Source organism: Micrasema longulum, unplaced genomic scaffold, assembly GCF_059751315.1.
Source record: "Micrasema longulum isolate JH-2025_06_02 unplaced genomic scaffold, ASM5975131v1 h1tg000482l, whole genome shotgun sequence".
Taxonomy (NCBI): domain Eukaryota; kingdom Metazoa; phylum Arthropoda; class Insecta; order Trichoptera; family Brachycentridae; genus Micrasema; species Micrasema longulum.
The window spans coordinates 1,024,886-1,169,064 of NW_028277679.1; the positions used below are offsets into that span (position 1 = coordinate 1,024,886).

General features: G+C 37.4%; 6 protein-coding genes and 2 long non-coding RNA genes across 19 annotated transcripts in view; 5 read left to right on the forward strand and 3 right to left on the reverse strand.

Annotated features, from left to right (window-relative positions):
* Positions 1-3,171: 3,171 nt before the first annotated feature.
* Positions 3,172-5,497, reverse strand: LOC148281251 (uncharacterized). Of its 3 annotated transcripts, none has more exons than XM_088226989.1 (2): positions 5,081-5,497; positions 3,172-4,415 (listed from the first exon to the last, which is right to left on the reverse strand). In XM_088226989.1, exon 2 carries the CDS (start codon positions 4,400-4,402, stop codon positions 3,389-3,391), a length of 1,014 nt encoding a protein of 337 aa, XP_088083115.1. In that variant the 5' UTR covers positions 4,403-4,415; positions 5,081-5,497; the 3' UTR covers positions 3,172-3,388. The 3 variants fall into 2 exon arrangements, with proteins under 3 accessions (XP_088083115.1, XP_088083116.1, XP_088083114.1); XM_088226988.1 differs by having other exon boundaries at positions 3,172-4,425.
* A 12,434-nt stretch (positions 5,498-17,931) lies between these two features.
* LOC148281252 (uncharacterized) lies at positions 17,932-63,455 on the reverse strand. Its single transcript, XM_088227000.1, has 3 exons — positions 63,305-63,455; positions 18,812-19,474; positions 17,932-18,721 (listed from the first exon to the last, which is right to left on the reverse strand). Exons 1-3 carry the CDS (start codon positions 63,305-63,307, stop codon positions 18,404-18,406), a joined length of 984 nt encoding a protein of 327 aa, XP_088083126.1. The 5' UTR covers positions 63,308-63,455; the 3' UTR covers positions 17,932-18,403.
* Positions 63,456-71,097: 7,642 nt separating this feature from the next.
* psidin (phagocyte signaling impaired) lies at positions 71,098-84,521 on the forward strand. The gene is made up of 6 exons (XM_088227001.1): positions 71,098-71,174; positions 71,339-71,563; positions 75,212-75,958; positions 76,959-77,345; positions 81,284-82,164; positions 84,155-84,521. The coding sequence occupies exons 1-6, from the start codon at positions 71,108-71,110 to the stop codon at positions 84,389-84,391; spliced, it is 2,544 nt and encodes an 847-aa protein (XP_088083127.1). The 5' UTR covers positions 71,098-71,107; the 3' UTR covers positions 84,392-84,521.
* A 9,792-nt stretch (positions 84,522-94,313) lies between these two features.
* Osbp (oxysterol binding protein) lies at positions 94,314-125,346 on the reverse strand. 10 transcript variants are annotated; one of them, XM_088227002.1, is made up of 9 exons: positions 125,113-125,346; positions 121,468-122,051; positions 105,171-105,289; positions 104,999-105,088; positions 104,853-104,915; positions 103,821-104,384; positions 100,585-100,770; positions 94,881-95,023; positions 94,314-94,799 (listed from the first exon to the last, which is right to left on the reverse strand). In XM_088227002.1, exons 1-9 carry the CDS (start codon positions 125,253-125,255, stop codon positions 94,451-94,453), a joined length of 2,241 nt encoding a protein of 746 aa, XP_088083128.1. In that variant the 5' UTR covers positions 125,256-125,346; the 3' UTR covers positions 94,314-94,450. The 10 variants fall into 10 exon arrangements, with proteins under 10 accessions (XP_088083128.1, XP_088083132.1, XP_088083133.1 ...); XM_088227006.1 differs by lacking the exons at positions 121,468-122,051; positions 125,113-125,346 and adding exons at positions 106,715-106,819; positions 110,391-110,616; XM_088227007.1 differs by lacking the exons at positions 121,468-122,051; positions 125,113-125,346 and adding exons at positions 106,715-106,819; positions 110,387-110,616.
* Positions 103,307-117,658, forward strand: LOC148281255 (uncharacterized). The gene is made up of 2 exons (XR_015822395.1): positions 103,307-103,737; positions 114,786-117,658. It is a non-coding gene; the product is annotated as an uncharacterized LOC148281255 (long non-coding RNA).
* Positions 125,347-125,418: 72 nt separating the features above from the next.
* mms4 (Methyl methanesulfonate sensitivity 4) lies at positions 125,419-139,658 on the forward strand. Its single transcript, XM_088227013.1, is given in 8 exon segments — positions 125,419-126,039; positions 130,417-130,685; positions 132,465-132,757; positions 136,456-136,562; positions 136,644-136,749; positions 139,040-139,122; positions 139,260-139,365; positions 139,367-139,658. Coding segments are annotated over 8 exon segments (1,215 nt in total). The 5' UTR covers positions 125,419-125,942; the 3' UTR covers positions 139,521-139,658.
* LOC148281257 (uncharacterized) lies at positions 126,378-128,503 on the forward strand. Its single transcript, XR_015822394.1, has 2 exons — positions 126,378-126,666; positions 127,135-128,503. It is a non-coding gene; the product is annotated as an uncharacterized LOC148281257 (long non-coding RNA).
* A 4,490-nt stretch (positions 139,659-144,148) lies between the features above and the next one.
* Positions 144,149-144,179, forward strand: part of LOC148281258 (nucleoredoxin-like) — an 11,881-nt gene continuing 11,850 nt past the window's right edge. Inside the window, exon 1 of the mRNA XM_088227015.1 lies at positions 144,149-144,179. This exon is cut by the window's right edge and continues 1,269 nt beyond it. The gene's annotated coding sequence lies outside the window, so the exon portion shown is untranslated.

Below are 144,179 nucleotides of genomic sequence, written 5' to 3' on the forward strand. Positions count from 1 at the left end.
TAGTGGGTTTTAAGAAACAAAGATCCGCTAATTGTTTTTTAATTGTAATTCGTTTTTGTGCATACGATGACAGTTGAATATTGTAGGTTATTCTTCAGTATGCATTTAAACTTTAAAAATTAAGTTAGAGTTATGATAAAAACGTTACTAGTGTATAGTGTTAAGAATAAATATATATGAAGAATTATAAAATGTATAACTTATGTCGTTTTATAAATAATAATGTGATATAAAAATCGATGAAACAATGATTCTTAAAACGTAATTTATGTTTTGTTTGGTGAACTATCGTACTCGGTAAGGAATACTTTTAAATTATTTAGTTTTTATCTAATTTATTTAGAAATAGTGTTTTATTTCAAGACAAGTTAAAATAGTCTGACTTAACCAAAAATGCACCGGTACGCTAATGAATTATCCAGTTTTATAAATGACTTTTTCGGCGCCTGGCCCAAAACACGAAATAGCCGCGCGATGGGTCATTGCTTTCTAATGACGAAGGCGGGGGTTTGAGTCCTTATGGGGGTTACATTTTTTTATGCAATTTTGTTTTTTTAAATTGTATTTTTAAAATCAAATGTTTGTGGTACATAAGAAAATATTTTTACTGAAACCAGCCATTTGTTATGGATTATTTATCAAATATAAAATCGACATGTTTTTTTTTATGCCTTACTACCGCATTTTATCAGAATTTGGACATTTTATCAGAATTTTCGTAGCTTACCAATTTAAAAACTCACCGCTCGCCACTGGTGTGAACAGACTGCACCATTGTATGTTTTCCCTGCGTACTGCAGCCTGCAGCATAAGAGCATCATCTACTTAAACCCATATAATATAGTAGGTAGTGGGTAGGTGGCTACCAGATATTATATTTGTACATCATACGCACTACCGGTTACCAAAACTCTCGACTCGCCGGATCCGAAATTTTCCTTAAGTGTTACGCGGACGATATTGATTTATTTTTATTTAAGCCAATCGACAGGTTTCTAGATAAACCCCTATGGATTAGTGTATAAAAAAGTATTAAAAAAAATATTAAAATTATATTACTGTATAAAAAGTATGATCAAAACATTAATTACATACTAAATTAAATTATCCAAATATAATAATATAATAATTGGCTGCTCCAAGCGATCACTTACAATGCTTATGTTGATGTTGATGAATGTAAGAATATGCAGTGTAAACACTTTAACCAAACAATAAATGTCACTTAAAACAAGTCTTATTCTTATGATTAGAGGTGGAGGTCAGTGCTATTCAAGTTCCTGACGATACTGCGACCTGTGAAGATCTATTGTGACGGATCCCCGTGAATAGTTCTCGCCCCCTGAGTCCAGGTCTATAAAGAACCTGGCTACTGTCTGAAAGGCGAGAGTTTACATTTTGCTAAATCTCCTCCTTCAAGCCCAGATCCGTAAAGTATATGGCTTTTAGGTAGGGGGCGAGCTCTCTAACATCCTCAGGTTAAACCCGTGGTCCCCCGAGTATGAGGCTCCTTTTATGATGTAAAGCATCTCATTCAGTGTATAGGTGATTCCTCATCTGCACTGCAGAACCTACATCTAGAAGTTTCGGAAAGGTTCATTCTAGCAAGGTGTTTGTTTAATCTGCAGTGTCCTGTACGAGCAGTTAGAGTTACATATTATAGTTAAAAAACCATAATATCAGAAAAAAAAAACAAATAAATTATTATTGAACAATGTTTTGAGTACGTCTAAATATTTGCAGACAAGCTGGATTTCCTCCTTAAGAAGATGAAAATTTTTATTTTATTTTTATTGTATTGTGTTTTTGATCATCTTTAATATTGAAAACTCAATGTTTCCCAAAATTTAAAACTGCTGTCCGTTGATTGAGCCCGCGCAACAACACAATGTAACTTTGAACCGTTTTTGATTATTTTTAAACGAAATAGGTAAGACAGAGTACATTCAGCCCCTCGTTTCTCTAGATTCACTATTTTATTTTTATTTATTATTTACATATATAATACATACACATTTATATCTTTTTTTACTGGACTTACAAAGCTAATTTATATGGCTTGTCGGTGAAGATCCTTCACATTAAAACATATGATTACACTGTATGCATAATAATAATTACTACGAACTTAACTATAAGGAGCGAAAATTAAAAAAAATAAAAATAATCGCAATAATAAGATAAAAAATAAAAAAGAAACTCAAAACCAAAATTTAAAATAAAAATGTGTATATAATAGGCATAAAGCCTCTTTTAAAACATTATTCTTTATATATCAATATCTTCATCCGTATATACATCTATATCTGTTCAACTACAACTACCATCACACCACATCCCCGCACGGATAGGCAGAGAGAATGGACCGCCCCACACGTCTATCCTGGCAAACTTCTTCCACATTAATACATCTTGTCATACGTGTCCTTCGGTTCTGTCTGCTTTTGACACGGATTTTGTTTATCTGATCATGCCGCGTCTTCCTCGGTCGCCCTCGTCTCACGTTACGGTTCATTTTCGCCATATATACTTGTTTTACCATTCTTTCGTCGTCCGTTCATTCTACATAACCAAACCATCTCAGAGACCCTTTCTCAATCTTATCAATTATACTTGACTCAGATTTTTTTATTAATTAATATATTTCATAAATGGTACATGTTTTTTGTATTCTATGCAAATCAACTTTTATACATCTAGTAAATGTTATAACTGTAACTCTCCAAAAAAAGAGACTAGCTCTTGTACTTGGAGAGTGACTTACACTGTTATAGTTATTAATTTATTAGAATTTATATAATTTTGAATATACGAGTAGATGAGAAAAGAAATAAAAACTTATGGGATATAAAAGGAAAAACAGAAAATAATTAGGCATACATTCATACTAATTAAAATTGAATGCAGCTTAAAAAAAATAATAAACTTAAAAAATTTCTTTAAATTTACATTGAATATATTTATTGATACATTAGTTTTAATAGTTTTTAGTTCATTGAGTAGATCATTGTAATTTTTGACACCTTTGAAGACAAAGCTATTTTGACCATGACTCTCGCCTGATTTCATTATTCGTAACTCTGTCATACATCTATATATCTATAGCCATATCCATATCTATACTAGAACATATCCATATCTATACTAGAAAAGTAAATAAATACAACAAAATTTTTAGTCAAGTTCGTGTAATGTATGAATAGTATTATAAAAGTTAAATGTATTATAAAATAAAATCGAGTATTTGCAATGAATTATATATTATTTAATGGTATGGAGGCTGCTTGCGGTGATTACCGATGGGAAAAGTCCTATCGTAAAGGCAATGGGCCGCCTGAACATTTCTTTTTAAAAAAAGACAAATGTAAAGCGAAGCTTTTTTGTAATTTTACCGTCTCAACTGACGGTAATCACCACCAAATGCAAATGCGGATGTTCGCGAATTTAGGATTGCGAATTGAGTATTGGGTGTTTTTTTAATTGTAAATATTATTATAATTACAATTAGTGCGGATAGTAACGCGCATATAATAATCCTCGGAAAGCGATGTACTGCTGGGGGAATTTGAGGAGGCTCTCTACTAAACTGTGGAGTTTCAGATAGCGAGTCAGGTTTATCTTCTACCGGATCTGCTCTCGACTCATCGGCAAAATGGAATAAAATGTCATCCATCACTTTTGGACTAACTGACGAACTTCGTCTCCGTTTATAGAGTGCGGGGAAAACTGAGAGAGTTGTCTCGGGATGTATAGAACCACCGAGTGGTTTGTCGTGTTCGGGAATTATTTTAACGGAAGGATTGAAATCAACACATTTCTTCGGCGGTTTGCCGAAATACTTATCTTTCAAATATTTTAGTTTTTTGAATCGCTCTCCGGGACTTCTGATTTTTATGATCGACGGCATTGTACAAGTTCCAGGATCAAATTTACCTTCCGCAAATAATTGTTCATTACTGAATACAGCGGAGTCCGAACGTCCAGTGTCTAGATCTGATTCACCCGAAGATTCTACATAATAAGAAGCAACTTCCTTATAAAAGTGTAATTCTTCAGCAAGCAGAGCTTCCCAATTCTCCCGCAAGTAGGTCTGATCCACGCGGCGATCTTCTGTAAACGTTACGGCGATAGAAACACTTTCGTTTGTTTCTTTTTTGATATATTTTTCTAATTCTTCCGTTCCGCCGCTGTCGTCGCGAACTTCCGGCATGTCTGACGCAACGGCGGTCGTATTTTGCGGAGGATTAATGGTTTCTTTCATCTCCTCCAGAAGCCTCAGCAGAGGATGAGTAAGAGTAAGTGGCAGTAGAAGGGGATTAGGAACGTCACCGTCGAACGAGTTGGAATGTTCCGGTGATTGAGGAACCGCCAATGGAGGTAGATGAGGCTCAGTAATAGTCATCAGGGAACGTCTTCTGCGAGAAACTAAAAAAGTTAAGTGGGTAAACTGATTACAATAAATTAATTTTTCGTATTTTTGAATATGAATATTTATTAAGAAAAGGTTAGTTGGCACAAACACTAACAATTTACCTTTTAAAATTTATTTCAACAGAGAGGGAAAACATTTTTAAGAAGGGAATATAGAAGTCTAGGCATTTACAGGGCTTATGACCTGTCATTGGCTGTAAATGCCTAGACTTCCATATTCCCTTCTCAAAAATGTTTTCCCTCTGTTGAAATAACTTTAAATATGAATAACTCCCTAGGGAGGAAATCCAGCCATTCTGCAAGCATTTGGACATACTTAAACATTGTTGAATTTACGTAATTTATATTTCACTTCTATACCTATTATTTGCTATAATTTAGATAAAATAAAACCACACAATGCTATTAATTACTTTCAATTCTTTAATTTATAACATAAGACGACATTTTTAGTAGACGTGTATAAAATTTGACGTTATAAATTTCTGCAAAATCACAGGGAAATCTGGTCGTTGTTTTTGCTGGCACAAGGTATCAAATGATCAAAAATCCATATTTACTATTAAACTTTCACGTGCGAGTTTCTGCGACACCACGTTCCAGTAAATCACCGAATATAGTGTTAATGCAGGTGAGATCCTTCAGTTACCTCTTTGGGATCGCCGGTCGGCGGCGGCGCTGTGCCGGGCTGGCCCCGGCGCGGCGGCGGGACGAGCAGCTCTCGTCCGCCGCTCCCGCCACTCCCGCAGTGAGACGATATAATCCTCCACATTGAGGGAGAACATATTCCTGCAGGGGCTCCTTCGTCTCGCTTTCGTCGACACGGGCGGAGGCGGGGGCTGATCCCCAACGTGCGCAGAATTCGCGTTCCGGTCGGACACGGACATGTTGATTGAGGGTTCTTTATTTTATTATTTGTGTCATCTTTGTTTCCTGCCAGTGCGAGTACAATAAAAACTAGAATTTAAAAATAATCGACGGAAAATTTTATTACAAACGCGAACTCAACATTTTATTTAATGATTTTTAAATTTTGACATTTTTATCTTAAAATGACGTCATGTTGCGTTTCTTTTTTTTTTATATTTAAATTAGGAATATAAGTAAATAATTCCTTTTTTGATCGAACAGCCTAAACAAACCATAACATTAAACTCTCTAAGTAAGAATTACTTGTTTGTACTGACGACCATAAAAAAAAGTAATAATATGTAATATTAAGAGAGTTTTTCTTTTACTATTAGCTAAAAAACTGTTTTGCTATCATTCTTAGAAAAAATCCGTCAAAAGTATGCAAATGACAAAAAAAGTTGTTTTAGTTGTAAATAATATTATAGATTAGGTACTGACGATATACGTAGATTTAAACATCCTAGCAGCTGTAGAAACTGGCTAATTTTTTTCACCGGCCGAGATTATTTGAAGAATTATATTATTCTGTATTTTTAAATATAATTTCAGAAATACAAAACTAAAAAAAATCATAGCGCTGATAATACGATATATGAAAATGAAAAAAATATTTTTTTGGCTTAGTTTAATAGTCTATTAAAAATTTAAAATCCACTGAACTTCTTCATTTGTCTTCAATAAGCCATGTTCTCTCGAAAAGACCTGAAATCTTTTATAAGCTTTAAAGTAAGTTACATGGTGTTTGAGAATTAGGTGGGTCAAGTATGGGTCAAGTTTTTTTTTATTTATTTATTTTTATTCCAGTAAAATGGCTATAAAGTGCAGAGCCAATTCTACCATATAAACATGAACATATATTTAAATATAAACAAAAATATAACAATAAACATAAATATAACGATAAACATAAATATAAACATAAAATTATTTTTTTTATTGCAGCACTTATGGTGGTCTTAGCATATCGCGCCATCGCTCGAACAACGGCGATTGGATCCACTCTGTAGTGGCTTGGAGAATTTCGTTATTAGAGTTTTTTAGGCGTTCCTATAGGCTCCAGGCTTTTTGGCGAAGCAGGGCAGCGAAGGTGTTTATTCGTCCAGCTGTAAACATTTCAGAGGCACTGCAGTACCTAGGCAATCCGAATAATTGTCTGTATGAGTTGTTATACGTGATCCTTAATTTATTCCACGCTCCTTGCGTATAGTTGTTCCAAAGTTCCGCTGTATACATGGACGTCAAATACGAAGTAAATATGATTTTCTTCACTTCGTATTGTCACAACTTCTACATCCTTCGACGCACAACCACTGTGCACTTCCCACTTCAGTATCCTTTGATTACCCGCGTCGTACATCGCGCGTTTATTTCGTCGAACGTGTGTTTCGCATTATAAAACTTTGTTTTCACCAACCACCAGGGTTGAGCTCCAGATCAGGGCCTGCCCTCGTGTTAATGCTGCCACAAATGGCAAGTCGGATCCAAGGAGTCTATCAAGAATTAGAACCAGGTTAGTAGCATCCCTTTTACCTCATTTGCTGGGGTTGTGACCGATTGACACTGCATACCGCATATCGAGGATGCTCACTTATATTCATTGAATTTAATTACAGTCCACTCCACTTAATAATATCGTAGAAGCCTTTGGGCTTTGCCTCCCGCTATTTCGCGCCACACATCCGCGTGGGAATTCATTTTCCCACCACATGGATTCATAATTATGTATAAATTTATCTGGAAGTGATTCTAGGTCAATATCAAAGTTGCTTCACTAGTAAAATAAAATCAATTCAAAAATAAACCAATTATATCTTATCATGTAAATATAATATAAAAAAATCGATTATCTTAACTCTAAACGAGGAGTTCTACAACACCCCTTTACACGCGGAGATGTGTAACATCGTGTTACCTAAAGAAAAAAAATTGGTAGAGACGTACTGTTAAATAATTTATTTCTATAATGTATAAAAAATATTACATAATTAAGGCCAGTTATAGCAAAATAATTGAGATATTATTAACACACCGGTGACAAAATAAGCGTGCACTCCCACTGCTTAGCAGTAACCGACTGATTTAACGATTTCTTCTTTTGTTTTTGTCCTTTTCACACAAACATCGGCCATAGAACAGCGAATCCGTCGTCCTTGTTATAAGTTCTTTTTTCGTGCTTTTTTCTTATACGGTAAAACAGATTTACTGCGGTATTGGCATTAGTATGTTGGTGATTTTCGGGAAATTGTTGACACATTGCAGGAAAACTCAACTCGTCTGGGTCTAGATATTAATACAAAAAAGGCTCAGATTATGTGCAACAAATCCTGTCCTGATCCTGATCAGCCTGTCTATAATAATGGACAGAGGATTGAGAAAGTTGACAGCTTTAAATACTTGGGAGTTCACATAACTGAGGATGGGAAGCATGCACAGCACAAAGAGCTCGCAACCCCCCTAGGAATTGCTGGAGCAACTTTTAACATAATGCTGGTTGTCTGAAACTCTAGTCTTTACTCGGTCAAAACGAAATGTCGATTATCCAACTCTTGTATAATGCCAGTACCCTTTATGGGTGCGAATCTTGGCACCTTACCAAATCTCAAAGCACTAAACTTCTGAGTTTTGAGAGTAAGTGCTTGAGGAGAATATTAGGTATAAGGTGGTTCGATTCCATAACTAAAATTGAAGTCCGAGAACGGACGCAGCAGCCTCTTATAACGAGTGTCTTGAGGATGCGGCAGTGAACCTGGCTTGGACAGGTGCTGCGCATGCCTCAGGAGAATTTAAATCTAAGTTGCCTCTTCTTTAAACCTGCGGGCTCACGCCGTTCCGGATGGCCGTCGATGACGATCTTTCGAATTTATTGGGCGGAATTAAGGGGCGCTGGATTGACGTGGGAAGAGGTAAAAATGCTGGCTGGCGATAGGGTCTCCTGGAGGCAACTGGTGATGTCCACATGCACAACTTAGAAGCGGATGTGGAAAATAAGAAGATTGGCATTCGTTTTTAAATTATTCTTAGCATAGTAATGATAAATATTTTTTATATTAAATCCAGTATGTTTATACAAATTTTACTTTCCAAATCCGATGTGAAAATATCAGTTTGAATATTTCAAAATTAAAATTAATAAGAGAGATATATAAAGTCTTGTTTCCTATGTGTACTCGCGTTACACGTTACAACACAGCCACCTGAGAGTTAAAACCAGTAATTATCCGCATTAAATAATATTAAATCAAATTGTGAGTCAATCAATAATTTTGGCAATGTCAGGTATAAATAATTATGATGTAAGCCGAGTTGTTAACGAGCGTAGGTTAAGTTGATATTATGGTAAACGAGTTAGTAAGTTATTGTTTCTTGTTGCGTGATGAGACGTGTCCATCTTTTTCAACTGAAACCAAATGTAACAGAAAAGCCTTGGTTTTCCAAAGTGATTTTGAACAAGTTTGAGACATCCTCCATATGCAGAATGCGCATTATAGACAAAAAACACTTTCCATTTTTTTTTAAATGCATTCTCGTCGAATGCGAACCTGGTCGATCGATGAATAAAACATTTATGCTTCTTACTTCTTTTTTACAAATTAGATTGAAGATTTTTATGTCTACGAACACGCACAGATATTTCTCTCAAAACCGCACGTAAATCGGTTAAGCCGTTTAGCAGAAGTTCAGTGACATCACACGTACAGAGGAATTATATATATAAAGACATAGAATTAAGAATAGTCCAGAAGGAGCTTAGAATTATATTTGAATACATCGGACTGTGTCCAATAGTTCCCCCACTATGCCCTACTTTCGCCGCGCGCATTCGTGAGGTCGCAGCGTAATGTTGCTTGATGGGAAAAAAAATCATAACACAAATGTAAGGTAAAAAAAAGTAATCTGTTAATTTCTCTAAAATTTTATTGTGGACGCGGAAATATTGATTGACACAACAAAGTAGATAAGTAAAGGGTCATTTAATAATAGTAATTGAATTAATGAACTTTAAACTTAAAATATAAAACGAATTTTATTTTTCATAAAACAGATATTTTTATATCATGTTAAATAATATTTGATGTTTTGAAGATAATGTCGGTCAAATGTCCACCACAGAGTGGTTTATTCCGAGATACAATTTTCATTAATTCTTTCATTAGATGAGCAAAGTAGGTTAAATATAATTACTACCCTGGCAACACTAACGAAATTTCCATTTTGTTTCTTCGAAAATCTGACGGATGGAAAAAATAATTCAATTTTCAAGTAATGCATTTGTTATATACACATTCATTTGCTAATTACACATGAAATGTGATTGCATCTTGTTTCTTTAAGATGCTAGCAGTATTTCTACACTTTAAAAGGACACAACACGGCATAGTTGAATTCAAATCAGGAGTTGCGTACTGAGCGACGTCTACAAAGAAACTAATGGGTCAAAACGTAAACCTACTCATTTATGAGTAGTTGAGCAACCTTCGGTTTGATGTGCGTATGCGGTTTCTGGAATATTCTTAATTCTATGTCTATGTCGACTAGTGTGACATCACAGCCACACAAAAGTTATTACATTATTGCTGATATTATTATTCTAAATATTTCTCGGAATGTTGAATTTTTCACATCTTTAACAATTCATTTCCACTCCTTATTCACCGAGGGACATCGAGAAGAGATTTATTGACGATTTTGCCAATAAATGTAACTCCAACTCTGGCCGCATTTCATACTAAGTACGCACCGTAGGCACAAGATAACACGTTACGTAAATAATAATTAAGATAGCTTCTAATTATACTTGTTCCTAATAATATCACCTGTCTGTAGAGAGCACAAAAATATGTTTTATACAAACTTCAAATAAAAAATGTTTTGTAAAATTTTACTGGAATAACATGCTTCAGGGCCCCGATTACATACAATGGAAAGTTAACAGAGTTGTCTTCGAGTGCCTATAAAGAAAAACCGATATTTGTGTACGGAAATGAGTATATTTATTTATTTATTCATATTTTTCTCTTGCAAACTATAATTAATAATAAAAATAATGTGTCCTCACTGGGGTTACCCTTGCCGAGGACACTAAACAATATACTTTTTCTAAATGTTTTTACATTAGAGAATAAACAAAGAAGACTTAGTAAACAGAGATAATTAACAAAATATTCACAGTTTTAAAAACTAGGTTTATACTCGTATGTACATCTATATTATTTATATTACAAAACGCACAATGAAAATAATAAAAACCTAACATAAGTACACTTGTGGAGCAGTTGATTCAATATTGGTTTGGGCGAATGAGACAATCCATTTAACTTATACCGAGATCCGCTATCCATTTTTTTATAGCCTTTTTAAACATTTTCTCGTTACTAATTGTTTTAATAGACAGTGGAAGTAGGTTATAGATTTTAATGGAATAATACTCAAAATCCCTTTGTCCGAAAGTTGTATAAGTTTTTATTTGTTAAAGTTGTCTTTGTGTTGAGGATCTAGTGATTTTATTATTTGTATGTAATGTATTGTAGGGGTTATGTCTTTCATTTGAGTAAGAGTAGTTTTTTAATCTGTAAGTGAGTATTGTTTTAGCGTATAATTGTTTTGGTGTCATAAGTTGAGATTTGTGGAATATTTCTTCAGTAGATGTCTGTATCGGGACTCTGAGTATTATTTTAATTATGGATTTTTGTGCAACAAATACACTATTTAAAACTGTGTCACTCGCACCACCCCAGCCGATTATACGGAACTCCAAAATTGATTGACACAATGCAAAATAAATCTTTAAAAGTTGCTGTACATTAATTATATTTCGAATTGTTTTGAATATATACGTTAGTCTTTTAAGTTTGTTAGTAATATTTTCAATCTGCTGTTTCCACTTTAAATTTATATCAATAATAACTCCTAAGTATTTGACATTGTATGTCCTATCCTATATTGGGCAATTATTATGTTTGCATGATCATTTAAAGAATCTTCGCCGGTAATCTATAGTTGAACATGTTTAAAAGAAAAAAATGTAGGCATATTCTGCTTTTCACACAGAAAACTTAATTTTACTTTGTAGATAAAATTAAAGATAAATGTTAACTTCCCATTGTAATCGGGGCCTAGGAAATAGAATTTGATCAATGCCCAGTCAGTAGTCGTAAAGAGTTTAATCAATGTATATAAATATAATGGTAGAACATGTAAAATATTATGTAGTAAGGAAAAAAAAATATAGCATGAAAGAAAAAATAGAAGCCCTGCAAGAAGGTTGAGGATGGGTAGATAAAGTAAATGAGAGGAAGAGGATTTAAGGAGACCTATAATGTCTTTTTTAAAATTTTTTAATTTTTATTTCTTATAAGTATAATACAATACAATACAAAATATGTTGCGCGTGTGGACTTGTAAACTAAGATTTATTCGTTAGAGATTATTCGCAAAAGTTGGGAGAGTATCATGAAATATTTCGATTTTGTTATTTCTTCGGTATATGTTATATTTCCGACACACGCGGACTAAAGTTGTATGTATGGTCTGTTGTGTTACTTGAAAAAAAGTCAGTTTAAATATTTTTCGATGTCTGAGTGTTCTCATTCCCGCATTTATTTATATTTTATTGGGGTTATTACCTAATTTATAGTTTAATATTATTATTTTTTTTTTAAATACATCGAAAACAACGCGACGTTTGTGGGTATCTTAGATAGTTTTTGGTAAATTATATAATATCATATCATCAATCCATTACAATGGGGATTGTGGATCCGTCATTTCGACCTCTGCTAAGGGGAAATACTAAACAATATTAATTTAAACAATTCGATTTATCGTGATCATTTAACAAGATAAAAACATCGCTGATTCATGTCTCCGTTTGAATTTATTTCAAACTTGAAATGACTATAGACATATTATTTTGTTGTTAGTATGGTAGGCACTACACCCACGTCCACACAGTCTTTATTTACTACAATTTTTCAAAAGTTTTAGTTCTTAAGTCTACAATTACATCAGTGGGTAATTAATGAATGCATTTTAAGGATTCTAGTTGAAAAAGTTCAATTGCATTGAATTGTTTAGTTTGTTTAAAAAGTTCTCTAGTTTATTTATTGCGTAAGCAGATAATTGGTAGAATTCCATATTAAAATTTAATATGGTATCCAAAATAAAATGCTAATTTTTAAATCTACAAGAGTGTATAATGTGACGCGTTTCGCTTTGTTTGGGGCACACAAATCCTCAAAACTTGTAAAATACCCCCCCCCCCATAAACAATTCTTGTTGGTATATATTCTTATTATTCTTATTCTTACTGGTAGGGGTCAGTGCTGTGCAAACGCCTGACGTCACTGCGACCTGTAGGAATCTATTGTGATGGGTCCCCGTGAATTGTTCTCGCCCTCAAGCACGGGTCTATAAATAGCCTGGCTACTGGTTTAGAAGGCGAGAGTTTACATATTGCTAAATCTCCCACACCAAGCCCAGATCGGGCTATTAGGTAGGGGGTGAGCTCTTTAACATCCTCAGGTTTAACCGGTGGTCCCCCGAGGATGAGGCTCCTTTTATGATGTAAAGAATTGAATTAACAAAGAATGTGGATAGGTGTTTCCTCATCTGCACTGCAGAACCTACATATATAAGTCTAGCAAAGTGTTTGTTCAATCTGCAGTGCCCTGTGAGGGCTTTAGTGATATACCTCACTTGATTTCGGCTGAGTTTTATTAATTCAAAAGCAAAACTTTGCTAGTACTTGTTCATCAGTTCCTTCGTATGGTGCTGACTAGTTACTCTTTGCCAGAGCATTACACTCTGCTTCCTGGTTAGTATACGAGAAACTTTGTAAATATTTAAGTTACTTTGATAATGTCTTAACAAGACGAAACGCATTACATTATAAACTCTCGCGTATTTCAAAAATAAAAGTAGAATTCAATCTAATAAAAGTATTTTATTTTTGATACCTTACCAAAAAGTTCTGTAGTTGCTGTTAGATAAGGGAGGTAGTATACTAACTTAAATAGTTAATTTATCTGTCTTTGTAGTCTGTTTATGTTATGCTTTCTATTGTGTCTTGTCAGTCGAGATAAATAATAACATATTGATTTACTGTAAGAAAAGTGATCATTAAATGAACATGGATTATTCTAAAATGAAATTAAACTTTTTTGTTTCGCTGTTCCCCATCTGACCCCACTGACTATATAAGATACGAAGTAGCTACCCACCGACGCCGACGTCTCTGTATTACGATATAATGTGTATATTACGAAGGTCCGCGGATGCAGTGCAAATGATTCCATGAACCGGTTCCCTAATTACGATGATAGTTGACACGAGGAGGAGCCCCGCGGGTCGAGTGGCACAAATTTCGTGCTTTTCGTGCACGTAAACTCGCCCGAATTATCCGTCATTTTTACTCCGAAATATTTGACGAAGCGTAAAGTCCCCTAGTACAATATATATTATCATCCAAAACAGAACTTTGTCTAATTTAACTCCAGTCTCCAATATACAAAACATAAAGGGTGGATGTCAGTAGTAATCAGGAGATTGAGAATAGATGTCAATCTTCAATATCTAGTAAATGTTACATTGGTAGTTTCGTTAAGGTGTAAATTAAAACACATATACTTATCGTAATATGTTTACTGTACTTTAATAATGAATAATGGAATAATAAAAATACTAGAAAAATAATTGTTACGAATGAGGGGAAACATTGAGAAATTTCCTTCTCAAGATCTTCTTTGCGCTTGCTCCTTCGTCAATTTAATAAATGCACATTAGAATATATTTTGTTCATTCACATATTTCAGTAAATTAAATTCTTTAATGAATTGTTTCCTCGCTGATTCTGGAACATTTTGAAAGCACTTCAGCCTTATTCAACGGCAATCATCCCCAGTCTGAAGATTTAATCGTTTTCAAACATCTGTCATTCGTCGGTACTTGGGTTTTTTTTTAGAATTTTTATCAAATACACATGATCATCAGTAGTTTCTACAATTGCAGGTGACTCCATACTTTTGTCAATTATATCAAATATTCACTATCGCTGTCAAATATTGTGATTATCAAGATCCGAGCACATAATTCAAAACACTGACAAAGAGCACTCTGACAAAAATTCGCCAGATATCAAAGTGACGTTCATCCTGGACTTGAGTCCAGTATTTAACTGACATCTTTCTTTTATCCCCTGTATGCATTTTTTTCTTTTCCAATAATCTGGCAAAATACAGTCAAAAATGTAGATCATGTAAATTCTCATGAGATGGCATTATAATTTCCAAATACATAAAAATTGACATCCGTTCATTTCTAAATATTAAATAAAATGAAACAATCACTCACATTTTTATTTTTTGTACTGGGAACTGGGATACGTTTATTTGAACAAAATACACACATACAATGTAATGTACAATACTGAAATATCAGGTAAAGTTATAGTAGCTGGTTGGGTTTTTTTTCAATATAGTTAAGTACTTCCTGACATAGTGGTGATACATTTCAATGGATCAAATAAAATAACTTAGTCTGATCAGCTATCGACTGTCTTAAAACCAACCGACTGTCCGAAAATATTGTTCGTAGGTACCATATACAGGGTGTTCTTTAAACCCTGTCACATCCAAAACCACGATGATCAGTATGGGCATGCATATTAAAAAAAAATACTAAAAAGAACAAATGGTTGCTTACTTCTGCAGGAGAGAAGTGAGGAGAGCGCGGCGCAGTATCAGACTCACTCCTTCCCCCTCCTCGTTACTCCCCTGCAGAAGTAAGCAACCATTTGCTTATTTTAAATATATATTTTTTAAATTTTATTCGTTCTAAAAAAATATTTTAATGTGCCAATGTCTTCTTGCTCATACTGATCATCGTGGTTTCGGATGCGGCAGGGTTTAATGAACACCTGTATACATATCGACGGTGGAAAGGCAAAAAGCAACTTCACAGACCAATCGGAGTTTTTTGCTTTTTTTATTAAAAAAAAACTCATATATACTACTTGTCATACTGGCGTGGTACCTACATTATTTAAATAATTAAAATATGCGATTTTTATCCGTAATTAATTTATAAAACCATTACGGATTGCATTCATTTATCAAAATGGTGCCAACGATAATATTTTTCAACATCGTTTGTAAATGTTGTCTGAGTCTTTTGTTCGGATTTGTCTGGTAGTTCTGTCCCTGGTTTATTAGTCTCGACTGTCCTTGCCTCGTTTTAGTTGTTGCTTGTGATATTGTTCCGACATTCTCGTATTGAGTCCGTGTTAACGACAATTTTTCTCAAGTTTTAGTTCTTTGTCTACAATTACATCAGTGGCTAATCTATAAATTAATTTCGAGGATTCTAGCTGAAGACGTTGAGATACATTTAATTGTTTAGTTTATTTAAATAGTTCTTTAGTTGCTGTTAAATAAGGAAGGTCATATAGATAGTAACGTAAATATTTTATTTTGCTGTCTTTGTAGTCTGTTTAGGTCATTGGCAGCCTCCGTGGTGTAGTGGTCAAGACGATTGATTCACGCACGGAAGGTTCCGAGTTCGATTCCCGGTGAGAACACAAAAATTTAATGTGATTTTTCTCAAGCCTGGGTGCTCTGTGATGTAATTCACCACTGTAATTAGGCCTCCTGGCCTGTTGTGGTGCAAAAAAAAAATGTTGAATTTTGGTTTCCTGTTCTCCATAATTGTTGCTTATAACATATTTGAGACCTAAGCATTAGAACTTTTCCATTATTTCTTTCCATTATATTACGAAATTTTAGATTTTTTTAAAAAAAGAAATAAAAAAATATAAAAAACTCTAATTGGCTCTTTTGTAAAGTTTGCTACTTGTCGCTTAGTAAGTTTTGCCTTTCCACCGTCGATAAGTAGGTTATTGTCAAAAGGAAAGTGGTTTAATTTTAGCTTTAATTTTTTTTTATTTATTTACTTGATCTCCAATATATAATATAATACAAAGCTTACTGAAAAAATGTTTATACAATAGATACATTCAATATCATTTCCTTTTTTATTGTGGATGTAGCCACTCCACTGGCCCTCAGGCAAGTTCCGGAGTGTCAGTGTATTATTTATTTTATACAAAATAGTACATGTCATATTTTCACATTAATTTTCATAATCTTTACTTTATTAGAGGTTTTTAAACAAAGCTACATAGGGGGATGCTATAGTAATTGGACACCCTATAATAACTCGACACCCCAATAAATCCTATTATTGTCAAAAATAAGTAAAGAAGTAAGAGTTTATCTCCACCACTCTTTTTAAGGGTGTGTTTTCTTTAAAGTATCGCAACGCTTAGATACTTTTATTTTTTAAATTTATTTATGTTTATTGTTGTGCACACAGTGCTATATTGGTATAATATAGTGATATTATTACATAAAAACGTAAACCTAACACAACACCAATTACGTACACAACACAATATGTAATACAATTTCTGAACAGGACAACAAAATGTGACGAGAATATGTATGTCACGTGACTCTATTTGTCTTAATATCTCCATAGTTGTGAGTTGTGATTGTTGTGAATAAGGAGTGTGGCTTATGGAGTGACGTGTGTGAAATGTGGTGTTTGTTTTATATGTATAGGAGCTTTAGTATTTTTTTTCTTTGTTTTTTCTTTTTGTTCAAGAAGAGGCTATATATTATGAATAGAGGCTAAGTATGAAAGACTAAATATTATTATTGTCAATAAGACTCCAAGAAGCTTGCGTTTGTAGCGGAGAGCTGAACACCTTCTCAAATTAAAAAAAAAAAACTAATTGGTCTTCCTATAGTCCTTAAAATGTAACATGATTAGAATGACAGTTGTCAGAAAAAGTGACGACATAACTTTGTAGTAAAGTCAAAGGGGTTATTTATATTGACACACGAAAAATCATTATTTGTATCTGGCGTGTTAATTTATTTTTTTATTACAATGCTTGAAACATAAATCAACATTAATGTATAAAATCAGCTAAAAACTAAAAGAAAACTAAAATAAACCTAATTATTAACGACGTTCTTACAAGGTTACATCATTTTGCAAAAACGTTAGAGATGGACAAATTGATCAATGAAACTTGATAGAGTAAAAAACAATTCATTTGATGTTGTCCATGAAAAAAGTGTAAATGTCTCATTTTTTGGTGAATAATTGTATGTTTATTTTTTTATATGTATAATTTTTATATGTTTATATTTGTAAAAAAAAAAAAACAAAGTGTTCAGTAGACTCAAATCAGTGTTTGATTTCTAATTATAAGTTTAAATATGGAGTTCTACAAAATAAACACCAAATCAATTAATCAATGAATAATTGTGTTAAACACATTATAATAGGCTTGTTTTTGCGTTTTTTATATCAATTTTCGGAAACAGAGTTTCATGATTTCATGAAATAACTGATAAAATCGATTTGATCAGTGATCAGTAATTTCCCATCACTAATGAAATTAGTTTGACAGCTGTCATTCTAATCAAGCTATATTTTAAGGACTATAAGAGATAATTATTTCAATATTTGTTATTACCTATTGCATGATCAATTACAATAGCGTAAAACTACTTAAAACCCTACGTAAAAAAAAAAAACTATTTGTTGATATTAATTAATTACGATTCACATCATATATAGACATAGGTAGGTAGTAGGTACCCATCGTCAATTAACAGAATGTAATAAAATTATTTCATTTTATTTATTTGAACATTAAATTCACCATAATCTGCAGAAAACATTTTCTAAAACGCAATATTTTTTTCATAAATTTACAGAATTGATGTCTCAAAAACATATTGTTATTTCTAAAGATAATTTGAACAGTTAACATACATAGCAACACTTAGAGGAACACCGGGTGCTGAACACAGTCACTTTTTGCCCCACTACCAGTAACGCGTCACTTTATGTTATTAGCCGCCGTAACTGTTTATTTATTTTATTTATTATTTATTTATGACATAGAGATACAGAATTCCAACTAGGACTGGGGTGCACGTCGCGTCCCTCGGTCGAGTCAACTAGTCCAGTCTTCTCCGGGAAGACGTCATTAGATTCGGTGTTCGTTAAGTCTGATAGTCTCGAAACCGGGTTCCGAGGCACTATCCGCGGCGGCGGGGGTGGGGCGGCTGGGCGCGGCCGGGGCCGTGTCCTTCCGGGGGCGCGGGGGGCGCTGCGGCGGCGCCCGGGGCGGGGAGGGGGCGGGCGGGGGCCCGCGCTGGCCGCGCGCCCTCAGCAGCTTCTTGATGCCGTCTCCGCGGTAGTAGAACAGGTAGACCAGCGCTAGGAAGGCCAGCATGCCCAGCAGCGTGCCGCCGGCGGCCAGGGCGCCGGCCGCGCGCGGAGGCGCCGGGGGCTCGGCGGTCACCTCCGGGGGCCCGCCGGCCGCCGGAGTCGCGGCCGGGGCCTCCGCGTCGGCGGCCGGGGTCGCGTCGGTCGGGGCGCGGGTGCCGGGGGCGGGCCGCCTGGTGGGCGCCACGTACAGGGGCCGCGGGGGCGCGATGGCCACGTCCGCGCAGGCGCGGAACTCCTCCTGGTGGCCGCAGCCCACGGCCCCCGTGCCGTTGGGACACACGCCCCAGCTGTTGGCGGCCACGTAGCGCCACTGCAGGACGCAGTGCTCGCAGCGCAGCCCCTCGGGCAGGCGGTAGGCGCCCTCGTACACGCGGTTGCCGTCGCGAGGGTACTCGCGCGGCTCGCCGCCGGCCGCGGGCAGCAGAAGGTGGCGGTCCAGGCACTCCTGCGTGGTGTTCTCCAGCGAGGGGCACAGCCGGAACTCGAAGTAGCCCCCGTGGTTGGTCGTGAGCTGCACGCGCGTGGGCAGGACGGCGCCGGGGGCGTAGCGCCGCACGACGAGCCCCAGGCCGAAGCGCCCGCCGTACTCGTGGGGGCGCGGCTCCTTCTGGTCCCAGGCGTCGCCGCACACGCCGCAGTGGCCCCCGTTCTTGCGCCACTGGCGCGTCACGCCGCCGCAGTAGAGCTCGTGGTCGTTGTAGTTGTGCGGCGTGGGGAAGCCGAAGCGCCAGGCGGAGGCCCGCGACGGGGGCTCCAGCAGGCGGCCGTGGCTGCTGGCCGGCCCCGCGGGGCACAGCGCCCCCAGCAGCGTCAGCAGCGCCAGCCTCTGCGGACAGAACGAGAACATTACTACCGCCTCCGCACGGAGCTGCAGACAGCAGACTACGGACTGCAGACCGCCTATTGCCGACTGCAGACTGAGACTGCTACAGTTTAGATAGAACGTAGTAGTTTTCTCCCGCTAATCTAACTAAGAGGAAAGTGCACCTAGATTTGTCACGATAAGTCGGTGCTGGCGGCGGCAGCGGCGCCAGGCATTGTATTGTTCCACCTTCTCACGCCGCCATTCCTACTCTTCTTCTACTCTATAGAGTACCCATAGGTAAAGGTAGGTACAGCACCATTCTCTCCACTGTTAGCAGCCTCAGCGCAGAATACATACATTTAACTAAATACCTACTATTTATAGATGTTCGTTTTTGTAATAAAATATTCCGTGTGCACCAAAAACATGTATTTAGTCTTTCTAGTAGATATTAAATAAAAAAATAATATACCTAATAAAGTTATATTGCTTGTATTTTAGCGGCAATGTATAACTAGTCTGTATACGAGTAATATGATATGCTAGCGCCACCTGACGGTAAAATCTCCAACCTGCCACCCGCAGTAGGCGGACAGAGACGCGGTGCGGTTACTGTCCGAGGTAAAAACCTCTCAAAGAACGGTACTTCATTTATTTATAACCAGAGTGTAGACTATGAAGCTTTATATTTTATATTGAGTGGTAGTATTGACATTTATAGCGCTGTTATATAAAATGCCGTCAACATAACACAGAGGGCGGTAGCCTATCTATAATTTATTTATTTGTACGTAGTATTTTTAATTAGTAACTTCTATTATTATTCCTCAAATTTTCAATAAGATTCCTAAGCAGGAGGGTGCTATTCTGAACGACTCTCGTGGCACGAGAAAACAGTTTTTTCTCGTATATTTTGTAAGTAAATACACGAGATAATACGGCCGCGAGAACGTTTGGAATACCAGCCCAGAAAAAAATAATTCAATGGCTAATATGTAACAAGGCTGTATATTGATTATTATTTTATGTTAACGGTCAACTATATAAATTTTTGTAAGAAAAATACGTATATGCTTTCAGTTCTTATGTAATAATGTTTCTATTACTTTTTTCTTTGTAAAGGAAAAATAAGAAACTTGCTGACAAGCCGGTTTCGCGGTTCAGTGGGTTTCATTATTTTTCATTTTATATTGTCTGTTCATGTTCACCTTCTTAAATAAAAAAAATTAAAAAATATGTATATATAAGTTATTACACTATTACAATGGAATTTCATCAAGAATTGTCGACAAATAGTTTTTTTTTATTTTTATTTGGGTAAAAAACAACAGTTTTCACATATATTGCATACCTGTAGAAAAAAAGAATGTGTAGAAACTAAAATTGTAGTACGAATTTTAATAATTTTAATAGTCAATACGAATTTTCCACAGAGATGTAAGCTGTTGATTAAGTAATGATTAATAAGTAATGATTGAAAAATCCAATTGTAGGAGGTTACAGTCCTCAATCGAATTTATTTTCATAAATATCTTAATATATTCAACAGAGTTAGAATCGTATCAAATACTATCATAATCAACTATTATGATCGTCTAGATTACTTTCATATCTTTAGTTTAGAATTCAGAGGGATTTTGGCTGATTTGATATTCCTGCACAAATTGATATCTAACTGTATAGATGCCCATGATATCCTTACTCAGATAACCCTAAATGTACCTCACCGTAACCTGCGTACCGATGCTGTCTTTGCTGTGGGAAATTATAAAACTAACATTGTATTCTTTTCCCCTCTGCCGAGGATCCTCAGAGCAGTGAACAAAATCTCACTAAATGGCAATGTCGATGTGTTCCTACAGCACAAGCAGGCGGTGGTGTCTCTCCCGACTCGCGATGTCACACTTGCCATTTCCGCCTAGATTATGCCATATTTTACCTTTTGTTAATTATACATTTTGTAAATTTAAGTGGATTTTAAGAATGTTTAGATTAAGTATTACTCATTAATGCCAATCTATTAGGGCTTACTTAAGCCTGTTGATTGGCTTAAAAAGAAAAAAGTGCGCAGATTTAGCATGGTGGAAGCATTACCGAATGTCGTTAATAAATATATAAAATATTAGGGGTCCTAGAATTGATAAGAATCAAGGGAAGGGGGGGGGGGGGTACGCCGGATGTAACAGAAAAGCAGATGGATTTGTGTCCAGCAATTATTACAGCTTGTGATATATTATCGACGTAAGAACACATTTATCGATATAAATCCCCACTTGTGCCAATTAGTTTCATGTTTAGTAGTAAACATTATTACATTATATTATGTTAGTTATCATTTCAGAAGTCTCGGACATAGTCCAATAAAAATAGAACCGATAGATGTTGTTGATGAAAAATTTTATTTAACTTTTATTTTCATAAACTCGTAAGGTTTAATACTAAAAAGCCTAATTTTGGGCGTTCTAAAGTAACTTTTAACTTACGAGTATTTAAATACATTACAACAGGGATGGAGAATACCTTAAATAAGGGAATATGGAAGTCTAGGCATTTACAGGGCTTATGACCTGTCATTGGCTGGTTTAAGTGGCCACATTACACACCGTGTAACATTTACCATTTTGCCTATGTTTAATTCTTACATATGTTGATTTTAGTGAAGTTAAAGAAATGACAGGTCATAAGCCCTGTAAATGCCTAGACTTCCATATTCCCTTATTTAAGGTATTCTCCATCCCCGTTGTAATTTGTTAATCTTAAAGACTCCCGAGAGGGTGAAATCCGGTCTTTTGTCTACGAACATTTGGACAAATTCAAATATTGTAATGAAACCAACTGGTCCAAGGAGTTTCAAAATTGGAAAATTGTTTTCAGGCGTTGCCTAGTATGTGAAATAATTCAGTCAGACGAATCTCTTCAGAACAATAAAGGTTTCAGCTCTTTAACTTCACTAAAATCGACAGATGGAAGAATGAAAGAAATATGGATGTTTAAACATAGGCAAAATAGTGAATGTTACACAGTGTGTAAAGTAGCCACTTAAACCAGCCAATGACAGGTCATAAGCCCTGTAAATGCCTAGACTTCGATATTCCCTTATTTAAGGTATTCTCCATCCCTGTTGTAATTTGTTATTTAAATTCGTTTAAATTTCGATTTCGGCCGAAACTAGAAGAGTAGCTGAAAATCTTGTTGCGGTCGGCCACTAGCTCCCGTGTCGGGGAAATGGCGCTGATCGTCCGAGGTATCACTATCACCCGTTACCCGGTTATCTAATTACCAATTACTAAACCCCATTTACTTTCACAACGCTTCTGGAATAATAAGTACACGCCTCATTTATTTACTTTTTCCGCTTCATTATAAACAAGTGCCCTAGTGTACAATACACTAGTGACCTCGACAAGTTTCGCACCGAATAACCTTATTAATTCACATTTCAATTTTCTTTTTTGTATTTTTTTTTGTATTATCTCTATATTTTATATTCCCCTCGCTTCCCTATTCTACCTTTACATAACCCCCGTCATCCTTCCTTTCCCCCACCCTGTCATCAATACAGATGTTTACTTTGCGTTAGGTATTTTGAGTTTGGTAAATATAGGTACCTGTATTATTTTTGAAACACACAATGTGTCATTTAATTTTTATTATTTTGATTCTTTTATTTTAATACTTATCTACGTTATCTTTAAATTATTTGTCTTCGATTATTGTAATTCACTTACATTTTTTTTCCTTTTCCAACGTTTGTTTATCCCTGCGCATATTCCTCAATCTGTTGCATTTGATTACCGCGCTGCATTACAAGCTTATTATTTCTCTTTTAAACGCATGGAATATCAGTGTATCTCTTACTCTTTCTCTGGCATCGTAATTTATATATACTATTCTAACTCACTCAATAACTCGTGCAATTCAAATACGCTACATCTCCGTCTATATTACTATCGCATAGTTTTTATAATATTTTATTATTATAATGTTAACAGTCAATTATCTAGCGCTTACAAAATCTATATCAATAGACTAATAATTGTAAACGCAAGTATGTTTTTTGTACTTTACTCGATAAACTTAAAGTGTTTCGCATTTTTTATATTCAATGACAGTAAAAGTACTACTTACGTCTGTTTTGATTTACTGGATTGTTTACGCACACTTCTACTGCATACAAATACATATTTAATTTTATTTGAGTCAATACATGTACGCCGGGTAATAAATCAGATATTATGCTTATTTAGCAAATTATGTATCATATTATTTTTTTTGACTTTAAAATTTTATATAAATATTTACAAAAAAAACACATGTTCTATACAGTTTTATTATAATATATTTATAACCTTACGTGATTACATTAGTTGTACGTATGCAGGAAAATATTATATTCATATAACTCTATTTACCGGTACGAGAATATTTATTTCTTTTTTGCTTAACTCACTGTTACAGTTACTTACCTTTTGGGGCTCTATAAAAATGCTTGAATTTACTATCTTTAATATTTTAATATTTCAACACTCGCAATGAACTTCACGGCATATTATCAAAATTGTAGAAGCATTCGTGGTAGATTAGAAATATTCTACCAGAATCTATTGTCAAATGATACTTATTGTTTATACGGTATTACAGAGTCCTGGCTCCATAGCAGTATTTTAGATGAAGAAATTGCTCCTTCCAGTCGGTATTGTATACTAAGAGCTGATAGAAAATATGACGATTGTAACCAAACAAGGGGAGGAGGAGTGATGATCATTTGCCAAAAAGATCTTCACCCTCAGGCTAGGGATGACTTAGCATGTTCAGCAGAGAGCATTTGGGTTACCATTCCTGCCTGCAGACTTACCTCTAAGAAGAACATTCATATTGCATGCGTATATCTTCCTCAAGGACGCAATTACGACACTGCTGTAAATTCATTTCTTTCTGTTTTAACTAAATTACGAGATCAAAATCCCGAAGACCTGATATTTGTTATGGGAGATTTCAATATGCCAACATTGGATTGGATTCCACAACCTGATTCCGCTCTTTTAATTTCTGATACATCATGTAATGAAGCTAGCAGGCATTTAGTAGACACGTTATCATACGCGGAACTTAATCAATTTAACAATATCCGTAATGTAAATGGAAGGCTTCTCGACTTAATTATTTCTGATATTGATTGCCGCGTAACGCATTCTGATGCACCTCTTATCACTGAAGATACTCACCATCCAGCATTACATATAGACATCCGCATAAAGAAATCACTCTTTTTCGTAGGGCGGATTACTCAATCATAAATTCTTATCTACGCGAGGTTGATTGGTCGGTTTTAATCGATGCTGAGTCTATTGATGATTCCGTGAACGCTTTTTATGTAATACTCAAAGATACTATTTTACGGTTTATTCCTAAGCAGTCAATTAAACAAAACAAATATCCCGTTTGGTACTCATCTGCCTTAATCAAGATAATAAAAAATAAACACAAAGTTCATAGAAGATGGATTAAATATCAAAACCCACTCGATTACTTAGAATTTTCAATGCTCCGATCACGTCAAAAAACTCAGCAAAAAGAATGTTACGCGATATACATTGCCAAAGTAGAGGGAGAAATTCCAAGTAATACTAAGAAACTCTGGTCATTTGCAAAAAATGTTAACAAAAGAGGTAATATACCTCAAACTATGCATTATGGAGAGACATCTGGTACAGGGGGAAAGGAGATCTGCGATCTATTCTTAAAATATTTTAAAACATCTTATGAATCACCTAGCAATAATACTAACGATCAACCTCTTAATATTTCATCTACGCCAAATTTACTCAATGATTACGACTCAATTGGTAATGCATCTTTTGAGATAAAAGAGGTAACGAAATATCTGCTCAACATTAACCCAAACAAGGGAAGTGGAAATGATGATATTGCTCCTTTTTTCGTTTTTCAATGCGCGCACTCACTGTCACTACCCTTGACTATTATTTTTAATAGATCAATTAACGAAAAAACTTTCCCTACAAAATTTAAAGAAGCAATAATAGTCCCTATTTTCAAATCTGGATCTAAAAATAATATTCAAAATTACCGTCCCATTTCAATTCTTTCAGTTTTTTCAAAATTATTTGAGCTCATGGTTTATGATAAAATTTATCCAAAAATTCTTAAAAATATACAAAATTTTCAGCATGGTTTTCTGAAGAGGCGCTCTGTATTAACCAATATGGTAAATTTCACCGAATACGTCACTTCCAATATGGATGACAGAACGCAAGTTGATGTCATATACACAGATTATTCTAAAGCGTTTGATAAGGTGGATCACCGAATTCTTATGCGTAAATTAGAATATCTGGGAATTCACGGTGACTTATACAGATGGTTTATCTCTTACTTAGATAATAGACTTCAGTCAATTATGATTGAAGGATATCAATCTGATTTCATCTCCATTCCGTCTGGTGTACCACAGGGCTCACATCTTGGGCCACTTTTATTTAATGCCTATATTTATGATATTCAGTTATGTTTCAAAAATGCCCATTACCTTTGTTATGCTGACGATAAAAAAATTTACCTTAAAGTCAAGTGTAGAGATGATTGTGCAAAGTTACAACAAGATTTACATGCATTATCGAATTACTGTGTTGAAAACAAACTTTATATCAATGTGTCTAAATGTTACAAAATATCTTTCACTCGTAATAAAAATAAAATAAAATATGACTATATGATAAATGAAAATACAATTAGAGAAGTAAACGAAATACGTGACTTGGGAATTATTTTGGACTCAAACTTAAATTACAATAGTCATATAGAAACTATAATTAACAAGGCATACAAAATGACTGGATTTATCATGCGGCTGTGTAAATCTTTTAAAAATTTAGGTTCATTTATATTGCTTTACATAACATACGTACATATCTTGAATATTGCACTGCTATCTGGTCTCCTGTTTATAAATTAAATATTAATAGAATCGAGAATGTTCAAAAAAAATTCCTGAAAAAACTAGAATACAAATTTCATTTGCATTTTCCAAATTATTTAGCTTCATTAAAATTTTATAACCTTGTTTCATTAGCACACAGAAGAGATATGTTTGATCAGATCCTGCTTTATAAAATTGTCAATAATAAATTCGATTCCCCGGAACTCATTAATCTACTTGCTTACCGTGTCCCCTCCAGGCCAACTAGACTCTCTGATATTTTCTATATTCGTAAATTTAAAACTAATCATCGGAAACATTCTACAATCCCTCGTATATGTGAAACATTTAACAAAAAATTTAATAGTCTTGATATATTTAACACTCCATACAATATGTACAGAAGAGAATTAATAGGCTTGATTCATGCTCTTCATTCATAATTCATTTAATCAATAAATCAAATGCAATTTTCCACTCTCACTTTCCTTCAATCATCCTTTACCACTCCTTATCAATGTCCTTCTTTTCCTTTCCACTATCTCCTTGTTTTGTCCATATTTATCTTATTTTAATATATAGTATATTTATTATTTATATAGTTTAAACTTCAAGCCGTCGTCGCTTTATTACAGTAGTATTTAGTGAATACATATAATTGGATGGCAGGCCCTACTATGTATACATTTTATATAATTTTTTTTTTAAAAAATATTCATTTAACCTGTACATCTGTTTGTATTCGAAATAAATAAAATAAAAAAATAAAAAAATAAAACATACGATGGACGTAGGCAGTAGGTGCGTGTGTAATATGCACTCCGCACCTGTGGGCAATGCTAATATGGCAGTATGCATATCGACGTAAAAAGCCGAAGTGATTGATGCGCCACGCCACGATGTCCGCCGAAATTTAGTTACGTATAATTGTACGTATACCATTTATCAGAATTGAAGGACTTATGAGCCTACACCCGTGGATATCGGATATTTACAGTCATTACCATATTATCTTTTACGGAATATTTTATTTTTTCTTTCTTATGTTACACAAAAATATTATAACTGACCATTATTTATTATAGGAGCAAAAATTCATTAACATTTTCTTGTATACCCACGAACAGGCAATGCCTTTGTGGAATTTTTTGTTTACCATTTTTCTATTAATATGTATTTCATTGCCATGTAATTATGCTTTATTTTTTTAATACTCTGTTTTATTATTATGTTTATTGCAAAAAAACAAAAAAAAAATAAGAAAAGTAAAAGAATAATAAATCATTTGATTCCCAGAACTAATTAATTTACTTGCTTATCGTATGCCCTCCAGACCGACTAGACTGTCTGATATTTTCTATATTCGTAATATTCAAACTAATCATCGGAAACATTCTACGATCCCTCGTATATGTGAAGCATTTAACAATCATTTTAACGACAATATTTGAGTTTGTCTAAATGTTTGTACACAAAATACTGGATTTCACCCACTCGGGAGTCATTAAGATTAACTAATTACAACAGGGATGGAGAATACCTTAATTAAGGGAATATGGAAGTCTAGGCATGTACAGGGCTTATGACCTGTCATTGGCTGGTTAAAGTGGCCACCTTACAAACTGTGTAAAATTCACCATTTTGCCTATGTTTGAACATCCAAATTTCTTCTTGGCATAAAGTACGCCTAGGTATAGTGGTAGAATACAAATCGAAATACCATCCTCATTACAGTGGTAGAATAAGGATGGTATTCCCAACATTATTTTACCACTATGCCGAGGCGTAATTTTACACCAGGTTTATAAGGCCCAAAAAAATATATACCGTATTTTTCGGACCATGAGATGCGGCTTTTTACTCTGAAAATTCAAATAAAAATTGAGGTGCGTCTTATGATTTGATACGTTTTATCGTCCAAATCATTTTTTTTCTTCTAAAAATTTATAGATAAATTTTGGGGTGCGTCTTACGGTCCGATGCGTCTTATCGTCCGCAAAATACGGTAAATCCTGACCTTTGTATTTTAAGCTTGGACATTACAGAGTTGGGAAAATATTTATTTTATTTGTTATGGTTCGCAATCAATAAACAATACATGCGACATTGGTATAATAATCACAATTTGTTATGTTTAGATATTGTTCATCAATTATATATGAACACAACATGGACAAATATTATTTTTTTTAATATGTATTTTTTTAAATTGATATGCCTCATTAAACTCTATTAATATTATTAAAACCACAACAACATCACGCCGTTTCCCCGTTGGGATAGGCAGAGAGGATAAAACGCCATAACACTCTATATTTGCATACAAACCTCGCTTCCTCTACATTCATACATCTTCTCATGTACGCACCCCGATTATTCCTACTCTTGACATGTCCATCTTCAAGTATTTGATGGACTTGATCGCGCCATGTCTTTCTCGGTCTTCCTCGTTTTCTGCATCCATCAACACTCGCATCGTAGATCCTTTTAGCCGTTCTTTCGCTGTCCATTCGCTCTACATGTCCAAACCAACGCAGCACCCCTTTCTTGATTCTGTCGATAATGCATGTCTCAGCCTTACACAGTTCACGGATCTCGTCATTTGTGCACCAATCGTACATCGTTTTACCACACATTCGCCTGAGGGTTAGCATTTTGACAGCATTTAACCTACTTTCATCATCATTTTTCCAATTCCATACTTCGCTCCCATACATTAGAGTTGGCACTAGAACTCCGTTGTGAACTGCTAGTTTAGCCTCCTGCTATGAACATTTGTTTGCCAAAGTAGATTTCAGTACACCGTTAACCCTGTTCCCGGCACTCACCCTCCTTTCTATCCGCTGTAAACATATTTCCCGGGTACACAAATTCTTCTACCTGATTCAGAATATCTCCGTTCATACTGATCTCACATTTCGTTATATTTTCATCAACTTCAAAAAGCATCACTTTCGATTTATTAACATTCATAAGCAAATCACTTTTCTCGCATGCATCTAACTGCCGCTCTTCTTTTAAATATTATTAAAGTTATTACAATAAATTATACTCGGTATAAATGGATTTATTTCAACTTTATGATGGTTTACGTTAAAAGTGAATAAATATACTTAATGCGTTTTCTCAAAAATTCGTAAAATAAGCTATTCCTTATCTGCTTACACAGGTAGGTAATTAAGCTATCTCGGAATGCATGTTTCCCTGTAAACATGACCATTAGTCGATGGTAATGCCTATTATGTTCACATAATGGAGGTATTGTAATACTAAGTTTTACTATTCTTTTCGCATAAATCGTGTGAAAGTTTTCTATCGTGAACAATTACCTAGGTACTATGGAGCGTGCGTCGACTTTTCAAATGCGCAAGCTATGGTCGTATGTTAGTAAATAGTGACGCTCTTATTTACAGTCATTAATCTGTGTCCAGGTGAAGAATACAGTTCTGTGAGTAAAATAGAACCTGAACCCTTGACGGATGTTTTAGACTCGATGACTGCTCTCAGTGCCTCGATTATGAACGCTATCTTCATCTGTATATATCGAGACGGTATACTTAACTTCTGTACTATCTGTATCTTACCTCGTTATGTCCTACCTACTTGTCATATCGACATCATATGATCGAAACAAGCCAATGGAATGAACGCAAACAATTAGTCCGCGTTCCTTACGTCATTAACATTTAAAATAGTTCTCATTTTAAATAGGCTTCTGAAATAAAAAGTGCTCACTTCAAAGCGATTATAAATTCCAATAAATCCCAATTCAAGCAAAAAAATGTTCGCTTGAACATGAATTTTGCATGACTTTTGGAATTCACCTAGACGGTACACTACTGTATGTATCTACCGATTTGTATCGATCGACTACAAAGCCGGCTCCTATAACATCTCGATATATACACTCGGAAAGATAGTAAAACAGATGGAAAAAATATAATAGCTAAATTATTTTTTTAGAGTGGTAACTTTCTGACGCATATAATCTGTGTCTGACACCTAGATACTCTTATTTGTTAATAGGAGAGAACCTAGCGACATTATTTCCACATCTAGGCTTTCGTTTTATTAAAGTGACAGCTATGTCGGAATTTAATTCGACTTCAAAACTTACTTATTTCTCTCTCATATTTTTAATAGGCTTTTAAGAAAAAAAGTGCCAACCTCAAAACGATTAAAATTTTTAATAAATCGTAATTAAAGGAAAAATTGCTCTGTGGAATGAAATTTTTGACACTATTCATGCGTAGATAAACGTATATAGGGGTTCTAGACTCGTTGATATAAAATAACATCAAAACTTGATGGTGGGGGTATCGATACTACACCTTTGTAGTCGGTCGGGAGACTTTTATCTTCAACTATGACGTCTTCAACTTTGGCGGCCTCCATGGTGTAGTGGTCAAGACGCTTGACGCTCACACTGAAGGTTCCGGGTTCGATTCCCGGTGAGAACACAAAAAATTAAGTGTGATTTTTCTCAAGCCTGGGTATTCTGTGATGTAATTCACCACTGTAATTAGGTCTCCTGGCCTGTTGTGGTGCAATATATATATACATATATATATATATATATATATATATATTTCTCTGTTTCTCTCTCATACTGAAGCTATGTCATTTTAGAGAGTAGATATGTGTACCGTGACGTACGCTTCCCCTTGATTCATATCGACGTACCTCCCCAAAACTGAAAGGTGGGGGGTCGGTAGTATATCTTTATAATCGCTAGAGGGAATTTATCTTCCACTATACCGTCAAGGTGAAGGTATGACGTCTTTATCTTCCCATCATAACTGAGGCCCAGGTAAAAGTCCCGAATAAGGAAATGGAGTGAAGATAAATTCGCGTCGTTGGAGATGCGACGAGCGTTCGGCTACCAGGTCTGGTGCTCGGTATTCGGCCTATTCAGCTGCTTTTTTTGAATGGTAAAGGTCTACAAAATTAAGCTTTACAAAATTGTAAATAATAAATTTGATTCCCCAGAACTAATTCGTCTACTTGCTTACCGTGTCCCCTCCAGACCGACTAGACTCTCCGATATTTTCTATATTCGCAATAATAAAACTAATCACCGGAAACATTCTACGATCCCTCGTATTTGTGAAGCATTTAACAAGAACTTTAATAGTCTTGATTTATTTAACACTCCATATAATATGTACAAAAGAGAACTAATAGGCTTGATTCAGAATAACAGAGAATAGACTTTTGGTCTCTTTTCTTACTCTTAATCATTAAATCAAATGCAATTTTCCACTCCTACTTTCCTCCATTCATCCTCCACCACTCCTCATCAATTTCCTTCTTTTCCTTCCCACTTTCTCCTTGTTTCGTCTATATATCTTTTATTTCAATACATAGTATATTTATTATTTATATAGTTTTAACTATAAGCCGTCATCGCTTTATTGCAGTATAATTAAATGAATATACATAATTGGATGGCAGGTCTTACTATGTGTAAATTTTTTATAGTTTTTATTAGGAGTAGAGTGGGGTTCGAACCTCGGACCTCTGATCCGTGAGCCCGCTACACTACCCGCGGGACCATAACTCGATTCAAATGCGCTGTCTGTATTCAAAATAAATAAAATTAAATCAAAGAAATGTGGAAAAAACAAAGTGATAGTGCGGAGGAAAAGCAGGATAATGATATTCGGTATTCGGCCAAAATGTACATACGTGGTATCTCTTTATTGTACAGTGGTTGACGAGTTCGCCTATCATTTCTGATATATTGGTTTTTTTATTTTTTTTTAACTGAAATATTTCGCTGTTCCGGACTTGCACATAAAGCGTAGAACTAATCAGCTAACTTCACGTGACATACAATCGAAATATGCTGCATTTTGTTTAGCGATGCAGTGCCTTATGCTCCACCGGATGCGGAAAAGGGGATGGTGATTATGAAATAGTAATAAAGAGCCCTTCGCACCGTCGGTTGCGAAAATGGTTATGTAATAGTAATACAAATTAGTAAATACACGCCCCAATATTACGTAAATGATTATTCTTGTTAATTTTTTTGGTAAAAAAAAGTATTAGCGTTCTTATAATTTATATAATTTTACGAGTTGTAAATAACTCACTATTAGAAAATGGAAATTAAGTCGGGGTAGAGTGGGGTTCGAACCTCGGACATCTGATCCGTGAGTCCGCAACACTACCCGCGGGACCACAACTCGATTCAAATGCGCTATGCGGTCCGTGGAACAATATTTTAAATTAACCGCCAGTTAAAAATAGCGATCTTAACTAGTAAATCCACTTTTTTCAACTGCACGCGAATAACTATTACTTTCACTCATTTAAAGGCAGTAAACTAAATTTGATATTCAATTAATTTTAATTGTAATATCCAATTATTAATTTATTGTTTAAGAAATCATGGCGCTGATTGACAGATACTCGAAAGAGTTGACAAGGGAATAAAAAACGCCGGCGCGTCGTAATTTAAAACTACATTCAATTAACATATTCGCTTTCTTTTTGTTGTTTCACTTTTTTCTGCGGAACGAGCCAGACAAAACTAATAAAATGTTATTATAAACTACAAATGCACGACACCCGTTCTCCCCTGCGAATGCGAATCGTAACACTTCACGACTTCACTCGGGCCCAAAACAGCGAAAATCTGAGTTTTGACAACAGAGATCTCCGAAGAATCTTAAATGTGCGGTGATTTGACTTTGTAAGGAATGAAGTAATAAGAGCCAAATTTTTATTTAAAAAGGTGTTTTTACACTAAAATATTTCGTAGTCCCTGGACAGCATCTGAAGCGTAAGACTAATCATCTTACCGTTAGAAAAAATATCAAGATACGCTGCGGTCGGTGGACCGATGCACTGCCCTATGCACCATTATGTGCGAAAAGGTAATGACGATGACGATGAACCAATTACAAAACAAAAACCAATTTATTTATTTTTTTATCGAAAATGCATACATATTCGCCTAGAAAGTATTAATGTAAAATAAATTAAACACGTATAAAAGGTAAATGAAACAAAATAACAAAAACAATTAGGTTTAAAAGATAAGTTTAACTTCAAAATAACTACGAAAGAAAAATCGCTTAGATTTGGAAAGAATGTATCTTACAACAATAACTTTTCGTGTGCGCGTACTATGTTTTTTTTGCTCCGAACCATTTACACATAAAATGGATAAAAAGTTCAAATATGTCATGTTTTAGTGATTAAAACAAAAACTCTACATGTGTGTGTCATGTGCAAATGCACGATCACGGTGAGATCTTTTATAATGTCACTTGAGAGTTTATAATCCTGTTTTTATTGTCTAAATTATGAATTTGCAAATACAACATATTTTACAGTTTTGATGTAGGTAGTATATGGATATTCGAGAAAGTTTGTGGATGTCAATTTTTAAACTCGAGCGAAAATAGTATTTACTTTTTCATTACATAAATTTAATTATTTAAAAAAAATGGATCCTAAAAAAGAAATAAAAAAAACTGAACTCACACCATTGTCACCGACTACATCTCAAACTACCGTAGACATTTCAAATTTAATAACAATGCTACAAATATAAATAAAAAGCATACGGAAATATCTCATACTACAAATATCGATACAAATATATGAAATGAATTTAGAATAATTTTTTGTATTTTCAAAATTGATATGGATATTTTGAAGAAATATTTTCGTACATAAATGTAAAAAAGAAATTTAATGAAAATACGTTGCCAAAAGCGACGTCAAGATTTGTGATAATGTTCTAAACAAATTTCAATGGCCAGAAACAAATAAACATGAATCGTGACGTATTAGGGGCGTGGCCAATGGAATGACCGTTTTTGCGGGAATTGAAAATTACAAATTTAAAATATTTTTTATGGTACCAATAATTAGCAAAATATTTTTTTTTACTGGACAGTATATCATAGACCTTTATTACTTAAAAAATGTTTTAAAAAAAACATATTTTCTCATTAAAAATAACAATGAAAGATGGGACGGGATAAAAAAACATGAAAAGTTTCGAAATTTTCAGCAAAATATTAAATTTATTTTCAAAGAAAATTTGTAAATTTAAAGGGTTTTTCAGAACTTTGACACGTCGCGCCGAGCTAAAAAGGTTACTCACCACTGGCCTGACGGGCACGGGCGGCACGGGGCACGGCCAGCCCGGCACACTTCTGGTATTCTTCATCATGTTTAGTATACCTGTCACTGTTGCCTGCTGTCTGCGGTTTGTAGAATGCACAATGAACTTTTCCATAATCAACGTCACTTATTATTGAATCTGCGCTGGAAAGTCGTGTGAAGACAGTCGAGATCATCTCTTTCCTTTACTTTTTACACACAAATAAGACAAATATGACTATTGTTTATATGAAGCTATTTTTACATCAAATTACAATACCAAACTTATTGAGAATACATCGATGTCAAGAAATTTCAATTAATTTCAGACATAAAAGAAAAAAAAAACTCGTGACAGTTTGGGACAATGGTATATTATTTTATATAAATTTTGCACTTATTTATTTTTGGAACAATAACGAACTATAATAACAAAATATAACCACCGAGGTATAATTAAATATATATCAATGGATAAAACTCAAAAAGTAATCATTCATAACTCGTCACAGGATGCAAAAAATGTACATAATACAAAAATATCAAAAAAGATACTTTAAAATATTGACAAAATATAAAAGGAAAGGCTGTTCTCGCAGCGTATTAATAGGTCGATGGCTAGTAACAAAAATTAATGATCGAACTTTAAAATGTTTTTTGAAGATTTAATTATTTTATTTTATTTTTATAATCTGTAATTTTATTTATTTAGTTTCAAATTTTATTATTCAGATTATTAGTTGCCAATTTTTAAAATTATTTTAATTTTATTTATCAGTTTTTCAATTTTTATCTCTGTTTTTAATGTTTTTTAAAATTTCATTTTTATAATGTTATCATATTTAATACATCACACTTATTTTATTGTTATTATTATTCTTCTTCTGGTAAATCAGCCCGTTTCTCTCCACTGCTGCATGTAGACCTTTTCCATTTTTTTCCATGTTTTTCTATCCCGGGCACTCTGTTCCTCCTCGCGGAGCCTGTAACCGCTAGACTGCTAGAGAACGCGTCCCCGGGTGACGGATAGGGGATAGAGGAACCCTCGGCAGAAACGCAGGGTAGGAGGGAAATAAAATACCTCCCATGGACCAACAGGTACGGGGCGTCTGACCCAGAGTGGGCAGTGGGCGGCCACAAACAGCGTCCGTTCGCTATGTTAAGGGCGGCTGAAATTATAATCACCAACCCGCCTGGCAAGCGCGGTGTTCCAATACCAAAAACCTCCAAAACCGTGATCTCGAATTATTGTTATTATAATATATATTAGTGTGTAGTATATATCTCAGAGAAATGTATATTTAATATACATATGTCGTTTTAGAACAGGTGGTTTTGTATTTAGCGAAGCTGGTAGGAATAAATTCTTGCAATTTTTATGTCAAACACCGATTATGTTTTATTTTGAACGTACTTTTGCCAATAAACGCCGCATTTCGGCACTGAAAATATTTGAATACTTCTGTAGGTTCCTTTCTGTACCTTGTCACACTTCACGTCCACACATCGGATATAATATCCTATATTGAAGGAGAAACGATCAGCTCTGAATATATCTGGATTTCGTAGTCCTGGGTCTTGGGTTAGCGTGCATATTCATATTATCAATGAGTGTGATTTATAATCATCATAATTATGTGTCCATTCCCTAATCGGAGGACACGGTGTCCACAAAAAGCGTCCAGGCATATCTGTCGGCTTCCAGATCCTGCGTGTCCTCCCTAGTCAGATTCACTGCCCGCAGTTCTGACATAAAATGCCGACGAACGGTTAGCAGCGGACGTCCAGGACGTCGAGAACCCGATGCCTCGTAAAGTAGGCAAGCGCGGAAGGCGCCAGTTCTTTATTTCCGCATTCCAGTATTTTGCTATTTCGGGCCCTAGTGAGGTGCCTGAGGTGATTTGCATCCGTAGGGGAGAATAGGTGTACCTTAGAATCCTATAAGAATACTATGAGAATACTATCTACGCCGCGCCGGTACTCTAAACTAACTAAGGGAGTCTAGTCGACCTTACTGAGTATACTGTTAATACCAACATTAAATTTTGGTACCTAGTAGATTACAATGCGGAAGTTGAATTCCTGCTTTTAATCGAAATCGACCCACGCACTATTTTTTCTACGTTTATTTTCGCATCTATTGCAAATTTCAGAAAGGTTAAGCGTAAAAAGGTTTTACGCTTAACTTTTAAGAGTAGAAAAGACAACCCGTTAAACATTATTTTAGTAAAAAAAATAATCACAGATGTTCTCAGACTTCCGATAATTGAAAAACCGAGGCCGTCACAGTTTCGCGTTGATATTCCACATTCTACATTCTACATTCTACAATCTACAATATGTAGCCGAAAACAAAATGTAGGAATAAGAATATTTCGTATTATCCGTGGTGCGGTGTGAGCAAGATCTCTAACTTCTAGATTAAGCATTTCAAGTTATCAATTTCTCCCACGCATATGGTCCTGTATAATTAATAACTTATACAACGATAATTTCCTTTACCAGAAATAAGATAATAATACCACCCTTCAACCCTATAAATGAATGCAAAATTACCGAAGTAGACTGTATTCGTGGCCTTGGTGTATATTTAGATAAAACAATTGACATATGAAGAACATACTATAAGAGTCCGTAAGCTTTTTAACAATCCACAGACATTAAAAACATTATGATTTGCGCATGTACGCAGTATCATCGAATATTGCTTCACAGTCTCCCCAATATTCCAAATAATATATTTTAAGAATTTAAAGAATTAAAAAAAAATTGAATCACCTAAACTATCGTCAAAATTTACATTTCAATAACTATGAAGAAGCTGCGGTATATCACAAAATCGACACCTCGTAATCTAGAAGAATCATCAATGATACCGTCTTTCTTTACAAAATATGCAATAACAACGTTACTCCGTATGGATTCGCCGGCGAAAGGATTTTTAAGACCGAGTACCTAAACAAAAAACCTTTTCTATTTATTTTTTTATTATTTCATTACTATTGTAATATTTTATTTTTTTACGTGTGGAATGATGCGGAGGATTGTGATTTGTATAAAAACATAATGTATAAAAAACCATAATTTGCCTATAATTTTGGTTTATTTGTAAATATTGTATTTTTTTGTTATAATCGCTGTTGTTTTCTTTTAATAAATAGATAAAAAAATAAAAAAATCAGAAGAATACAAAGTTTCGTTTTCTCCGCTCATTTCTAGGATAAATAGTAATTATTTTGTGAAAACGATTTTGCCCGGCAGTAAACTTATATTACAGAGGAGTGGGCAGTATAAATAAATACATAACACATCAAAACATTGTGATATTGGAAGTATTACCTTCACCTTACTCCTACAGACGAATTTTTGTGCATGATATTATGAAGGTAACTAACCAACACACGGTTTATGTATAACGTTTCATAAATAGACGTGCCTTCCTACTCTCGGTTCTTGTACAGTACACTGGACTCCATTTTTATACGGCTTCGAAAAAACACAGTCCAAAAATTAAATAGATTTTTTTGAACATTAAATTAACAATGCTATTAACATTCGTTATTGAAATGCCCTACGTCGCTCTTTTACTCACACGGCGTAGGAATATATGAGAATGATAGTGGGTAATCTCTATTACCAATACAGCTTCACTTAATTATGAATTATTCGTATAAAAAATCACAATTGTGAGAAAAATGAAAGTCATTGGAAACTTGAAGAAAATAACGCGTATTCGATATGCATTTATTGGCGTGAAATTCTTAACAATTACAGTAAAGTTTGTATCGGTATAAAGTCACGGGGAATCATGTCAGTGGAGCATACCTGTACTGTACACTGTACCTACTACTATGGCGTACAGTAGACAAGTTTAGTTGCTATGGAAGTTGTAGTCGTTACAAATTACTTAGCAACCGGCGCAAAACTCACGACCACTTATCGGAGAGAGTCGCGAGGAAGTTCAGTGGTTGTTTTATGTGTATTTTTATTTGTTTACAGACTAGGGCCGCGATTATAAACGCTATCTTCATCGGTACATATCGAGACGGTATCAACGAACATCGCTATTTATGTAGTAAAATGTGTATATTTGTATTAAAAATCAAAGTATCTTCGTTGGTAACCTGTAATTGAACATGTTTAAAAGAAAAAAAATGTACGCATATTCCGCTTTTCATACAGAAAACTCAATTTTACTTGGTAGATAAAATTGAAGTTAAATGTTTACATTCCATTGTAATCGGGGCCCGGGGGTTCGAGCTGTCAGCGGGGTCACGGTGAGTCACGCCGGGTCGCCGTCGACTAGTCCAACTTGTCGGCGTCCACGACGCGAACCCCGGACGATGGGATCACAGTCGTAACGGCGCGATCACAGGGGATAACGAGAGGATGATTGGCGATTTTCTGGCGCCTCAAAACTGAAACCAACCAGCCGAGGAAAGGTAACCCCGACAGAAGAATCCACCGGAGAAGGCGACGGGAAACCACTCGGGCCATCTTTTCCCGGGAATAACTATGGCGAGTACATCCAGAAAGCAGTTTCCTGGCTGCGGAATATAAGAGTAGCCTAGGACCGAGGTGCTTTCGCTGCGGTGATCGCCAGCGTGGTGCTATTCTAGGGGGACCCGGGGTGCTATTCCGGAACACTCTCGCAGCACGAGAAAACAGTTTTTCTCGTATATTTTGTACGTAAATACGCGAGATAATACGGCCGCGAGAGAGTTTGGAGTACCAACCCTGGCAAGAATATACCATAAAACCAACATCAACAACAAATGTATCGTATTTTCATCCCTATAATATAGTTTTTTAATTTTAAAATTGTTCCTTTCTAGTTATCGTCAGTGAGTTGAGCTGCCATTTAAAAGTAAATAAGTAGAACCCCGTATCTGTCAAAATACGTTGAACGTTTAAAAATAACAACGCTAAAATGTATTAGTTACTGTTCACTAGAACGTATGACGTTTCAAAGTCGTCAGGTACAAATTTTAATTAATTATTTCAGATATGTTCGAGAAACTTCGCCGTATAACGAGGAAGTTCAGCCCTACGGGAAATCGGATATAAAAAATGTATTCTTTATTCTTAGAGCATTGAATAGGGCGGCGAAGTTTCTTGGTAAATAAAAGAAAAAAATAATAAAACAGAACTACTTCGCATGCCGTCACTAGTTCTTTCGAATCGAGCAATGATAGGAGAGTTACGATAGATTTCCCGTTTACGGTAGGTCACTGACCAATCAGCAGAACTAATCAACAAGAAAGGGAAGAGAACTTGAAACGTCACACGCGAAGTAATTTCAAAGACACAAAACTTATTATATCAATTATAGCGCTGATAATACGATAGGTACATTTATATATATATCTTCTAATAAATACTTTTTTTCAAAACCATTGAATTTCCTCACTAACCACACTGGATTTTTTTTTCCAATTCCCCCCAGTAATCAAAATTTAATAATCGTAAATTAGTTTTTCTCTGTATGATTTTTTTGTACATTGCTTCATTGATAACAAAAAGGGAGATTTCTTATTTTAAAAAAATATACATCAGCACACTTATTTTGTTGAAATAAAATTGTGTAATCATGAAAAATAAAAAATGGCTTTTAAAAATGTTGTTAATCGCAAAGACGATAATGTACATTCATCTTAAAAACGCTAAATTGTTTTTTTTTCTTCTAATGTTGTTATGTGAAGTTTTGCTTATATTTGTTATCTCTGAAATTACACAGTTACGGATAAAATCCATTTGGGACGACATCTTTTTAAAAGAACTTGAGTTGATTGCCCTATTTCAGTTCAAATAATAATAATAATCATGGTTAATTAACAAAAAAATTACAATTTTTTATCAACTACATACACACTTAGGTAATAGATTTATCTGGATCATGTCTAGTCTGCCTAACTAGGTAAAACCTGTTTTAAGGTAGACATTTTTATGCAAAAATAAACAATAACGTGACTCATCATCATTACCTTTCCGCACCTAATCTTAATCTTCTGTATCTTTATTATTTTTGTTACTTGAAGGTAAGACGATCATTCTCACGGTTTAGGTACCAGTCCAGGGACTATGAAATATTAAATTTTATAATAATATTTAATTTTATAACAAATATTTCACATCAACCGTGTTGGGAATCAAACCCGAGACATCTTGCATGATAGACAAACGCGCTGACCATTACACCACGAGGCCGACCACCTACTAGTCAATTTATTATAGAGTTATACAATATTTAACTGTACCATTTATTTTATAATATAAATAAAAGACGAGTGATACTTTAATCCACAAATTTGGAATATCCAGTGACCGGTTTAATCGCTTTCCCGACATCTTCGAGGCTGGTATCTTTATTAAGGAATTTAATGTATTTATACAAAACAGAGGTAAGTATTGATGATAAATACATTGAACTCCTTTATTAAAGATACCAGTCTCGAAGATGTCGCGAAAGCGATGAAACCGGTCACTATATATTCCAAATTTGTGGATTGAAGTATCACTCGTCTTTTATTTATATAATAAATTACAATGAACTTCCATCAAGAATTTTCACTTACTAACTTAAATGTTTTATGCCATTTATTATTTTTAAATGTTTTTGAGTAAGTTTTCCGATGTTTCTCTACCTAAACCCAGTAACCATTTTTATTTAAATTTATTTAATTGAATTCGGGTCACGGTTTTGTAATGTTCGGGTAACATGTTAAATATTTTGGGGCTCATACTCCTGAAATTTCTTTGCCCGAATTAAGAGTTTGCGGTAGACCCCATGACCCTTCCTTTAGTTTGACTCTTGGTACTGTGGAAGTGTTCTTTTTGGGATTTGGTAGAATAATTTAATAAATAATGTATCGCGTTAAAATATTACACGATTTCATAACTAAATGTTGAAGTATCTAACCTCTAACTAATAATACTCGTAAATATGTGTAATACAATTTTGAACAATGTATTATATATACGATGTATATGTTTTGTAGAAAAAAAAAATTCATGCTTTACGCAAGAGGCGGTGTGGTGTTATGTCGCATGTCCGATGTTCGATGGCGATGGTATGTTTGGGCAGTAATCAAAACATGATTAGAAATTCACAGATAAATTCGCGAGCGAAATAAGTTTGAGTAAAAAATGCACGTTCTATTCAAAACCAGAATTAAAATTATAATCAGGCGAAACCTCAATCGATAAATTGATTCAATTATTGCTTCTCTTACTTTTCCTTTCTTAATAATTCGAGCGAAGCTAAATTAAACCTGATGGACGCGGACGTGAGAATGAAAATAAACAAAAAATCTCCACCTCTTATCTCTACGCACGCGGACATGTCCGCTAGTGGCCGAACGCCGAACGCCGAACGCTTTCTACCACCAAATAAGAAATAATGCGACATTTATCATTATCACAGTGGTGCATCGCTACAAGGTACAAGGCGCGTGCGGTGACTATTATCAGTGACAAAAAATAATAATACTTTTAGTCGGCATGATAGTAGATTTATTTATTTATTTATTATCACGTTATTTTACAAACACAAAATTATAATTTATACATTGTTGCTTTGACTTTCTAACTAGGGTTATTTACCCCGTTCTAAGACAGTCAAAAAAATGTATAAAAACAGTAATCAATATATAGAAACAGTTATAGAGATAGTGGACAAAGTGGAAAACAAAGTAAAAAATGGAGTAAAAACATGGTAAAAAATGTATTAAAAACACAGTAAAAATGTAGTAAAAACATAGTAAAAAATGAAGCAAAAACATAGTAAAAACGTAGTAAAAACAAAGTAATAAATGTAGCGAAAAAATTGTTAAAAATGTAGTAAAAACATAATAAAAAATGAAGCAAAAACATAGTAAAAACGTAGTAAAAACAAAGTAATAAATGTAGTGATAATAAAGTAAAAAATGTAGTGAAAACATAGTGTAGAAAAAAAAAATTAGATTATTTAAAAAATATATTTTAAAACCTAGTAAAATGCAAAGTAAACACAGAATATACATAGTAAGAAACATATTTGAAGTCATAGTTTAAAAAAAAGGAATGTGTATAGCAAAAAGCATGTTTAAAAAAAACATAGCAAATTATAAAGTAAAAGATGTAATTAAAAAATATAAGTATAAAGTAAACAAAGCATATTTTGTTTAATAAAAAAAATAACTGCAAAACTAAACTAACTACACTGAAACATATTTTTTCGAATAAAAAAGATATAGGTAGATATCTAATTAAAATTAATATGGCATAGAATCACTTTTGTAAAGTGCGCTCGAGGTTTGAGTGATGCCATACAAGTTTTCCATTGTAATTATAATAATGAATCGTCTTGAAATTAACAGAGCACAGGAGCCGGCGCGTCTAGCATTGGGGCAGTACCTAAAACTGTTCTTAAATATTTATGGTAAACGTTATTAGAGTCGTTTTTTCTTTGCATTACGCGAGCTCTCTACGAGTCTCGTAGAACAATATGACGACGTTATGAACCTTAATGCATCTGCGCGAAAATTCGAACATTTGTAATGGGACTGGACTCAAAATGAAAAGTAGTATCCAGAATCAAAGGCCAAGGTACCTTGATATTCAAAACTTCGATATAGGAAATACGCAAACGTAGGCGTACGTAGGAATGTGTGCTGAAAATGTCGATTGAATTTGTCAACCACGTGCGCTCGAACATTTTTTGCGACCATTTTAGGAATATTCGTAGTTTTTTTTTCCATATTTATAATTTTTAATAATAAAATACGTATTCTTTTAAAATATTCGGGGGACGCGCCGCATCCACGGTACGAATGGGTAGAACGCGCCTGATCGGTACAACAAATGAATAAGCGTATCTGGATTATTTTTGTTACGTGGAATAATAAAATGATCAGCCTTATGCCCCGGGCGCCAGTCGGACACGGCAGTGAAGTATTGCAGTGAACCAACTTTATACTCGCAATAAACTTTTCACGTCGATCCTGCCAGGAATCGATTCCGGGACCTCGAGTATTTTTGGGGAACGCGTCACTATCGAAAAGTACTGTTTCAAATTTGCCTATATAGGTAGATATAGATAGCCCTCCGAACAGTATTTTACTTCTCTATTCTCGAACTGCACTCGAACCGTATACGCTTATACCTAAGCAACCGCTAAAAAGTAAAATTAGAAAATGATGTCGAAGTACGAATACAGTACCTAACCGAGGACAGGAGAATCATAAACCGCAACACCATTGGGAGGTCAAATCGCGACATGAACTCACTTTTCAATTGAAGACCTTGTTTTCAAATGACTCCCTGTCCAATATAATTAATAGCTCTCCAATTATCTCCATACGACAGCTTCTTTGAAAAAAAAAACAAATCATTGTCCCTCAAATTAACTCTCTGCTTACTTTTATATCTTTATTTTTGTCTTGCCGTGCTATACTTTTAACGATTTATAGTGAATTTTGCATAGTTTGCATTTAAAACATTTCATGTTTAATGATGCATAAAATATTTATAGAATTTTCGAGGTCTATACTGCGCCAATCTTTGTGTGGCTATTATGTCGTACGAGTCTACATAGAATACAAGACTTGATACATTTCTCTTATTTTTTTTAAATAATGAAATCGTATTTCGCAATCACACGTATAAATTGTATGATTTATTCAGTAAATTATGGAAAATAGATGATTAAACAACGTGTGAACGCTAATACTACGGATCATGTGGTACTTGCTATCGCGCCGGCAGTTCCCCTAGCGGCGAAGAGGAGAAGAACTGGTCACGCGGTAGACGGACTAGCCGGCAAGATGGTAAATCTAGTATTGCGCAATATCAAAGTAAAACCGTTAAATTGCTGAAGGTTTCTATTATAATTTAAAACTCAAGTATTACTCTTACAGCATACACGTGTGTCAACTTTTTGTTTTTAAATAGCTGTAAGTATGCTTAATTTAATACGACGTTACGGTACGTACGGTCTTTTGAGTGTTCAACGAATGTCTGTTGTAATTTTCTTTCATTACAACGTACGATAACGTCTGTTTAGCATAATCGCTGTAAATAGTTAAAAATACACTCTCCCGAAAAATCATCGGTTCGAGACATTTGAGGTTTTTATAACACGATGTTCAAACATAAGTATAACTCGTCTACCATCGCTAGACGTTCGCCCTCACTAAACAGTTTCTAGTAGAGTGTCCACTGTCCACATAACACCGCCTCTGACGATTACGGAACACGAAGGCTGGACTATAGATAATATTATGATGTTGCCCACACGACAGCGACAATATAGTTGTTGTTATACAAATTAGTAATCTCAGAGAGTGCAAGAACCTCCCCATATAGTCACGTTGGACAATGTCGTATTGAAACAGTGCATTGTCTCTTCTGTCGTTATAGCCGCGCAACTAATAACAATCGAGGCTTCATTAATACACCGATGAAAATCTTGTAATTATTTTTATAAGCATCGTAATAATTCCGCAGTTGTTTTTTCGGTTGACAACTAGTCGCTTTACTTGAGAATTCGAAAGTAATGTTTTTTAAGATATAGAACCATCTGAAATTATCTATAAAAAAGACCGCTGAAAATTATTTAAAACATGCGTGTGACAGATTATTTTATTTATTTGAATTTGTTAGTTTAGTTAGTAGTCCTCGGTCTCGGATAATGGTTTGCGGGTATATATTTGCCCGTCATACCTAAACGAGACCGTCGGCCCGGCTCCTTGGAGGAATGAGCGACTTCAGTCCTAGTGGAAATTGGATACAAACAATGTTTTCCTATGCGCGGTAAAAATTAGAGCATTAAATTGTAAGAGAAGAGAAGTCACCGAGAAGAAGCGGAAGAGAACTGAACTTGACGTCACACTGTCACACTTGCAGTAATTTCATAAATACAAAACTAATAGCTAATCATACGATACTCAAATTTTATTTTAATAATTTTTGGCTAGTTTAATGGTCTGTTAACAAACTTTTTTTTTAAAACCAACTTTCCCATTCTCATTCTCATTTGGCGCGTCCGCGTCGCGGGTGGGCACTTTTCACTTCAGTAGACCGGAGTGTTTATTTATTTGGAAAAAAAAAACAACACCTTTTAGTTATAATTCGTAATAAGAAGATAAGGGTACATTGAAATTTAAATTGTAAAAGCAGCCGAAAACCTTTTTTCTCAGCTATGTTATATACAAAAAACATTTTGCTCGAAAGCTGAAGACGCTTCCAGCATTTCTAAGACTTTCTGGCGACTCATTATTTACTCGTATTAAGCAAAGACAATGACAAAATAATAAGAAAATTATCAAAACCTTAACCTGCATTCCGAGTACCCGTGTATCACCTTGTAAGAATATACTTTATTTTGCAACATTAAATAACGATGTTCCGGCTAAATATGTACGTATCTAAATTCGTTTGGAAAACCACATACAAAGATAATAATGGACTTTAAAAATGGGATGCTTTCCAACACCAAACAAGAAAAAATAAAAAATACGTCAGAAAAAAGTTGAATGAAGGTAATATTATTTGACATGAGTCCCGTTATCCGAATTTATTTACGTATTTTCAGGTACAGCTCATTCTTTCGGTTTTTTCATTTTCACGAGTAATGTTTTTTTATCTCGAGAGGGTGGTGTTCGGTGACAAGAAAAAAATAGCAATATTTGCGGCTACAAAAATTATAAATAATATAATTTTAATACGAGAGGCGAGATATACACGCTTATTTGGGATCAACACATATAATTACAGAAGAAAAACAAATAGACAAATTCTGATGGCATTTACGGATTCAGCGGGCAAAATTACTAAGAATCGGCGATAATAGTTCATGTAGGTAACAAAATCATTGTCGACCATTGAAAATCGTTGTCGAGAACTTTTACAAGCGTAAAACATCCCATAATATGTGCAGTAATACCAAATATAGCTACACATGACATGCAACATTTCCACAGTGAGGAAGTGGAGAAGCACAGAGCGCCGTATAACCAAACAGCGCGGCCTACTGGAGTCCGCTCACAGCCTACGGCAGTCAGTGCCTAGCCTACTGCACCGCGAGGTGGCTCTCTGCTGATGAACACCGGAACACCACATACCGCACGCCGTGGGCCGCAGTCAGCCACCTACCGCCCACCGCCCAGGAGGCACCGCGCCGCGCTCTAGGCATGTTTACTGTGGGAAGAATGGCATTGACCCCTGGAACCTGGAACCTGGAAGCCGCTTCATTCTATTTTGATTCGCTAAAAACATATGGGTATTTAAAACTTTGACATAGTACTAAAATACGAAGAAAACGTTGGTTGGGTACTGTTCCGGACACGCAAAGAACGTTAGAATGGACAAATGAAAGTGATGTTAATGATATATGTAAATGTGTGAATTAATAAACGTAGCTAGGAACCCGGTATTTGTGTGACTGAGCGCTAGGCTCCCAATAAAGATAAATGATTCGCTTTCGAGCCTGGCCTCAGTAATACCGGGGGAATATAGCCAGGGATTAATCTTTATGTATGTATTTATGTATTTCATGTTTGTAAGGCCCTGAAAAGGGCCTATATTGTATTGGCTATATTGTGTATTGTATTGTCATGTTGCGCGCGTCGCGGCTGCCGACGAAATGGCCCGTACGGGCATTGAGCGCCCGTATTTACGCCACCTGCGGCCAGCGGCATGTAGCGAGTGGCGGGGGAGAACTACCCCCACCACTCCGAGGCAGCCGGCGCGGGTGGGATGGCCGACTCACGGAGCCCGACGCGCACCGCTTTATAAGGCGATTATTTTGTAGGAATAAATCAGTTGAGTTCCAAACTCTGAACCTTGCACACGTGTTTTATTCCGTTCTCCGCCCTGTTCGCCTTCCTGCACTTCGCTCTTCGCTCCGCTCTGCCTGCTGACTGCCTTCGCCTCTCTGCACCACTTGGACCGGGTGGAAAGTCCTTTTCAGGGCTATTGAGGTTGACTTGCGGTCGGCGCAGCTGTGCTCCTACCTTCCGACTTTGTCTTTGACTCTGTCTGGGAGGGCGGCTTCCCACTTACGCCGGGAAGCTTGACTGCGGCAGACGCGGGTGACGAACCGGCGAAATTTATCGTGGTAACGCGTACGTTACATTTGGTCCTTCGGAGCTAAGGATCGTCGCCAGTGGTCTCCAGTCTACAGCACAGCTACAGCATGCCGGTCAACAGATCGCCTGTGTCGACGCGTTCGGGAACGCGTCGAGACGCCGGCACGGAGCACGAGGAGGATCGCCAGGAGCCCCAACAGGGGCCTTCACGGGAACATCAGGAGCCCCAACAAGGGCCTCCAATGGAACAACAGGACTCGGACCAGGAATCTTCACCCTCGGAGCGGTCCATCTCGTCGGCAACGCTTCGCCGACACATGGCCGAACGTGAGGAGCATCACAACAGACAGGTGAACAGCCTCAACGAAATCATCGCCACGCTGAAGGCCGCCAACGCGAGGGAAGATGCCAGTCGAGGCGTAGCACTGCCTCAGACGTCTACTGCCGAGGACGACGCGAGAGGCTTCACATCACACGGGACGTCAGAACCTGCTCAGAAGCCGCCTTTGGACGCGTCCAGGGCCGACGCAGCCTTCAGTGCAAGGAAAGCTGCCACCACACGCTACGCCGCTGATCCGGAGGACACCGGAGCGGCGTACACACTTCCGCCGAGCTGCTACGCCGACAGCAGCCGGGTGAGAGATGGGGCCCTAGGAAGGCGCCCTGTCGCAGCCACAGCCTTCTCTGGACGAGAAGCCACCACACGCTACGCCGCTGATCCGGAGGACACCGGAGCGGCGTACACACTTCCGCCGAGCTGCTACGCCGACAGCAGCCGGGTGAGAGATGGGGCCCTAGGAAGGCGCCCTGTCGCAGCCACAGCCTTCTCTGGACGAGAAGCCACCACACGCTACGCCGCTGATCCGGAGGACACCGGAGCGGCGTACACACTTCCGCCGAGCTGCTACGCCGACAGCAGCCGGGTGAGAGATGGGGCCCTAGGAGGGCGCCCTGTCGCAACCACAGCTTTCTCTGGACGAGAAGCCACTGCACGCTACGCCGCTGATCCGGAGGACACCGGAGCGGCGTACATACTTCCGCCGAGCTGCTACGCCGACAGCAGCCGGGTGAGAGATGGGGCCTTAGGAAGGCGCCCTGTCGCAACCACAGTCTTCTCTGGACGAGAAGCCACCGCACGCTACGCCGCTGATCCGGAGGACACCGGAGCGGCGTACGCACAGCCATCGGACCGCTACAACGACCACAGACCGATGAAGGGCCGGAATGTCTGGAGGCACCCGACCGAGGGCGCGGCTAGAGTCTTCAATGGGAGAGAGGCCGCCGCCACACACCCCGCTGCCAGGATGGATGACCCCGAGGCAGCGCAACCACTCCCGAGCCGCTACGATGTGCAGCGTCGGGAAAACAAGGAGCCACCTGTCTACAACCGTAGACAGGACGCCGCCGTACGCTACGCTGCCGGGCCAGGTGAGCCCGCAGCAGCACGTACGATACCACTGGGGGGCTACGGTGACCGTGACCCAGTGAGCACGTGGGCCCAGCAAGGGCGGCCCACAGAATATATGCCGCCAGGTGCTAATGGCGAGCATATGACAAAATATGGGCAGCAACCGGAGTGGCACACGTTCATGGCGAGGCAAACAGGCGCCAGGGATCTGCCACAATTCTCCGGGGACCCGCTAGAATGGCGGATATTTAAGGCGCAATTTGACCAGTCGACACAGATGTGCTCTCTTACAAACGCGGAGAACATTCTCCGCCTGCAACGAGCCCTCACAGGACGGGCCAAGGCCACTGTGTCATCGTTGCTGGTGGATCCGCAAAACGTGCCGGACATTATGCAGATGCTGGAAGCCGCCTTTGGACATCCGGAGATCGTCGTGGACAGAGTGCTGGAGCGGATCAGAAAGCTCCCTAAACTGGCCGACAACGCATCCCTGGAGTCACTGACTGACTTCGCAGTCGCGATACGGAACGTCGTGTCGACAGTGGAAGGCTTCGACGGGACACACCTCTCCTCTCCGAAGCTACTGTCTGAGATGACGCAAAAGCTGCCACGGGTTGAGCGCATGATGTGGATCATGTCGCGGGCAGATATTTGTCAGAAGGCTACGCCCAGAGACTTGGCACTGTGGCTAGCCAAGCTGACTGGGGCAATACCAAACGCGGGCTGCATTGGTATCAACACAGAACCGCCGAGAGTAGAGAGGAAATACGCGCAGGAAAGACACGTACTACTTACTCAAGAAAGGAAGTGCCTGTGTTGTGAGGCCGGTGGACATGAGATGTCACAGTGCCAGAAGTTTCTGCGGAAAAGAGTGAACGAGAGGTGGTCATTTGTGCGAGCCAAAGATGTGTGTTACCTGTGCCTGGGATCGGGGCACAAATCAAACAGCTGCGTGGAGGCCAAGTGTAATGAGTGCCGCGGCCGGCACCATCGAGCGCTCCACCAGGGTCGTAGTGACCGGAAGGAAAATGCACCTGTGTACGATAAAAGTGAATCTGTGTACGAAAACAGTGATTACGTAAACGAACAAAGTGAACTTGTCCACGAGCAGAGTGAACAAGTGTTGTTAACTAGGTGGACAGATGTACCAATTACCTTCAAGGTCGTGCCGATAGCCTTGAAGGGTCCGCGTGGAATCGTGAAAATCCACGCTCTTCTGGACGAAGGATCGTCAGTTACTCTCCTCGAGGAGAATGTCGCCCGTGCTATTGGGGCAACAGGAGATGTTGAGAATCTCAAAATTACCGGCGTGAATGGAAAATCGGACACGCTACATTCAAGACGTGTTGCAATGACTATTGTGAGCAAGGACAAGGAATTTGACGTCCACGCTCGAACAATGCGAGTAATGAACTTGCCGCATCAGAATGCAAGGAACGCTTTGACAAGCAGAAGTGGAGTCAAACCGCAGATGCTAATCGGTCTTGACTACGCCACCCTAATGGTGTCAACCGGCCCTCCGGTGTTACATTCTGATGGGCAGTTGACAGTTGAGACTGCCTTGGGTTCGGTTACCTATGGAGGTACCGTGCACCCTAAATTCAATCCCGACACCGTTGAACGGAGCCGCGCTGCGGATGCGCGCGCGGCGGAGCTGCCGAACAGCTCACCAGAAGAAAGAAGCCTCAATGGGGACTCCCGGGGGGTAATCACCAACGAGCGAAGTTGCGCTACTGATGTGCGCGCAATTGAGCTTCCGACAAGTTTATCCAGCCAGCGAGATTCGGATAAAAATCTTGCGGCGAACTTTGTGGGAGCAACAACAGTAAAATGGTGCCGTGCTGCAGATGTGCACGCGGCGGAGCGGCCAAGCAGCTCATCACGAGATCGAGTCGACAGGGGGCTCGTAAGAAAAGTTGCCACAGTAAACTCCATGGGAGTCGACACTGTGGCTCGAAGCCACGTTGCGGGATCGCGCACGATGAGACTTCAACCAAGGACAGCCGAGTACTTGAGTGCTTGTGACGGGGGGAGCCCGAATCTCACAAGATCAGGACTAGATTCCGGCAGACCACGCTTTCGAAAGTCAACGAAAGGCGAGTGGTCAAGGAAAAGGGCGCGCAGCAAGGCGCGGCCCTCACTTATAGGTCAACACACTGAGGCCAAAACATCGATCAGAATGCCGCCGGTTGCCCATCGCGGGCTCGAAATCATAGGACCAGCGATGGTCATTACCGGTGGCGGAAAAGGGATCACTACGGGGCACATCGCCCGAACAACGAACGGCGCGGACGAGCGCCTGTCATCTGGGGAAAGATCGCGTCCTCCGAAAGAAAAGAAGAGAACTAATCAGCGTGTCCAGTAGGAAGCTTCGGTACAGGCGAGCTGCACGGGGGGAGTGTTCCGGACACGCAAAGAACGTTAGAATGGACAAATGAAAGTGATGTTAATGATATATGTAAATGTGTGAATTAATAAACGTAGCTAGGAACCCGGTATTTGTGTGACTGAGCGCTAGGCTCCCAATAAAGATAAATGATTCGCTTTCGAGCCTGGCCTCAGTAATACCGGGGGAATATAGCCAGGGATTAATCTTTATGTATGTATTTATGTATTTCATGTTTGTAAGGCCCTGAAAAGGGCCTATATTGTATTGGCTATATTGTGTATTGTATTGTCATGTTGCGCGCGTCGCGGCTGCCGACGAAATGGCCCGTACGGGCATTGAGCGCCCGTATTTACGCCACCTGCGGCCAGCGGCATGTAGCGAGTGGCGGGGGAGAACTACCCCCACCACTCCGAGGCAGCCGGCGCGGGTGGGATGGCCGACTCACGGAGCCCGACGCGCACCGCTTTATAAGGCGATTATTTTGTAGGAATAAATCAGTTGAGTTCCAAACTCTGAACCTTGCACACGTGTTTTATTCCGTTCTCCGCCCTGTTCGCCTTCCTGCACTTCGCTCTTCGCTCCGCTCTGCCTGCTGACTGCCTTCGCCTCTCTGCACCACTTGGACCGGGTGGAAAGTCCTTTTCAGGGCTATTGAGGTTGACTTGCGGTCGGCGCAGCTGTGCTCCTACCTTCCGACTTTGTCTTTGACTCTGTCTGGGAGGGCGGCTTCCCACTTACGCCGGGAAGCTTGACTGCGGCAGACGCGGGTGACGAACCGGCGAAATTTATCGTGGTAACGCGTACGTTACAGGTACTAAGCGTTGTCACTCATCGTTCTTTATGTTTCCGATGGATATCACCGACAACATCAGCACATGCTGTTTTACCTCCCGGGTTCCGCGCCGATTGGAATAGCTGACTGCTGTCAGGCAGCTGAACTCGTTCACTTTGCAGATGGACTTCTTTCACACCAGTGCCAGTGAAACTATGTTTAAGCGGCAAATACTCTTACCATTAAGAGAGTACTATACCTTCGTGATAATTGCTCCAGGCTTCCTGGCTCGACATGGGGTATCGATTCATTTATTCATTGACTGAAATAATTTATTGTATCCCGTTTTGCTTTCCTCCCTTCCTCATACTTATTTTTATTTCCGATTCGTATTTTTCATGTCTCGTTCTATTTTTTTTTTGCTTAACTGATTATTTTAATTTATACTTTATATACCACATGTAAATTATTACAACAATTACATTTTTGGACTGTTTATTATATTTATTTTAATGATATTAATATTTTGTACACTGGTTTATGTTTGTTAATTTAAAGGTAGGATTTATATTCTTTTCCTTTTATTATTTTTTTATTTTATCCTTTTATTTAAATTTAAAAAAACATATTTTATATGTTATATAATATTCCCAAGGAGTTTTTGTAAAAAAACTAATTTACGAACTGTAGATAACAATGTTTAGGTATATACAGACGTTTTTATATTTTATTTCTTTTATCTGGATTGCTATTTTTTAAATTTAATTGTTTTTTCTATTATTGCATCATATTATGTATTTCTAATTATCAGAGTATTTAATCTTATTTCTTGTATTTTGATTGTTTTTGTTTTTAATTTTATTATGTCATATGAAATTATTTATTATTTTAATTTACTCTATATTTTGTTGTTAATTATTATAGCTGAGCACGGGCACATCCTAAAATGCCATGATATGTTGGTGCATATGAAAACAAATGTAATTTGAAATTAATAAATAAATGTATCGCCTTAAATATTTTGTTTTATTTGTTATGTTATTTTGGTCAACATACGACTTTGTTAGGAATGAAGTAATAATAGAACAGACGCAGCAAACTCCGGTGACAACTGTCATTAAGCGGGGGCGATACGGTTGGCTCGGCCATGTACTGCGGATGCCTCCCGTGAGCCTTAACCACGCTTGCCTACTTTACAAGGCATCTGGTTCTCAACGTCCTGGACGTCCACTGCTGACTGTTTGTCGGCAGCTCGTGTCAGAACTACGGGACGCGAACCTGACTTGGGAGGATGCACAGGAGCTAGCAGCCGATAGAGATGCTTGGAGGATCTTTGTGGACACCATATGCTCCAACTAGGGAGCGGACACGGAATAATAATATATAATATCAAAATATAAGTCCAAAGTCAAATAAAAAATCATTTTAATTTTAACTACTACTACTACAACTATCACGCTATTTCTCCGTAGGGATAGGCAGAGAGAACGGACCGCCACACACGTCTATCTTGGCATACATTCCTAGCTTCTTCCACATGCATACATCTTGTCATACATGCCCTTCGGTCCTGTCTGCTTTTGACATGACCAGACTTTGGTTTATCTGATCATGCCAGGTCTTGCTCGGACGTCTTTGTCTCACGCTACCGTCCATTTTCGCCATATATACTTGTTTTACCATTCTTTAGTCGTCCATTCGTTCTACGTGATTAAAACATCTCAGAGCCCCTTTCTTAATCTTATCAATTATACTTGACTCCGATTTACACTCTCGCCTGATTTCATCATCCGTAACCCTGTCATACATAGATTTCCCAGACATTCGTCTAAGAGATCGCATTTCAACCGCGTTCACTCGGCTTTCAACCTTCCTCTTTAATCTTTATACATTATGTTCGTCAACTTGTAAGAATTGTTTGTACCACGATAAAATTTGATCACGACACGTTTTTTTAAACAGTTTATGTATTTATAAAATAATACCTATATATTTGTATGTATAGTCTAAAATTACGTAAAAATTTGAAGGTGATATTGTCATTTAGTAAATTATATACCTGCTGTAAATAGGAAGAGCGCTGAATTTCCTCATTTTAAAAGATTCATCAATAAACAGATGCGACTGTTCTTCTCTATAAATCAAACCCATCGCCTTACCTACATTTGTTGATATTCGCCTACCTACAGCACGAGCCTTATATAACTATGTCGTGATGTATCTACACTCTACATAACAATATTTGTATATACACCGTTTGTACTGAGACCTAACCTTGAGCCTATACCGAATCTTGAACTCTGAAAGAAGTGACGATTTTTTGCTAACGTAATCCTACTCAACCGTTTTTGAATATTATTTTTATTTGGAAATATAAGTCAAATGTGATTTTTTAAAATAAAAAACATGCACACGTTCTCTCTGTACTAACAACACACGGCTACGAAACTTTTGCGTTCACGAGAATAAACACGCACATTATCAGTGACACAAAAAGGCTATGGAAAAAATAATGATGGATACATAGAATTAGGAATAGTCCAGAAGGAGCGTAGAATCATATTTGAATACATCGGACTGTGTCTAATAATTCCCCCACTTAGACACACTTTCGTCGCGCGCATACGTTAAGTCGCCGGGTAATGTTGCTTAATGGGAAAAAATAATCATAACACAAATGTAAGGTTAAAAAAAAGCAATCTGTTAATTCCTCTAAAATTTTATTGTGCACGCGGAAACATTGATTGACACAACAGATTAGATAAATAAAGGGTCATTTAATAAGAGTAATTGAATTTATGAACTTTGAACTTAAAATATAAAACAAATTTTATTTGACACAAAACGGATATTTTTATATCATGCTAAATAATATTTTATGTTTTAAAGATAATGTCGTTCAAATGTCCCCCACGGCGTTGTTTAATTCGAGGTCTAATTTTCATTAGTTCTTTTATTAAATGAGCAAAGTAGGGTAAAAAAAAAACCTAGCCTGGCAACACTAACGAAATTTCCATTTTGTTTCTTCGACAATCTGACAGATGGAAAAATAATTCAATTTTTAAGTAATTAATTTACTTTAACATTCGTTTGTTAATTACACATGAAATGTGATGCCATCCTGTTTCTTTAAGATCCTAGCAGTATTTTTACACTTTAAAAGGACACAACACGGCATTGTTGAATTCAAGACAGGAGTTGCGTACTGAGCGACGTCTACAAAGAAATTAATGGGGCAAAACGTAAACCTACTCATTAACGAGTAGTTGAGTCGCCTTCTGTTTGATGTGCGTATGCGGTTTCTGGACTATTCTTAATTCTATGGATGGATATTTCATCGAGAGAGAAGAACCGACACATTGACAACAGCGAGATCAAAGGTCGCCGATGTGATCCGCAGGCTGCCGACCAGTAGCTCAATCACAAATAACTATTGACGTGCCAATAAGCGACGTGATAACAATTTCTCACAATGGTTGTTTATCGTATTCGCGGTCACAATGCAACATCCATGAACACCTAATATTAAATGTCAAAATATTTACGTTTCGCGACCTATAGTCCTGCTGCGCAATCACATATTTGAATTTCACCGGTGCAAATATAGAAAATATCATAAAATTGATATTTTTATTTATTTATTTATTATTTATCATGCTATTTATTGCTTTTAACCGGCGGTTGACAACCCAAATGTCAAGAAAAGCAGTCGCTATAGTAATTGTTGAAAATTTAATTTTCACTTTTTTGTATTAGATACTCCTATCTATTTTGCAAATGCAATATTTTGATTCTTCGCCAATGAACTGTATTTATTTACGAGGAAAACAAAAAATATACCGATAGGAGCGTTGACTTAGAGATTACACACGCGTTGACTTATGACTGCGATAACTCAAGCAAGTTTATAATTGTTCATTGTAATGGCTCAAATGCTTAGCATGTTTTTAAGGACGTCGATAGTTATTTGTGATTGAGCTACAGAAATGAAGCTCTTAGGCGGATCATATAGCCAAAACGACAGACTCTAGATCGGTGGTTCATAACCTGTTAGTGTTGAGGGAACATTTGACGAATTTGTTCTTGCCGTGGACCACCAACTGTTTGGCGGTGATATAAATTATGATAAGGTCAAACTTCTTAGATTTTCACGGCCGTTCAGATGCGCAATACGTTTTTCTGGGTTATTGTGCCGTGTGTCGTTCGTACAATTTACCGACGTTTCATTACAGCGTCCATCATCAGGGTCGATGTCAATATTATTAAGATTTTTCTAAAAATACAACACGTACAAAATTATTACATTCTAACGCAATTTTGTGGCTGTATGCTATTAACCGATTACTGAATCCTCGGTTCAGAGTTGTTCGAAGCAAAACGCACGTCTGCACTGGCATCCAAACGATTTGTTTGTAAATTTTGATTATTAAAATCACCGAGAAACCCTGCTCGCACAAGTACGTGGTTGAAAATAGAGTTAGGCAATGTAAAGAAATTTCTCGAATTTTGGGGAAAGAAATTGCCTATTGGCTCCAGAAATCTTCAAATTTGATTCCTGTCTCGAATGTATCCGCGTAATGAGAAACTTCAGCCCTACGGGAAATTGGATACAAAAAATGTTTTCTTACGCGGGGTAAAAATTAGTGCATTAAATTGTAATGCAAAGTTTCTTGAAAATGTACAGAAAAAATAATAAAAAATATTTTGATAAAAACGCACTACTTTAAATGACGTCACTGGTTCATGTGAATCGACCTATGAACTGAGAGCTATGGAAGATTTCCGGTCTGCTTGTCGCTTCTGGACCAATGGGAAGAACTGAATGAGAACAAGCGGAAATGAACCTCTGACGTCACACGCGGAGTTATTTCAGAAATACAAAACTTTAAAAAATCGTAGCGCCGATAATACGATACCTATGTAAAAATTTAAAAAAATAATTTTGACTTAGTTTAACAGTCTATTAACAAATAAAAAATTTGAAAAAAACCACTGAACTTCCTCATTACTGCTGTTTTGCATTTCAATCAACTCTTCCTAAAATTCATCAAGCACTTCAGAAATGTTGACTATGAAAGGGTTGCGGATCAGTTTCCGAATACCTTTGTCCTTGCATTCATTAAAATAACTAATGAACTAATTTTTAAACTTTTGCAAATGAAGTGTAATTTTATTTTGTATTTTTCTTTTAATCTCAGCACACTGTCCGACTCAAACACAAATTTGCATGTTTTTCATCTCACGAAGTAATTACATATTTTATATTTCATTCATTAAACAAATTGATTTTTCAAATCAGAGCTGTTATGTTGAGAGAATTAAATGATGATTTCGCGACCACTTTCGGGGATTTCAGGTCCAGGGGCCACTAAAAAAGTCCCAAAATGGCGAACCAGAATACGCAGACGAAGGGTAAGCAGGCCTCGGGAAGCGGTCTGAAGACAAAAGACAGGTTGTAGGAAGTGGTCGGATGCGGTTCGTTCAGGATAGGGAGGTCTGCAGGGGAGGCCGGTGTTCACCATTAGACACGAGTGGGCTGCTGCTGATGATGATTCAATCGCGCATTTGGAATGGGTGTAATATTTTTACTGTGGTTATTTCAATATATCTTAATTAACTTCGGTCCAGTCTATTCGACTTTCACACGCACTTTCACCGAGTGCGCCTTATAAGTCCACTCGTGACGGAAATGTCAATTATATAAATGCAAGTAAAAAAATACGATCTAACGGTATTACGAGGCGTTAAATGTCGCTGCCGCCCAAAGCGGGGACTTCTTCCGCCCCCCTCTCCGGTCGCCACTGCCCAACCGCCGGCCTTCCGATTGCCGCCCGCAAGTACAACATAAATAACAGAAGTCAAATCCAAACTGTTTAGACTAAAATACTTGCAAATTTTCAAAACTCAGTATGCAGCCTATCTACCTACAGTATTCTGCATCTTCTCGTTGCACAAAGTGCCTTGTAATAAATACACGTGGAAGTAATCATTTCAATAAATCCGTGGCATGTGAAGATAAAATAAATTGTTTCACTTAAATTATCAATTTCGGGTTAAAATTGAATTGATATTCATAGAATCTTTCTCGATCATTTTCGTTACACGAAGGTGAAAATGGTGACGATGGTTATTGGGGTTTTGTGAAATTCTCCGCCTCGCGGTCTTGTGGTAGCGCGTTCGACTGCCGCGCATGAGGCTTCGGGCTCGATACCGATGATGATGGTTTGAAAAATATTTAAATTTATCGCAACAGAGAGGGAAAACATTGTTGAGAAGGAAATATGGAAGTCCAGGCATTTACAGGGCTTATGACATGTCATTGGCTGGTTTTAGTGGCCAATGTTTTCCCTCTCTGTTGCGATAAATTTAAATATACAAATAACTCCCTATGGAGGAAATCCAGCCAGTCTGCAAGCATTTGGACATACTCAAACATTGTTGAATTAACTACCTGGTAAAAGAAGAAGTATAAAAATTGGAAAATTGTTTTCAGGCGTTGCCTAATAGGTGATTTAATTCAGCCGTATGAATCTCACCCACATTATAACGGTTTCAGCTCCTTTACTTCACAAAAAAACATTTGTCAGTGTGTATTTTATGTTTATTTTATTATAATATCAACATTTAGAATTAGTCAACTATATTATGAAACCCCCTCTCCTCCACCCCTCCACTCCTCCACTCCTCCACTCTATTTCCTCATCCCTTAACTCTTCATTTTGTTTTCTCATGTCTTATATAATACTCGTATATTATTTTTCTCTTGACTGGCGTAACATGTTCTCTCATTATATTTGTGAAAAACTTTAACTGGATTTATGTACTATTTTTTATATTTTGTATTCTTATATAACAACTGTTGTTTTCCTTAATAAATAAAAATAAAAATAAAATAAAAGTCAACAGATGGAAGAGTTGAGGAAATGTGGATGTTTAAACATGGGCAGAATGGTGAATGTTACACAGTGTGTAAAGTGGCCACTTAAACCAGCCAATGACAGGTTATAAGCCCAGTAAATGCCTAGACTTCCTTATTTCCTTTTCAACAACGTTTTTCCTTTTTTCTACGGTGAAGTTTCTTGGAAATGTAAGGATTTTTTTTTTTTAAGAAACCGAACTACTTTGCATGATGTCGCTAGTTCGTCCGAATCAACCGATGATAAGAGAGTTGTAAAAGATTTCCGGTTTACGGAACTTGAGACGACGTCACACGCGAAATAATTTCAAAAATACAAAACTTTAAAAAAAGATAAATAAAAAAAATGGGCTTAGTTTGATAGTCTATAAACAAATATAAAAATTGGCTTCGTTTAATAGTATTTTAACAAATATATTTAAAAAAAAACAAATAAAACCACTGAAATTCCTCATTTAATAAACGATTAGTATTTTCATAAAAAAAACGTTTAGTTAAAAAAAAAACAAACATTCCGCTAAAAACCGAAGGTATGGAAAAATCTATATTTAAAAATTTCACGAATGAGAAAAATAAAATGGCGTGTGAGTTAATGAACTCTAAAAATCCGCAGGGCCATCTTTGATCAGAAGTTTGGCTCCCGCGAAGTTATCCAGTCATTTTTATTTATAATTATCAAATTCATTTTCAAGTTGTAATTTTTCAATAAACAAGCAAAAAATTGAACTAAATCGAAGGTCAATTAATTTACAATACAGTTCACACCATAAGATCGTTGGTTTATAATTCTGAATTTACGTATCTTTAGTCCTTAAAATATAGCTTGATTAAAATGACAGCTGTCAAACTAATGTCCCTAGTGATGGGAAATTACTAATCACCGATGAAATCGATTTTATCAGTTTTTTCATGCAAACATGAAACTCTGTTTTCGAAAATTGATATAAAAACGCAAAAACAAGCCTATTATAGTGTGTTTAAGACAATTATTCACCATAAAATAAGACATTTATACTTTGCACGAACGACATCACATGAATTATTTTTTTATTCGATCGATTTGTCTATCTCTAATATTTTTGCATAATAATGTAACCTTGTAAGAACGTCGTTAATATTTAGGTTTAGTTTAGTTTTTTCAAAGATGATTTTATACATTTATGTTGATTTATATGTCAAGCATTGTATTAAAAAAAAAATTAACATGCCAGATACGAATGATTTTTCATGTGTCAATATAAATCACTCCTTAGACGTTACTATAAAGTTATGTCGTCACTTTTGCTGACAACTGTCATTCTAATCAAGCTATATTTTAAGGACTAGTAATTACGTTCTGGCAACGCTTCAAGCAACAAGGGCGGGGCGGTCAGGATCGAACTGCCGGGGGTGGTCAGGGGGTGGTTACTGGTTACCTTATAAATAATGATGATAACACGTGCCACGAGTAGTTATGGCACGTGCCACGTCATGAAAATATACGAACATAGTACGTGGACATAATATTGTTACGTTAAGGAATTTACGAGTATTTGCCCAGTGCAGAGCAGATTTCTCTATTGACCATACATCGTACATCGTACGTCATGCAACTTCCTGGCTTAACTATTTTCTACCGATAAATATTTTTTCCTATCGCAACCGCGTCCTATTACCGCCATTCTGCATGCGTTGCAAATACAGACAAAGATATTAGATATACAGAAGTACATAGGTATTTTTTATGACTACTTCCATCATTGATCGAATCGTGCCAGAGACTAGGATGTACTATCCGATATATTGTTAAAAACTATATTGATATAGGTGAAATTCATCTTGCTGAGTTATAACCTCAAGGTTCCGGGTTCGATTCAACTGTCAGTTTTTGAATCCGAGCGGCTAGGTGCGGTAGCTAGATTGACTAGATGCTGCTCATTACATATTTATTTATTAACGGACATTGTCCATGTATACAATTAATAGGGTTAAATATTACAATAAAAGAATAGTTTAAAACTTGAAAAAAAAAAGAAAAGAAGCATTGACAAGCATAAGGGACATCAAGACGAGATCTGGACTATTTATTTAGTGCTCGTTTAAATCATTGTAAACTTAAACCAAAAAAGGAAAGATTTTGTCTTTAGTTAACAATACGATAAAGACGGTAAACATATACGATCATCTAGCCGTAAAAATGTAGCCACTTAAAAAAGATATATTCATATATTCATTCCCTTTCCGCACCAAATGGTGCATAGGGCACTGCATCGGTACACCAATCGCAGCGCGTTTTGATAATTTTTGTTATATGAAGGTAAGGCGATCAGTCTTACGCTTCAGCTACCAGTCTAGAGACTATTCTGGTGTAAAATCACCCTTCGAAATAATATTTCATAGAAACCATGTCAGGAATCGAACCCGAGACCTCTTGCATGGTAGGCAAATGCGCTGGCTATTACACCACGAGGCCGATAATAATATAGCAACAAAATATGCAAAACAAATCATTACAATCTCAGAGAGACGAGACATTGCCCTGTCGTGTCGGCAAGTTTCATCTTTCGGGAAGTGAACTAATTATTTACCATTGATATTTAAAGCATTGACTTTGTGATCAAACATTTAACTAAATGTTATTAAATATTCGTTTATAACAACTTACCGGCTTTTCTATGTCTACCGGTTTCGAGACGTACCCGCCTCCTCGTCGGGACAATAATCAAACCAACATGCAAAACCCACAATACACCCGAACAACATAAAATATTTTCATAATTTAATCAGTGCATATTTGTCCTAATCCGTGCGTGTAGTTGTTAAAATGCTTGTCGTGTTGGTTTTATATTTTTCTGCAACTTTAATAATTTTAATGTAATAAATAAATCACTAAACATAGATTTATTTGCGAATAATCTTAATGACGTACGGCGTTTGCTTTCGAAAGATTTTTTCTTTTCTTTTGAATTTACATTAAATTACTATTCATTTTAGGTTCGATAATCTTTTTTAACTTACTGTGATGCAGTAAAGTTAAAAAAATGAAAAAAGTGAAAACCTGTAATTGGCTTATTTGTTATTTGTTTTGCTATATATATAAGATAATTATAGCTGTTGGTTATTCAAATAAATAAAATAAAAAAAACTAAAAAAAACAACTATGGTGAGGGTGTACAGTGGGTTTTGCATGTTGGTTTGATTGTTGTCCTGACGAGGAGACGGGTACCTCTCGAAACCGGTAGAAATAGAAAAGTAGTATTTATTTATCTTTTGTACAACTCCTCTCTTCGCTATAGGAACACATCAAGCGATAGTTCGCCGGATAGTATCCGGGGTTGTGACGAAGAACTTGCGTTCGTAGCATTCTTAAGGTTCAATTTTTGGGGCCATTATCCAAGCGTTGCAAATAAATTCGCAAATAAGAACCTCGGAGGTATGATCGTGAGTCCGCGGTGCTACCACGGGACCACGAGCCGTCATCATTATTCCCCTATCCGCACGCGATGGTGAATAGGGCGCTACATTGGAATACTAAATACAGCGTAGCTTCACCGTCTGTCACAACATGGTAAGGTAAAGTGATCAGCCTCACGCTTCAGGTACCAGTCCAGGGATAGTATGGATCCATATTTAACATAAATAATATTTCACCTAAACATTGCCAAAAAACGAACCCGGGATTCAATTCAATATTCGATTTTTTTTCGATTTAGTTAATTTATTTTAAATAATGCACACATTTCAAACTAAAATTTAATACGTACATATCATAAAAAGACAAAAAATACACAAAGAGACTCTTGTCAAAATAGTAGGAGAATCCTGCTCCGGAAAACCCCTTCGGATACATGGAACAGATCAACATCCAGAGCGATGTTGTTCAGCGTAGCGGCAGCCCTTCCAACGGCAGGGTGGTCCTGTATATCGGAATGTGAAACAATTTATGCTGACGCTGTCGTATGTAATTATCAGGAACATACAAACTAATGCTCCTTGTAATCTCAGAATTATCGATAAAAATGTGTAATTGTAACAATTGAAAATGATCACAAGTATGATAGGCGAACGCGCCAACCGCTACACGACGAAGTGACTTATTCCCACTCCATTTGCGTAAGAGTCGAAAACACTCGCCAATGGTTCTGGTTATATTTCACATACGGAACTGTATTCTTCATCCGCCTGGACACAGAGTATGTGTCCTTTATGTGTTTATGCTCAGTTTCCTTTATTTTTGGTAAAATTAGAGGGTTTATGCTCACCATTGTTATCCTATGTAGGGGTACTGATTTAGGGGAAACTCTCCCTGTCCCGTACACGACCGGACACCGGACACTGGACACTGGGCGGATCACAACATTATACCGGACGCTATCGGTGGAAGTTCGGCGGGCCGGTACTGACGGGGCGCAAGACGCGGACTGACTGAGGCCCGAGGAGGCGGAGTCGAGAGCTCGCGGAAGTGGAACAATTTCTCCCACGAACTGTCTTCATTCGACAGCAGCGCGGTGCGCCCGAACTGGACGAAACCAGGCCAACTGACCGAAATGTGGAACTTTAGTGACACCCGAAATTGAATTTCAAATAATTTTCTTTCGCATTATAACAATACCAAATATTTAATAATTTATTGTATAACTCAACAAACTCATTTTGTAAAAAAAATCGTTATCATGAGACAACACGTATTTATTTATTTTTATTTATTCATTTCAAATTACATTTGTATACATATTCACTTGTGGCTTTTTAGGCTGTGCCCGTGTTAAACCATAATAATTAACCACAACAAAATATAAAGTCACTTTAAATAAATAATAATTACATACATTAACCATCTAAAAATTAAATAAAAACTTAATTAAATCCACAAATTTGGAATAACCCGGAAAAAAAAGTGAAAATGATCTTAAAGATAAAAATAATTTTCTGTCATTTACTTTCATACGGTTTTGAATTCTCTAGCCTAACCTCTTTTTTGTATAAATACATTGAACTCTACCAAATATGGGTTTAAATTCCATTGTTTTCATTATGAAAGTAACAAGTTTTGAAATAAATTCAGTTTGAACTTCAGTTTTGAAATGGTGGTAATGCGCACAGCGCAGGTACACCAACTTAGAATCAGATGCTGGCTCCTCAGATAGGGAAATATTCACGTCGGTAAAGATCTACGAAAAAAAACAAATAAATAAAGACACCAGTCTCGAAGATGTCGCGAAAGCGATGAAATCGGTTACTGGATATTCCAAATTTGTGGATTAAAGGATGTGGATATCACTCGTCTTTTATTTCGATAATAAAATACTTATAAACTAGTAAATTATAAATCATTCCTATGAAGTGACTAACATTAACCAGTATTATACAAAATAATAATATCATTAAAATTAATCCGAAGTGATACATCATATGGGAAGATGAATTAGAATAGGGTGAACTTTTGAGAGGCTGGCATTCCTACTTGGATCTTCCAAAAATCCCAGTTTACCAAAAATTATTTACATGGATGGCGAAAATCATCCTTCATAGGAAGAATTGCCAAAAAAATCATTAACAGAATAACAAAAACATGATTGTTATAATAATTTTTAATATTACATATAAAATGTAAATTAATGTAATCAATAATGTAACAAAATAACGGTTTAAACGATATTTAAAAAAAAAAACGAAACATCAAAATATGTAAAGCGGAAATAAGAATAAGGAAGGAAAGCAATACGAGATATTTTCCAGGAACAGTTTCCTGAACCTTTTTGTGCCCATCGATGTGCAGCAGAGGCCCAATAACAGTGGTGAATTACATCTCAGAACACCCAGGCTTGAGAAAAATCACATTCAATTTTTTTGTTCTCACCGGGAATCGAACCCGGAACCTTTCGTGTGTGAGTCGGGTGTCTTGACCACTACATCACGGAGATAATTGACGTGGGGACTCCGACTAAGGCTTTTATCGATGTAAATTCCCAAGTATTCAATATTATCACATTTTTCAATATTGTTGCTTGTGCAGTGTGCAACACACGGAGAAGTTAGGACACGTGTGAATTACGAGTACATACATGTATTATACCTCTACGCAAACAGCGCACTAAATTCAGCGAACGTGCATTTGCGGTCGCAGGCCCTACAGCGTGGAATGCTCTCCCAGCAGAGGTGCGAAATTATGAGAGTGAAGTGATGTTTCAGAAAAAACTTAAAACCCACTTGTTCTCTAAATCATTTTAATAAATCCTTAGCATGTGGCGACTAAGTAGATTGTTTTTCTTAAATTAAAAAAGTTAAAATTAAATCTATTTCTTTATATAATCAGGTTGTAAAGTGCCTTTGAGGTATTTTTTAAATATTTTTTATATGAGAGTTGCATTATTTTTTACCTAGCTTATAATATACAAGGTTTATATTTCAAAAATATGATTTTTTTGCTATTATATTACTTTATTTTAGCTAAACTTTTGGGATCAAGAAGGATATTCTGATGTGTGTGAGCCAATCAGGAATTTCTCAGCATTTGCTCACGTGGAGAGGAAACCACTTAAAACTCTTCAGGAGAAGCCGGCCTGTTGACAGTTGTCAACAGGCTTTTCGTTCCACTAGAAGAGTGTTCGAAATTTTGTTCCATAATTTGGTTTATTTTACCAATTGCCTGCTCTATATTGATCATGTATTATACAACCTATCGTATGAGTTCTTTATTACCTATCACCGATGGGATGTCGCAGAGATCTTCACCTAGGCTTCTGCATCGCGCCTCCAGCTGTTGTCTTTAAAAGCTAAAAAATGGGCAATGCATCAACAGGTGAGTGACATCCTGAGAAGTTTCACCGTCGCATGGGCAGCTGTCGATCTCGGAGAGCTTGAAGCGATGAGAAGCCGTGAGAATCTGGGTGAGCTCGTAGCCAGCATTCTGCGTTCTCCTGGAATCATAGGCATGGAAAATTGTAGGGAAAAACACTTTAGTAATACTTCCGGTAGGTTCACTCAAATAACGATCGTTCCAGCCTTGAAGCCTTGATCGGTATTATTTTACGAAAACGGTGCTGTATATATCCATAATAATCCATAGTAATATTAGTATTTATACATATATATTTTTAAAGGAAAAACCCGCTAAGCCTCTATTTAGAGGTTTGTCAGCAGGTGGGACAGAGGGGATATGGAAGGAGGTATATGAAGTAGAGATAAACAAAAATCGCAAGTCTGGTCTCGTCAAAAGCAGAAAAGGTCGAAGGGCATGTATGGCAAGATGTATGAATGTGGAAGAAGCTAGGAATGAATGCCAGGATATGCATATGTGGCGGTCTATCCTCTCTCTGACGGGGAAATGGCGTGACGTTTGTAGTAGCAGTAGTAGTGTATTTAATAAAAACATGTTTATTTATTTGTATCGCCCTAAGTGGGCCCGACTGAAATTGTCGTATTGGTAAATTGAAGTGAGACCGTGGGACAGTAAAAGAGCAGTAGAAGGGCCCCAGAAAAGATGGGCTGACGATATTATCCCTATCGCACGAAGAAAACGGTCTAGTAAAAATACCAATTACCATACCTTCCTGTGATCGATGTACGCTGCATTTGGTTTAACAAACAATGGGGTTTGATGATGATAAATATCTTTTACAGGATAAACTGTATGATAAAACATCGAGTTATGTACACGTAAATAGTACTCAAATATTTCAGTAATAGGGAAATATCGCGTACTACGAAGAACGATCAAAATATATGAAAAGGACTTATTATGCATAATTAGTTGAAATTTCAAAATCAGTATGGATATTGTGGAGAAATGTTTTTATGTATAACTTTAAAAAAGAAAAGATAAAAAAATATGTCATTTGAAAAATGCGACATGTTTAGCATTGATAGTTGTGACGTTTGGAACAAAGCTTAAAATGAACATGATACGTGACATATTAGGGGCGTGGTAATTTTATTTTTTCAAATATATTTTATGCTACAAATGAGTAGCAAAAAAAAAATTTTACTGAGCAGTATTTCATAGACCCCTTTTACTTTAAAAACGTTTTAAAAAACCGTGATATTTCCCTATTGTAATAAAACATAATAAAAAAAATAAACAAAAATAGAGCATTTCAACCAGTTCGTCCATACAAGAAGCCAATAATAGATTTAGATGAGTGAGCCTTTGAGATAAATTTTACTTAGGTAACTTTAAGCCTGTTATTTTTTGAGAAAAAAAATGTTCACTTCTTACTTCCCCCCAAAAAAGTATCAGAATCAGTTTTTGAAAAAACGAAAATTCTAATATTTTTGCCAATTATTTTAGGAACGCGAAACTCAATTACCATTAATCGCATGAATTGAAAGCCATTGATAATGTATAAGTGATGCTTCTAATTTGTATATTAATTTATTATATGAGTCTGCGTTTATAAGAATGTTTAGTATTTAGAATGTAAAGTAAATCCTCGGAGTAATAATGCGTCAACCTATAGAGAAGCCCTACAACTATGTTCCATAGAACGCAAGCGATGTTGATTAGCAACAAATTGGCGGCCATTTGTTTTGTTTAACAACATACGCATAACGGTTCTATCAGATGCTTATGTCACTGTGCTTGGCTTTGTCTGTAAATAACTTGGATATTTACGTTATGATAAATAAAAATCGACTATGGTGAATTGCAGTATGTTTGGTTGCAGCAGTAAGAGCGTCAAAGGTGTTAAAGAAGTCAGTTTTCACAGGTAATTGATTTCGAATGTTTTCCCATGGTTTACATTGATTTTTGGCTTTTATTGTCCCGACACGTCCCAGATAGCAGTAAAACTTGGTTTAAGATTGATGGAAGGTTGTTTAGGAAAATTTGACGGGACAAGTTTTTATCAAAAGTTGCTGGAATATTGTTATGTCAAATTTGAAGAGACAAGCTTTGACAAAACTTGCTCGAATCTTGTTATGTCAAGAATGGTATTTCAGAATCCGAAAGAGGTAACACATTTTGTGTGCGTTTGCAGGATAAACGCGGTAAAGTTATCGGATCAAAAGTTAACAGATGGAAGAGTTGAGGAAATGAAGATGTTTAAACATAAGCAGAACGCTGAATGTTACACAGTTTGTAAAGTGGCCATAGGTCGTATGGATTTGCGTGGCATGTGTAAAACGGCCATCCAGTGACGATCAGCACATTGCCATATACATAAAAATATGTAGAGAATTCCTTTTTTTTTATTTATTAAAACTGTTATATTTAATCCCAAGACTTTTCTATAAGATGGTTTTTTTTTGGCACCACAACAGGCCGTGAGGCCCAATTACAGTGGTGAATTACAGCACGGTACACCCAGCCTTAAGAAAAATAACATTTAATTTTTATGTTCTCACCGGGAATCGAATCCAGAACCTTCTGTGTATGACTCAAATGTCTTAACCACTACACCATGGAGGCCACCGAATTAAATTAGTGCAGGACAAATATAAAAATAGTGGTTAGTTCCAAACAACGTTCAGACTGGCAACACTGCTATAGTCATAGAAATATATCATACCATGTGGTCAATATACTACGGCGCTGTCAGATTTTACTGTTGAAATTCGTTTTAATTACGCATTTATCGTTGGATGTTTTGCCGGTGATTTTTAAATTTTTTAATATTGTCAAAGTGTTAATACTCAGTTTAAAGGATAAACTATTGATATGCCACCGAGGAAAAAAAATAAAATGAATTTTCGTAGCAGTCATTCGACAAAACCGTCTTGTCAAGAGTTCTTTAAAGTAAGTTTAAACATATTTTACATAATATCTCATCCACTGCATAATGCAAACAATAGTTTATACTGATTAATTATTAAATATCACAAACATTTTACTATTGTTTAATTGCATTGATTGAATTATGTTTTATTTACAGAGCGAAAAGGCTGTTAATAATGTATCGATATAACAAACCAATACTTAAACTTCAAAAGCTTTGCGAATAAGCAAGAAAAATCTGATACTTTTGAAAATTAAATAAATATTGGAGAAAAGACAGAGAAAAGAGAAAAGTCAATAAGACTCGTCAATGCAAAATAATGTACTGATTTTGGTAGAAAATGTCCTCGCAGATGCAATACTTCCTTTAATTATGAAAACCGAACAGCAATCTGCATGCTCAAAACTGATTTGTAATGTTATAACTATTTATGTCATGTTTTATGTTAGTTTCATTTTAAAAATGTATCCAAAGTAAAACGACTTTTTTTATTTTCAGAAACACTTTTTTCACCTGTCATCGACTGGTTTAAGAGAACACTTAACACACTAATATTATCATTCTGCCTATGTTTAAACATCCACATTTCCTTAACTCTTCCATCGGTTAACTTTTGTGAAGTATAAGAGCTGAAACCTTTATCATGTGGGTGAGGTTCATTCGGTTGAACTTTAAACATCCACATTTCCTGGACTCTTCTACCAGCTATCTTTTGTGAAGTATAAGAGCTGAAACCTTTATTATGTGGGTGAAATTCATCCGGCTGAACCATCAGCTCTTATACTTCACAGAAGTCAACTGATGAAAGAGTTGAGGAAATGACGATGTTTAAACATAGGCAGAACGCTGAATGTTACACAGTTTGTAAAGTGGCCACTTAAACCAGCCAATGACGGTACATAAGCCCAGTAAATACCTAGACTTCCATATTCCCCTCTCAAAATGTTTTCCTCTGTTGCAACGAATTTCGATTTGAATATCGGATACTTTTTACTCTAAGAAATCCCGCTAGTCAAAAAGCTAGTAAGTTATAAAACAGTTTTATTTATTTGTTTCAGAGCTGAGAGACAAAAGAATGCACCGGACCATAATCTCCTGTCCAATTGACATGAATTATTTGACATCACATCATCTGACTTTCTTGGCAAAAATAGCCTGTAATTTTTATTATTTATTCAAAATAAATATACTGAGTTATCAAAACAAGATATTTTATTTAATGTTAATGTTTTTAAGAAGCTTAGTGTTTTTGTGTTTTTTTTGGTTTTGTATGTTTTTTTTTGTTTTTTGTTTTTTCTTTGTTTTTTTGTTTTGTTTTTTATGTATTTGTTTTTTCTTTTATTTTTTTATTTGTATAAATAAATCCAAAGATGCATGACTGTTGGTGTGACAACCTTAAAGGATTTTTGTAAAAACAAACGTCATGCAAGTTTGTTGGATGGTAACTAGAAAGTTTGCTTTAAACTTGCGTCAAGTTTACAGAGTTGCAATCTCAAACTTGGGTCAAGCTTGAACTCTTGATACTCTCAACTTGATACAAGCTTGAGGCAAGTTTAAATTGCTATCTGGGGTGTATTATGTTGCTTAAAATGTTTTCCTTATGTCAACATATTTACTTCAGATACTGTTTTTTCCCAATTTAAGGGATAAATTTGTGAATTAAAGTATGTTTACTGTGTGTCAGGGCAGCATTAGGCATCCATATAAAGTTTGAGTCTTTATCGAGTAGAGGTCGATTCAAATTTTACTCGAAAATAGCAACGTTAACCTTGGAATCGCATCTAAAATGATGTGTCTAAATTTCAGGCCGCTACGACTTGCCGTTTCGGAGATGTGACGGACAAACAAACAAATTCAACGCAGGACTTTGGTGCCATGGAGTTCGGATTTATGTCTCAATAAATGTGACATGAGTATATTGTGAATAAAATGAATAAAAAAATAAACACACTATAGAAAAATAGAAAAAGAATTATAGAAAAATAAATTGTAATAACCCTCCAATAATAAATACACAGATACATATTTAAGAGTATTTACAATGTAAATTAATATCCATTTGGCAATTCTCGGCCCATTATTTTGCTGGTAACTGTAGCTAACTTAATACCTTATAAGGTATTACGACTATTATGACTATAGTCATAGAATGGTTTTCCTACGTTTGGGCTCCTCTATAGCTTGTCGCATTATTACTGTTATTATTATGTTTGAAAATCCCGCCATAGAGCGCGGATCCGAAAAATAGTTTCGTTCTATTTACATCCACAGCTGACTGTTTTCTATGTAACTCTATGTCATATGGACCAAAATATTTTTGATCATTCGTCTATGGTTTTCCATCGAGAAATGGCGGCGAAGTTGCAGCATGTGCACGACAGTTGCGTTGTGGAGCGCCGCTTGCGGCCCATTTACGGTAAGCACAGGCTGCATTCTCGCGAATCGCTACAGATACATTCTCCGTTTGATGCCCGGCTAGGTTGCCTCGATACGAGCGCGAAATCTCCTCGACCGGTCCGTCTACCTTCGCGCCTGTCAGACGGTATGCGGTGGCGACTGTACGAATTGCGTGTGTTTTAGATTGGCTGGATCTCGGGAACAACAAGAGGGCTCTACAGGAGATCGAGAAGGTGCTGAAGAAGTCTCCCGCGCTGCAGTGCGCGCGCGCGCTGCGCTGCCTCGCCACCTGGAGGCTGGGGCGCGAGAAGGAGGCGCTCGCCGCGCTGGAGACGCTGGCGGCCGAGACGCCGGCGGACGACGCCACTCTGCAGGTCATGGCCATCTGCTACCGCGAGTCCCAGCAGTGTGAGTAGGCGCCGTCTCGCTTCGCTCGTAGGTTCGAGTGTGCTCCGTCTTCGGTATCGGGATCTTCTTATAGAAACTGTTTATATTATGCTTTTTCAATTAAATAATAACAATTATTTATAAATTTGTACCAACCACTTGAACTCTGGAGTTATCCGTCGACCAGTTTTGAGGTACTTCCTCATCATCGGGACTCGATCCGACTAAGAATTACTCGTTTGGACAATTTAGAAAGATTAGAAATAAGTAAGGTCTAGTAAATAAAGTTTCCTTCCAACTATCTCCTTGTTTTGACCATATTTCTTTTATTTTAATACATAGTGAATTCATTCTTTATTATAGTTTATACCGTCATCGCTTTATTGTAGTATAATTTTGTGAATACATATTTTTGGATGGCAGCCCCTACTGTGAATACATTTTTTATAGTTTTTATTTATGTTAATTTAATTTGTTCATCTGTTTGTATTTGAAATAAATAAAAGTAAAGCCATTAACCGAAAACTCCTCGTAATAAACAATCAATTAAATTTAACTTTGATAAATTATTTTTAAAAATGCCCGTTACTATTCATATTATCCTCTTTCTCTTCCGTTTATTTCACGCAATATTTTATAACAACTAATTTTAAGTCGGTTCAAGTCCCGAAGATGAGGAAGTAACCCGGAAACCGGTTGATGTATATCTCTTAGTTTAAGCGGTTTATAATACGATAAATAAATAAGTGTAAAATGTTTTTGATATTAAAAATATAACAAATAACCGGCTAACAAATGTAATTGAAATATAAAAATAATGATTACTTATCGCTGTTAGAGTGTGCATATCCCATTCGGAACCCCATTTATCCCCGCAGCTCGTAATATTACGATCGGTTGTTGAAGAATGGTTGTGAGATATATTCCATTTAAATTAGGTTACCCGTGCCAGCCGTGAAGTATGAATACCTGATGAAAAATGAAATCAACCGTTACTGTCGAGCGGGAGAAAGGATGACCTCTCATTTTAAACCGGGTCGTGGTGCCGTGGTAGTATTGTGGACTCGCGGACCGACGGTCCGAGATTCTACTTATTTGCTTCAAAAGTTATCATGTTTTGGAAATAGCACAATCGCAAAATCTTGTTTCCCGAACATTTTGTTAAATTTGATTTTATTTTATTTATTTAGAAAACAAATAGATTTACAGGTTAAATGATTATAAAAAGAAACTATAAAAATAGTCTGACCTGCTATCCAATAACACGTATTCACTTAACTATACTGAAATAGAGCGACGACGGTTATATATATATATAAATATAGTTGGATAATTTATATAGCGCCATTTTTGTGAAAATCACCTCAAGGGCGTTGAAACCATATGAAGAATAAATATACCATATGTCAAAATAAAAGAAACACGGACAAAACAAGTTGAGACTATTAAAATTCTTGTTAAATGCTTCACATATACGAGGGATGGCAGAATGTTTCCGATGATAAGTTTATCCAGTGACTCTCGCGGTTTATCCTTCTAGGTACAGATATTATGGTTAATAAGGATTTTATAAATATTTAAAGCATTAACTTTTTAGTCAAACATTTTAATAAATGTTATTAAATATTTGTGTATAACCACTTACTGACTTTTCTATGTCTACCGGTTTCGAGACGTACCCGTCTCTTCGTCAGGACACCGATTAAACCAACATGCAAACCGACATGCAAAACCCACTACACACCTTCACCATAGTTGTTGCGCAAAAATATAAAACCAACGCGACATGCATTTTAATAAGCACATACACTGATTAGGACAAACATGCGCTGATTAAATTATGAAAATATAAAAAAATATGTTGTTTGAGAATTAATGAAAAAAGTAGAAGGGATGGAGGGAGGGGGTAAGCTTAATAGGGTGACCATTACAGTGGAACATCGTCTAAAGGACTATATCGGAAGTTTGTTTGATTATTGATCAAAGGAACATTATTTTTTAAAGCTTTCCTTATGCGAAATATTTCTATATTATTTACTTTTAACCCTTTATTATTTGTATGTAAGATTTTAACTCCAGTATTTTCATTAAGGTCGTGATTTAAATTGATTAGGTGATTTGCAATTTCAGAAAAATTATTATTGCGAAGACACCTCATATGTTATTTAACAGGAATATCAATATATTTATATTTATTATTAGCATTGTTTTTTTGTATAAAAAGCAGGTTGGATATTATTCGGTAAAAATGTTGATACATTTGTGGATATAGTATTTAGATAAAGAATTCTTCTCCATTTATTATTATTATTAATATTATTATAATTACTGTTTAATTGGTGTCCTGACGAAGAGACGGGTACGTCTCGAAACCGGTAGACATAGAAAAGTCAGTAAGTGGTTAAATACAAATATTTTTTTATTTCAAAATATAAAAATGTACAAAACATAATTGTATTTCCACGAGTTGGCAAACTCATTCCGGGATAGATACAATTAAAGATTATCATCAGATAAAAATACATTTAGTTGGACATAATTAAAACAAAAATGGACAAATCTTGGAAGCCTTCTTGAAAACAAATTTAATAACATTTCTTATAATAAGGATTTTTTTATTTATTTAAATATATATTATGAAGTAATGCCTAGTAGGAGAAGACCCGTGCCAAAGCAGACTAACATATATGTTTATTTATATATTGCCATATACATACACACACACGTGTGAACTGTTATAAATTTTATCCTTGTCATTGTATTGTAGTGTTTAAATTGTCGTGGTATTATATAGTATTAATATGAATATAATTTACCTTGCAATGTAGTTTAATAGGGTTTCGGTTTCTCTTCTTCCTAACTTAATAAGCCACGGGGTTATTTTATATTTTTGCATAGAAGTTACACCGTGTTGGGTTGGGTGAATAAAATATCTTTAACCTTATTATAAATTCTAGGAGCCATAAAGCTAAAAGATCTTTGTTCGTAAGAAGTTTTCGTCTGCGGTACAATGTGTTTCTGCGACGTCACACTACGAGTTGATATACGAGTATTGTGCGCTGTTAAGATGATGAATTATTATTGTTTTAGCATACAATTTTCTAACGTCCAAAACATTACATTCCTTGAAGAGTTGCTCTGAAGAATAACGATACGGTTTTTATTTATTACTCTAACAGACTTTTGCATGCTTTTGATGCACCTCCCCGTCCTAAGATACCGCACGACAATACACTTTGTACAAGCGCAAAGTACATAATTTTTATCAATGAGATGGATACAATTTTTTGTAGAATTTTGAGTATATATATTATTTTTCTTAATTTATTTGTTGTTATCATTATATGATTATCCCATCTCAAAGAATCATCTGAGGTTAAACCGAGGTCAACGTATCATCACCGAGTACTGCCTTAAGGCAATTGACGTTAGGTATTTTATTTCTTCTACAGAGACTGGACAAAGATTTTCTTACAAACAGCATGATACCATCATTATGCCGAGTATTTTGCCTTGTGAAGAACATATTATAGTTTTCAGTTTTCTGAATCGGAAGGCAGTCGTGAATCCATAAATGTTAATATTATTATTATAGATACATAAAAGTACTTTTAGCGTGGTATTTCTCGTAGCTATAATAATTACAATCGCATCGTACATTATTTACAGTGGAAAAGGTGTGCAGCGCGTACGAGGCGGCCGTGGAGAAGGATCCCAGCAATGAGGAGCTGCACACGCACCTGTTCATGGCCTACGTGCGCGTCGGGGCCCTGGAGCGCCAGCAGCACGCCGCCCTGCGCCTGTACCGTCACAGCCCCAAGGCGCCCTACTACCTGTGGGCCGCCGTCAGCGTGGTGCTGCAGGCCACGCGCGCGTCAGCCTGCACCGTGCGCGCCGTGCTGCTGGAGCTGGCGCAGCGCATGCTGGACCGGCTGCGCGCCGAGCCGCGCGCGGAGACCGCCCAGGAGCTGCGCCTGTACCTGCACGTGCTGACGCTGCGCGGGCAGCACGCGCGCGCGCTGCAGCTGCTGCGCGAGCCGCGCGCCGCGCGCGCCCTGCCCGCCGCCTTTGCCGCGCTCGCCCCGCCGCTGCTGCGCGAGCTGCGCCGCTGGCGCCGCCTCAACCGCCTGGCCAAGGGGCTGCTGCGCGCCGAGCCCGACCGCTGGGACCTGCACCTGCTCTACCTGGACTCGGCCGGCCGCCTGATGGACGGCGAGGGGGAGGAGGAGGAGGAGCCCGGGGAGGCGGAGGCGGACCCCGAGGCCGCCGGGCCCGAGGACTCCAGCCCGGCGGCCTGCGCGGCCTTCCTGGCCGGCGTGCTGGAGGGGTCGGCGGGCGGCCGGGCCCTGCGAGGGCCGCACCTCGCCCGCCTCGAGCTCTACAAGCGACTCCGCACCCGAAACATCGACGCGACCGGTGAGTGTCCTTTGAACATATTTTCTTGCGTTCTTTACGAGACATCGGGTTCTCGCGGTCCCGGACGCTCCCTCGCAATTGACAGTTCTTCGGTATTCTCGTCTGAACTCCGGTCAAGACGAGATCTGGTCTAGATGGTGATATAAAAGAGTGGAAACGTTTGGAGTTCACCTTTATCCAGCGGTGGAGAGAACAAGGCTGAAGGAGAAGAAGACATCCATTTTCATTAATATTTCCATCCACTATTTAAATTTTTGTAAGTATACTTTGTGTGAAAAATATGTATGCTTTTAGTTCTTAATAATGTTTATAAAAATTTTTGAATGTGTAATATTTCTTTGTAAAGTAAGAGTAAGAAACCCGCCGACAAGCCGGTCACATCACACGGTTTAGTGGGTTTCATTATTTTTCCTTTTATATTTTCTGTTTATAATGTTTACCTTCTTTAAAAATAAAATTTAGGGTGATTCGAAGCGACAATTTCCCGTGCTTGTAATATTTGTCTTTTTTTTCCTCCGTGATTAAGAAAACCGGCTCTCTTATCGAATCAAATGTGCAAACTCTGCCGCTACTTAGTCCCCCCTAATGTACCGCTTTTTGCTATGAAAAAAAATGTTTTAGCGATGGGCAGCTTCTGCCTGTACTCTTTTAAGCTCATCGATCACCCCCCGGCCCCGTGATGTTGGGTAAGTACACAATCTTGCCGACCGCATGGTAAACAGGCGCAGTTTCAGACCCTTCAGTCGCATTCGCCGACTCGGTCACTTAATGGCCTTATTAAATTAATATAAATCATCGCTTGATATTTAATTATAGCTAAAGTTACTCACGAAATGACAATATTAAATGGGTTTTTGTCAGAATCTCCTTTATGCGAGAGCGTTGATAATCGATTGATCGATTAGGGCGGCAGTATTAAACGCGGTTAAAAAGAGTCAATTAGTGAATAAAAAAATATCTTAAACTTCCCGATCGTCGACTGAATCGTCCTTCCCTCCAGGTCTCCTGGGAGAGGCGAGCGACCTCCTGCTGGACTACTTTCGCAGGTTCGGGCACAAGGCCTGCTGCGCCGAGGACCTGCGTCCGTACCTGGAGCTGGCCGAGCCGCGCGAGCTGGCCGCGGCGCTGGAGCGGGAGGGGGCTGACTGCGACGAGCGCGCGCTCACGGCCGCCAAGCTGCGCTCGTGCTGCGGCGCGCCCCTCGGCGCGCTGCCCGACGCGCCGGGGGCCGAGGAGTTGGCGGCGCACGCCCTGCACGCCGAGGCGCTCGCGTACTCGTCCAGCGCGCCGCTGCTGCGCGGCCTGCTGCGCCTGCACGCCGCCTTGGACCGCGACCCCGGCGACTACCACTGCAAGCTGCTGGCCATCAAGTTCTATCACATTCTGGGTAACCGTCTACACGTTTTCTCTATTTTTGATCTTTGTCAAATATTAAAGATTCGTACTTTTGCATCATTCCATTAATTTATATTTTTTTATTTTATTCATTTCGAATACAACCGGATGTACGGGATATTGTTCTTGAATTAAATATTTGAGGCTGGCGGTGAACGTTCTTATATATGAAGTATGAAGAATAAGAGTTACGGTAAAACCTCATTTTTCCTCAATTTGACGTTTTCCTTTTTTTTACCTCACGACCCATTTTTCTTCTCACATTCTCCTACAAATATTCCCCCCAATCAACGTTTTCTACATTTTTCATCACTCCTGTACTGTACAAGTCACAGTTTGGACTGTATTCCACAATCCTGAAGCAATGGGTAGGGTAGGTGTCGCTCTCGGGGTCGTAAATCCTGAAAGTTACGATGTCTCGAAATCCCTCTAGAGTCCGGTGTCACTGCGTAGGTCGGTGGAAGATACCGGTTCGTAGTCCCGGGGTGAAGCGATGGTCAAGTCCAGGGGGTAGATCCAGTAGCAGAGCGGGAGGTCGGGCGGAGTGACGAAATAAAACAATCTGCCTAAGGTGAAGGCTCGAGGTGAACTGATTTATTAATTTGAAATCAACACATTATATAGGGCGTGTTTCGGGCCCCCGCTACCTGCGTCCGGACCGGCGTTAGGCTAATACGGGAGTGGGGGGGGAAATACCGCCCCCGCTATTCCCGGCCGGAGCGCCCCCCTGAAGTGCGTACGGGGAGGCGCCGGCGCTCGGCTCGGTCACTTCGCTGGGAGCCGCCGCACGCGCCACATCAATTACAAAAAAACATTAGTCTCATTTACAAATATTTCTTTTTTAAGGCAGCCCTTAGTCTCGTTTATAATACAAATGCCCTTTTTAGGGCAATAATTAGTCAAACATTTAGCTCCAAGCCCTTTTTAGGGCCTGTAACATAAATTTCTATTCTATAGTACCCCGGTATCGCTAAAGTCAGACCCGAAAGTGGAATATTCATCCTTTATTGTAGGTCCAACATTTAGCCGACAGATACCGGGGGCCCTAACTATATTATTGCATTTTACATATTTTTTGACCGTCCGTTACAACCCCGGTTTTACAAATCCAAATCAAAAAAGCAAAAATCGTGTGCCACGCCACACGGAATGAAAAAACATATTTAAAACATAAAAACAGGTAAACAACTAATAATGGATGAATGTTTGTGTTAACCTAAATTCAAAGCAGGTGCAGTGTAATTGACCTTTTTGTTTAAGTGTCTTCCTTTAGGGCTAGTCTTAGTTTTCATTTGAACAAATACGTCATATTGACTTGTACAAATCATGATACGCAGTTGACAGTCGTTAAGAAACAATAAAGTTTTAATATCATTAAAGTGCGATGTTTAAAACATAATAGAAATATTTAAAGTTATAAAAAAGATGTTTTAAAAAGTTATCATAAAAGTGGAAACAATTCTGCCGCAATCTATATGACAGTTGTTTTTAGCGATGCCATAGAAAAAAAGTGTATACAAAATTAATGATACGTTACAATTGTTAAAACAATCCAAATTTTTAATGAATTTTTAATACATATTGTTTTTTGCCGTTTGCAATTTGACATACAATACGGATGGACAAGGGCACGGGACTGTGTGGGGCGGAGTGGAGACACGCTTACACGTGTGTGTACTTCGTCCTCGGGAGATGGCTATACAATACGATAAAGATTCGAAGTTGGGGCGGAGCCCGGTTCGGAGTTCGGCGGGGCATTGAATTTTTCTTGCGGTTCAAAAAATTTTTTTTTATTTACTTCCGAGCTTGGTGATTTAGTTTTTTTTTTTTTAACGATTTAATTTATTTTTGTTAACTGCGTTAGGCGTTTCGGGAGGGTAGTTGCATTTTTGTTACCACCTCTGATACTAGCGCCATCTCTCAGGATTATTGGAAACTTGTTGACCCGCACAGTATAATGAATAACCACAAAGTTGGTGCTCGACATACTTTGTTAATGGCCGTGAATTTATTATCGCTATATCCGATAAACACTTAAGCTGATTACTTACATAAGATAAGAAAAATATGGAATAGTATAAATACAAACATTTCAATCATGCCTCACCGATCAATCAATCACATGGAATGTGCAGAATCACGCAGCACTCCGACGAGCCCCGCCGTATGTAGATTAGATGAATACGCCAAGTTTAACTCTTAAGTTATTTTGTCCAATACATAATAATAATAACGGAGTTTTGTATACTAAAAATGACAATTAGGAAGTTTTATTTTTACCCGTAACAAATATAACGAGTCATTTGTTGCACTCTGTCCCTTAATTTAGTTTGAGCGCACACACGACGCGCATACACGACAATATGACAATATCGACGTGGTTTTATATTTTTAGGTGTTGAGGAAATAAATATTTTATATTCAAAATTTATTTTGAGTATTTTTCTGGTTGGGTTAGAAAGTAATAATTACCGAATAACGGCCGACTGATATTCAGCTAGACCTAAAGCCTTACTAGTAATAAATTATACAAAAATGTGAGTTCCGTAAATAAAAATCCATCGTGTATTGTATTTATTACATGTTGAAAAAATGGAATGGCCTCCCCGAGAAAGTGATCGGTGCTAGTTCGGTTAATGTTAACTAGATGCGCACAGCAATTTATAATGTTTAATAACTGCGTACACTTGATATACACTAAATTTATAATGTTTAATAACTGCGTACACTCGATATACACTAAATTTATAATGTTTAATAACTGCGTACACTCGATATACACTAAATTTATAATGTTTAATAACTGCGTACACTCGATATACACTAAATTTATAATGTTTAATAACTGCGTACACTCGATATACACTAAATTTATAATGTTTAATAACTGCGTACACTCGATATACACTAAATTTATAATGTTTAATAACTGCGTACACTCGATATACACTAAATTTATAATGTTTAATAACTGCGTACACTCGATATACACTAAATTTATAATGTTTAATAACTGCGTACACTCGATATACACTAAATTTATAATGTTTAATAACCGCGTACACTCGATATACACGCACCAGCTTAATAGCCACTAGTGTATTATTCATAATAATAATAATGGACCGACTGAACAAAATGGCCGAGTAACTGAATAACTACTTTGCGGGTAAGCTGTGTACCTCATGCGGTTTACCCCTGGAAACCGCCGCTTAGCATACCCTATCCTTAGGATTTTCGAGGCAACAGGCTGCGGCAGCGGGAGATTGATACGAGGTAAGGTAGATATACCTGGTTACTCACCCAACGTGGCCTAGTGTGGCCGACATGAGTACTAAGGGCGGGTGGAGCCCTACGTGAGTGAGCTACATGTGCCACCCCAATTGGTGTTGGACTTTTAGGGGCGTAGTGCCAGACCTGAGGAACAGATGCAGTTGCATACTGCTTACGAAGGGGGGAGCTAGTGCGGCTCCTATCCCCGCCGCGGCTAAAGATACTCGGAAGTGAGTCCCTCACAGCCGCGGTCCCTGCCGCTCGGGGTTCGAGCCAAATCCGGTAGTCATAGTAGCGGGTGTTGATTTGTTTGATTTGTGATTGGTGCTACTGCTTATGTAGTAATTATTCGCAGTTATTCACATTACTTCCTAGTGGGGAATCGAGGTCGTTTTCTTTTCCCCTGACTGTCAGTAATTTAGATGTTTTGATTCACTTTTTGCACTGTCCTTAAGACTATGAATAACTCTATAGTGGCATCAGTTTTCGGACGAGTCCACGATGTGGAAATAAACCTTCTTATGCCAATAAACCGACTTTCTCATACAGCTCAACCCACCGAGCCGTCTGGATCGTGCTGGCTTCGTCTACTCTAAACCCACGATCTTATTGTAACATTAATACGTTTCGAGAATATATAAATTCCGGGTTTTTCAGGTTGCGGCACCAGCGCTCACAAGATCCACGAGGACTTGGACGTGAAGCACATACAGTTAGATTCGCTCGCGCACATCCACTGTACTCAGCTGGCCCGCTCCGGCCTCCCGACGCTTGCGCAACACGCCTACTCCGCCACCTCCAAGTTCTTCTCGCACAGCTACAAGGACAGCGTGGACCACCTCACCTTCTCCTACAAGTTCGGCTCCTTTATGAAGCTCGAGGAGCTCATGGACTGGCGGGAGCGGCTGCACGCCTCGCTGCAGCGCGCCTGGTGCGAGGTGGAGGGCGCGCACCTGGCGCTGCTGCGCGCCGCCGCGCCCGCGGAGGCCGACGCCGCGCTGCTGGCCGCTCCGGCGCCGCCGCTCTGGGAGCGCCTGGCCGATAACCGCGACACGGCCGTCAGCCGGCACTGGGACGCGCCGGCCGCCGCCGACCCGGCGGGCGACGCGGAGCAGTTCCGCCAGGAGCGCGCCTACCTGCGGCTGCGCTCCGCCGCGCTGGAGGGGCTGCGCGCCGCGCAGCGCCTGGCGGCCGGCGAGGAGGGCGCGCGCGCGGAGCTGGCGGCGGAGCGCGCGCGCCTTGCCGAGCTGCGCGCGGAGGAGCGCGCGCGGGCGCCGGCGCCGGTGCGCGCGCGCAGCGCGGCGGGCCCGCTGCCCTCGCGCCTGCTGGCGCTGCTGGCGCCGCCGCTGCTGGAGACGTACGAGGCGGGGCTGGAGTGCGCCGGGGAGAGCCCGGAGCCGGAGCGGGAGGAGCTCTGCGCCGAGTTGCTGCTGCGCTGCCACGCCGACGCGGACTCCGCTATCCAGCGCCAACTGCGAGTCGCCGATCCTCTCTGGACTCAGCGGGAGACGATAGAAACCGTCGTCAACTTTTTAGAGGTGATTTTTCTATGTTAAATTGCTGTCATATGAGCAGAGTGAACAGTGGAAATGCGATCTCTTGGACAAATGTGTGGGAAATCAATGTACGACAGGGTTACGAATGATGAAATAAGGCGAGAGTGCAAATCTGAGAAACATGTAAATGATTTATTTTTTGTTATATTTTTGTTTTTTTTAATAAAAACCTTTATTAGCATAAAAACAATACATACATTAAAAAAATGGAACACTTTGTTTGAACTTGCCAAAAAAAAGTCTGGCTCTTGTGTTTGGCAAGTTTACAAAATATTATAAAAAAGGAACAAAAATCGCAAAACAAAATAATACAACAAATAAGAAACAATTGTAGAAATTGAGAAAACTTAATACTAATAACAAGTAAAAAAATAAATAAAAACACAAAATTTATAAATTGATATTCACAGGCACGTATTATACAAACATTTTTATTTTCAAAATACGGTTGATGTTAATTATGTCGGGAAGCTTTTCTTCAATTTATTCTTAAATTTTCCCTAGTTTATTTCTCAACATGGAATTTGTGGTAAATTATTGAAAAGCTTCTGTGCCATATACGAGTAGGTATAATGATGTTTGGCCGTGGTAGTTTTTAATCCTGTCCTCACCCCAACCTTCCCGTAATACGGTCTGGCGGTCAACTATTGCGTATTGAATGATTTACTGTACTAGAGCATAATAAACTTTCTTCAATTGATCCGTCGCTTTAAAAATATGTGGAGGAATTTTCTTAGTCTTTAGCACATTGAATCTATTTGTTTCTTTATATTATTTAGTAAACCTGAATAATATAATATACTTAAGTGTTCTGTTTGTATGTGTTGTTCATGCTGTATAATAAAGGTTTACAAAAAAAAAGGATTAGGAAAGGGTCTTTGAGATGGTTTCGTTATGTAGAACGAATGGACGGCGAAGAATGATAATATATGGCGAGAATGCACGCTAATGCAGGACAAGGACGACCGAGGAAGACATGGCATGATCAGATAAACCAAAATATTAAGTCTGGTCATCTCAAAAGGAGACAGACCGGGCATGTATGACGAGATATATAAATGTGGAAGAAGCTAGGAATTTATGACGGTCCATCCTCTCTTATTAAATTGTATTTTATAAAAATTGCTGAGCCTAGTTGTCAATTCCATTTCGGAAACCTAGTTCAAAAACCATTTGGATGCTTTTTATACCGAAGAGGAACTCGGACAAAAAGCGGTACACGAGAGATAGGCGCATCGGCAAAGGCCGCCTGCCCCTTAACGAATAATAACAATAATAATTTAAAGTTTAATATAGCATCCTATATGTGAGAGGGTATTAGAAGCAACTTGGAAATCTCCACCAAAAACGGAGAATTAGTTATTGATGCCAAAATATACTTTGCATAAAAACCTACCTACCTAAATAATAGCACAATTCAAAACTGTCTCTAAATCTTACGAAATCAGATTTCAACTATACCATATTTATTAGAAAAGCAACTGCGTCACGGCGCCAGCATTTCATTTTACCAAAGAAAGTTTAAACAATTAAAAAAAATATTTGTGTTATATTCTCACTATGGTTTTTTTATCTTACTTTTTAAATGGTTCTTGCAATGTTCATCCAAAATATAATGAGGAAGTTCAGTAGATTTTCTTATTGTTATTTGTTAATAGACTATTAAACTAACTAATTAATATCATCAGCGCTCTGATTTTTTAAAAGTTTTGTATTTCTGAAATGACTCCGCATGTGACGTCTCAAGTTCTCTTCCGCTTCTTCTCAGTCGGTTTGTTTTGCCGACTGCCTTATCATCGGTTTCTTCGTATGAACTATTGACGTCGTTCAAAGTAGTTTATTTTTATTATATTTTTAGAATATTTTCGATAAACTTTGCTGTAAAATGTAATGCTCTAGTTTTTACCGCGCGTAAGAAAACATTCTTCGTATCCAATTTCCAGTAGGGCTGAAGTTTCTCATTGTGTCGCAGGTGGTGTCGGTGCTGTGCACGGTGTGCGGGCAGTGGCGGGGGCCGAAGGGGGCGCGGGGAGCACGGCGCGGCGGGCCGCTGGTGGCGGCGCTGCTGCGCGCTCTGGGCGCCCTGCCCACTTCGCTGCTGGCCTGGGGTTTCGACGCGCCGCCCGCGCCTTCCGGCCTCATCCGCGCCCTCAACTGCCTGCAACAGGCCATCAAGGACAAAATCAAGTTCCTGCAGAGCCTGGCGTAACCCCCCTCCCCCGCGCCGCAGTTAGGAGACCGCATGTTGTACAAAATTGAAACTAGTGTAAATATAAATAAGTGCGGATGACAGTCATTAGTTTGTAAGGAATCGAAAATAATAAAATTGTTGGGAAATCTGTCTGCCTTTTTCTGTGTGTTTTTTTTATTTATTTTTATTTAAGAAGTTAAACATGAACAGAAAAAATATAAAAGGAAAAATAATGAAACCCACTAAACCGCGAAACCGGCTTCAAAGCAGGTTTCTTAGTTTTCTTTTACAAAGAAAAACATTTAGAGGAATTATATAATTTTAAAATGTAATATAAACATTATTAAGAACTAAAAGCATACGTATTTTTCACAAAATTTATTTACAAAATAGATGATTGTCAATTGTTAACATAAAATAATAATCAATATAAAGCCTTGTTACGTATGAGCCATTTAATTATTTTTTCCTTAAAAGTTTTATCAACATTTTCTTTTAAGATCTGCTTAGGAATTTTATTAAAAATTTTAGTAATTGTATAATGAAGTGTTCTTTGGCCATACTTGTTTACAAACCTCGGTACTGACAAGCCTTCACGTTGTGCTAGCCTTGTATTGTGTGTATGCAGTCGCGTGCACAGAGTTTTCAACTAGGGTAGGCAGTAGAGTAAAAAAGTACGTTTTATATACTATAAGTACCTAATCAATCTTACCAAACAGTTTCCTTCACTAGTCACATTAGTTTGAATCACTATGCTGTAGGTAGTTAATATTGAAATTACCCAAGCTACATCAAATATCCAAATAAATGCTAAATTTATATAACATATTTCTTATTTTTAATATAATTTATATAATATATTACTACAAAATCCTTTTTTAAATATTTTTATATTTTCATTTATTACGGTTGCTACACTCGAAATTAAATAATTTTGGGCTCTAGTTGATATTCTCGTAAATGCACTACTAGACAATTGCAAGTGATTTTCCAAGATACCGATATATTTAGCTAGCAAATCAATAAGTTCAAAAAAATTACGCGAAACAAAAATACTCTCGATTGTATAATTATAACAGAAACCAATTTGAGGTTATTTATTCGACATGACTGTCTTTTATTAAATAATAATCTAAAAAAACGCTAGATGTCGGTAACATATTCGTTTGTTCTTTCTAAAACAATGTACCTACCAACGTTCAAAAAGCACTGCCTACTAGCTTACACATACACGCGTAATTACAACTGAAATAAAACCCACACATACATATTTCGTTACCGCATCGCGTTATATTCCTTTGGAAGAAAAAAGCATTTGTAGTTCGTACTTCTCCCGACCCAGGCCGATAGCGGCGCGCTGATCGGTACAATATTATATTACTTAACCGAATTATCTTTTGCGCGTTTTTCAAATTTTAAAAATAATTACTAATATTTTTGATATTATTTTTTGCTATTATTTCAATGAAATTCTAGTAGGGTAGGCACTGCTCATGTGCCTTTATGGAACGCACGCCACTGTGTGTATGTATATACCTTTTCTGGTAGTTACTATCAAATCGATATCTAGTAACAAATTTGAGCCGTAGAATAGCATTTACGGACAGGCACCCTTGCTTTTTAAAAAGTTCGGGTACCTCTTCCTTATCAATTCGAGCTGATCTGTTAATTAATTTAAGAGCCCGGTTTTTTAAAGATTGAATTTTTTTAATGTTGGTTTTACAAGAAAGGCCCCAACTGGTAATACCGTACCTAATGATTGATTCCGCTAATGATCGATAAATAAGTCTCAATGTTTTTATTGGTACAAAATATTTTATTCTAAACATGATGCCTAATTTCATTAACATAATTTGGTAATATGTTTATCCCATTTAAAAAAAATATCAATAATAATGCCCAAATACACATATTCATTAACTACACCAATTTTTTCAGTTATATGTAACAATACCGTTGTGAAGACAGTTGAAACTACGCGATACTATATTAATTTGATTTAGTGCTGGCACATGAGGGGATGTGACATGCGTAATTTAGTCTTTTTTGCATTTATTATCAGACCCATATCATGCGACCATTTAAGCAAGGAATTGTAGTCTTCTTGTAATTGACTTTCCGCAATAGAGAGAAATTACAAGTGCCGTGTCATCGGCGTAAACATAATGTTTGGCATACGTAAAACATTTTGACATTGATGAAACGTAAGTAATATACAATAATGGACCCGGAACGGATTGTATTTAAGATTGCTAAATGTTTTATTGAGTTTAACTAAAACCTTTCTGTTTGTCAGATAGTTTTTCAGAACATCAATCAGGTTGCCACCTATACCGATGCTTTTTAAGATGTTAATCAGTATTTTACGGTTTATTGTATCGAAGGCCTTAGAATTCTCGATTTACCGACGTGGAATTATGACATGATTTCTTCTTATGTTCACTATTGACATAACTAGAAAACTGTTCAATAAGGATTTCAGTGCTTTTATGTTTTTGGAAGCCATATTGATTCGGATCTAATATTTAAAATTTTGAAAATTATTTGTTAATTTTAAAATGTAAAAATGTTTCAAAAACTTTTTCTATCGCGGGTAAAATACATATTGGTCTGTAATTAGTCAGGTCACTGTGAGCTCCCGATTTATAAATTGGTCTTATTATGCCTATTTTAAGCTCTTCTGGGATTTCACACTGTCATAATTGAATTTATAAGATGAACTATTGTGGGACCTAATACATTTATATTACGTATTCCATCTATACCTGGCATGTGAGAATTGTTTATATTCTTTACAATTTTACATACAGTATCCGTACTGATACAATCGTTTGTTCCCATCTCGCGTATCTGAAGGTTTCCGCGGAGCAGTTTGGCAGCACCATAGGTTGTGTGTGTGACCGCAAGTTCGATCCTTCGCTCGGGCAGAGTTTTTCTTCTTCGTCTTAATGTTGAATTCATTACGTCATTTAAAAGAAAAGCGAACAAAACACTGAATTGATACAAATATGTGGGCAGCATATTTACATGCACATTTGAAAACTGTACAAAAACTGTTTGTATAAAAAGTCCATTGATCTAGAAAAAGGTTCTACTTAAGCGTTTCATTGTACACTGAAGATTCTCGAAAATGTACCGCAAAAAATGTATAATAATGAACTACATACATATGTACTTTGAACTGTGCAAGTTCTTGTTAATCAACCGATTGTAATTTTATTGATTTATTATGGGTTACAAACAATATACAATACATATGGCATCTATATTAACTGTATATTTACGAGCTTCGACTGCAATAGCAAGATTATAACACAACATTCTCAGACTTTTCACAACTTCTAAAATTTTATACTTTGTCTTAGTAAAAAATAATAAAACAAAGGCTGCATAACAAAACTGTTTTTTTTCATTAAAAACTATTGTAGGATATATAGGCTATCTAAAAAGTAGTAAAACAGTAGGGTTTTTATACAAATACCAGATAAAAAATGGACAGTAAATCTTTAATCTGTGGCGTTCATTTTCAAACCGATCAATCATGCATTATATTTTTATAAACTGGCATAAACAATGGAAAATATCTTCCCCTTGATCTAGGTCACGTGACCTGTCTGTGACATCCAGCTGTCCTTTCATCTTTCCGGCGACCTTCTGGGAGTCTTCTGTTGCTAGGGTTTTCAGACTTCGTAATTTTACTAGCGTATAATATCACGGGGTAATGAGAACATTCAGTGGTTTTTGTTTATTTGTTAATAGACTATTATAGTATCGTATTATCAGCGCTGTGATTTCTTTAAGTTTTGTACTTCTGACATTACTCAGCCTGTGACGTCTCAAGTTCTCTTCCTCTTCTTCTTGGTCAGTTCTGCCGATTGGTTTGCTGACTTACCGTAAACCGGAAATCTTTCACAACCCTGCGGTTGATTCATATGAACTAGTGACTTCGTTCAAAGTAGTTTGTACAATTATTAAATTGTACGAACATTAGAGAACACAAAGAGCATTAGCTCTAATTTTTAACATGTGTAAAAAAAAACTGTATACAATTTCAGGGCTGAAGTTCCTCATTATGCCCAATGGGCGTATATATAAATAAATTACTACATTTTTGAGTAACTTCTAAAACCACATATTTGTATCTTCCTCCGCGAATGCTGCAAATAGAAAAGTCTCGATTCATTCTAATCATATATAATCATATGATTTGAATACATGACTTGTTAAGATTGGAAAACCGGGTTTAAAAACCCTAAAGCAGGTAACTCACAAATGCTGAGACATATAACTTTACTGTTAAATAATAAATAATAACAAAAACTAGTCTCTTTATTTGAATAAAATTATCTTAATACCGACTGTAATACTACCAGTGGTGGTGATTTTATTACCCGAATCTCCCTTAATTGGGAGTTATTCTTGATGATAGATTGCTGTTCGGGTCTCGTATAAATTCTATTGTTGAAAAAGCTTACCAAATGCTGGGCTTCATTTTAAGAATTTCCAAACCTTTTAAAAAACCAAATACATTATAAACTTTATACGACACTTTTGTAAGCAGTAATTTGGAGTTTGCATCCGTCGTGTGGAGCCCACAATACGTAACAAACATAGAAAGAATTGAAAATGTTCAAGGAAAAAATTTAAAATACCAAGATTATAAAAACAATAAAATGCTTTGTACTTACAGCCAATCTGCCAAACAAAATGGATTTTTTACCCTTGAAGATAGACACACTGTATCTGAATTATGCTATTTACAAAAATTATTAAATAATGAAGGAGACTCTTTGAACCTACTCTCCAAAATTAATCTTAACGTCCCCTTTTGCATTCGCGTGACAAGAAATAAGTATTTATTCCATCTGTCAGCCTGTAGCACTAACTATGCGCAACACTCTTTCCTCTATCGTACTTGCTCTGACTATATTGTTTTTTTTTCATCTATTAATATATTTTACATGCCCCTTAATTTATTTAAAAATAAATTAAGACTTATTATTTCTGGCTGCGATACGATCCCACTTACTATTTAAAGATGCACACTAATGCACATAAACACACATCTACACTAATACCCGTATGCAGAGACAAAACTTAAGGTGAGGAAAGTACATTCTAATTTTAAATGCAGATAATAATCCAAAGGTGAAGACAATACAATGTACTTTCCTCACCTTAAGGTTTGTCTCTGCATACGGGTATTACTCTCATACAAATACACATAAACACATCCTTTTATTGTAACACAATTTAATAATATGTATGATTTTTATTTAGAAACTTTGCTGGTCTGTCTTTAAACCGTATATGTTATTATATCATTGTCGACTGTTTGTTTCTTTAAAATAAATAAATACAATCAATAAAAGACCTACATACGGGGTGTTCTTAAAACCCTGTCACATCCAAAACCACGAAGATCAGTATAAGCAAGATGACATATTGGCACATTTAAATAATTTTTTAGAACTATAAAATCTTAAAAAATATAATATTAAAAAAAAACAAATGGTTGCCTACTTCTGCAGGGGAGAAACGAGGCGAGGGGAGGGAGGAGTCTGATACACAGTCAACGGCGCGACCGTGCCCTCCTCGCTTCACCCCTGCAGAAGTAAGCAACCATTTGTTTTTTTAAAATATATATATTTTTTTTAATTTTCTTCGTTCTAGATATTTTTTTAAATATGTCTTCTTGCCTTTACTGATCATCGTGGTTTCAGATGTGACAAGGTTTAAAGAACACCCTGTATATTGTTATCTTTCTGAAAAAAACACTTTTATTTCGAAAAATTGAAAATCACTAAACGTTGAAATCGCAATCCGTCGAATGCGATTTTTGGCACTGTTATGGCGCCAACGTGTGACGTGTGATGACGGTCATTAATTTGTTTATTCTTTTGGCAGTAAGAAAAATAAGGCGAATTCCGCTTGAAGATTTCGAAGTGCAGATTTCAGCTCCGGCATTTGAGCGGCTAAGAATCCATTTTCCTTTTCCTTGTTTAATAGGCACGGCAGGTGGTTTTATTCTGCTATCGCTATTGCTCGTTTCAATTAATGTCATAATTCTGTTGGCTCGGTCACACCCATATGTTCATTGTTTCAATTATCATTTTATATTATTTTTGTTTTTGCATTTGTTAATATATTTTTATTAATAATTGTCTGGTTTTGTTTATAATATGCTCATTGTAATAATAATTTGTAAATACAGTCAAACCCTTGTTTTACGTTTTTCGAGGGAGCAACAAAAAAATTGTAAAACTAAAGAAAACTCTTAAGTGAGGAAATGGAAAATGTATGGAAAAATAAAATTACATAAAAATATCATTGTTGTACTAGACTATACTAAATATACTGCGGAAAAATTCATATTTACCAATGATTTAATTTAAAATATTTTGTATTTCTTCGAGCTATATTACATTGAATTTTAAAAAAACATGTTTAAATAATTGTATGTAGGTACTTAACCTAAAATACACGAAAATTTAAATTTACATAAAATGCATACAACAATTTTTTCCCTAAATATTGGGAAATTTTATTTATATGGTATCACTTTTTTAGTATGGCACCGCAGAATTTGTACTGTCATTAACATCGCGGCAAAATTGTTTCACACTTTTATAATAACTGTTTAAACTATCTTCTATTCACATTACGTTTATAACTTCAAATAATATTTCTATTGTCAAATTTTTCAACTTTCTGCAACCTAATTTATCGATATAAAGACTGTTCTTCCTGAACACGCGTCAACTGCATGTCACAATTTAGTAAAATGTCAAAATTAGACACTTAAACAAAATGGTCAATTACACCGCACCTACTTTGAATTTAGTTTGAGACAATAATTTCGCGGCTCGTTGTCTTTTGACAGATCGAATGAGTTTGGAAAAAATTTCAACGTAAAATCGGGTATGAAAAACGTTAATGGGGGGGAATATTTGAATATTCAATATTGAATAATAATATTGAAAAAAAATTAGGACCTAAATATTTCGGTGTAAAAAGCGGGAAAACGTAAAATCGAGAAACGTGAACGAGGTTATACTGTGTACATCGACGTGTAGCAACTTTACAAAAGAGCCAATTAGTTTTTGTTTATTTTTATTTGAATTAATAAAGAATCTCATTTTCTAAATTTTATTTAAATTATGTAAGGTTTAATAAGCCTCTTTATTACAATATGTTTTAAAATGTTGTCTTAATGCGTCAAATGGACATACTTACTCCATCTACCCACTTGCTAACGTAGTTCAGGCAGTAAATTTAATTTGGCGACAGTTTTATCAAAAAGTGGTTGTGTTTGTGTCAAATATTTTTAAAACCTTAACAAATCAGGTAAGGATTTCATGTTATAAAAATATTAATATTTTTTTATTAGCTGTGTTTTTGAATTGATGTTTTGTTGTTGGATGTTGTATGAAACTTTTTCGATGACAAAACCTGGATGCGCATGTTCATTTGGAGGTTTCAGGGATGCCAGTTACTGGATCTCGAAAAAATAAGAAACACCAATACCTGGCTCCCTGCCAGGTATTGGTGTTTTACTTTAGTAGTGAGTTATTTATCAATAAATAGTTATTGTGATTTACTTTTGCTTAATTTAATGTTTAACTTCAAACAACACACATTTACCAGTTACTGGCATAAGGTGCCACTTATTGAGTCACTTTTATGCCAGGTATTGGATATTGTAATATTGGTTATGATTAAATTCGTTTCATTTTACATTAATTATTATTTAATTTGCAGCATGGCTTCTCTAGGGAAAAAAAAAATTAAATATGATCCAGAAGACACGAGGAAGTCGTTAAAAACTGTCAAAAGAGAAATGTCCCAATCTAAAACAAGCAAAATGTTGAATGCTCCATGTTCCACAATTCAAAGCAAAATTTTAGGCAAATACCCCGAAGTATGTAGGAAAAGACCTTCTACGAACCTAACTACAGAAGAAAATATACTTGTACAGTGGCTATTTCATTTAGGGGATTCTGGGTTTCCTGCTAGTAGATATCAGCTTCTTGATTCTGTTCGATTCATTATAACAATACAAAAAAGATCTTATAATTTTCAAAATAATCAACCCGGTAAGAAATGGCTTAATTGACTCGGTGATGGTAAATTTATGAAGAAACACCCCAGCACCACTACCTTCTACATCAGCAGAAAAAACATTATCTTTTAAATTATCCTCTCCTTTCAAAAATTCATTTTTCTAGCTATTAGGCGGATTACGCCCAACCTAAGGTGGTTAGCATAAAAAATAAAAGGTCCCGTCAATAATCAGCTATGAAGCTTGGAAAAAATATCATTTAAATAAAAAAGAGGGTAAAAAAAAACCAAAAGAGAAAAAACAAAGAAAAGTATTAAGGGAAAAAAATAAGCGGATTCTGAACAAAATAAGAAAGCTGAACAAATTAAGTCAGGTGAAAAATCAAAAAAGGTGCTTAAAGAATGCTCATTTCCTGGATGAGTTTTGCAGATAAATTCTAATGCGGCGCGAGTGCCGTCTATGACCACGACCGGTATTGGCACGCGGACTTGGCCCAGGATTCCTGATGCATCTCGGTATGATTATAACAAATATACCATCTGTAAAATTAAACCACCAGTAATCGGACGCTGATTGATACGAAGTTGATTTTGATATCTCATTTTAATTTTAGTGAAAGGATACAAATAGTTTTTTTTGTTTATCGTGTTGATTTATATTCTTTATGTTAATATTTCTGTAAGAACTCAAAATATTCATACTAAGGATCATTTAACATTTTATTTTGTTTATTTAATTATGTATGTTAGTAAAATTTAGCCACCTGTAATTGTGGACAATAATCGATACAAAGTTAATTTTGACATCTTATTTCAATGTTAATTTTAGTGAAAGGGTACATTATTTGTCGTATTGATTTATATACTTTATTATGTTAGTATTCATATAAGAATGCAAAATATTCCGATTTAATATCAATTCACTTTTTTTTTCTTCATTTATATAATAAATATTGTCTTGCCAGTTATTGGTCCTATTTGTGCCAGTTATTGGAGGAAGGTGGATTTAGGTATGCCAGCTATTGGTACTGTAAACGATATTAAAAAAAAATATAAATATTAATGTCATTACAATCATTATTTGTTTTATTTTTTTACTTCCCCAGCCATCAGAAATGTATGTATGCATAAACTATTATGTATTAGACAAAATTCATATTAATTTTAGCAACAATGGAAGGCTCAACAACAGATGAGGTTATTATTTTTCCTAAAGCTGCCAGGTATTGGGTCTGTCTCACCTAAGGAATAAAAAAAAATACCAAAAACTTTAATTGGCTCTTCTCTAAAGTTTCTACGCGTCACACACGCGCAGTTCCCAAACCAGGCCACAGCCGAAACATCCCACCCGTTCTGTGCGACAACTAGTTAATAATGTCAGCGCGTTTGCCTATCATGCAAGAGATCTCGGGTTTGATTCCCGACATGGTTCATATGAAATATTAATTTAAAAGGGTGTTTTCATACTAAAATATTTCATAGTCCCCGGACTGGTACCTGAAGCGTTAGACTGATCATCTTACCTTCATGTAACAAAAAAATGATCGAGATACGCTGCGATTGGTGTACCGACGCAGTGCCCTATGGCACCACCGGGCGCGGAAAGGGAGTGATGATGAATAAATAACAATGTTTGTCCCTTTGAAGTAAACGTAAGCCTCGCATCCAATATAGAGAAGTCGAATACCCTCCAAATCTTGCGGAGCACGCCGAGGATAGAACGACAAACAACCGCCATCTCTAGCTAGCTAGAGTCTGCTGTCGCGACATCATTCTACAGTCTAGAGTCTAGCTAGAGCAACGAGTAGGGAAAATCATACGAGAAACGACGATCGGGATAAGGATAATGAATTTCAGGGCTACGGAAGAAACATCCCGCTGAACTTAACGTAGTTTATTGAATGCAAAGAAAAACGGTTAACAATAATTTAGCATTTCCTACTTAAGGCCTCTCAGCGGTGGTGCGGGGGCGGCCACGCGCGGCGGGCTCATCACAGAGGGGGCGCGCGCGCGGCGCTAGTAGATGTCCGGGCAGCGGCTCCAGTCCTGGCGCTCCTTGCAGCCCCAGTAGTCGCCCGTGTACACGTGCGTCGTGGAATCGGAGGGCGCGGGGTGGCGCGCGAACCACACCGGCTGCTCCGGCGCGGGCGGCGCGCTGCTGCCGGCCGCCGCCGCCTCCGCCGCCGCCTCCCGCGAGCGCCGCTTGCAGCGCTGCTTCTCCTCCAGGCGCAGCTTCTCGCTGTTGGCCTCGTCCCAGCGGCCCTCCTCCATCAGGCGCTGGTCGGGCCGCTGCCGCGAGTCCGTGGGCGCCACCCCCTCCTCCGGCTCGTTCAGCTGCGCCGCCAGCACCGTGAATCCGTAGAACCTGCGGACACGAGCGTTCGGTTTAGCAATTTACGTTCACCTACTGCAACGATGCAACTGCAATGCGGAAGGCGTCACGTACTTGTCGCTATCCTCGGGGGGCAGAACACGCTGCCAGGAGGTGGAGAACTTGCCGGTCTTGCACACCGTGGAGTCGGCGTTCGCGCTCGTCACCGGCGCCATCTCTATACTGTCGTCCCAGTGACCCTGGATGACCCACTCGGGCTGGAAGGAAGAACAGAGTTATTAGCGGGAAGGTCTACGAGGTACAGAATTATTTATGTCAAACTTTCTCAGGTAGGAACATGCAATAATTTGACATTAGTTTGTTTTCGTTATAAATATGTCCGCCTACAAAACATAGCATCTAATTAATTAACTTTACAAAAACAAAAGAGGGCGACACGGATTCATCCGTACCTAGTCCGTACCATAGTCAAATTTCGACTAAAGCGAGTCTAACAATTTTTTTTCTCAATCGGTCCGGGTGTTGTGACAGTTTTTTTAAAACAACCTTCCATATCGATATCCTCTTCCCCATCTGCTGATGAGCCCCAAAAAAAAGGCCGAGTGAATATTAAAAAAAATATTACAACGCCTGCGAATTACAAGTACCCTATGCGAGAAAGAGACGATAGATTTTGTGGTGTCCCAGACAGGTTGGCAACCCAAAGGATTAGCGACATAGGTGAGAATACAAAAGCACTGACACACTGATCACTCGCCCTCCTTTCCACCTTTGCAGCTCTCCACCTACAACAAAGATCCGAGATCTTCGCAACTCGTAATTTTTGACAACCTCATAGTGAAAAATTTATAAATTATAAATTCAGCGTTCACGTAAGTGTATATAAATTAAGAATATATTAAATAAAGAATCTCGTACATTTTTAATTTTAATTAATCTACAATAAATAGTGTTCGAAATTCATGTTAAAATTAAGTACAGACTTTTATTTTATTACAAATTGTAAAGCAGCCTTTTAATGAGCTAAGGCGATGTAGGATTTGGGCTGACTTCCTACACCACAATTTAGCCCGTACACGCTGACAGATACAGGTAAGTGGTAAGTAGTGCAGTGGATACTTAGCCGGTCACTAATGAGTGATCTTCACCACAACTGGTGATCTCCACCGGAATTGATTTTTTATTTTTTTTTTTTATTTAAATCTTAAAATAGGGCACACATATCATACATATTGTTATGTGTGTTCTAATAATAACATTACAAATATTTTTAATTTATAAATTGTTTATCACATATGTCTTGACCATTATTTTAAATTTTGATATGTTTTTTTCTTCATAAATATTTTTTTTCATTTCGTAATACTTTTTAATTGCTTTAAATAAAATTGAATTTTGTGACTTTGCCTTTTTCCTAAATGGAAGTCTAATTTTGTTCTTTTCTCTAGTATTGTGATTGTGTTCATGCTGGTTCCGATCAATTTTTTTCCAAAATTCTGTTTTTTTATTAGAGTTTATAATTTTATGAACAAATATCATTGTATTGTAAAATATTCTATTTCAAACGCATAAAGGAGACAAAGACAAAACCGGTACGACTTTTCCTCAGAGGCATCTCTCATTTATCGCACCGAGAGTGTTCAATATTTTGGAAGAGCGTATTAAGCTTTCAAGGACAAAAACTATTTTCAAGAAAGTAGTTAAGAACTGGATTTTCCTTAGTGGGAGGGATTTGAGTAGGAAACTCCTTGATGATTTTCCGAATGTTTGAGTTTACTGTTTGCCATATTGATGTGCCGTGCCATATATATATATGCTTCTGATCCTATATTTGTGGTGATATACTCATGTGTCTGTGTCAACTATTTGCTAGTCCCATCTCAACACAGGACTTTTAGTCCCACGGAGTTGGGACTTGCGTCTCAAATAATATACAATAAACTTATGTATGTAAATAATTCAATAAATAATTTTCCTTTCTACAAAATGTATCTCTGAATCCTTACCTCACTTTTACGCTTGTAAAATACTAGGTCTAATTATTTAGTGAAATATGTTACGTGTATCGTTAGAAAGGCCATAAATTATAGAAGTTTTTAAAAGCATTTGAACATTATGATTAGTTTAATTAATGCAGCGCAAAGTTAATAACAATATTTTGAGTATTCTAACAAGAATGTTTGTGGACAAAATATTGGATTTCACCCCCTAGGGTTAGTTATTAAGATTAACAAATAATGGAGAACATTTTAGAGAGGGAATACAGAAGCCGGGGCATTTACAGGGCCCTAGTGTGTAAAGTGGTTTAAACCGGCCAATGTTTTCCATCTCATATACACTATACACTTTTAGTAAATTGTTTCAAATGATTATCGGCAGTATTTTTTTTACTGAAGGAAAATAAAACAACTGGATCTGACAAACAAAAACACAAAAAGAAATCAGAATAAAAAAATGGTGAATATTTAGAGAATGGAAAATTTCCTATCTTCATCTATCCTCTATCTTATTTTTGTCATTTATATGAAGAATATTATTTCAATTACTACTACTATTATATTTATTTATTTATTTATTTATTATCATTATATTACATACACAAAATTATAATTTATGTAAAGTTGCTTTGACTGTCTAACTAGGGCTATTTACCCCGTTCTAAAACAGTCAAAAAAATATAAAAAACAGTAATCAATTTATAGAAACAGTTATAAAGATACAGGACAAAGTGAAAAACAAAGTAAAAAATGGAGTAAAAACATGATAAAAAATGTAGTAAAAACATAGTAAAATTGTAGTAAAAACATAGTAAAATTGTAGTAAAAACATAGTAAAATTGTAGTAAAAACATAGTAAAAATGTAGTAAAAACATAGTAAAAAATGTAGTAAAAAAAAACGTAGCAAAAAAAAAAAAATTATTAAAACAAAGTAATAAATGCAGTAAAAACATAAAAACAGAATACATAGTAAGAAACATATTTAAAGTCATAATAAAAAAATGAATGTATGTTGTATAGCAAAAAGCGTATTAAAAGAAAGAAAAGAAAAAAACAGCATATTAAAAAATAAAGTAAAAGATGTGATAAAAATTGAAAAAAATAAATACATAGTTAAAACAAGTTAAAAAGTCATGAGGATCTTAAAAATTAAATCAGCAAAAAAATTAAATCAGCAAAAAACTAAAAATATATATTAACAATTTAAATTAAAACATGTGTTGGCCATCTAACAGCCGCCATTAACCCCTCAGACTCCCTGCGACCAATTTCTCCAAGGAAAGTAGTCAGCAACCTCTTTAGCTTGTGGTTCTTGCAACATTTCCATGACTCTGGCATTATATTATAAAGCTTTTGTCCTATGTAGGAGTATTGTCTCTGTGCTAAGGAAGTTCTAACTATTTGTCGAGAAATCAGATCGTTACTGGAACTCCGAGTCTCATATTGATAGGCAACTGATGGATGTATATCTCTGTTAATGTGAGTGACCACCACTGCTCTCAGTAAATATTGTTGTCTTATATCAAGCACTGCAAACTCCTTGAATAAAGAATCACTCTGATATCTAAAAGGCTTTTTCAGAATGGTTCTTATCAATGACTTCTGTGCTTTTGCTGCTGGGTCCAACTCTGTCTTGGTACAGCTACCCCAAGCAATTACACCGTACGTCATGATAGAGTTTGCCAGTGCAAAGTAGAAGGATTTTAAGTCTCTGGGTCTAAGTATATTCCTTAGAGGTAGAAAAAAATGTATCAAGCGTTTAATCTTATATGAAATCGTTTCAATTTGAAAATTCCACCTTAGAAACCTATCAATTTTAATACCTAGGTATTTGATGTTTGTGACCGATTCCAACTGTACACAATTACAGTTTAATTCACCGTGGCATTGATGCAGCTGTAAATCGTAATTGGTACGTGGTTGCCCTGCCAAAGTTATGCTAAAGCAAATATATTTTGTTTTTTCTGAATTCAAAGTAAGCAAATTGTTATTCAACCATTTTTTAATCCTTGTCAGATCAGTACTTGCTTTTTTATGGAGCTCGAACCAATTTGAGGCATTGTAAACAATAGCTGTATCATCAGCAAAGGAGAACAACTTGCCCAAAGACTCTCTCGTACAGAGATCATCAATATATACCAAGAACAGTAGTGGTCCCAATGTGCTACCCTGAGGAACTCCAAAATTAAGATTAGCAGGGCAGCTTATAGTGTCGTTCACCCTAACTCTTTGGACTCTATTGGTCAAATAGCTTTCAAACCAATTGTGTAGGTTTCCTGCTATACCCAAATTTTCTAGTCTCTTTAAGAGAATTTTGAAGGAAATCGTATCGAAAGCCTTAGCTAAGTCCAAAAATATTGCCATACATTTTTTACCACCATCGAGATGTTTAGTAATTTCTTGGGTTAGGTTTGCTATCGCGTTTTCCGTACCCATGCCCTTTCTAAAACCATATTGATTATCAGAGAGAAGGTTATTATTTTCAATGAAAGAGCTTAGTCTAGCTTTGGCAATTTTTTCAATTATTTTAGAGATTGTGTTTAGTAAAGAGATAGGTCTGTAGTTTTGAATTAGATTTTTCTCACCATTTTTATACAAAGGTATCACAATTGACTCCTTTAGGTGTTTAGGAAATACTCCACATTCAAAACTAAGATTAAAAATATATGTTAGTGGTTTTGCTACATTGCGGACGACAACAAAATTCTCAAAATAATTCAAACTTTACAAGACTGCTTTCTTCTTCAATCAGACATTAACTCTTTTAACCGATGGTGTAAAGTCAATAAATTAGAACTAAATATTAAAAAATGCAAAATAATGTCATTTCATAGAACAAAGCAACCAATTTCCTTCGAGTACCTATTAGAAAACTCCAAAATTGATGTAGTCAAGTCCATCAGAGATTTAGGAGTTGTTTTGGACTATAAACTGACATACAACGAGCATATAGATAATACAGTAAATAAATCACTGAAATTACTTGGCTTCATAAACAGAATATCCTCTGATTTTACTAATGTCCATACAATCAAAACTCTTTATTGCTCAACTGTTCGCCCTCTTCTTGAATATGCCTCAGTGGTCTGGTCTCCATTCTATGTCAATCGCATAAATCACATTGAATCAGTCCAACATCGCTTGCTTCGAAAAATAGCGTGGATGCTTGGACTAGAGAGAGATAATTATTCTTATGCTGAAATAGAGTCAATGTTAAATATTTCTAGTCTACAAAAACGTAGAACTAATATTGACTCCATATATATGTTCGGCATACTAAATGGTATAATCGATGTTCCATCATTACTGGGACAAGTAAAATTCAATATTCCGACTCGTAGATTGAGAAACAGTGAAGTACTGTTCATCGATCAGCATAGAACAAACTATGGCCTAAATTCTCCAATGACCCGCCTTTGTCGTATTGTTAACTCAAGACAGGATCTGGACTTTTTTGGTTTAAGTTTACAACGATTTAAACGAGCACTAAATAAATAGTCCAGATCTTGTCTCGATGTCCCTTATGTTTGTCAATGCTTCTTTCTTTTTTCTTTAAATGTTTTAAACTACTCTTTTATTGTAATATTTAAACCTTATAAATTGTATACATGGACTATGTCCGTTAATAAATAAATAAATAAATAAATATTGTTGAAACAGCCACTTTATTTTATTCAAATTGAGCAAATACATAATTGGATGGCGGGCCCTACTATTTATTAGATTTTTGTTTAACAGTCTGAAGTATTGACATTTAACCTGTACGATATGTTTGTATTCTAAATAAATACCCTATAGGAAATGAATATAAAACTCTCACCTTGCCATCGGCCGCCTTCACGATGCCCGTGACCTTGCGCTGCGTCTCCTTGGTGAAGTAGGAGTAGGGCAGGTACTTCAGGTGGCAGCGCAGCCCCGTGGCGGCACCCTCCCCCACGATGTCCATGTCGCCGTGCTCGTCCACCCACAGCTTGCCCACGATTATGTTGTGGACGGTGGTGGTGACCTGGAAGAGACATGCGGCGTTAGATGCGCATAATTCCTCCAATGTTCCGCATTTCATCCTACGATACCTATGTATCAGGGGCGAATGCTCCTTATAATCGATTACATGCAGCTTACCATATTTTTTTGACATTGTAAGTAATGTTTTATAATACTGTAGTATTATTAGGAAAAAACACATCACCAAAAAAATATATTACTTTTCTTGGGTAAGTAAATTTATATATTCCTTTATTCCATACAGCGACCAGTTGCGCCGCCTATTGGCCAAAATTATTACTACTGGATTACACGAGATTACTCTGCTCACTTTAAAATCACTAATTCAAATACGTCTTTAACCTAAAACTTTAGAATCTCGTTTGAAAAATTACATTTGCGATTACAGTAAAATCTTGCAGCTTTCAGTAATGCAATTTAGTCTTTCAATACTTTTTCATAAGGGCTAGTATTCTTTAAAATACATCAATTTGACTTACGACAGTCTGAGGGAGGTGACAATATACGCACTCGTTATGTGTGAGAAAGAGATAACGAATATATTTTGTATGTCTTAACACGAAAGTTACAATAATAAGTAAGTAATTGACAGTAATTGATCATACTTATGTTTCGGTGATTTGAAAGTAAATTTGCTTTAAAATAAATTAATATATTGATATTTTAATCTAAACAAATTGATATTTTAATCCATAATATAGTATAAATCCTTTAGTGGGTTTTAAAAAACAAAGATTCGCTAATTGTTTTTTGATTGTAATTCGTTTTTGTGCATACAATGACAGTTGAATATTGTAGGTTATTCTTCAGTATCCATTTAAACTTTTAAAATTAGTTAGAATTATGATAAAAACGTTACTAGTGTATAGTGTTAAGAATAAATATATATGAAGAATTATAATATGTATAACTTATGTCGTTTTGTGAATAATAATGTGATATAAAAGTCGATGAAACAATGATTCTTAAAACGTAATTTATGTTTTGTTTGGTGAACTATCGTACTCGGTAAAGAATACTTTAAAATTATTTTATTATTATCATTTATTAAGAAATAGTGTTTTATTTCAAGACAAGTTATAATAGTCTGACTAACCAAAGATGCACTGGTGCGCTAATGAATTATCCAATTTATTAATTACTTTTTCGACGCTTAGCCCAAAACGCAAAATAGCTGCGCGGTCGGATCGTTGCTTTCTAATGATGAAAGCGGGGGTTCGAGTCCACAGGGGTTCCAATTTTTTTTTGCAGTTATGTTTTTTTAAATTGTATTTTTTAAATCAAATGTTTGTGCTACATTAGAAAATATTTTTAATGAAACTATTAGCCGCTGGAGCCATTTGTTAGGAATTATTTATTAAATATAAAATAGACTTGTTTTTTATATGCCATACTACCGCTATGGACATTTTATCAGAATTTTCATAGTTTACCAATTTAAAAACTCACCGCTCGCCACTGCTATGTATCTATGTTAATCAATAAAACAGATCGCTAATAACAATTATGGATATAGTGAGAACTGAATTCCTAAAGTATTAAATCAAAAGCAAAAATGCATACTATAATTTAATATTTATATTCAACTCCCCCAATAAATAAAGCTAGCCCGTCTAAACAATGTAGTGGTTTCTTTTTATAAATGTCCATTTTTCTAAACTATTATTTGATTATATCGATTCCCTAATAACAAACATCAAACATAAAACCCACATTCTGCGCAACTAAAATATAGGTACATAGTTCAAAAATCATAAAGATTAAGTCCCCGAGTGTAATAAATCTGGCAAATACCAATTAAATTGTAATGATTGCGGTTCAATTTACGTAGGAAAAACTAATTAGAGTAAAAAAAGAACACTTAAGGTGTTCAAATAATAAATACATTTTTTAAATCTTTGTAAGTTGGCTTTTTTCCATGTCCTACTTCTGTAACGATTTTTTCAGTTGTTACCGAAGAATTATATGCGAGTAATTTTTAATTTTCCCAATACGGAAATATCACTACTACGAATATCAATATTTTTATTGTATATGAGAAATGGATTTAGGGAAATCTTTAAAAAGTTCAAAATCAATATGGATACTGCGGAGAAATGTTTTCGTACATAACGTTAAAAAAGGAATTATTAAAAAATGTCCCTATAGAAAAATGCGACATGTTTGGCATTGATAATTGTGACGACAAGATTCGTGACGATGTTCTATAAAAAATTTAACGGTTTCAAACTAAGTTCAAAATTAACATCAATCTTAGGGGCGTGGCCAATGCGACGACCGTTTTCGCGGGAATTCAAAATTATAAATATGAAAATATCTTTTACGCTAATAAGTAGTAGTATTTTATTACTTTAAAATTGTATTAATATTTCCCTATTACCTATCACATACTTGACATCTCTTCACTCGTCTTTATCAATGTCTAATCTATTCGTTTTGATTTGATTAATTTTTAAGCAATATTAATGGGGGTTAACATTATGTCCTATTTAGGAGTTGCAAGAAAGACTCTTCAATAAATAATATCATGTTAAATAGCCCGAGGACGTATTCTTTATTCTGGCTCATTGAGGGTTCGCCTCGGTAGCCATTTGGTTCGTTTAACTGTCAGCATTTTTTTACATTTTTTTTTTTTTTGCACCACAACAGGCCAGGAGGCCTAATTACAGTGGTGAATTACATCACAGAGCACCCAGGCTTGAGAAAAATCACATTTTAATTTTTGTGTTCTCACCGGGAATCGAACCCGGAACCTTCCGTGCGTGAGTCAAGCGTCTTGACCACTACACCACGGAGGCCGCCAGGAGGCCGCCGGAGGCGCCGGATTTTGTGGTTAAAGGTAGCGATTACACATTTGTTGCGCAAGTTTGAAGTTCCACCGATGTACATAGGAGAAGTAATTTCTTTTTATGCTATTCGGTAACATTTCTATGCATAATATATTAAACAGAGAAATGTACTTAAAGCTGTACGTCCTCAGAGTTGCATTTTGCTCAGAATGAAACGTACCGCTTTAGGAAGGTACAAAAGGATTTTTAAAAAAGGCCTCACCTTCCTCCACTTGTATCTGTTGCCGGTGGTCGTGAACTCCACGTAGGCCGAGCCGAGGGGGATGATCTGGAGGTACTTGCCGCGGAACTTGGAGGTCATGGTGAATTCCTGCCAGCAGCGCCAGCCGGCGGCGCCCTCGCAGTACTGCGCCACCATGGGCGGATGGTGCGACACCTGCTCCGAGATGGCGCGCCAGCCCAGGTCCTCGGTGCGGTCGCACTCGTACGTCTCGCCCAGCAGAGGGTTGAAGGGCTTGCCGGTGCGGTGCGTCGTGGTGGCGTACGACGAAACGGTGAAGGCCGCCACGTGCGCCAGCTGCTCCGTGGCGTCTGCGCAGCGCGCCGCTGCATCCAGCACGCTCGAGTACTCGAATTCTTCCGTCAGGCGCTGCAGGAACGACAGCGGCTCGCTAAAGTTCACCGGGATCGGGATCTTGGACAGCTCCTTCCCTATGCAGTTCTTCATGATGGACCAGAGGTTCAGGGGATAGTTGGGCTTGTCGGGGATGCGCGTGCGCCGCGCGCGCCCCCGCGGCGCCGCGGCCGGCTGCGTCACGCGAGCGACCTGCAACAGGGGCCGCAAGGTGAGTACTCGATCGCGCTCACGGCGCGCGGCTAGAAAATATGCTTTCAATATTTCAAATCTCCCGACTCCCCGAGTGTAACTTACATGTACCAGAATCCATTACTGTATGATGATTACAGTTTGTTGCAAAAATTTACAAAGTTTTGGCGAGCGAACCGAAGGGGTAGACAAGTTAAGTTGAACGTGGGAAAGGAATAAAAAAAAATGTCGCATTTATTCATCACACCTATTCGCAAATGCTTAAATTCTGCGCACACTGTAAAAGTGTACAATTTTAAGAAAGATTTCCTAGTTGGGATGCTTTTTTTCGCTGACACCTAATAATTTCCAAAAAACATTTTGTTAATACATCATTCCGTGTTTTTTTAAATAAATAAACTCATATTTTACAGCGTATATTATGACTTATACACTATGCACGGCGCGCGCACTCGCGTGTACACCCACCTTGCCGGTGTCAGCCGAGGCCTCCGCTCCTTCGGGTCTGCTTTGCTCCGACACGAACAGCACCTGAAATCCAGCAAGAACAATAAAACACTCGGAGTCGTAACAACATAGAACACAACGGTGATTGCGTGAGAAAGTTTCATTACCTGTTGGGTTTCCGTTACCGCCTCAGTTTCCGAGCCCTCGGAACTCTCATCATTAAAGGAGGGGGAATTCTTGCGGTGGTTGCCTTTGATCTGAAATCAAACGTGTCTGCGGTGAGACATCCCACTCTCTCGGAAGGGAATCGGCAGAGAAAGTATGGAAAAGTCGGCTTACGGGGATCTTGATGATGAAGGAGTTGGGATCGTTGGAAGCGATGTCGGAGCACGATCCGCCGTCTTGCGCGTCGTAAAACTCGTGTTCCTCCTCTTCTTCACTGTCCCGCGAACTGCTTCCTGTAAAGCGCAAACTATTAGGTAGCAGTTTCATCGTGAGGAAAGTATATTCCTCGGAGACGGGTGATACTGCTGTCAATATTCCCGGATAGTGGCGCTAGAGTGGAGATTTTTTTACACAAAATTTACCAATTTCAAAGTGTCTATCATTTTGCTTTTTTGATAAATCGATCTAAAACCATCAAAAACTCTTAAAAGGGCCCAGTTTTATCTGCCGTCTTCGGACGCACGATATTCAAAGAGAATAAATAATTTTGAAAAATGGAAAAGGTACCGAAATAGAACATTTAATTTTGATATTCTTTAAAAATAAAAAAAAATCGGTTCAGTTTCGGAGTGCGAAAAACTGGACAGCGAAACCTTGATTTTAGTTAGGCATAATCAGTTCGACATGCAGTTGTCTTTTTCGCACAATATCGGGGAGGCAACTGCGAGAGAGTGACAGAAGAACTATTACCACCACATTTCTTCTTAATGTTAATATTATTGTAAAGTAACGTATACTCTAATGAAAGAAATATTTGATAAAGCTACATATTTCGGCATAAGTTTTAGATGTGAGAAAATCAGAAAATTGTAATATTATAAATTGGCAATGATTATTCTTCTGCTCAAGGCGGGCCGGGCCCCCTCGTTGTCCACAATAAATGGTGCTGGTAGCATTATTTTGAATTACAGATTATTCTTTTACATTCCGATCGCTTACCCTCCCAACTTTTTGTGTGGATAAGGATTTGAGTATTTTGCGTGATTGTGGTAATTGTGGTAATTGTCAACCGAAGCCCGAAAGGCCAATCGAGTAAGGCCCGGCCGACGGTTACCTCTTAGTTGTTATAAACTATACCTACGCAATGGCCGGTTCGAGTGATCGCTTTACACACCGTTAAACGGATTTATGGATATTTCCATAATACTCCCTTCTCAAAGAGGTTATCCATCAATTATTTACTAAGATTTATTTAATGAAATGTTTCTGCCGTGAACAGTTTAGTGTTAGGTACTTGAAATGGAATTTTCTTAAACATGATAAATTTCTTGAGAACGCACCAAAAAATACTTAAAAGTTAAACAAATTTCAAAAGCACATTCTACATTACCTTAATTATTTGTTAATCTATATTGCACGTAAAGCGAAATTATCGTTTGACATTTGAAAATTATAATGTTCGTCGATGAAATTTGGTTTCCACCCTCGGAATGGAAAGTTTATCGTTTGTAATGTTTAATTTTTGGAATATCGCATTCCGTTAAATAAATCGGCTGCATTTCAGCGCGGAGAACTAATGACGTCGTACGTATAAAATTTCAGGGAGGGATTTTAAAAGTTGAAATTGCAGCACCTTCTAAAATAACAGGAAAAAACCTTTCGGCTCGTTTTAAATAGTAGAATTTCTCAACATCCCGATTGTGATCGTTTTTACGTACCATTGCAGGAGGAATTCTGCGTGGAAAGTGGATTTCTTCTATCACTATCGGAGGGCATCTTGCCTTCCACCTTCCGCCCTATCGGTGCCCTCTGGTCCCGTTTGGCTAATTAGTGGACATACAAACTCAAATAGATTTTTAGCTTTGATTTATTTTTGTATTGGAAAATAATTGCGGGGTTACAATGCGAAATGCGGTATTTCTAAAATTAGCAATTTTGAGTTTAAAATTCAGATAGGTCAGTTTAAAGCCGAGGATTATACTAGTATTATTAGTTTTACAAAAAAAAATATTAATTGACTCTTTTTTTCCAAGTAAAAGCAACCTTTTAAAGCAAAACGTACTATTTCCAGCAGAAATATAAATACCTTTTTTGCAAAAGGTAATTTAACGTTATGGCGAAGTGAGCGATTTCCAAAAGTAATTTGAGACTGAGGATATTTTTATTTTGCAAAACACACTATTTGTCTATGATTGACAAAACCTCAAAAAATTCAACAGGTGTATGCACTCGGAGTAACAACGCGCTGTCCGTTTATAGAGATACTATTTTGATCTAGCGCATAAAACAAAAGCATTACAAATTTTTGTTTGGTTTTCGGTACATCAACAGACGCTGACTTGCTCATGGAAATGTGTGGAAATTTCCCTATTATAATAATAAAAGAAGAATTATAGATACATCTAATGGAATTATTTATTATTTGGCTGTGTAAATCTTTAAAAAACTTACGTACATTTATAATGCTATACCCCCTCATGAAATGTCCAATTTCAAGGATTTAAAAATAATTTACTGTATTTTACTTCATTATTTAAATTCTAGTGTATTGCTCGTTATAGTTATTTTAGATTTTTGGAGGCAATGTTATATAAGGGCAAAAGATATCTCTTTTTCGTGGTTCATAAAAATTAATTAAAAAATTATTGCATGGAATAAATGTTAACCGGCAGTTGTTGGCAATTAAAGTAATCAACGGCTGAACAAAATGGAACTGTTTGAGTAAATTCTAAAAAATTTTAAAAATACATCTCAGGTCAAAATTGTCAAAAATAAAATTATTCAAATTTTCATATTTTTCATTTTAAAATGTCCAGCTCTTAAGACGATACGCTCACATATCTAGCTGAAAAAACTGAACTTTTTGACTTAATTCCTTTTTTTAAAACGTTTAATAGATGTTCGCCAGTATAAAATATATTACTCGCATAATTATTCCATATTTTTGTTAAAAAATCAATTTCAGTTTGTAATATAATATAGAATGTCCGCTGGATAGCCAAATTTGCACCAGTGTGCGGGCGACAACGGGACATCTGGAAGAGTCATGGCGGATTGTGAACAGCTGTTCTATCTGTCAAACTGACACTTAACAGCTTACGGTAAAAATAAATATTTTGTCTTTTTTCTACCTTACACACTGTTACATGTTAAATGCCAAAAATATGCGCATTTAAAATTATTCCCAAGATTCGGTAATATGGGGAGCAGGATATCAAAATGACATAAACAGACTACAAAGACAACAAAATAAAATATTAAAGTTAGTATATGACCTCCCCTATCTCACTGCAACTAGAGAACTTTTTAAACAAACTAAGCAATTAAATATAACTGAACTCTTTCAACTAGAATCATTAAAATTTATCCATAAATTAGCCACTAATGTCATTGTAGACAAAGAACTAAAACATGTAAAAAATTGTAGTCAACATGGACATAATACGAGAATATCAGACAAATACCATATACAACTTTCTAAAACAAGACAAGGACAATCAAGACTAATGAACCAGGGACTGAAATTAAACAATAAACTACCAGACAAAACTAAACAAAAGACTAAGACAAACTTTTCAAAATATGTAAAAAAGATTATTTTGAACAACAGAGTATGAATGAAAAATGTATATATTATTTTATGTAAAATGAATGTAATAATCCGTAAGGGTTTATAAAAAAAATTTCAAATAAAAATAAAAAAAATATTACTGAAGTTTATCAACTCTATCCCTATACTACGGATACTATTTAGGGCGCTCTGTCCGAACCCTCGGGTGGTATTCCAAACGCTCTCGCGGCCGTATTATCTCGTGTATTTACATACAAAATACACGAGAAAACCTGTGTTCTCGTGCCGAGAGAGCGGTTCAAAATAGCACCGTTGAACTAGCGTAAAGCGGAATACACGCGGCTTTCGTTCACACCCGCCCCCGCTGTCGTCGCCGCTACCGCCGCACGCCGCTGCCGCCGCACGCCGCTGCCGCCGCACGCCGCTGCCGCCGCACGCCGCCCCACCGCCAGAAGATGGAGGCGGGAAATCGCGCGTTTCGGGCACTTACGGGACTTTATTTTCTCACCAATAGTCGAACGACTCGGCATATCCGCGCGCTCACCGCGGCTGCGAGTCTCTAAACACAACAGGGGTGGTATTCCAAACGCTCTCGCGGCCGTATTATCTCGTGTATTTACATATATAAACCGGTTTTCTCGTGTCGCGAGAGCGGTTCAGAATTAATAGCACCCCAGGTATATTATATTCTTTCGAAGTTCAAATCGCGCGGTCCAAAACGCGCGTATTCCGCCGTGTCGAACTAGCCCACTCTACCATCGGCACGGGCACCTGGCACGGGCACCTGGCACGGGCACGGGCACGGGCACGACTCGCCGGCCGCCGGGGAACCCCGGAGGATGCGCGCCTAAATTGTCGCGTCGTGGCACTTTTATCCCAAAGTGACGGCTGTTCGACAGAAACAGCCATAAAATGAACAAACCTGAGTAGGCTCTGCTAATTTTCCGTTTCTTTCACCTTGCACCTATTCAACTTGACTAGCTTCGTGAGAAAAATAACCTCCCAATCGCAGAGTCGATGGCTAAAAATTAAGCGGTTTGGATTCTCTCCAATCAGTCGCCGTTGAAGATATTAATTGTGTTTACTATAAAAGCTAAAATACTAACTGGCAACAACAAGTGGTGCAACATAAATCTACGGGAGCCGGGAGCCGCGTCACGCGTCAAGCCGTCAAGCCGTCAAGCCGTCACGCGGTCGTCACTTGTCACCCGCTGCCCGCCCGTACATAACACACTACCGCCGTATAGAACCGTACGATGATCGTGCAACAAGCGACAACTGCGACCGCTCGCGCCGCCCGACTGCAACTGACACTGACGACTGACGACACGCGCTCAGCTGGTATTCGCTGTGACGTCGCTCATTGCCAAGAAAACTATTTACATTCCACCTTCCTCGGGCAGTGATAGTAAGGTAAGCGGTGAAGTTGGGTATTTTAAGAATGCAAAAATCAAACACTAGATCATTACATCGCATCCAGTTATCGCGCGTCAGGATCACCGGGTCCCATATTTCACCGAAGTGGCGGGCGAAGAGTCGAGAGGGTCTATATAATGACGATTACATTCGGAATTCCCGCGGCCGCTTGTGATCTATTCGCGGTAGTAAACATCCGAGGACCCGAGTAAACAAAATGGTCGGAGGGCGTCGGATCATATTCCGTTCGGTCGATTCCAGCGCTCCGGGAAACTCGGCTGCGGGTCTCGTGCGGATAGCGGGAGGCGCGCGTAACGGGATGCGGAATCATCGGCCGTACTTTCTACCCGTTAATTAATAATATGATCACTCGAACCTTCACCAGCTGCGGATGCTAAAATACCTACTCCGGGCGTGGGACGAGTCACGAGTCACGACACGGCGGACATCGCGCTTCCTTCCTTCCGTCCTTCCCGACTGCGGTCACTCGCCACTCGCCACTCGCGCCGACACTAGACAAACGTCGAGTTGATGCGTGCGTTCCGAGTTCCGGAAGCGCACGGGCGATGCCGAAAGCCCGACACCCGACGCCGACGTCTCGCAGTCTCGTCTGACTCGACTCCCGGCTCCCGACTCCCGACATTCGACGGGCGCGCGTTCCGCGTTAGTTAGTGTTTTTAGCGAACATTTCACGAGATGTCGCCGACAAAATCTTCCTTTTTATCGACTCTCTCGTCGCGATTGTAAATATGTCACCGGAATTATTTTCCGGTCGATTGTGAACATAATATCTAATCACGCATATTCATCGAGTACGTGTATAATTTACATTATAAACTAATATATCGCAATAATAATTATTATTATAATGAAGTACATACATTATTTCACAATACGATAATAGAATGGTTACAACCAGCATAATATAATATTATATTTACATAAATAACTCAACATGTTATAGAATAATACGACAAAATCCGTTGCCCGTATCTGACATAAAAATAAACTACAATAGAACTCCGTTTATCCGAACTCGAGTTATCCGACTTGCCAAATATCCGGATCGTTATCGGGAAATAAAAAATACAGGAGATGTTAAATAAACAATGAAAAGGGACTCGCTGCTCGTAAACGATTTTCTCAGTCAAAGCAATTTACTTTGCCGGACACGTTTAAGTATATTTTTAGTGTGATTCCAATTCGCTGTATTGTTTTAAAAGCAATAAATAGGTAATATTAGAGTAAATTTTGCATTTTCTTTCAAAACATTGCCTTAATTTGATGGTTGATCGAATTATCCGGATAATTGGAGTTTAACTGTATTTTTTAAAAGGGGATAAGCCACTTAGCCTCTATTTTATATATAAGTAAAAGTGTGGCATTCTCAGTAAGGACTCCGCCCATACTTCGCCACGGTTTGTTTCGTTTGGTATTAGAAAAATGAAGTGTCGATTTTGTAGGTGAGATTATTAGACGCGATATTTTCTCGTATTTTTCTCCAACGTGCAACGAGGGCGAGGAACTACGTCATAAATGTCTTTTTTGAAAAATCGTCATTTTTGTGCGTAATTATTTCTTCGAATGCTCCGATCACTTCCTGACTTCCATTTCTGCTGGTTTCTATAAATTGTTTTTCTTAAAAAACCTAAAACAGCCGAAAAGATGAAAATCTGCCAGTGATAGATAATATTTGACAAATAAGATGGAAGTGATAAAATTGCATAATTAATTAATCGAGCGAAACGCGAATCTGCGAAAGTACTCACTTACATACCCGAAAACCGTTTTAAATATCGTGGATCTTCCTACCGATTTTACAAAAAACTACGGTTCTTTTGCCAATAAACAAGTTGTTCTTCAAAAACTTCATATCGCGATTATAATAATCGAGGGCCTCTGTTGGATATAGGATATGGGTAGTCATTTTTTACTCGAGACCATATTGCAAATACGAATGGTGCGGATCTGATGGCAACCGATTCTTTCAACTTCGACAGACCATCACGCCGCTGCGCGAGCGGAGGGGGCAATACATCTTCTCATTCACGCAAACCGATTACCTACTACTACGACTCGCCGCGACTTTCTCGGTCTTCTTCGTTTTCTGCATGATGGATATCCACATTCGCGTCGTAAAACATGTCCAAACCGACGCAGAACTCATTTCTTGGTTGCGCGGATCTCGACTGTCGACACCCGCATATATCCACCCGAGAGATTGCATTCAGACAGACAGACCGAAGTCGGCACTCGGCCTCCTTTCGACGCCTTTCCCAGTGTTTCCGTCGCTCGCTGCTTACTTACTTACACACACACGCACGCACACGCACAAACACACACACACGCGCACACACGCACACGCGCACGCGCGCGCACGCACGCACGCACGCACGCACGCACGCACGCACGCACGCACGCACGCACGCACGCACGCACGCACGCACGCACGCACGCACGCACGCACACACACACACACACACGTCATACCATGGGCTCATTCACGGATACTACACGATGCGTATGTGTAAGTATAGCGCACGCGCCAGCTCTTAAAAATCCACCGGTACTTAGTTACCGAGATTGCGGGTCCCCAAAAGACAGTTGACAGTTAAATGATCCATTTTTTCAGTTATTTCATACAGTCATCGATATCCTGAACGCTGAACAGTCGTGTTGACATTACCAATCACCATCTTTTAGGAATGTTTAACTTCATTCTGATTTTATTTACCGACGGATCTTTTTCGAACAATTTTCAAATGTCAAATAATGTCGCATTCGGGCGACTACGATTGGTAAACTAGTTGTTATATTTTCCTCATAATTTGTTCACCGGGAAATGGATAGATTACGAAGTTATAAAACGCGAGATTGAAATGTGTTCAATTTTAAATGACATATTATTACGTCTTTTTATTGTTTTTTTTTCATACATTTTAGAGAAGTTTATAGAATCGAACATTCGCCTTGTTTACGCTAAAATTATAATATCCAGAGCTGGCAAGGGAAGCTTTGACATCATCAGTGCCTATGTGGCAAATGGCACTATTTATAATGGTGGATATAAAACCAAAAAGATAAACAAACGACTCCAATAAGAAAATAATTTCGTTATTTGTGTCTCAAAAATGGAATAAAAAATCGACAAATTGTGAATAGTTCAAAAGGGCGTAGCCTCCCTCACTGAAATGATAGTATTTTTAGTGCAGTGTACTCGTATGACCTAAAACCCTCGCTTTTTATCGCCTCGCTCGCAACTCGCAACTTGCAACTTGCAACCGCGACTTGTAGTCGCGCGTTCGTTGTGTCGTATCGGTAGTCGAATTAATTTGTCAAGTTTTTGTATCTCAGATATTTTGCAACACGTAAAAATAAATTAATCGCATTTACATTATTATTCAACAGTCCCAATACAAATGTTGAGATAAGTAAGTATTGTATATTTCTGTCTAAAACCGGTTATTTCCTTTACAGCTGTTGTCGCTACAGAGCTACAGAGCTACGGAGGTACGGAGAAGCGAGGCCCGAGGTCAGCTAAATATACACCCAATTTACTCGTGATCCGTCTAGTGACATTAAGATTAGATATATATTATATTTATGGAAGTACCTACATATGTTTATCAATTATCACTATAAATAATAATTAGATTACTCCCTCGTTATGATCGCTTCGGAGCAATACAAGATGGATGGATTATAGTTCGGTTATGTTTGTTTCTTCTCATTCCTCATTCCGTTCTCCGGAGGGTTCTTCCGGCTGTCCTTCCACCTTTCTCCTTCCGCGGGAGGTCTTCCGCGAGGATGAGCACCCGGCGCGATACGAGGGAAGTCAATCTCGACGGCCGAGTGACCACGCCGCGCCGCCAGAGTCGATGTCGGGTTGATTCGGGCCCGTCTCCCAGCATTTTCCACAACTTTTTATCGAGACTTCTAGAGATAATTTTGCTTATTTATTCACGTATTTATTCATCCGTATGGACAAGTGGAAATGCGAATCGTCACTCGTAATTCACGTTGAGCCAAAATCACCGACCGATTATTTGTCCAAAAACATTTTCCGTTAGGGTAATAAATGGGGTAACGGCAGCTATTTACTGCGTACGGCGGTTTCTTATTCATTCTTATTCATACATGCATTGTTACAAAAATGGCACAAAAAACCTCTGGCAAATTCTGCTTGTACTGGGAGTAGGCTCAGTATATGAAGGGTCGGCAAGCCAGAAATATTAGTATGCCTAATGTTGCAATCGGTTCCTATATGGGCAAATGCCTGTTCTAAGTTGTTCCTGTTCTAAGTTATACTTGCGGATGAAACCGTAAACATTATGTTTTCCACGCGATCTCCCCGTTTTAACCTATGTGAATAAAGACATTCCACTCGATTGTCGTTTGCAGACTTCGTCAGTTGCCACGAAGTTCTTTCTTCAAATTTGGCGAGATGCGGTGATCGCCGGGTGCCAAATCTGGACTGCATCGCCTGCCTATATATTTATGTAATGGGTGAATGAACAAGTTTTTCCGCCACGGAATGCGGCATTGACTGCAACTCAGACTTTGAACCGCGCGAGTATATCTCGCACCGATATAAATATATGCATACACATTATGAAAATAAAACTTTGTTATTAGTGTTACGCAATTTTTATTATTTTACAAGAACACTACTACAGTTTCGGGAGAGCACTCCTCCCGTCGACGGGTGATATAAAACTAATATAGTAAACATAGAATATTGTTCACAATGTCATAGAATTTAAACAAAAAATAAACAAATTAATCAGTGAAACTTAGAGCAGTAACACTAATAACAAAGTTTTATTTTCATAATAATTTAAATGAAGTGATTCAATTAAAAATAATATGCATACACTATTATGGATGCGGCGCCGAGCACCCGTCCCGTGTGCCGTGTCCCATCCGAGCCGAGTTCCGGAACCCGACTTGCAGTCGGTAAACACGAAGAGGCGTAAAAAGGCTAGACAAACAGCTTTGAATTCGCAGTAAACTGGCATAGACAGTCCCTTTTCGGAACATAATTTGAAAATATGTTCTATGAATCATCATTATTCTGCCAATTTTCCTAGCTTTATTTTGTTTTCATTCGACTGATGCATGATATAAGCTCGTTGAGTATTATTATTAAATACTTGTTATTGTCTACCTCAATATGAATCAAGAAATTTCCTTCCTAAACATTGCTACGAGGGAGATTCAAAAGTAATGTACCTAGGTGTGAAGAAACCGACTGACGGTTTTTTTTAATTGTTTTTCGATGTAATCTCCTTCTAGAGCAATACATTTACTCCACTTCGCAGGGAAACTGCGCCCTTGACTTCAATCCTCGAATCTTCGAATAATCCCCCGAAAATCTCCGTCCCCTCGGGTCTTTTTCCAAGTGTCGAAAGAGATAAAACTCACAGGGGGCCAGATCTGGACTGTACAGGGGGTGATTCAATTATATAAACCCCGATTCAGTCACAGCAGCCCGAGCAATGCGGGACTTGTGTACGGGGGCATTGTCACGAAGAAGGAGCACCCCGCGACTTGACTTCCCCCGTCGCTTCTCCAGTATTGCCGTCTCAGTTTTTTCAAAACACCAGCGTAGTAGGCCCCCGTGATTGTTTTCTCGTGGGGAAGGTAATCAATCAATAGCAAAACCTTCATTATCCCAGAATATGGTCGCCATAATCTTCCCAGCGGACGGTTGAGTCTGAAATTTCTCGGGCGGCGGAGAACCCTTATATTTCCACTGCATCGACTCTTGTTTTGTTTCCGGATCCCGATGGTGAATTTAGGCTACATCACCCGTCACTATTTGAGACAAAAAAGCTTCGCCGCCTTCCTCAAATAGGTCGAAATTTTCTTTTGAAAACTGAACCCGTCGTTCCTTCTGGAAAGGCGTCAGCATTCTTGGAACCCACCTCGCGCTGACCTCAGTCATCCTTTAATGCTCATGCAAGATTCTTAAAACTGATGATTCTGAAACCCCACATTCATGAGCTAATTGAGAAACTTTCGAGCGTCGGTCTTGCAGCACAATTTTTTCTATTTTTGCCACTATTTCGGGCGATGTTGCTTCAACCGGCATTCCACTGCGCGGGTCATCTTAAATGGACTCACGACCCCACTTAAACTGCTTAGCCAAATATTTTCATAATAAGAAGGTGAAGAGTCACCGTATGCTGCAATCGTACGTTCATTTATTTGCTTTGGTCCATTACCTTCCTTTACTAAAAATTCGATGACGGCACGATGCTTTAAACTTGTTTTATCCATTTTTACCGCACATTGATGCATTCAGCGACCAATTATTCCAAGAGCTTACGCCCGACTGAACTAAACTGAAGTGGCCTGACACGACAAGACATGTCGCAGCTTGCAACAACCTGCTCAACCCCGCACTGCGTATCTATCATAGCTAGGTATATTACTTTTGAAGGTCCTCTCGTATTACCCTTTGATTCGGGGTCATTGAAATAACCCCAAACTGAATTTCCACCGATTATTTTGTTGATTTTATAAGTTAGATTCGCGTCACATATCCCCAAAAACTCTGCTTTCGAAAAGGCGAGAGCATTCGTGGCCCTCAGTTTTCGCTAGCTTTTCCCATACCCATTCGGGTTCATTATCCCACTTCAGTTTTTGCTAGCTTTTCCCATAACCATTCGGTCGTGCGAAATTTAATAAATTTAAAACTGTTTTTACAATTTTCTCGCTACTGGAAACGCGAAAGGACGAAAGTCGTCGGAAAAAATGCGAATGATCGGTTGACACGAGGAATCAGAATTTTAAAAAAAAATCAAAACCTCATTTATAAATCTTAATATAGGAAATTATAGTATGATTTATACAAAGTGAATTCATCGATGTTCCAAAATGCTCAATGAGTTTTTCTGAGTTTTTATGGCGTGTGTCGTTCGTACAATTTTCCGAGGTTTCGGATCGCACTATAGCGTCCATCAGGGTTGATGTTAATTTGCGTAGATATATGACGATAATACTTACTGACTACTTACTGACGATAATACTTACTGACGATAATAATTTACTTAAGATTTGTACCGTGTCGCTGTTGTATGCAGCTTGTTAATATAAAACGTATATAGACGGTGAAACGACACCATACCTCGACGATATTCCGATTATCCAAAGAGATATTAAAATAAAGCATCTATATTGATAAAAACTAAAAAAAAAACTACATTCAATTTTAATTAGTATGAATGTAATATTGTTTTAGGTTTTTTTATATGTATCCTATGTTTTTTCTCATGTACTCGTATATATAAAATAAAATTGTTAATAATAAATTCGATTCCCCGGAACTCATTAATCTACTTGCTTACCGTGTCCCCTCCAGGCCAACTAGACTCTCTGATATTTTCTATATTCGTAAATTTAAAACTAATCATCGGAAACATTCTACAATCCCTCGTATATGTGAAACATTTAACAAAAAAATTAATAGTCTTGATATATTTAACACTCCATACAATATGTACAGAAGAGAATTAATAGGCTTGATTCATGCTCTTCATTCATAATTCGTTTAATCAATAAATCAAATGCAATTTTCCACTCTCACTTTCCTTCAATCATCCTTTACCACTCCTTATTAATTTCCTTCTTTTCCTTTCCACTATCTCCTTGTTTTGTCCATATTTATCTTATTTTAATATATGGTATATTTATTATTTATATAGTTTAAACTTCAAGCCGTCGTCGCTTTATTACAGTATTATTTAGTGAATACATATAATTGGATGGCAGGCCCTACTATGTATACATTTTATATATATTTTTTTTTTAATATTCATTTAACCTGTACATCTGTTTGTATTCGAAATAAATAAAATAAAAAAAATAAAAAAATAAAGTATACATATATATATTTTTTTTTTGCACCACAACAGGCCAGGAGGCCTAATTACAGTGGTGAATTACATCACAGAGCACCCAGGCTTGAGAAAAATCACATTTTAATTTTTGTGTTCTCACCGGGAATCGAACCCGGAACCTTCCGTGCGTGAGTCAAGCGTCTTGACCACTACACCACGGAGGCCGCGAATATAAACTATTCTAAATAAACAACTACAACAGTGTAAGTCACTCTCCAAGCACAAAAGTTAGTCTCTTTTTTTGGAGAGTTACAGTGATAACTAGGTGCGAAGGTTTTGATACAGTGATAACATTTACTAGATGTATAAAAGTGATCTGTATAGAATAAAAAAAAAAACACACAAAATACACCACTGTCGGTAAAAAGCGCAGAGTTTGACATTTGCAAAAATAATTCTTTATTAGAAAAAATATTATTTCATGTTTTGGAATTCAACCACAAACAAGTACCAAGGCACCTACCAAGTACCTACCTATGTAATTAAATCCAATATTTGAATATTAAAAATGTTTAAGTTTGGAATTCAATCATAAACAAGTACTTAGGTACCTACATATCAATGAAAAGTATTTTTCCTTTTATCCGGAAAGTTTTTGCACGCTTTCACGATACAGTCATTTTTATTTTATTATTATTTATTTATTTACTGACGGACTTATACAGTCCATTCGAAAAAGGGTAAACACATTTTCTTATACTAAATACAGGTACAAATGAAATAAAATACAACGAATTAAAATTAAAGCTAGGACACAAAAAAAATCATTACTATCTCAAGACAAGATCTGGTCTATGTTAGTTCTTTTTTTTTCTTTTGGTTTCGAATTAAATATCAAGGTCACGTCGAAACACGGCTGATGATTAAAGAATTACTAAATTCGCGTTGATCATGGGTTGAATGCCATAATTTTAGAGGGCTCAGGGTAAATCGCGCTATGAATTTTCTTAATTAACACATATTCCTGTATTTTCTCCATGGATTATGGTACTAGAGTAGTGATTTTTGCATAATTTTGATTTGAGCGCGACGAGGCCTCATAGCCAATCGCATGAGATAAAACGAAAAACTAACCCTTATTACGAATATATGATAAAATATACGTTTTTTTCTTTTATCCGAACAGTTATTGCACACTTTTACGACACAATCAGGCATTTTTCTTTTCATTTATTTTGGTTTTTAATTAAATGTCAAGGTCACGTCAAAACCTGGCTGTCGGCTTAAGAATGAACAAATACGCGTCGGTCATGAGTTAAGTCTCATTATTTTTAGAATGCTTAGGGTAAAAAGTGGTCTTACTTTTATTCATCAACACGTATTCCCGTATTTTCTGCATGGATTATGGCACTAGAGTAGTGATTTTTGCACGATTTTAATTTGAGTACGATAAGGCCTCTTAACCAATAAAATAAACGAAAAACTATTGCTGAACCAGCAGGCAAGCCAATGTTCGGGAATATGAATAGTTTTTAGTTTTGGAATTCAATCATAAACAAGTATCGGGGTACCTTACTTTTCAATGAAAAGTCTTTTTCCTTTTATACGGACAGTTTTTGCACGCTTTCACGACACAATCAGGCATTTTTTTAATTTGTTTACTTTGGCATCGAATTAAATGTCAAGATTACGTCAAAACACGGCTGGCGATAAAACAATGACTAAATTCGCTTTTGGCAAGAGTTATAACATAATTTTAGAAGGCTCAAGGTAAAACGCGGTTTGACTTTTCTTCATTAACACGTAATATATTGTAAAATCTGGCCGGCGGTTAAAGAATAGCGTTGAGCATGAGTTGAGTGTCCTAATTTTAGAAGCTCAGATATATCGTGGTCAGACTGTTTTTCATTAGCACGTATTACCATATTTTCTCCCTGGATTATGGCACTCTAGAGCAGTGATTTTCGCACTATTTTGATTTGAGCACAACGAGGTCTCTTAGCCAATCACACGAGAAGATAGAACGAAAAACTTACCCATATTAGGAATTTATGAATACCTAGCTCAAAAAGGAATAATAAATAACGTGTCATTTTTTTACGAAATAACGTTTGCTGAACCAGCTTATAGCAGGCAGGTCAACGTTCGGGAATAAAAATGATTTTTAGTTTTGGAATTCGACCATAAACAAGTACCTAAGTGCCTACTTAAATTCAATATTTAAATATTAATAGCTTTTATTTTTGGAATTCAATCATAAACAAGTACCTTAGTACCGTTTTTTCAATGAAAAGTCTTTTTCCTTTAGTTCGAATAGTTTTTGCACGCTTTCACGATACAATCAAGCATTTTTCTTTTCATTTTAAGACAAATATTAAATTAAATTTTAACTGCAATATACAAACAAGAAATACAAGAGCATCAAATAATTTAACTTGCGAACAACCTAGAACTAACAGAAAAAAAAACAGTTTTGTATATACAGCAATAAAGTTCTACAATTCACTTTCTAAGGACCTAAAAAATAAACTTATTCGTACTTAAAAAAACACCCGAAAAAAACATTTCTTACAGCCCGTGTTAGTGATATGTAATGTTAAATTATCGACTTTTTATAAAAAAACTACTGTATCATAATAAATTATATACCCTCAGATTAGCACTTTTGCTGATTAGGAATATTTCGTACAAAAAAATATGTGATGTAATGAAAAATGTTAAGTTAAAACGATGTGTTTTGTCATTTTCGTAATTTATTTTGCTTTTGAATAAAATGTCAAGCTCACATCCAAACACGGCTGGCAATTAAAGAATGACTAAATTCGCGTTGGGCATGAGTTGAGTGTCATAATTTTAGAAGGCTCAGGGTAAAACGCTGTCAGACTTTTCTTTATCAACACTCATTCACGTATTTTCTCTATAGATTGTGGCACGAGAGTAGTGGTTTTTCCACGATTTTGATCTGAGCACGATGAGGCCTCTTAGCCAATCTCAATAAAACAAACCCTAATTACGAATATATAAATAGCTTTAAAAAGTCCATAATAAATGACGCGTGTAATTAATTACGAAAAAAATAAATACAAAGAAATAATGCATCTAAAACCTTTACGGTGGGTCAACGGACCAATCGTCAGAACTGACTGAGAAGACGCGGAAGAGAACTTGAAACGTCACACGGGAAGTAATTTCAGAAATGCAAAACTTTAAAAAATCATAGCGCTGATAATACGATACATATTTTTCTATTTTTTAAATTTTGGCTTAGTTTAATAAAATATTTTTTAAAAACCGCTGAACTTCCTCATTATTATTAGTCTCATAATAAACGTTGGAAAGCTCGCGAGAGACAATATTTTTTGTTTCATTTTAGACCGGACTCACCGGACTCACCATCCTTAGAACTTTACGACTTTTATTTTACTAAACCTTTAGCCATACGGCGTCAAATTCCGGAGAAGGTCACCATTTATCGTGTACGACAGGAGCGACAGGGCCAGGCCAGCATTGATTACCACATAAGGAGAGAATGATGATAATTAAAGTAATTGCTGGTGTCCGCTAGTCTGCTACGTATAAACTGGACATAATATTACTATACCGAAATCTATCGGACGCAACATATCGGTTCTATACTGACCTGGCGGGCGACCGCTGACGCTCTTCTCCAGGCTGTCGTGCTGGCGAGCCAGCTGCTCCACCACCTCCTGCAGGCGCTGCTTCTGCTCGCGCTCGTGCTGCAGCAGGCGGCCCCAGCGCCCGGCCTGCGCGCGCGCCACGCCCAGGTACTCCTGGCACGCGTTCATCATGACGTTGGTGGCGATGCGGAACAGCGTGGCGCGCTCCGCCACCTGCTCGTCCTGGCGGCCCAGCTCGGCCAGCGCGCGCTGCAGCGCCGCGCCGTGCTTGCCGATGAGCTCGGCGCACGTGCGCAGCGTGTCGAGGCGCGCCGCCAGCTCGCGCGTGGACGCCGCCAGCGCCTCCTCGGCGGGCGCGGGCGCCGCGTCCTCCTCGTCCTCGCTCTCCGCCGCGCGAATGGCCTTGGCCTTGGCCAGCTCCAGCGCCGTGACCCAGCTCTGGCGCTCCACCTCGCTGGCCGCCTTGATGTGGAAGGTCTGCGTGCCCCCGTTGGAGATGACGAAGGTGCACGAGTCCACGGTGTGGATGAGCGCGCCGCCCAGCGTGATGGTCCCGCGGCACGTGTGCGCCATCTCCGCTTGGTTCCTGCGCAACATGACCACATGTACTATACCGGAACGCGACCCGACTCGGCCGATAATATTAGACTTTAAGTAATGTTATATGCGGGTTTCTTAATAAATCGATAAATATTCTTAAAATGCCCAGGAAAAGTAGCAACGTATAAAATGAAATACTTTGGAATCCGGAAAAAAGCATTTAAATGAAAAAAAAGAAATGGCGAATTGTAACACTGCTGATGGGTGGAGGTGGACTTAAGGTGCCCCTGTCCGGCACTGGGCGGGGGTGTTATGTAGCTGTACCCTCTACTTGTGCACCCGCAGTCCCCGGAGTGAAGGTGGGGTTTGTGGGTGGAATAAGGACAGCTATAGCCTCTACTGATGCACCCACAGTCCCAATAGTGGAGGTGGGGTTTGTGAGTGGAAAGAGGATAGCTATAGCCTCTACTGATGCACCCACAGTCCCAGTAGTGGGGGGGGGGATGTGTAGATGGAATGAGGACAGCTGTAGCGTCTACTGATGCACCCAGAGTCCCAGTAGTGGGGAGTGTAGTGTGTGAGTGGAATGAGGACAGCTGTAGCGTCTACCGATGCACCCACAGTCCCAGTAGTGGGGGGGGATGTGTAGATGAAATGAGGACAGCTGTAGCGTCTACCGATGCACCCACAGTCCCAGTAGTGAGGAGAGTGGTATGTGGGTGGAATGAGGACAGCTGTAGCGTCTACCGATGCACCCACAGTCCCAGTAGTGGGGGGGGGATGTGTAGATGGAATGAGGACAGCTGTAGCGTCTACCGATGCACCCACAGTCCCAGTAGTGGGGGGGGATGTGTAGATGAAATGAGGACAGCTGTAGCGTCTACCGATGCACCCACAGTCCCAGTAGTGGGGAGTGTAGTGTGTGAGTGGAATGAGGACAGCTGTAGCGTCTACCGATGCACCCACAGTCCCAGTAGTGGGGGGGGATGTGTAGATGAAATGAGGACAGCTGTAGCGTCTACCGATGCACCCACAGTCCCAGTAGTGAGGAGAGTGGTATGTGGGTGGAATGAGGACAGCTGTAGCGTCTACCGATGCACCCACAGTCCCAGTAGTGGGGGGGGGATGTGTAGATGGAATGAGGACAGCTGTAGCGTCTACCGATGCACCCACAGTCCCAGTAGTGGGGAGTGTGGTGTGTGGATGGAATGAGGATAGCTGTAGCGTCTACTAATGCACCCTCAGTCCCAGTAGTGGGGGGGGGATGTGTAGATGGAATGAGGACAGCTGTAGCGTCTACCGATGCACCCACAGTCCCAGTAGTGGGGAGTGTAGTGTGTGAGTGGAATGAGGACAGCTGTAGCGTCTACCGATGCACCCACAGTCCCAGTAGTGGGAGGAGATGTGTAGATGGAACGAGGACAGCTGTAGCCTCTACTGATGCACCCACAGTCCCAGTAGTGGGGAGTGTGGTGTGTGGATGGAATGAGGATAGCTGTAGCGTCTACTAATGCACCCTCAGTCCCAGTAGTGGGGGGGGGATGTGTAGATGGAATGAGGACAGCTGTAGCGTCTACCGATGCACCCACAGTCCCAGTAGTGGGGGGGGGGTGTGTAGATGGAATGAGGACAGCTGTAGCGTCTACCGATGCACCCACAGTCCCAGTAGTGGGGGGGGTGTGTAGATGGAATGAGGACAGCTGTAGCGTCTACTAATGCACCCACAGTCCCAGTAGTGGGGGGGGGGGGGATGTGTAGATGGAATAGGGACAGCTGTAGCGTCTACCGATGCACCCACAGTCCCAGTAGTGGGGAGTGTGGTGTGTGGATGGAATGAGGATAGCTGTAGAGTCTACTAATGCACCCACAGTACCAGTAGTGGGGGGGGAGATGTGTAGAAGGAATGAGGACAGCTGTAGCATCTACCGATGCACCCACAGTCCCAGTAGTGGGGAGTGTAGTGTGTGGGTGGAATGAGGACAGCTGTAGCGTCTACCGATGCACCCACAGTCCCAGTAGTGGGAGAGGGGCTTGTAATTGAAAATGGGATAGCTGTAGTCTCTACTGGTGCACCCAGTCTCGGTAGTGGGCGTGGTGGTAGAGTGGCAGGTGCACTACGCCGGGAGGAGAGGCAGGATGCTGGCGGAGGACTCACCGCTGGCGTGGCCGGGGCTGGCGGCGCAGGGACAGCGCGCGCACGGGGCCCGCACACCTACAACACACACATTGTGGGATCCCCCGACTCCTGCTGCGCGGACGGTCATAGGGCGAGAGTAAATTAAACAATAGGATTAGATTCGTGCTTGCGTGTAATCTAGCTACCCGTTAATGGGGAAGTAAAGCACACCGCTTCGCCTTTGCGAGGGTGTGACATTGTTTGTGGAATAATTTGAAGTTTAGTGGAAATGTGAGACCGCTTTGGAAGAAGGTGACATTTATTTACAAATTGATTCGAAAATAAGATATTACTCCAATGCAATTTTTGTGGGTGCTCTAGTAAGGGAATCGAGATATCTAATCCAGAGGTGCCGAGGAACAGTTCCCGAGTTCATCTTGCCGGAACCCGGGCCCGGCACTCGTAACTTCCCAAGGAGGAACTGTCACCGCCGGTTATACTGTTATACATGTTCAGATATGCCGTCGTTCGAGGGCGCGCGGTACAGGTGGGTTTTCGTCGCGTGCGTAACGTAATACATTCACGCAAATACTGTAATCATTGTCATTATAAGTATGTCACAATACACTTATGGCAGATAACGAGAGCCGGCGGTTATGTGCACGTCAGGGGGTGACACTACTCGACTGCTGCGCTTCCGCGGGCTCTCGATGGCCAGGGCCCGGGACGAAGCGGGCGGATCGCGCCCGTAACGCATCACACGGGACCCGCTCGCTCGCTAATCGCGGATAGGCGATACTTGTTTACGATGACATTGACAAGTACGCCCGACTGACATTTCAGATCGAACCAAAATTGACAAAAAAGATAACAAGCGAAGGACGAGCGCTATTTATGACAAAAATAGAACGACAACATCGGCACACATCTGGCAAAATGTATTGACAGTGACTAGACATTGATTCAATGAGAATTTTAACTGTACGAGTACCTGTAGTATGACAGCACTCCGTTGGACAAGACGAACCATCGTCTTTGGTATCCCTTTAGGTAATTTGTCCACTTGAATAGCCAGCCCTTCATTTCTGGGTCTCCCTGAACGGGGGCACTCTTGGTAGGGGCCGCGTCGGACATATTTACGATATTATTTTATAAAAATTCTACCAAAACATACTAAGCGCAGGCCACGTCCACCATACTCTTTAGGCCATAGACACTGGACACTAAACGAAATAACTTCTTTATTTTTTATTATGTCATCTGGTTTTATATCTCTATCGCACAGTTGTTTTAGTTTATTTCTATGGTTTAAGGCTTTTTTTCTTTTTAATTGAACGATAAAATTTTATTCCAACTTCCACGTTCTACATTTTTTTTGTTTATTCTGCGGTGATCGTTGTATTGAAGAAAGCTTTTGCAATATTAAAACATCATCATATCCACGTCTGTACCCGATGGTGCATAGTGAACCGCATTTGTACACCAAATGCAGTATAATTTTTAAACTTGAAAACCAATATTATATTTTTAGTCTGTGCTGACAGCTCTAAATCTATGCTCTAAACGTCAAGTTTGAATTTCGTTGCCTTGTGGCGTGTCGAATGTCAAAACAAAAACAAACCGATTAATCAAAATATAAAAGAAGTTATAAACGTAAAAGGCATTATTAAGTATTCCACAATCCCCATGTTTCGTTCGATGAAATTCTCTTTTATATTCAATTTTTAGGAAAAGAGTACGTTTTTATTAGGTGACTCAATAGACATTTTTGTTCATATCGAATCCGCCAACCGTGATTTTATTTTTTACAAGATAGAAAAAATGGATCTTGTGGACTTGTGTCAAAGCGAAGACAGTCGTTCTCCCAATAACTATCAACCTTCGAGTTACGATTTCGTCAGTGAAGTTATCAATTCGGGTAATTCCTTTTAATATGTCGCGAAAGAAAATTAAAAAACCGTGTTTTCTGTAAACCTTCGTTGTGGCGTCCGGTTGAGAATATTATTTTCTAAATTCTTCAATCGTCAAACCGAGAAATTGATATGTTTCGTTTTCCATGGTCAGTTTTTAGATTAAAAATACTTACCACTATAAAATCAAAATAACTTACATTGTTCGAATGCCGTAAAAATCGCTTTGGTTTTTTGTGTTTGCTTACCTACACTTCAATAACACTGTTCTAAAAATTTTATTTGTGTACCTACCTACTTTTATATAGTATTTTATCTTTATTTATGTATATCTATCATAATGTAATTCGATACCGTAAAACGCTGCAACTTTTCCTACCGGCCACAACTTTTCCTGTTTCGTTACGATTACGATATTTCGCATTTGATTGGCTTTTTCTCACTTTTTACCATTTGGTAGTAATTTTTCATTGTCCTGGCAACACCTTTTTTATTTTTCATAACGCCAACTCCATTGTTGCGCTCTCAGTTGAGCGATGAATGTCGGCAGGAGGAGTCGTGAAATTTTGGTCTCCTAAAACTTTTAAAGTTCAAGAAAAACCAAAAGTGTTTTTGAAAAGTAAAACCGTCCCGGGGTAAGAAAATACTGTATATTTTTCGTATTGTTTGATACTTTTATCAAAAGTACACGATTTCATCAAAAAAACTTGCTAGGCAATGTTGTGCAGTGTTTTGAAAACACGATTTGTACTTTTTGCCTGGTTCTAGGGTTATCACTAGTAGTCAACGTGCTTTATCTTAAATTTGATTTTTTCATTTAATTTAATTTTTTTATTAAACGAAATTTGAATTTATTTGACTTTATATAATTTACCCGGATAAAGTTTTTTTCGTTTATTTCTAGTAATACAAATAAACTTTTAATTATGATTTAAATATGACACACTACTTATATAAGTGTTCGAAACATAACTTAATTCAAAGTTTATCTCTATCGATGATCGTTATAATAAGTTTACAAAATATCTCAAATCTATTGATAAAACGATATTTCGAGGACAAATTGAATACTAAAAATTATGGAAATCTTAATTCTATTGCAGTTATGTGAAAAATGGCAAACAATCAACAGCGAAGAAGGCGTAGAGTAGGAGCTCGTAGTTATTCTGATTACTCGAAGGAAATGCTGGAAGTTGCTGTAGATCTCGTTCGAAGAAAAATTATTTCATCATACGAAGCAGAAAAGCAGTTTGGGATCCCACGTCGGACAATTAGCAACAAAGTCAAAAGCGTACATAATAAACCATTTGGTCGACCTACAGAGTTTTCAACTGAGGAAGAAGCTCACATAGCGGACGTGGTGAATATTTCAGCAGAATTTGGTTGTCCTCTTTCTCTTTTAGATTTGCGTATTGTAGTTTACAACTACCTTTTAAAAAGTGGAAAATCTGCTCTTTTTAAAGGAAAAATGCCTGGTGAACGCTGGGCCCGTTTTTTCTTAAAACGACACAATTTTTCACAAAGGGCAACACAAAATATAAAACGAAGCCGTGCTGCAAAAACAGTAGAGGAAATGGACGAATACTACAGAAATTTGAAAATTTCTCTTAAAGATGTTCCCACCAGTAATATTCTCAATTTTGATGAGACAAATTTAAGTGACGACCCCGGATCTAAAAAATGTATTTTCAAAAGAGGCACAAAACACCCAGAAAGGGTAATTAATGCAAGCAAAAGCTCAGTATCAATCATGTTCAGCGGAACTGCTGACGGAATTTGCCTACCACCTTATGTGGTTTACAAAGCAGATCATTTGTGGTCCAAGTGGTGTGAAAATGGTCCAAAAGATGCTAGGTATAATCGCACCAAATCTGGATGGTTCGATATGATTTGTTTTGATGATTGGTTCAAGACTATAGTTATGCCATGGGCAGACTCTCGTGACGGCGTAAAACTTATTATCGGCGATAACTTGGCATCTCACCTAAGTGTCGAGACAATTCAAATATGTCAAAGTCAAAACATTAGATTTACTTTTCTTCCAAAAAATGCTACACACCTTACTCAACCACTAGACGTGGCATTTTTTGGACCAATGAAACGACATTGGTGTGAAATTTTAACAAATTATAAAGCTGCACACATCACTACAAGCACAATCAACAAATGTCATTTCCCGCAGCTACTGCAGGAGCTAATGTCAAAAATAAACATTACAAAAGAGATCAACATATGTAAAGGATTTGAAGGATCCGGAATATTTCCTTTCAATCCCTTAAGAGTGACATTAAAAATGCCAACACTACAAGAAGAAAATTTTCGTCAATTTGATGCTAGCCTTTTGGAGTTTTTACAGCAAAATAGACAATCACAACCAATAAAAACAGGCAAAAACAGCAAGCTTCCAGTCATACCTGGTAAATCTATTTCAACTGAACAAGCAGAAGAGCTAGCTAAAGCTAAAAAAATAAAGAAGGTTACGAAAATAAATACACAAAAAGAGAAAAAAGACTCAATCTTTTGTTATAACATGCTAATTTTATACTTAACGGTATTTTCAGCAAAATAAGACTATTATTAGCTTGTTTGGTTTTAAGCATATCTAGTTTTTTTAAATATATTCTTAGTGGTTTCTAAAAGTAAAAAGTAACGATGTTGGTTAAACAGTTAGCTATTTTTGTTTTTCGTTTTATTTTTTACGTATGTTTGTTTAGTGTCATAGCTTTTAATATTGTTCCTACTTTGTGTTGCTGAAATTTTAATTACCTGCCTAAAAAGTAACTTTAGGTTTGAGAGAGAAGACTACCTATTATTATAGATATAATAGACTGATATTAATACCTACTGTTACCAACTTTATTTAGATTTACTTCTGATTATTTGTTTAACTTAGGAAAAAATAGAAATAAAAGTGGAAAAAAAAAATCTTTTTTTGGCACAACCCTACACTTACCGACATGTTTGTATGGGAAGTTTGTGGTACCTGCTACAACTCTCCCCATTAGCTGTGAATAAAAATCTATTTCCTTAATGGCAATCATTTGACTGCCGGGGTCAAGCACAGCGACTCTTGCATATGGAAAAAAAATACTATAAAGAGAAACATTATATTTACTGAGGTATTCTTCGAGGCAAAGTTGCGCCTTTTGCACACAACTTTGCCTACGACTTTGAATGCATGTAATTAGGAAAACTTGCAAGATTTAAAAGGATTTGGAACTTATACGGCTAGGCATTAGGTCCGTCTTCCATCTAAAACGCATTAACAGCCATAATAATAAATAGGTTCAGAGATATCTACAAAAAAAGTCAAAATTGCGGCAAAGTTGCAGCGTTTTACGGTACTTAAAAAATGAAAAATACTGTCTATTAGATACACTTGTTGTACCGTGAAACGCTTGAATTTTCATTTTGTACCTGTCGTTTAAAATCTCCAAGCATATAAATTAAATAGTGTTTTCGACTCGGGTAAAAATCTCAAATAATGAATTCACGCAGAGTAAAGTCCACCTGTAATGTAATGTAGCAGTTTGCGCATTCACCCGCCGTCCCGGGTTCGATTCCCGGTGAGGATGTGGCGGTTTTACTGTCCCTGGACCGGCACCCGCCTCACCGGGCTGCAGCGGATGATGGAAATACGCTGTGTTTACTTTACTGTTGCGGTGTCCCATGTGTCGGACGCGGATACGGGTTCGATGATCTCTCGATGATAGCACTCGCATCGACACGTAAGAAACAAAATATAACCGGGTCGGCGATCCTTTATAAATGCGAGCGCAGCGTGCGAGTTACGAGAATTTCAATAGAAGAAATGAAGCGTAAAATGTCCACGAAGAAACAGTGTGATGAGAATTTTTAAACCCTCTTGAAAACGCTTAATGAGTCTCCTCTATGTAAATGTTTCCATCGGTCCTGTCCCGTGTGGAGTTGTGGAGGAGAAATGATCGACTCTTAATGTAGTCGCGGTTTGTGTCATATTATCAATAAGTGATGTATGAACGTGGTAGTTAATAAATTTATACAAAGAAGTTCATGTTTACTTATATATGTATTGACGGTTAACACGGAACATTACCTTTTTCTAAATTAGTTTCCGAACAGTAGTTATTTATTTATTTATTTATTTATTTATTAGTTTATACATACAATGTTACAAAATGGCACAAAAAACACTCTGGCAAATTCTGCTAGTACTAGGAGTAGGCTCAGTGCGCCCATTTCGCCCTATTGCTACCCTAATCGTAGAACATTTACTTTAGGTATAAGTAACATGAAGTAGACCCGCGGTGAGTCTTCTATTGTAACGCAAGAAAAAAATGTTTGAAATATGAAGAAATTTTTTCAATATCTAGAGGAAATTCTCAGTCAAGGTTTTTGCATTTCAGGAATTGATCATATTTGCGATAATCAAAGCGGAGAATCATATTCTAAAGTGACTGAAGAACGCGGAATTATCCCCCCGAGATCCGAAGATGAGGATGGCTTCGGGCAGCGAGAGAGATCTCGGGAACTCCCCGGTGTGGGTTACTCGGGAGCGTTAGGTCGCGGCCGGGGAACCGGTCGAGCCGCAGCGGCGCTCCATCCGAGCGTTCGGAAGAGAAAAGCCCCGGAAGGAAAGTCTTCAAAGAGTCTAAAGCCCGGAGAATGTATGAAGGTGGGTTACTCGGTACGTTGTCGATACCGAATACTTGTTATAAAACATTTGCCCAATAAACTGATCACACGTATCACATCTTTAAGTAACCGTGTATACTGAGGTGTCTATAACTTGTCACGGCCGAATAGAGCCACGATAGTTTGTCTTTCTACATACATTATTATAGTATAGATCACACAATACAGAATATAATACGGGGCGTTACATTTCCGGGAGTTACCAAAACTTAGTTTGGAACGGAACTAAAATAAATATTATTTATTGAAACAGTAGAACATATTATAATGAAGACAAGGGACCGACAAGTTTAACATTTTTGTTAATTAATAAATTAAAACAATACAAATAATGAACAAACAATTCGTGAACAATACAATCAAACACAATCAACTACAACTAATTGTCACTTCAGTAAAAAACACAAGTATATGTCTTTAAGAGTTGTGTCATTGGTCGAAACCCGGTTCACTGGAAAATAATTTATAATTATTAAAATGTGTTTAAAACTAAATAACATATTTTTCTTATTGTAATTAAAATGCAGTTCCACTAAGAAATAATGTCAGTGATATTTAAATTTCTTTGATTTTACTGGGTAGTTTTTGACTACATAGGAATATATATAAACCTAATTAAAACTGTTCACATTTGTATACGAGGTGTGTTCAGTAAATAACAGGAATGTTTTAATTTCGGGGGCTTGATTTTCCAGATTTTCTTGGCGATCCAGAATGCCGCCACTGGGACGATTGAGCCTTAGTTTTGACGTCATATCCGTAAACCCATGTTTCGTCACCTGTTATAACAAGTTTCAGTAATTCTGCATCGTCGTTGACTTCATTCAGTGACACCTGGGCCGCGATTATGAACGGCTATCTTCATCAATATATACTGAGACGGTATAAACTAGTGTTTATTTGTATGAAAATTTAAAATATCTTCTATAGATAATAGAACATGTTTGGAAAAAAAATTATAAACCTATAATATTTTTCATACGGAAAACTTAATTTTACTTTGTAGATAAAATTGAAGATAGATTTTATCTTCCCATCGTAATTGAGGCCTTAAGCAACTTCGCAACAACCATTCGCCGCTGTTTTTGTTCAAAATTCAAAAATTTCGGAACAAATTTTGCTGCAACCTGTTTCATACCCAAAACATTCCAAAAAATTTCATGGCATGAGCGACCCAATCGATATGCCAACATCATCAGCGACTTCTCTGATTGTGACTCGGCGATCGTTCATAATCATTCCATTAACTTATTTCACATTTTCATCGGTTGTTGATGTGCTGGGGCGTGCGGGCCGTTCGTCATCTTCAACGTCTTCACAGCCATCTTGGAAACACTAGAAAAATTTTGTTTTACTCATAGCTGACTCACCATAGGCCTTTGTAAACATTTCACGCGCTTTGTTATACTTATTTAATTTTTTTCACAAAATTTGGTGCAAATTCTTTGTTCCATTTTTTTTTAAACAAACGTAAACTGCCGATCTCATAAAAATACGTCTTACCTTAGCGGCTGCCACAGACAAAGTAAACAATGAAACAGCTTAAAATTGTAGCATACTTCAGGGGCATGTATAACAACATAGTAAAAAAAAAATTACAATCGAACTCCAAAACCGCGAAATTAAAAAAATCCCATTATTTTCTGAACACATCTCGTATATAAAAGAATACATTTACATACCTTTATTGCAGTATAATATTTTACTAAGACTTTTTACCAAACATGATAGAGCCTAAATTTGTGTATATGTTTTTCAGTATATGGTTGTGGAAGTGTTCCGGGAGTTGCTGGAGTGGGAAGAGTTCTCTCTAGCGGAGGGGGCCCTGCGGGCGGCGGGCGTCGGGCTGCGAGGTTCGCACCGTCGCGCACTCGTGTCGTGGCGGCGCGGCGTGAGTGAGGACCGCAGCCACGCGCTGCTGGTGCTGCCCATCGCGGAGTTGCTCCTTCTGCTGGAGACCGAGAGTCTCCTCGACCGAGTGGCGTCCATTAAAAGAGAACACGTTTATGAAAATTTTACGCTGTTACTTTATGGAGCTGCCTCTCATTTTAGGTTTGTTTTCTGTAAAAATCCTGCATAAGGAAATCCAGTGGTGATGAGTCCGCCTCGTTCCACCACAATATTATTCCTGTGGTGGTGGAAGTGGAAGACTGATCACTTTACTAATTCAGCTTAATTTTAACATAGACTCCTTGTAAGTCTCCGATGCTCCTATCTCGTTAATCCATCCGAACAGTAGTCGGTGTCTAGTTCTGTAAAGTAGGCGTTTACGGATGTGATGGCGTTCTCCTTTGATGAAAATCCATGTCCTCCAAACTAAACTTTGAGTTTCAGAAACAGAAAAAGTTGATGGAACCTGTAATGTTTGAATAATTAATGATACACTAAGTTATCCCATGTTGGGTCATTATCAAGTACTCTTTATTATTGTTGTAAAAACACTTTGACTTTACACTTATGCACAGATCATATTTATCCAGACAAGTACCTACTCAGTGTTGCTATAATACATAACATACCTTTCCATTTAAGTTAGTAACAAGCTAACCATAATCTAATAACACAATAAACAAATAAAACAATAAATCATAACATAAATGTTCTTCATTTCATATTAATTTCCGGTGCCTCATTTCTTGGTAGTTTGTCACTACCTTGGGCTACCTCCGATTCTTCTATACTTCGCATTCTTTTCAATGCCTTCCCTGCTTGCATGTTTGCTTCTTCTGAGGTGCTTGGAATTCCTATAATATCTGCCCACCTCTCCTGCGGAGGGATCTCCACCATATCATCTTCCTCTTCTTCTTCTTCTCTACTATATTGAGGTTTAAATTCCTCCATTCTGGCATTTTCCTGGACCTCATTGTCTTCTCCATGTTTTAATTGATTTACATGCTCGTCCAAGTAGACTCGGCCCACTTCCTTTTGCTACTAACAGAGTTAACATCTGTTTATTTCCATTATATTGGACTTCTACCAACATCTCTCCCATAATCTCTAATCTACTTTTCGTCCAGGTTTGGAGTTTGGCATTATTGGGCCTCAATTCAGGTCCTCCCTTTGGCCACAACTCTCGATAATATGTGCAACTTATGATGGATGCGCTAGCTCCTGAATCTACTTGCATATCCACCTTGACTCCGTTTATACCGAGTGTTACATAATATGGAGTCACCTTTGCACTCCCCCATGCATGATACACGCCACACATGTCCTCGCCGTTTTCCTCTACATTATTATTATATTTATTTTTAAAACAAATTCTTTGTATGTGTCCTCTTTTCATACATAACCTGCAAATTGCCTCTTTGAAACGGCACTCGCCTCTATGTTTCTTTCCACAATGTTTACACTCATATATCTGCATATTATTTTTCTTATTCACACTTATTTTGTTTATTTCCATCGGCTCGCTATTATCTTCACTGCTCAAGGTTGAAAGATGTATTGTCTTCAAGCCCCTTTTTGCACTTTCAAAAGCTTGACAGATTTCTACTGCTCTTTCATAAGTTAATTTCTCTCTCGTTAATAAGTCTTGTTGCAAATTTTTGTCATTCACGCCGCAAACCAATCTATCTCTTAATGTCCTTTGTAAATCCATGAAATTACAATGCTTACTTATTTTTTTTAACTCTATAATGTAGGCATTTATTGACTCCTCAACTTTCTGTTGCCGGTTGTGAAATTTGTAAGATTGTATGATTTCGTTAGGCTCTTTATTGTAGTGTTTGTTTAATACATGCAGAATTTCTTCAAATGTAACTTCTCTGATGTTTTTAGGTAATATTAACGCTACTAACTGGTCGTAGGTTTCTTCTCCACAGTTTGCTAACAGGTTGGCCTTTTTGACATTTTCTTCTAGTATTTGATTTGCTTCCAGAGCAAAACAAAATCTGTCGATATAATGGCTCCAGGTTTTACCTGGGCCATATTCACTAAATCTTAGTGCCATTTTCCTCGTCGCCAATGTAATGTTTGAATAATTAATGATACACTAAGTTATCCCATGTTGGGTCATTATCAAGTACTCTTTATTATTGTTGTAAAAACACTTTGACTTTACACTTATGCACAGATCATATTTATCCAGACAAGTACCTACTCAGTGTTGCTATAATACATAACAGAACCGAATCTTGCGAATACGGTGAGCGGTCAATCAATCCAAAACGCAATTTGTGTTTTTTTGTCGTGGCACATGCGTTTTTAGTTCTGAGTGAGCACATGCGACACCCGATGCGGGGTTAGCTTTTTCGTTCCCAAATCTTCAGTTACTATATGACAAACATATTCTTTCGAGAGGACCACAGCCTCTGCTGACTTTCAATGCTCGATTCGATAGTCGTCTAGCACCATTTAGTGAACTTTTCCCATGTTATCTACTGATAGGATAGTGGTGTCCGTTTTTTACCGTCCCCAATATTTATCATTGCCGTTCAATTTTACTGCGGAAATAATGGTGCAGAGTTCTCGTAAACAGCGTCCACTTCGGCTTTGATTTGCATAGGAGTACTGATTTGCTAAAATCAGGAATTTAATGACAGTTTCATATTTAAATTGTTGAACTTTCTCACATCGACTGACACAAACTAATGTTAAACGACAACTGAGCATCCGACATGACTTACGTATCTTTCAAATTATGCGCAAATTATATTATCCGAGTATTTTTGACGAGTAATGCCATCTTTAATTTGAGCTGTGTATGCATGTTAGCATTACTGCCTTTCCTACTCTTTCAACAGATGAATAATCGGCTTTTAGTGAAACAGATTATATTGTAATGACCTATTACGGAGTGTAAGGTCTAGCAGTTGGCAGTTGGCTCCGTGCCATTCGTCTACCACGCATGAAATCCCGAGTTCGATTTCCAGTATGGTTGACATGAAGTGTTATTTTTACACCACAATAAATGTTAGACTGATCTTGTAACAGACATACTGATCATGATAAGGTTGGAGTACTAGTGTCGTACCCAATGCACCATTAGGATTAATATTATTTAATATATCAGATGAAGTAATGTTTTTATTTAATGTTTTTTTTTGTATTAATTTTTATTTAACCCATAGCAACACAAAGCCGGCAAATCGCCGGCCATGGTCAATTTGTCACTGACACACAAAGCCGGCGATCCGCCGGTTTGTCTTTGAAGTGATTTTTTTAACATTAAAATAGAATGATAGTAAAGCTCGGGTTTCCTAGGACAGCGGTGCCCGTATTTTAACGGCCGTAGTGAACATTAACGCGGTTGACAGCCGTCGCAACGGTGACTAGAGAGTGTTTTTTTATAAAAATGGTGTTGATAACACCGTTAAAAAATAAAACCACTCTCTAGTCACCACTACGACGGCTGTCCACCGCATCACCGTTCACTACGGCCGTTAAGATACGGGCACCGCTGTCCTAGGAAACCCTAGCTTAACTTCATTCATAAAAATGACATAAATAAGTATATTTCGGTTACTGATTTCATAATAAAATGTAATAACAACAATTTATTTCACATTATTTATTACAAAATATTAATTTAGTCTTATTTAGAACTTACTTGTAATATTTAAATTCACGGTGCCCTTATAAAAAAGAGGAAAACACTTGTGCTCAGAAAGGAACAGTAACACTTCAAATTTTGTAACAATAACTCGTCTGACGATGTCAGTCACGACGAAATCCGAATTTAGTATTTTTACTATTATAATTTAAAATGTATAGAAGTAATTAAACAATTGTTCATTGTATTGTTTTAGAATTGTTAAAAATAAAAATAATGCAAGATGGAAAAATGGAGTAAAACAACAGCCAGAATGCGTTTCCCCGCAGGTTACGGAGAATGATTTGGATTATTATTTGACTAGTAAGTGAGTAAACGGATTATTTTAACAAAAGGAATTTGTTTTATGCGCAATGTCCATGTATGGATTTGGTCTCATTCTAGAACTGCTCTTCTCCGAGTCAGTCAGCTGTACGAGAGCCGAGACTCCCGCGGATCTAGCGCAAGTACTCCTACAGTTCACCAAGGCTGTGGCGGAAGCTCCATTTAAGTGAGTTGTATATTAACCATTACCTTTACCCATATCTACTACAAAATTGAAATAACTTCTATTCTGACAAGACACATAATCAAATGTCTGTTTCATAATTAATGCCACGTATTTTTGATTGTTTTTATATTTTTGATTCATGTTTTCCAAGAAAATCACCATCATTGGGTGGAAGACGATATCCGAAGTGGTACACTAGAGAACTTATTAGGGACATAGAGAAGAAACATTTCCATCATAAACAGTGGAAGGCCACTGGTAGTGTGCGTTAGTATGAAGTGTTCGGACGCTATCGTTCAAAAATCCATGTACAAATTTGATCTTTGTATTCATCATACATTAATACTATGGAAAAGGATATTCTTCTCGATTCAAATAATTTTTTAAATTACATCAAATCCAAACGCAGGGATGGTGGACATATTGATACTATGTTATGGGGTAAAAGACTGTTCGAAACTCGGACGTGGCTGATTCATTTGCGAGTCACTTTAAATCGGTCTACTCTGATGAACCTCCTATTCTTCGTATTGATAATGCATCTCAACAATGCCCCCTCATGGAGCCAATAATATATCCATAGATTGTTTTGATGAGAAGGAAGTTTCAAATTTTTTACTCAAACTTAAAAATACTAATTCAATTGGTCCGGATATTGTACCTACATTCATTCTGAATGGTTGTATTGAGTTTTTAAAAGGACTGCTATGTTTTCTTTTTAACCAGTCTTTAAATTTGGGTACCTTTCCTGAAGTTTGGAAGAAGTCCAAGGTAACTTCAATTTTCAAAAGTGGCTCCAAGGCTTCTATTGAGAATTACAGGCCAGTTGCTATTCTCTCTGCTCCAGCCAAAGTTTTTGAGTCATTGTTACATCACTTCATTTCATTAAAAGTGAACCCTTTTTTGGTTGACGAACAGCATGGATTCAGATCTGGACGATCAACTGAATCTAATCTTGTGGTATTTACTGAATACGTGTCGAGAGCCTTGGATAAAGGTCATCAAGTGGATTGCTCATATAATGATTTTGCCAAGGCTTTTGACAGGGTGAATCACGATGTGTTGCTAAGAAAATTAAATAAAATTGGTTTTAGCAATAAACTATTAATATTTTTTGCAAATTATTTTAAAAACAGGAGTCAATTTGTCACTTATGGACTTTTTACTTCTAAACCCTTTCTTACATTTTCAGGAGTCCCACAGGGCTCTAATTTAGGTCCACTTTTATTCTCCATTTTTATAAATGACATTACTAGCGTAGTATCGCATTCACGAGTTCTATTGTTTGCAGATGATCTTAAATTGTTTCTAAAGATTTCCACCTTGAATGATTGCCACCTTCTCCAGTCTGATATAAATAATATATTTGATTGGGGAACACAGAACCAAATAAAATTCAATGTTTCTAAATGTTATGTTCTGTCATATACGAGGGCATCAAAAACTATTTTTATACGGTACTGTATGGGAGTGTGTTCACTTAAGCGAACTGCCACTATCAAAGATCTGGGAGTTATGTTTGATGCTAGACAGAAATTTCATACTCACATGGGCACTGTATGTGACAATGCGCGCAAAATGTTGGGATTTGTTCTCCGAACAGCTAAGGTGTTCTTGAATACTCGTGTTCTAAGGCTTCTTTATAACTCATTGGTGCGAAGCAGACTTGAGTGTGGATCTCTGATCTGGGCACCTCACGAATTGAAGTACTCTCTTATGCTGGAGATGGTTCAAAAGAAATTTCTGAGGTATTTTTACTTAAGGTAGTGCGGATATTATCCGCGGTTGTACCCGTCTGACTTCATACTGGGAATGCTTGGCTACAATAGTTTGGAGAAAAGAAGAAATGCATACTTGCTTATGTATTTTTTACGATTGATCCGTGGTATTACGATCAACACAGGTGTAACGGAGAGTATTTTTCTTTATGTTCCTAATGACAACCTTAGACATAGACAGCTTAAGCTGTTTTATCTTCCTGCTTGCAGAACCAACCTGCCGATGGTAATGCCAGTAGAAAGAGCAATGTCTCTACTCAACCGTATCTCTTCGGATATTGACATCTTTAATATTAGTGAAAAAAAGTTCAGAGAGAATAGCATTCTTTCTCTATTATTGCTGGGTATTTTTATTTTACCATTTTTGTATATTTAAATTTTCGTATTAATTTTTTCGTGTTATGTATGCATTGAAATATTTTGTAATGTTCATAAATGTTTATAAAATAAATAAATAAAAATTGAAAATTAAAATAATCCTATATCTATCTTACTGTATTACAATATTCTAGGAAAGAAAAGTACGCCCAAGACCTTCAGGCTGATTTCTATATGCGCGGAGACAACAAAGACTGTGTTCGAGTCGACGCTCAAGGTCAATCTTTATTTTTATTGTTGTACTTAGTATTTTATTATACTTCCGAGAGCGTGTGATCGCACCCTGGAAGATGTTGAAATAACTCGCTACTATAGTAATAACGTCTCTCGTCTGTTTCTCAACTGGCCGAACAGGCAACGGGCTCCTGCGCTTGTGGAGCCAGTCGCTCGGCAAGCTGCCTCTGGCTGGCCCAGACACGGCGGCCGCTCTCGTGCGCGCCTTCCCCGCGCCGGTGCTGCTTGCTGGCCGCGCCGCCCTCGCCGCGCGCCCTGGCCGCGCTGCCCGTGCGCCGCGACGCAGCGCCTCTCTCCGCGCCTCGTTGCCTCGGCCCCGAGCTAGCGCGCCGCCTTCGCAGCTACTTCACGGCTACCGAAGGGGACATTGCTCTCTCCTGAGGACCGTTAAATATGTTTTCTTCTTTTATTCCACTCTTATTGGAGTTTTTAGAATCTCCACTGTTTGCAGTTGGGTGTACACATCGATAGAAATATTTGTATTTACATCTATGATTGAAAGATTTGGATTTGAATTTTTGCAACAAGCCCACGAGTGGATCTCTAAGCGGTCCGGTGATACAGTTTCTCAGTGTTATGAATATTTAAAGCATTAGCTTTGCGGTCAGACGTTTTATGAAATGTTGGTAAATAATTATGTATAACCGGCATATACGTAAGTAACTATGTATGTTATTTACTAAAATTTTAAAGTTTTTCATTTCCTGTTTAGATATTTTGTCCAGACTGAAATAGACTCGTATTCCTATTTTTATTTATTTTATATCTCAACATTGATAGCCTCTTACATAATATTGGTAAACACACATTAGTTATTAAAAATAAAAGTCTAATAAGAGTCTAAGAATTATATCGCAAATATAAAAATAAAGTCAGACTCGATTTATAACTGGCAAGTTTAGAACTCGTCACCGCGAGTATTGACGAAGTACGAGGACACCGACTCCAGTAAATCTGCTCAGTCACTAGATGAGTTAATTGTTTTAGTAGAATAAACAAAAAGTAAAGTAAACATGAAAGTGGCGGGATCTATCCTTTATTGTAGACTTTGTATAGATGTTTTTATTTTTCATATTTAATTTAAGGTATTCTCCACCCCTGTTGTAATTTGTTCAATATAGTAGCTGTAAATGTGAATCTGTTGGATGTGCCAAAACAATTCGTTACCTAGGTATAACTGTAGATGACTCACTAAGATGGGAGGCTTATACTGAAGCACTAACTAGCAAACTCAGGAAATGTATCTACCGCTTTAGGTCTCAGAGAAATATCGTAAGCCTTAAAGATTTGAGAATAGTCTATTTTGCATTGTGTTTGCTTAGTTCAATTGGATATGGAATAGTGGGCTGGGGTGGAGCTGCAACCACCACAATTGACCCATTAATAGAGGTGCAAAAGGCAATTATTAGAGTTATATTCAAAAAGCCTTTCCGTTGTGAATCAGAACCATTATTTCGTAAAGCCAAAATATTAAACGTGAGACAAATGTTTATTAAGTCAATTTTAGACGGCATTCGTATAAACAAAGCTTCGCTCATCGTTACTGATACTAAAAATATAGGATTTAAATATTCCCAATATGAAAACGTCTTTTTCCCGAAGGCATCCAATTTTTATAGGCCCCCGTGTATACAATATGCTCCCACAAGAAATATTACGCTTAGCTGGAAACAGATTTAAAATTGGTACAAGAGTGAATTTTAAAAATGGGAAGGAGCAGCTAGAGTTTTTGTGTGATATAATTTTATTTGTCAGGGTGTTGTTTTTTTATTTTTGAATGTTAGTGTACAAATTTATACCTTTCAATGAGTATTTTTTTTTCTGTGTATATATTTTTTCAGTTACATATACTTTGACAGTTTAAATTTTTAAGTTCCATATTTTTTTGTAAGATTATCATATTTTTAAATATTATTAAATTTTGTATTAATTTTTACTTTAATTTGGCTTATTTGTATATTTTTTACCTTCTTTACTGTTTTGCAAACAGATCATAATAATACTTTGTTTTACTTATAATAAACGCCGATTTATTTGGTAGTGAACTGAAATTCTTTCTTTTTTTTTTTTTGGATATATCTTTATTAAAGAACATGAACAGAATATATAAAAGGAAAAATAATGAAACCCACTAAACCGCGAAACCGGCTTGTCAGTAGGTTTCTTATTTTTCCTTTACGAAGAGAAACGTTAGAGAAATTATATAAATTTAAAAAGTATTACTGAGCATTAATTGGGTTTTACTATGTTATTACTAAAAACATAGGAACCCGGGAAGCCGTCGATGAACTGCAGCCGGCACCTGAATGAGAACATCACATGGTCAATGTTCCCACTTATATCTTGGACTCAAATCCGCCAAAAAATGTTCGGGACATATCAAAATACTCAAAATTCAAGCAGAAAAAAAAATAATTAATGGACAGAAATGCAACTAACCCGGAAATATGGTCACTGTATAATTCCTTTAATCCAAGCTACCTACACTTGGAGATTTGTAACAATATGTTTGTATTTAAATGAATTATTTTTGTATATCTATGTAAAAAGTCTAAAACAATTAATTGTGAAAAAAATATATATATCGAGGAGGGGAAGGGAGATGAACAAAATAATGTAAAGCACAATATACATTCAATAAATTTCCTGACAAATAGTCTCTAGAATGTATGATGTATGCCCCGAGAGTGAATTGGCGATGAAAGAAAATAAGTCAAAAGTTTATGGTATTTGAAAGGAAAAATTAGGTTACCGAGTGCGTAATAAATGTAAACAACGAGTGTCTTGAACAAGTAGAAGAATTATCTGAGGAGCATGTTTTTAAGAGATGGAAGAGTAGAAAAAGGAGAGTGAATGCGGGTAACAAGAAGAATGGAGCATTAGTGTGCAGTGTTTGTAAAAAATATGTCAATCGAAGTTAGACTGGCAGTGCACGACGGGGTTTTAGTCCCAACATTCGTATCTGGAAGTAAAACATGGCACTGGCAGAGGAAGAATGAAAGCGGAGTGAATGCGGTCGAAATGTTGAGTAATCAATGCATGACAGGGTCACGAATGATGAAATCAGACGAGGGTGCAAATCTGAGAGGTGTGATTGATGAGAATAAGAAAGCGTAACTGAGATGGTTTGTTTGGTCATGTGGAACGCATGGTTGACGGAAGAATGGTAAAACAGATATATATGGCGAGGATGAATGGTGACATAGGATGTGGACGACTTAGAAAGACTTGACTCTGGTAGAGTCAAAAGCAGACGCAACCGAAGGACACGTATGACGAGATGTATGAATGTGGAAGACAATATAGCTCGATTAGAATGACAGCTGTCAAACTAATTTCATTAATGATAGAATCACTGATCAAATCGATTTTATCAGTTATTTCATGCAATCATGAAACTCTGTTTCCGAAAATTGATCTAAAAAACTCAAAAACAAGCCTATAATAGTATGTTTAACACAATTATTCACCAAAAAATGAGACATTTATACTTTTTTCATGAACAACATCAAATTAATTATTTTTTTATTCGATCAATTTACATTGATCAGTTTGTCCCATCTCTAACGCCATAGATATAGATACTTCAGACAAATGAAAAGACTATCTTCTTCTTCTTAGTTTTTTTTTGGCTTTTTTATCTCCAATTGGAGTGTTCTAGCCAGTATTGAGTTTTAGACAAATTTACACATGTTTTAGTATTTACTAAAAGGCGTTCCTTACTTATATTTTATAAAAGATTTCCGGAAAACAAGTAATGGTTTGTTGGTAATTGGTGTAATAACCGATAAAAAATCCATTTTAAAAAATGAAACGCTGCAGGTTTGTAAAGTTTTTAAAAATATTTAAATGGAAAATTACAAACCGTGTTTAAAATTTTTATTTTAATAAATAAAGAATAAAAAAACACGTGACATGTTGCTGATAGTTATTTAATATGTATCTAATTTAATGACTTTTTTTGACTAAAAAATGTCAGCAAAATGCCGTTTGAATTATTTTTATAAAATTTGCTAGTAAAAAAAAATACAAGTATTACTAATTATAAGCGCGAGCACATTTTAAATAAAATAAAATTCTTCAACCGTGACGTGCTGCCACCGGTGGCGAAAGTAAGAAACTGGAAATAACATTTTAAACAGGATGATGCTCTGTTTATTTCTTGAATGTAATCTTATACCCGTATGCAGAGACAAAACTTAAGGTGAGGAAAGTACATTATATTGTCTTCACCTTCTGTCATTCTCCGCATTTGAGATTAGAATGTACTTTCCTCACCTTAAGTTTTGTCTCTGCATACGGGTATTAGAGTATATTACATACACAAATTTATACTCTAAGGATGTAATCGTAAAATATTGTTGTACGAATACCCTTAAAAAGTATATTACAATTGTACGTTTGTTCTGTAAACCATACTATAATGTTTTACTCTTTTTGTGTATGAGTCTATATATACTATTCACAGTGTTTATGAACAGCGTGTACTGAACTGAAAATTGCGGGCAACGTAATAAAAATGGCAAAATATTTTTTACTTTCAGATTGCATGCATGCACTGCATGGTATACTAGAATCAACTTTTTTTGGCTTGAGTCGTTTTTATTTGTATCAGGTTATTCTAATATTATCTTTATTAAACCCATGATGAAATATGACCGGATGCAAAAACGCAGTAACCCGTTTTTTTTATTTAACTATTCAAAATAATTGTTGACAAAACAAGTATAAAATTACAAATAGTTTGTACATGCATAGTTGATAATTACGTTTTTACCTCTCTAATACAGTGAAAACTCGTGTTTAGAGAGGGAGTTTGTTTTACATTTATTTTGTATAAAGTATATGTAAAATATGTACTATATTTTATTTACATTGCATTTTTACTACTTATCTATCTTTAACACGAGATGCTATAATACATAGTTAAAATAGTATTTTTTATACCAGTATTTTTGTGAAAATCTTCACAAGGGCGCTGTATAATAAATATCCCAACGTGTTGGTTTACACTATGGTGAAATTGGTGAATATAGGTAC

Coding starts and splice junctions, on each gene's coding strand:
- LOC148281251 (XM_088226988.1), bottom strand. CDS start 5,318: ATGTCCGTGTCCGACCGGAACGCGAATTCTGCGCACGTTGGGGATCAG. Junction 4,426..5,080: donor CGACCGGCGATCCCAAAGAG/GTAACTGAAGGA, acceptor TAACTTTTTTAG/TTTCTCGCAGAAGACGTTCC.
- LOC148281252 (XM_088227000.1), bottom strand. Junction 18,722..18,811: donor TGGCGCCCACCAGGCGGCCC/GCCCCCGGCACC, acceptor GGGCCCCCGGAG/GTGACCGCCGAGCCCCCGGC.
- psidin (XM_088227001.1), top strand. CDS start 71,108: ATGGCGGCGAAGTTGCAGCATGTGCACGACAGTTGCGTTGTGGAGCGC. Junction 71,175..71,338: donor CCGCTTGCGGCCCATTTACG/GTAAGCACAGGC, acceptor CGTGTGTTTTAG/ATTGGCTGGATCTCGGGAAC. Junction 77,346..81,283: donor CAAGTTCTATCACATTCTGG/GTAACCGTCTAC, acceptor CGGGTTTTTCAG/GTTGCGGCACCAGCGCTCAC.
- Osbp (XM_088227002.1), bottom strand. CDS start 125,255: ATGTCCGACGCGGCCCCTACCAAGAGTGCCCCCGTTCAGGGAGACCCA. Junction 105,290..121,467: donor CGTCAGCGGTCGCCCGCCAG/GTCAGTATAGAA, acceptor TGCGCTTTACAG/GAAGCAGTTCGCGGGACAGT. Junction 94,800..94,880: donor CCCCCCGAGGATAGCGACAA/GTACGTGACGCC, acceptor TCGTGTCCGCAG/GTTCTACGGATTCACGGTGC.